Source organism: Schistocerca serialis, chromosome 1 (assembly GCF_023864345.2).
Source record: "Schistocerca serialis cubense isolate TAMUIC-IGC-003099 chromosome 1, iqSchSeri2.2, whole genome shotgun sequence".
In the NCBI taxonomy this organism is placed as follows: domain Eukaryota; kingdom Metazoa; phylum Arthropoda; class Insecta; order Orthoptera; family Acrididae; genus Schistocerca; species Schistocerca serialis.
The window spans coordinates 912,453,389-912,565,110 of NC_064638.1; the positions used below are offsets into that span (position 1 = coordinate 912,453,389).

Sequence of the window (111,722 nt, forward strand, 5' to 3'; positions counted from 1 at the left end):
ACCCATTCTCATACCTTCCATCCCAGTGCAGGCAGGCTCCAAGGCTCTGTCCTCTCTGTTCTCCTTTGTCTCCTATACACTGCTGATATGCCCAAACCACATACACGAGTCCAGTATACTGATGACATCACTTTCCTTGTCCTCAATCCTACACTCCAGAACTCCCAACAATCGCCCTGAACCCACCTCAGTCAGTTTACCTCCTGGTGTAACCAATGGCTTCTCAAGATGAATCCTTCCAAAACTCATGCAATAACTACAGAAAGCACCAACGACATCTTCCAACTCCACTACTTCTACTTTACCATTTATGGCTGTTCTATCCAGTTAAATAATACACTAACATACCTTGGACTAACCATAAACTGGTAACTACCGTAAAAATCTCACCTATTAAACATCCAACAGGAAGCTCACAATAGACTGAAACTAATAAAACTGATTATCAGTCGAACTTGGGGACTGCGCATAACTGCAGTTCTCCAGACCTACAAAACCTTGACTCAGACCATCCTTTGTCATGCGAATTATCCACCCCACATAAGCTCTATGAGTCCCTCTAGATCCTGGAACACCTTGCACTCTGCCTCATTTTCCGCTTCCTATTACCTTCCTCCACTAAGATCCTTTATCAATTCGTCAAATTTCCTCTCCTTACTTTTGAACAATCTGCACCATCCCAAAGACCTCACATGCAAACACACTCCACATAGTCTCGCAACTCCTCTCAGATAATGAACTCCATCCCAACATTTACCCATCCTAACAAATCCTTCCCAACTAATCTACCCATTCAGGGCTATCTCTCCATCTCCTCCTCACATTTTCCTATCCCCTTTTTCCCCTTCTGCCCTTCTTTGCCTACTCCATTTTCCCAATCAAATTTTAACCCTGCTGATACTTCTCTACTCTACCCCCCCCCCCTTGTATTCCAATAGCCATTCTTACGCTGTTGACGTTACTCACCAGTCCTTCATCTCTATATCACCACCCCTCTATCCTTTTCCCCTAAAACAAAAGACCAAGTATACCAGGACAGGGCTTTCCAGTTTGAATGACAGTGAAATGTTTCTTTTTAAGATCAGTGGTTTGTATATGTTTTACATGTTTTTAAATCTAGTCTGATTGTCTTTCATGTTCACCTTTTACTATTACAGTTTTTAACAAAATGCGAGGAAATTTATGTCTCAGATACAAAAATATCCTTTTTATTTTCACCTTTAAAATTTTTAAGTTCATCGTAAATGTCTCACTTTTCTGTTGGTGTTTTTCATTCCATTTAGTTTTCTTGCCAGTTGGCTGCAAAGTTGGTTGATTGTACCCCACTTCACTCATATGGAGCGAGGAAGGTTAAAATAACAGTAAAGAAAAAAAAAGGCTAAAGCTGAGACGAGCCCTAGAGGATCACGTAATTTTTGTTCCTTTTATTGATGACTATAGCTGTGCTTACAGCATAAATGTAATTTTTAGACTCTTTTAATCAAATTTTCTTGACACCATTGTAAAAAATTTATGTAATCTGTTAGTCGTAAATTTAATCTTGTGTATACATTGTTTGCAGCTGTTATGCACTTGAAAAGTCTGTATCAATGTGTTCGTTAAAGTAATTGTTAATAGTGTTTCATTCTTTTTCATTCTCTTCTCATATTTTTTTTTTTTTTTTTGCTCTTCTTCCTCCATCCATGGTTTGTGAGAGCCATTTCAGAGAGACTGTTCTCGCTGTAGCTGTCCTAATTTTAACAGCCGTAATTTCCATCGATTCCATATATATATATATATATATATATATATATATATATATATATATATATATATATATAAGTACAGTGTAATTTCAGTGCAGTAATGTGTTCATTGTAAATGTGTGTGTGTGTGTGTGTGTGTGTGTGTGTGTGTGTGTAAGTACAATTTAACTTTTGCACAATTTCAGTGCAGTAATATGTTCATTGTAAATAAGTATTATAGTAGTTGTATTACACGTTTATTACCTTATAAATAAATAAAAACCTTTTTTATTTTAAATTCAGTGCATTAGTATTCGTAAAATGACTGTTTCATATAGTATTCATTACAAAATGACGATCATTCCACTTGGGACCTGTGGAATGGTACATTAGCTTATGTCCTACATCCTGGAGGACCTCCTCACTATGGAGCAATTGGAATGAAAGTAAATCTAATCTAATCTAATCTAATGACATAAGACTGTAGTTCAGAGCCTCTATCCAGCACAGGTGCTTCATACATTCCTGCTTGTATTGACACACAGCATGGCTTGTAGAGTTGAATGATGGTTTCTTCTGATGGCTGACAAGTTTGGATGGCATTTCCAACAGATCGCTCCACAATTTCTCATAGAACTGATGGATATGCAGTTGCCACCTGACCCGACAGTCTTGATCATGCTGTATTGTGTAGCTGGCAAGCATTAGATTTTTAAAGATGTGCTCCTGTAAATGTGTGCACTCCCTGTCATTAAATATTTTAACTGTTCATGTGAATACCCCTACAAAGACTGTGTGTTCACCCAGCGCCACCGAGGAGGAGGGTAAGTTTCCAAGAAACAAATCAGAAATATGCACTGAAACACCACTTACAGTTAGACGAATCCAGTCATCCAGGGATACTGTTACTCTGACATCACTAGATCATAGGTTTTCAAATAGCGCTGCCAGTTAGAATTAACGATGCAAATTTATACCTACACGGAAACATATAATACCATATTTGTTGAAGCTGCAGGTATGGTTACACTAAAACATTAGTTTCCCATTGGGTGACTGCTGCTGCTACAATGGTGGCGCCTTGTCTGTAAGAGGAAAGAAGAACAAATTATTAATTAAACATGTTATGTATTGTCAACTACACTTTTATTGATCAGCACCATCGATTCTAATACTAACAAGATGACTGTTTCACCACTATACACTTCGATGTGTTCACGTTTTGAGAACTCTCACACAACTGGTTGAATGGTTTATCGATGGCTGTAAATATATGGATTCCAGTATAATGAATTATTATCTTTGATACTGTGTCTCAAAAGCGAAGTAGGGACTGATGTGTCCACATTGTGTGCACTGTATTTATAGCATAATTGCGACATAAGCAGCGTAATTGTGTTGTATGTACAACATATGTTCAATGCAACTGTGGTGTATTTGTAGTGTAATTCTTGCATATGCGAGGCATAATTGTGGCATATATGGAGTAATTGCAGCATACACTGATCGACCAGACCAATAAAACCATCTAACCAATAACCGGTATGTCCACATTTGGCAAGGATAACAGCAGCAACACATCATAGCATGGAAGCAATAAGGCCTTGGTAAGTCACTGTAGGGATTTGGCACAACATCTTCAAACACAAGTCACCTAATCCCCGTAAATTCCAGGGAAGGGGGCAATGAGGTCTGACACCACATTCAATCACATCACAGATGTGTTTGATTGGGTTCAGATCAGGTGAATTGGGGAACCAGCACATCAATTGGAATTCGCCACTATGTTCCTCAAACGCCTCCATCACACTTCGGGAAACATGATTGTCATGATGGGGTGTGACACGGTCTACAACCATTGTACGATACTCCTTGGCTATCATGATGCCTATCATAAGATCCTCAGGATCCATGGATGCCCATGTGAGTGTTCCCCATAGCATAATGGAGCCACTGACAGCTGTCTCCTCCCATGGTACAGGTGTCAAGGAGCTGTTCCCCTGGAGGATGATGGATTTGCGCCCTCCCTTTGGCATGATGAAGAAGGTATCAGGATTCATCAGACTATGCACTGCTCTGCCGCTGGGCCAATGTCCAGTGCTGATGGTCATGTGCCCATTTGAATCATACTTGCTAATGTTGATGTGTTAACATTGGCACGTGCATGGGTTGTCAGCTGAGGAGGCCTCTCATTAGGAGTGTTCAGTGCACAGTGTGTTCAGACACACTTGTACTCTGCCCAGCATTCAAGTCTAATATTAGTTCCACCACAGTTCTCTGCCTGTTCTGTTTTACCAATCTGCACATCCTAGAACATCTGACATCTGTAACGAGGGGTGGCTGCCCAACCCCACAGTGTCTGGTCATAGTTCCACTTTGGTGTCGCCATGTGTTGAAGACATTCACCATAGAACTCCTCAAACACCCACCAAGTCCTGCAGTTCCTGAAGTGTTCATGGCAAGTCTCTGGGCCATCATAATATGCCATCAGTCAAAGTCAGATACATCGTACACTTCCCCATTCCACTCATGGACAGCACACTCACTGATACTACATGTGCTGTGTGTTGTATCCGACTAGCAGTCATTCCTCACCTGGTGATGCTGCTATGGCCTGGTTGGATTTATAATGATAGTAGGTCAGTGGTCATAATTTTTGGCTGATCAGTGTATGCACGGTATATGGATAGTGTTGTAATGGTGTAACATCACGTTGGAGTTACACATAAAAAGGCGATGTGTGGGAGGTATATACCCTGGCTACAGGAGCAGTCACACCTCAAAACTAGACTGGTCACAGCATACAAATAGCGTTCTTGATGCTCATACAGTGACTGTCTTGCATTGGGTAAGTACATAAAATTGATTCGTGCTTCATATCTAAATATAAGTAGATCAACTACAGCAACTACAATTATGTGTGTATTCTATCCATTTACATTACAAACTTTAAACTTATGGCGCTCTGTGTGTACTTGATATGTATGAGGATGGACATATACTGTGATACAGCTGACAGTTACAAGAGCCTGCTGGTGGCACTTTGTAAACTGCAGGTGTGTGGGCGCTGGTATTGGTTAATATGGATGAAAATAAAACAATTTTTATAGGTCATATTCATTTACAACTGAGAATTATGATAATAACCACTCATTGTCAAGTTATATTCTTCCTGATTGCTTGTCAATCCAAATAATCTTGATGTAGAAGGCTGCTGTTGTGGTTCAGACAATAGCAGTTATGCTAGCAGTGTTATAATAACAATGCCCAAACTATAATGATATATACACATAATAAACTGTTAAAGATGACTGATTACTGACTGACAGGTTTTCACAGAACAGCTCACTATTGCTTCTCGTGTACAGGAAAGTGGACAGACATTTTAAAAAGGGTATACAATTTCAGCTAATGCAACCAGGTAATGCATCTTCTAGTCATTTTGTTGCAATGCCATTATTTACTGAACAGTATTCGTCTTGTCTGCAGTCACACACTCCTCCGTTATCCTGTGTTTTCATTCTTGATGCAGAAAGCTGTGAGTAAAATTCTCTCAAAGATGTTTATAAAAAATAGATTTGTTGAAGTTTTCTTTCATCAATGTAAGCATCTCATCAACTGAACAAGAGACACCAGGACATACGTGCATTCAGCGAACAAATAATAGTCCTCATGCAAGCGAATTATAAAAATTAAAACTGCTAGAGGAGTGGGAGCTGAGATTTGACGCCAGTGCTTTGAGGGTTCATAGAGATTACCTGAGAGCACAGTGACATTGCGTAATACCATTGGCGACAGGGGGAATGGGGAAGGGAGCAAGGGAGCGAATTCCAGGAATACTGCATCTGTCATCAATGCTGGCAATTCCGGAAATGCTGATGCTGATGTCAGCAGTTACAGGAATGTTGATGTGGACATTAGCAATTCCAGGAATGCTGATGCTTACGTCAGTGATTCCAAGAATGCTGATGCTAACGTCAGTGATCTTTGAGCTCGTTTTGTCGTTGCCCTCCTACTCCTGAACTTTCGTGAACAGTCTGCAGTGGGGCACCTCGTCAAACTCTTTCCGCAAACCTTGGAATACGATATCTGCCTGCTGCCCTTCGTCCAATGTTTACACATTATTGTGCAAGAAAAGGGCAAGCCGAATTTCGCAGAAGAGATGCTTTTTAAATCCATGCTTATTTGTGTACAGAAGATTTTCTGCCTTGAGGAAATTTTTTATATTCAAGCTCAGAATGTGTTCAGGAACTCTGTAGCGAGCCTATATTAAGGATACTGATTGTAATTTTGTGGGTCTGTTCTGTAACCTTTCTTGTAAACAGAAGTCACCTGTGTTCTTCACTTGCGACTTTCAGTTGGCGAGAGATTGCGATAAATGTAAGCTAAGTAATGGGCCAATGTCACAGACTACTCTTTGTGTAAAACTGAACTGGGATTTCTTCTGGACCTGGAGTCGTTTTCGTTCCAAACTCTTTCAGCCTCCTCTCAACGCCAGGTACATATACTTCAATGTCCTCTGTTCAGGGAACTGTCTGATAGCCAAACAGTTACTTGTCTGTACACTTCTCCTTTATGAATGACTTTTTAAACACGAAATTCAAAACTTCAGCTTCCTTTTTGCTATCTTCTCTTGCCACTCAGGCTGATAGAGAGTGACTAGATAGAAACCTTCGACCAACTTACTGATTTTAGATTGCCTCAGAATTTTTTTGGATTCTCAGCAATATCTTTCACTTTGGTATGATGGTCGAAGTAGCTCTATATTTTGTGCATTAGTCCTCTTATAGCCACATGAATTTCTATTAAATTTTGGTTGTTTAATTATACACATCCTTTTGCATGTGTGTGTGTGTGTGTGTGTGTGTGTGTGTGTGTGTGTGTGTGTGTGCATGTCTGTCTGTGTGCGTGTTTGAATGTGCGTGAATGTATGTGTATTTGCAGTTTGTGGGCGCTCAACAGCTAGGTTATTAGCGCCTGTATGAAAATATGTAGGAACAAAGATGATTAAAATATCATAAAACAAGTAGGGGTAGCTGTGACACAATTATGTTCACTGAATCCCAACTTCATTCACGATCACCCACACACTTTCACTGCCTCACGTATTTTAAGAAGTGAAACACTGGTGAGACATTCTAAAGCTGGCAATTAAAATGTATGTAAGACAGTAGGAAAACTAAAATAATGACACAGGGAAATGTGACTGGCTGACCACCTACAAAAAACGTAGGTGAGCCATCCACCCTGATAAAATATTAAAAATTTCTCCTTAGAATTTTAGCGAATAAGTTGAACATGCCACAAAGCCTTGAACGGCACATAAAATTAGTCTGTCTGTCAGTTAAAATAAAGGGTAAGTCTATCGGTAAATTATCTGCCACCCCCTTGCCTGAACATAAAAACAGTCTTCTAAAATGTGGTGCACTGTGATCTGTGCGCCACAAGCACCACACATTGGTACATTGAAGGATCCTCTCGCTGACGCAAGAAGCTATGCATCATAGGGCTGCGTCCAATGCAAAGATGAGTGAATACCTCATTCCATCTGCATAGCTGGAAGGACGTACGCCATGGCAGAGTTGTTGACTTTACTGAACATAGTTTCTAGTCTGTCACTCCCAGCCATTCTTCTTCCCATCCACATGTACTCTGTACCTCAGCAATAAGATGATAGCATTTAGGGGGATGGTACACTGAGCTACACGATTACTGAAAGATCCTCCTTGGCTGCTACATCTGTCATTTCATTTCCCTTAGCATCTCTGTGCACCCAGCAGAGAGACACCTGGATATCCCAGATATCCTATTTGTTGGGTAAAAGTGCTGTAGAAAGTCAAGGGCACTCAGCGATACAGAGTAGGAATTTAGCAGTCACAACACAACTCATCTGCTCCAGTGCCATCAGAATCGCATATGATTCTGCATCAAAGACAGTGACGTCTTTAGGCAATGGATCTTGAAGAAAGCATCAGGGAAAGCAACAGAACAACCAACGGTGTTCCACTGTGTAACCTCTCTTCTCAATGCAGCTCTGCAGTTGTGGTGCTTGTTTAAATGTTGTAAATTATTGAATTAGAAACAAATGCAAGTCTGCAACCTCTCTTGTACCTCCTTAAATCTAAAATTACTCTGCGCTTCTGCAGTAACTGGAGCGGCAATCGGTTCCTTTCCTGAATTTGGGTTGTACTTTACCTACACCAAGTGGCTCCAACACAGTCCTTATAATTCTCCACACAAATCCCAGACAGCGTTGGTGCTCATGAACAACTGGAGAAAATGTTGTAATCTGTCTGTGAAGTTTAAAGAAACTGAACTAGTGGATACTGAAGTGCTCAGAATACTGGGATGGCGAAAAATACCTTGCTTTCCTTATGAAAATTGACCCATAAAAATAATATCATGACACAATCTGACTAACCTTCGGGAATAACTTGACACAGATACACATGTTAAGTGACCCGTCACGTTAGCCGAGAGCGCTAATGTGCTGATTCCTGGACTTGGGTAGGGGCGCCAGCCCGGATCGAATCCTCCCAGTGGATTCCCGACATCGGCCGGTGTGCTGGCCAGCGTGGATGTCGTTTTTAAGAGGTTTTCCACAGCCCACTAGGTGAACACTGGACTGGTCCCCACATTCTGCCTTAGTTACACGACTCACAGACATCTGAACACGTTCACACTATTCTATGGATTCCGCTAGATGCAGACAGCTGAGGTACACTAATTCCATCCTGGGGGGTATGGAGTGGTGGCAGAAAGGGCATCCCGCTACCCCTTAAAATTAACCTTCCCAAATCCTTTCCTAACCAAACCGACCCTGTGAAACCACAGGACAAGACAACAGCAAAAGAAGAAGAAAGCAGATACACATGTTAAGTGTGATGGTAAAATCAGGGCTCTGAATTACTTATTTTTTGTGATGAGGAACCTTTCTATCACAGGTAATAAATGTGATGTTATAAACATTTCCTATCATACACCTGATAGGCATAACAGGTGCAACAAGCGTGGTTGGCTCTCATCTGTAATTCACAACACTTTTCTATAAAGAAGTTGATAACACAGAATTTTCCTAGAACATTGCATGGAACATGGCACCACAGCCACAACTGCTGACCTGAAGTTCTTGAAGGAATCTAAAGCAATCTACTAGAACGTTATAAGCAATCTCACACTCTACAGAAATCTGTACAGTGAGTAAAATATTCTCATGGAAATAATGATCATGCTGAAGGCATAATAGTATACTCAGATTTGCTGGCCAATGTACATCTACGCTGAGGAACCAAAGAAACTGCTACACCTGCTTAATATCATGTAGGGCCCCCGTGAGCAAGCAGAAGCTGCCACAACGCGACGTGGCATGGACTCGACTAATGTCTGAAGTAGTGCTGGAGGGAATGGACACCATGAATCCTGCAGGGCTGTCCATAAATCCGTAAGAGTACGAGGGAGTTGGAGATCTCTTGTGAACGGAAAGTCGAAAGGCATCCCAGATATGCTCAATAATGTTTATATCTGGGGAGTTTGGTGGCCAGCAGACATGTTTATACTCAGAAGTGTGTTTCTGGAGCTACTCTGTAGGAATTCCGGATGTGTGGGGTGTCGCGATTGTTCTGCTGGAATTGTCCAAGTCCCGTTGGAATGCACAGTGGACATGAATGGATGTAGGGGATCAGACAGGATGCTTACGTACATGTCACCTGCCGGAGTCGTATCTAGGCACAACCGGGGTCCCATATCACTCCAACTGCACACGTCCCACACAATTACAGAGCATGAACCAGCTTGAACAGTCCCCTGCTGACATGCAGGGTCCGTGGATTCATGACATTTTCTCCATACCAGTACGCGTCCATCCGCTCGATAAAATTTGAGACGAGACTCGTTCGACCAGGCAACATGTTTCCAGTCATCAAAAGTCTAATGTCAGTGTTGACAGGCCCAGGTTAGGCATAAAGTTGTGTGTCATGCAGTCATCAACGGTACACCAGTGGGCGTACAGCTCCGAAAGCCAATATCGGTAGTGTTTCATTGGATGGTTCACTCACTGACACTTCTGATGGCCCACCATTGAAATCTGTAGTAATTTGCGAGAGGGTTGCAATTCTGTCGCGTTGAACGATTCTCTTCAGTCGTCGTTGGTCCTGTTCTTGCAGGATCTTTTTCCAGTCGCAGTAATGTTGGAGATTTGATGTTTTACCAGATTCCTGATATTCACGGTACACTCGTGAAATGATCCTGCGGGAAAATCCCAATTTCATCGCTAGCTCGGAGATGCTGAGTCCCATCGCTCATGCAGCGACTATGAAACCACGTTCAAACTCACTTAAATCTTGATAACCTGCCATTGTAGCAGCAGTAACCGATCTAACAATGGCACTAGACACTTACGTTTTATGTAGGTTTTGCCGACCGCAACGCCGTATTCTGCCTGTTAACACATCTCTGCATTTGAATACTCGTGCCTATACCAGTTTCTTTGGCGCATTAGTGTATATATAGATATGTACTCCGCAAGCTACCATACAGTGCGTGGTGGAAATACGTTGTACCATTATTAGTCATTTCCTTTCTTGTTCCACTCGTAAACAGAGCTGGAAAAAGCGGCCATCTATATGACTCTGTATGAGCCCTAATTTCTCTTACCTTACGTTAGTCGTCCTTTCGCGAACTGTACATTGGTGGCAGTTGGATCGTTCTAAAGTCAGCTCCAAATGGTAGTTCTCTCATTTTTGTCAATAGGACTCCCTGAGAACAACGTCTCCTTCCCTCCAGGGATTCCCATTTGAGTTCCTGAAGGGTCTCCATAATGCTTGCTCGTTGATCGAACCTACTGGTAATAAATCTAGCAGTATCTTTTATTTGACCTAGTGGGGATCCTAAGCATTCGAGAAGGACTCGTGAATGGCTTCCGCTAGTGTTATATACAGGGTGATAGTGACTGGGCCAAATATCTCACGAAATTAGTATCAAACGAAAAAACTTCAAAGAACGAAACTTGACTCGCTTGAAGGGGGAAACCAGAAGGCGCTATGGTTGGCCCGCTAGATGGCGCTGCCATAGGTCAAACGGATATCAACTGCGTTTTTTAAATAGGAACCCCCATTTTTATTACATATTCGTGTAGTACGTAAAGAAATATGAATGTTTAAGTTGGACCACTTTTTTCACTTTGTGATAGATGGTGCTGTAATAATCACAAACGTATACGTACGTGGTATCACGTAACATTCCGCCTGTGCGGACGGTATTTGCTTCGTGACACATTACCTGTGTTAATATGGACCGTTTACCAATTGCGGAAAAGGTCGATATCGTGTTGATGTATGGCTATTGTGATCAAAATGCCCAACGGGCGTGTGCTATATATGCTGCTCGGTATCCTGGACGACATCATCCAAGTGACCGAACCGTTCGCCAGATAGTTACGTTATTTAAGGAAACAGGAAGTGTTCAGCCGCATGTGAAACGTCAACCACGACCTGCAACAAATGATGATGCCCAAGTAGCTGTTTTAGCTGCTGTCGCGGCTAATCCGCACATCAGTAGCAGACAAATTGCGCGTGAATCGGGAATCTCAAAGACTTCTGTGTTGAGAGGAATGTCGTTACACATATTGCCAAATGCATTGAGGTTGACGGACATCATTTTGGGCATTTATTGCATTAATGTGGTATTTACAGGTAATAACGCTGTAACAGCATGCGCTCTCAGAAATTATAAGTTCACAAAGGTTCATGTATCACATTGGAACAACTGAAATAAAATGTTCAAACGTACCTACATTCTGTATTTTAATTAAAAAAAAACCTACCTGTTACCAACTGTTCGTCTAAAATTGTGAGCCATATGTTTGTGACTATTACAGCGCCATCTATCACAAAGCGAGAAAAGTGGTCCAACTAAAACATTCATATTTCTTTACCCACTACACGAATATGTAACAAAAATGGGAGTTCCTATTTTAAAAAACGCAGTTGATATCCGTTTGATCTATGGCAGCTCCACCTAGCGGGCCGACCACAGCACCATCTGGTTTCCCCCTTCAAGCTAGACAAGTTTCGTTCTTTGTAGTTTTTTCGTTTGACGCTTATTTCGTGAGATATTTTGCCAGGTCACGATCAATGGACCACCCTGTATATGGTCTCATTTACAAATTCTGGCCGTCAACACCCTATCATAACCCACAATCGATTTATTAATTTTGAAGTAAGTTTAAATTTGGGCAGCTGGTCACATGCTGAAATAGTGATACACTGCAGAGAGAGGTAGCACCTGTAGAAACTGAATGAACAGTTTTCATTATACTCATCTTTTATTGTCTTTCATTGTTAAAAGCTGTAGGCTTGTAGTCCATTCTGAAATGACACTTTATATACTGGTCTAGGGGATGGCCAACTTCATTTTGTTAAATAATAGCAACACTGGTTGAGTTTCTGTTGTTGGATAGGTATATTTTTAGTCATTTCACTTCACAATAAAAATTAACATCAGCCACCATACTAACACAATAAACACATAACCTGTGCTCCATACTCGCACTCCCAACTCACATTCCAAACTTGTACTGAACAAGAACAAAAACTTACCTATAATAACATGTGGCAAAGAAAATACTCTCATATATCGATCTCTTGGTGCAAAATCATCTTTGAAACATGCATTACAACCAGTTTTATTATAAAATAAAGCCACACTTCCCTAAAACTCTCCCAATAAACCAAAGTCGACCATTCGCCTTCCCCATTAGAATCGTTATATGCTTGTTCCATTTCGTGTTCTTGTAACATTATGCCAAGATATTTAATCGACCTGGCTGTGTCAAGTAGCACATAACTACTGCTATAATCGATAGTTATGAGATTGTTTCCCAACTCATTTGTATTACAGAATGAGATTTTCACTCTGCAGCGGAGTGTGCGCTGATATGAAACTTCCTGGCAGATTAAAACTGGAAGGTAGGAGACGAGATACTGGCAGAAGTAAAGCTGTGAGTACCGGGCGTGAGTCGTGCTTCGGTAGCTCAGATGGTAGAGCACTTGCCCGCGAAAGGCAAAGGTCCCGAGTTCGAGTCTCGGTCGGGCACACAGTTTTAATCCGCCAGGAAGTTTCATCTGTATTAACTTTTCATTTTTATGCATTTAGAGCTAGCTATCATCCATCACAGAAATTTTGTTTAAGTCATTCTTTTATCCTCCTGCAGTCGCTCAGTTAGGACATAGCACAGTACAGCACACCACAGCAGCCTCAGCAAACAGTTGTAGATTGATGCTCACTCTGTCCATCAAATCATTTATGTATAGAAAGAATAATAGCGGTTATCACACTTCCCAGGAGCACTCATGTCTCTAATGAACATTCACCATCAAGAACAATGTACTGGGTCCTGTTACTTAAGAAGTCTTCAAGTCATTCATATATTTGAGAACCTATTCTGTATGCTCATTTCCTAGGCCGCTGAGTTTCGTATGAGTGATGATTTCTAAAACTGTGGTGATTTGTGAATACAGACTTTTCCATCTCTAGGAAATTGATTATATTCGAACTGAGAATTTGTTCACGAAGCCTGCAGTAAACCGATGTAATTTTGTGGGCCAGTTCTTTTACAGTTCTTATATATAGAGTTACCAGCGCTTTTTTTCAGTCGCTTGGGGCTTTCCATTGGGCTAGAGATTCGCGATAAATCAAAGCTATGTAAGAGGCCAGTGCTGTAGAGTACTCCTCGTAAAACCGAATTGGGATTCCATTCGGACCTGGTGAAGTATTTGTTTACAACTCTTTCAGTTGCTTTCGTAAGCCAGGGATGCCTATTACTATCTCTTCCATTTGATAGTCTGTGCAATTGTCAAATGACAGTATGTGTGTATGATCCTCCTGTGTGAATAATTTCTTAAACGCGAAATTTAAAACTCCAGCTTTCTTTTTGCTATTTTCTGTTGCCACACCAGATTAGTTAACAAGGGGTTAGATTGAATTTTTTAAACCACTCAGCGATTCTACATAGGGCCAGAGTTTTCTCAGGTTTTCAGCTAGATCCTTTGCTAAGATGTGATGGCAGTAGATGTACGCTCTAACATGGATCTTTTTACAGACACAAGAATCTCTACTAACTTTTGCCTGTTGTCATTTGAGCGTTCTCTTTTGAACTAAAAGCGCAAAAGTCTTTGCTTTGTCAGCACTTTTCGAATTTTTTTATTAAACCACGGTGCGCCCCTTCTGTCTTAATCCACTAACTCAGCACACAGCTCTACAGACCTTAGTTTACAATCCATTTAAACTTTGCCCAAAATTTCTCTGCTTCAATCATAGGGGAAACATACGATCTCCATTCATTGTCTAAGTGGGATGCTAGCAACTGCTTATTTGCTGTTTCTAACAAAAATCCTTGCCTAGGCTTCTTGAATTATTTATTAACTTTAGTAACTATTGTCACTATGATGTTATCATAATTACTAATCCCTGTATGTGTACTCACACTGTCGAAAAGGTCACGCCTGTTTGTAGCTACAGAGCCTAAATTATTTGCATCATGTGTAGGCTGTCGAACTAGGTGCTCAAGACAGCTTTTGGAAAATGTTTTCAAATTTTCAAACGTACTTAACAAGACTGCCTGTCTGTAGCCCCTGGAATGATACGATAGACATCCCTGTCTGTAGTCAAGGAGTTAAGTCACCTCCAACAAATATTGCATGACCTGGGTATTTTTACACTACTGTGTGTATACTCTTTGGAGGACTCAAAAACTGCCATAGGGAGTTGAGTGGCTGGTAAAAACATCCAGTAATTAACTTCATTTCACATAGACATGTCCAGATAACTTCATGGTCCAACTCAAAATACATCTCCTTAGAGACAAATTTTTTGTCAAATACAATGGACATTCCTCCTCCTACGGTGGCTAATCTGTCTTTCCGATGTATATTCTACGACTCAAAAAATATTTCAGAGCTTTCTACATTGGGTTTCAGCCAGATCTCGGTTCTGAGAATAATCTGAGCGCATCAAAGTCCCTGCACATCAGTAATTTTGGGAAATTTGTTACGAATGCCTTGACAATTTACTGATTAAATTTTGACAGTCGAAGTGTCTTTGCTCTGAATCTAGTCTGATTTCAATATCTGCGTCTCGACTGGCGAGTATTCATCAGAGTACCTCAGACTATCCCCATGTGCTCTCCAAAAATATTCTACTGCCTGAATAGGTGCTTCCATTGTGTAGTTCACTCCTGACCTTCAAGAGGAGGCCAAAAATCTACAGCCAAGACCGTCACAGACTCGATGAAGCCTTTGGCTAAGACCCCCCTCTCCCCTCCCACTCGTTTCAATATCAAAGCACACTGATCAACTCTGGGAACAATGCTGAAAACTGTGATCTCTGATTGTACCCCACACACAAGTCCAGCAACCATTCCAACTTCCACGAGCCACCCGTATGAACTGAAGATAGCCTCAGAACCAAGTGACAGGCATCATTGGTGCCGACATGAGCCACAACTTGCAGATGACTGCACCCTGCACGTTTAGTAGCCACAGGCAAGGATTGCTCCACATGTCAGATGTAGCCTCCCAGCAGAAATACCCAGTGCACATTGGCTTCATTTCTGGTCCTGAACACTGTTTCTTTAAGAGCTAACATTGGAGCTCCCAGTAACTTTCTCCCCCACCCCCTCCACCCTTGTGCCTGCTCAGACCATGCTAAAGAAACAGCTACCCGTCCAGTCACCAGGTAAACAGGAGCGGCCAGACAGCCAGCCTCCATTAAAGCCCTCTGCCTAGAGCAATGCAAACACATTGGCACCCAACAACACTCACCCTGCAGTGAGAGTGAGAGCAGATCCCCCCAGTTGATTAACTGGAAGGTGCCTTGGCAGCAAAGCCCATAGGCGAAACAAACCAAAACTGAGGTGTACCAGGAGATGTGCTTCATGCTCTGCTGCTGCTGCTTCACAGGCAGCTGTCTTAAGATAGCTGACCATAGCCAAAGGCATCGTCATCTGTTCAGAAACTGTGGCCAGCTCCTCCTATGTCCACATACAGCATGAAAACATCCAACTTACACCATTAAGAAAACAAAGAAAAAGCTAAATATTAGCTTGCTGCTCTGCAAGTGTGGAATAGTCGACATTTGGAAACAGAATGGGCTGAAACTAACGGTTACTACATCTTTAAAACAAACAAATGAGTAACAAATGCACCACAGACTGCCTGAATCCACACTTAACAAATACAAAATGCAAGAAACACCTCTTAGATAGAAAGACATGCACGGAACTACTAAGAAAACCCAGAAAGATCTAAGTACGATATTTGCTGTTCTGCAATGAGTAGCTGGCGACAGTTGGAGACTGTATACATGCATAATTCCACGGTTCTTCATAGCCAAACTTTATGGAGATGTACAATTACACTCAGTTTGATTAAGTGATGATGTGTAAACAAATGCAAAAGATTTTTTATTGCTTGATAATTATTGAAGCCCGAAAGATTCAGTTGGTTTGCAGGAAGAACCACAATTAATATTACTTGTGGTACCGATAGCACAATAAGAGAAAGACTTTGTCTACAGAACAGACAGCTAACAGAAATATAAGAAACATGACAAGACTGAAGGATGTGTTTGCTCAACTCGATTATAAATCAAATAAATAATGTGAAGAGAATGGAAACTGGCCAACATTAATCGTAACTGTTACACTCACTTTGCTACTTACTATACCTCAGTTCAAATATAAACCCCTCGTACCAATATGGTTTGCCAAACTAGCATTTCCAGAAAAACGTTACTTTTTTTCCAGTGTAGGACCGTAGAAAATTGTTGTACACAATAGTCATAATAACTTCACATATACAAAACCAGGCTGCATTTATACATCACACTCCTTCCACTTCAATGTAATTCATAGCAACTACATTTCTTACCACATTGTAACACCACAAGAAGTAAACAGCATGAAACTTAGAACATAACAGGTTCGATAGAAGAAGCTTTGTTCACCTTCAAATTCGCACGCCGTACTGTCTGCACAAAAGCCTTTAATTCTCATTGGCTGAGTCAATGCTCACTCCAAAGACCTTAGTTAAGACAGAAGAAGTAGGGCTGAGCACATGGACAGTCACCTAGTGGGCAGAGATATTACAGCAGAAATTGCTTTGAGTAACAGACACGTAAAACTTGAGATTTGGAAGTTGGTAATTATATCAGACAACTTCCAAGGTCTTGCATAGCTGGACACGCAACAGCACGGTATACTGGTAAGCTGGGAGCAATGAGCAACTTACATGCTTGAAACACCATGAGTTGCTGGCATATGTGAGTGGCAGTGCCCCAGGCTCAGCATGGAGACTGGGTATGAGGCTAGTCCTCTAAGCAAATTTAGCCTACTTGATCCTCAACATAAATGATTTTCAGGTAAGAAAGACTTGCTGATCAATACACTGTGCATGCCACAACCTCTAATAAACAGTTTAAAACTGGAGCAGATGTGACCTGTCTACTCCTCAACACATGTGACCAAAGAACTTTAGATATTGAGTGCTTTGTGGGTCCTTGCCTTCAGGACCTTTGGGTATGGTAACCAGGACTGAATAAAAAATGAGCTCCAGAAACACCCCTGTGTCTTTAAAATGTAGAATGGTGTTGCTCATTATGCAAGTCAGGTAAATTAAAAATATGATGAGCATGTTTAAAATTAATACATGCATACTAATCTGCTGAAAATGTAAAACCCATCTTTGTGGCCCACTCCTCCAAACTCTTCACTGTAAACTGTAACTGACAAATCACTGTTGGAGTGTTTTAGGAAGAACAGAAAACTGCAAAATCGTCCACAAATAAGGACATTGCACAGGACTCCTTACTGTAGACATTATACTAGTTGTAAAAATAGGGTGACAGTATAAAGACTTCCCTGGGGAATACTGTTATCCTGCTCAAAACTATCTAAAAACAGTACATCACCACCTCATTATCCAAAAAACGTTTTGTTTAAGAACGACCAGTGGCAGGGTGTGATATTGTTGCAGTGTTGCACAACTCCCAATAATTTTATAATTCATTTGTCCCCTTTTTTATGTTAATTGGTTTAGGAACCGAATACATACCATGAAATACATTACAATAAACTATGTTTGGTCGTCCAGTGTTCTGTCACTTTGTAATGGACCCCAAAACGCTTCCGGGCTTGCACCAAACTCAAGGTTTTGCATTCACATGAAAACTCCCTGGCAGACAGTGCAATCCACTGTACTTCAAGCAGGTATGAGTATTGGTCTGTCCTACCACCACGCGGTATGCTCACTAGTGATGTCACAGGAAGTTGCAGTCGGCGTGGGAACTCCTTGACTGGAAAAAGTCCTGAATCCCCTGTTAGGTAGCACCACTCTATGGAGGACATGTCTCCCAGCTTTCTCTCCCCCTGCAACATTATTTTGTTATCCAAGCTGCTATAGTACGCCATTCTGCCACCCACAAAGGTCCCAACATTGATTTTTCAACAGCAATCATAATAATTTTGTTTCATTCACATATTGGTTTTCAGAGTAGAAATTAACGAGTAAACATTTTCTCATCAGCATAGCTGCATTTTATAGTTCTGTCAATCGTAACTAGAGCTTATATTTAGTGATAACATACCGATATTTGTGGATGTGCCTAGAATAATAAGATTGTTGGTGTTACTGCAGTCGCTATATTTATATTTATCACGTGTATGACTATTTTTCCTAAGAGCCAGTGTATAGTTGTTCAGGTGTTTCAGGTTTGACAGAGTATTTTGGTTTTGATACTGCAGTTTTCTGTGCATTGCTGTATCTGATACAATCTCGACAGTAAGAGATAGCTCGTCATACAGTTTCTAGATTGTGGGGTGCGAGTGAAAATAAATGGCGTAAATAATTTACAAGTACAGACTTTTCCCACCATCCTAATGAGGAGGAGATTGTTGTAAAGATACCAGGACGACTGTTACTGGTTTTAAATGCTGTGCAAAATATTAATACAGAAAATCTACAAGTTTAAGACACCATTTAAAATGGATATTTATAAAAACAGAGATTGATGCTGTGCCTGTGAAGGTAAGCATTATTCGGTTTCCCACGCCTATCTTTTGGTGGGGAACCTATGTGGACGAAAGTGGGAGTTACAGACATAAACCATCAGAGTACCAAAATGAAGAAACATGAACTTCAGCTGTACACATAGAAAATTGTTTAGGACTAGCACTTTTTGGAACTGTCAACATAGCTGAACGATTGGATAGTGGGTATAGAAGGAAAATTGTAGATTATAACGAAGAAATTAGGCATAATAGTTAGGTGTTAAATGTTTTAATAAATTTTAATCGTTTCTGTGGTTCCTTTGAGTCGGCTGTAAAAGATCGTGATGAAACTGAATCGTCATCAAACACTGTTGTTTTCAGATGTTTGATTAATTTTAGCACCGAATTGGATGCAGCACTAAAAGATCATTTGGATAAGCCAACTGTTTTCAAAGGACTATACAACACTGTTCAAAATCACTTTTACAAATTATGTTGGAGATGTGCCAAGAAGAAATTTCACAGCAAATCAGGAAATCAGAATTTTTAGATGTTATAGCAAATGAAACATGTGATATATCGAACGCATTTCAGATAGCTGTTGAATTCTGATACGTATTAAGAGGTAAAACAATAGAAAAGTTCTGGATTGTTCTGTCTCCTTCCAAACATAAGGCACAGACATTAGCTCCGAGTTCGATAGAAGAATTAGACAAAAAAAAAAGGAAATTAGACTTCCCAAAATTAACTGCGCAGTCCTATGAAGGGACATCCATTATGGCTGGTTCGTCTGGTGGGGTACAAACTGTTATGAAAAAGTTCTATCATAATGCAGAATATGCACATTGTTACACCCATCAAGATATGAGCAAGGTGGCATCAATCAAGCTCAATGAGAAATTATTTTTTCGAGTTTGCAAGGAATATGTGCTTTCTTCTCAAACCACCCACAATACACCGCGATACTTGATGGGATGCTGAGAAAGCGTTTGCCTCGATCTCTTGCAGTCTCGATCTGTAAACGCAGTTCATGACTGCAAGAAAGACATTGTTCAGTGTATGAATGACATATTGGAGAGTGACTCTATAATGAGTGAAATTACAAGTTGCCAGGCTCTTGATCATAAAAAAGTTTTTTTTCCAGTTGTAGCTTTAATTATTGGTTGGAATTCTTCAGTAAAGCTATGTCATTAGTCGAAGTTCTCTGCAATTAGATAAGTACAGAGACACTAATCTGTCCTCTGCCCATATGGCCATTACAGAATTTGAAATAAATATTATCAAGATTCGAGAAGAAATTGATATAACTATTGTAAATGAATCTACTGATTGCTCAATGAAGAAAAGAAATCTGGACGAGACTGAGTGGAAAAGAGAACCAAGGGAAGTGTGCGATGTGATAATTTCTGAAGCTAAAGATCGTTAAAGTTTCTCAGGTCATCTTGTAACTTCATGATTGTTTCTCCCAGAGAAGTTCGCCTTGTACTGTTCTAATTTCCCTGAAGGTATCGTAAAGGGACTGTGTTCAGTTTATACGTTTTTGGATAAGATAAAACTTCGTCTTGAACTATCTTCTAACTAACTAGCACAAGAATTTAAATTATTGACAGGTGCCGTTAGTCTAAAAGAATTTATAATAACCAACAACCTAGGGAACACGTTTACTGAGTACACTAAACTGTTCACAATTCTCTTGTCGTCGGTTGAAGTACGAAGGTCCTTTTCAACTTTGAAAATAATAAAATCGTTCTTACGAAACTCTTTGAGCTAGAAAAGACTGACGGTCTTGGCAATGTTTTCCACTGAAAGAAATCTCGTGATGGAGATTGCAGACTTCAATCAGTATGTGACTGACAAGGTTCCATCAGTGAAAAACTAGAGGACAAATTTTCAGTACAAATTAGGTACAAATAAGTATACCGTACTTATAATGTATAAAAGGTCTCTTATTAGCAGTCTTTTAAATGATGAACGTATTTAAGATCCACCAGGAATGTACGAGTAGCTCATTACATAACATAACAGTTTTTCTAGATAGATGATAAATCCTAGCATGCTCTTTGCCACTAATATTTTTCTGTCTAGATACATCTCTAACTTGCTGCAGGATCGTAAATTGGATTCAAAAACTGAATTTTGTGTCCTCCATATACCATGACTTCAAGTGGTGTCTACATCGTAACAAATGTTGGAAAGCCAGGCGCTAGCAGAATAATTTCCTCCCCTGTAAATATTTCATATAAAAGTGCAACATTGAATCTTTAGTGCACTACCCAACTTCAGACACTACCAGACACCACAGAGATGGACTGAATAAATATGGAGAGGTGGCTACGAACGCCTCACTGGTGAAGCTGTCTGAGAATATTGTGCCTCCTAGTGATGTTGTACACCTTACTGATGTCGAAAAATATCCCTATACAGTGCCTTTAAATAGGACTGCCTTTTGGACGGCCAGCTCTAGCAGGGTCAGATGGCTGACAGTGGATCGATATTTCCTGAATCCACCGTGAAAGCAGCTAAGGTATCCAATGAAGAGACTAGACAATGGTTGATAATTCACTCCAAGTCTTTCCTACACAGCTTGTTAATGTGATGCTGCAGTAATTATTCTGTCCTTTTCTGTTATTTTTTAGAGTGTTAGCAGACATAGGCGACATAAAAATGAAAAAGCTTGCATACTTTGCCTACTTTCATTCCATAATGTCATATGGTATAATATTTTGGGGTAACTCTTCAAGTCAAACAAAAGTTTTCAGAGTCCAAAAGCGTGTAATACATATTATTTGTGGAGTAAATTCACGGACGTCCTGTAGAAACCTCTTCAAAGAACTGGGTATACTAACTGCTGCCTCTCAGTATATTTACTCATTAATGAAATTTGTCCTAAATAATATATCTCTTTTTCCAACAAACAGCTCAATTCATACATACAATACCAGGAACAAAAATGATCTGCACAAGGACTTAAATGCACTACTTTCGGTCAAAAAGGGGTCCACTACTCAAGAACACTCATCTTCAATAATTTGCCAGTAAACATAAAAAATTTAGTTACAAATAAAGATCAGTTTAAAAGGAGCCTGAAAGACTTACTAGTGGCCACCTCCTTCTACTCTATTGACGAATTTTTTAATAGAAACAAATGATGTATTGTATATATTCATACTATTAGTATTGTTATTTCAGCTTTAAAAAAAAAAACAAAAAAACAAAAAAAAATAATTTGACATGTTCCACATCCACGAGGATCTCCTCAGCACGGATCTATGGAACGAAAAACTAATCTAATCTAATCTAATCTGGTCTGAGGAGAGGTATCAAAGTTGCCTCCCTCTACGAGTTGGAAAATTGCCTTGTGTACCATATCACATTAAAACATTCTAGAAGTATTTCCTTTGATGCTTACTGCAAATTTTACGGTAGAGGTATTGGATTTTGTCATGAGTAGCTTCCTGAACAATTGCATTCAGGTCCCCCTGTGGCAGGGTTCAGCAGTATCTGAGGTATGACAAAATCCAATACATCATAGCGTGAAATTTGCAGTAAGCATCAAAGGAATTACTCAAAATTGTTGGATCTGATGTCTAACTGACCCATTCGCATGGTCACATGGTAGTGGCAGGACAGTGGATAATGGCTGAAAGTGGTAGTAGTCGTCGCAAAATTTTCTGCCATTGTTTGGGCGATGTCACTAGGCATTGTTTGCCGACACTGCTGCTTCAGCACTGCTACTGTAACTAAACGACTGCATTTGCCGGAAATCCTCCTATGGTTCCCCATACTTTCACAGAACAAGTGGAGTGAATGATAAAGTCCAGGAACGCTTGTCGTGACCTTTTCTTGCTTTCCTCGATTATGCATCAATCTTTGACTCTCACTACACAAAATACTGCAAGGTTTCCTGCTGTTAGGCAGCATTTAAACCGTCGTAGAGTTGCACACCTGACCTGGATTGCTGAGTGCAATGCATCAGTCCACCTAGGTACAGACTGCCTTTTAAGATGACCTAAGGATTGGATAGATAAGTCAGCAGCATGGTGGTTCACTTGTGTGATATGGTTCGCCCATTCCTGGATGCTGCTTTGGTGTTCTAACACAGCCAGCTAGTGGAACAGCGACCGATTAACTTAGCTGATCATCCATTTCAGCGGCTTCCTTTCAAAGATTGCTCCATCTGGGAGGTGAATCAAAAGTATGAAGCGATGTGTAGGATTACACAGATTTTTTTCGAAAATTCGTAGGTTTCGCTGTTCATTCATCATGTGCCTTATTCATACTTTGATGTTCTCTTACCACCCAGTTTCTTTTTCATCTCTCAAGTTTAAAAATTGCTTCTAGTACTTAAAACAGTGACTCTGATAAGTAAAAACGTAGTATTTCCTCTGTTAGTCATGGCGAAATGTAGACGTAAAGTGAACAGTAAATATCTAGTAGACTTTCCTTTCGTTAAAGGACAGAATGAGAATGGTAACTAGGCCTATAAAGTCTGCATTGCAAAATTTAGCGTTGGACGCGGAAGGCTACCAATATTGCAACCCATCAAATCATGTGAAGTAAAACAAACATATTCTCGCTTTTCAAAACAAATCGTTGAGAACTGAAACTGAGAAATAGTTTCCTAACTGTGAAAACAGCCACAAACCTAGAACAAAAATTTACAATGAAAGATGCGTCATCTACATACTATATCAAACTATAACGCACAACCAACACTTTTCAACCAGAAGGTTTCATGCTCCCAAACGAACACAAAATCAGTTAACATGAATGTAATTACAGAATTTACTATGGAACAATTTATGAATCCCCAAAGAAGTAAAATTTATTTAACAACTGATCCTTCCCATAGCTACAGCCACAAAGATTACAGACTGGTTTTTTTATTTACCGAGTTTTACCTTTCAGAGAAAGGTATTTTCGTTCGAGTCTTGGAACTGAAAAATAGTGGTGTTGAATACGCAGAACATTGACTTTATATGTCTTACATTTTATGGAAAAGTTCAGTGTTAAAAGTATGGCAACTATTTCAGCTGATAGAACAAATACTTTTTATGGAGGGACGAAAAGGAAATGTAAAAATGATCCTTATTATAAAGAGCAAAGTATAGCTCCAACAAATTACTAGGTGTATGATACCATACCTACATTGTGCACAATGCTCTCCAACAGCCCCAACCATAAACAAATTTTGCATGCTGCTGACACTTTGGCTGTAAACTGTTCAACATTATTCAGAGCGATCCGAAAAGATTAATGGTATACAACTGATAAGTGGGAAAAATCAACTGACATTTTCATGTTAATGTTGCACATGTTCAGAAATTACCATAACCTATACGAATAGTGAAAAATATCTTTCAAATGTGTAGTATGAACTTTCTGCTCAATCCAGACAGTGCTACTGCAGAAGAGGCGTCCAAATTTAACTTGTAGCCGCGCAATAGAAATATAGATAAATAAGAAATTACAGAATGCAGTTACGAGTTAAACAATGGGAGACACAAGCTGTAAACAGTATACAAGGAAACTGTACCTAACAATTGTGGTGCCACTATATGGTTTCAAAACGAAGATTAATTAAGTTCCTGCTTCACTGTTTCCCGCCAGGTTGGGAAGATAAAAAAAATCGGTTTGGATAACTTATTTGTAAGTAATGTGACGCCAAAGGGTTAGTGTTCGTTGATTTGTAGTGGAACCGTACTATCATTACTTTCATGTATTTTTCTCGAATTTGATAGCGGTGCAGTCTGTATGAATTTTAAGTTTAACCCTCCGCCTGACATTTAATTATGAACTGCAGAGCAATTATGTTGATGCAGATATTTCTTTTTTTTATGTTTTATTTTACGAAGGATTGCCGAACGGAGATTTATGAAAAATGACACTTAACTCAGGTAGAATAGTTCAATGAGAAAAAAAAGTGTTCTCATTGTTTTTGTAATTGAGAATTGCATTAACTCGCCTCATAGAAAGCCAATGAAGTTGTCTTTAAAAAAACACCTCATATTTGCAGATTTGTGAAATAAAAAATTTGAAAAAGCCTCTTCCATGCAGCTGACAGTTGTTTAGAGTATGAATGTGGGAGATGAACATTAAAACGGTGAATTATACACAGAAAACTTTGTTATTAAGGACAGTCTGCATTAAAAAGTAAATTAGTTGTTTTGCCAGGCAACGATATCAAGTGCTGTTGCTCGTAGCAACCGTTGCACAACGACTCAACGAGACCAGAATGCAGTTAGGAGGTACACAATGTGAGGCAGAAGCTGTATGCTGTAGCCAAGGAGACTGTACCTATCACTTTTTTGTTTTTGACATGCGGTATAAGGTTTAGAAATGAGGATTAATAAGTTCCTGCTTCGCTATTTTCCGCCAGGTTGGTAAGATGAATGCAATTAGTGTGGACAACCCATTTGTAATTAATGTGCGCCAAAGATTTTAGTGTTCGTTCATTTATATCGGGACCGTACTAACATTACATTGGTCTGTTTTTATTGAATCTGATAGCCATACAGTCTATATGAACTTAAAGTATATGATACGGCAGCGACGAATGCCAAATAAAAACCCGTCAGCCTCCACAATTTTCGCCGGCCGATGTGGCCGAGCGGTTCTAGGCGCTTCAGTCTCGAACCGCACGACCGCTACAGTCGCAGGTTCGAATCCTGCCTCGGGCATGGATGTGTGTGATGTTGCCGGCCGCGGTGGTCTAGCGGTTCTGGCGCTGCAGTCCGGAACCGCGGGACTGCTACGGTCGCAGGTTCGAATCCTGCTTCGGGCATGGGTGTGTGTGATGTCCTTAGGTTAGTTAGGTTTAAGTAGTTCTAAGTTCTAGGGGACTTATGACCTAAGATGTGAGTCCCATAGCGCTCAGAGCCATTTTGTGTGATGTTATTAGTCCTAAGTTCTAGGGGACTGATGACCTTAGATGTTAAGTCCCGTAGTGCTCAGAGCCATTTCAACCATTTCAATTCCACAATTTTCATCTGATCGCCGAGGGGTTAAATTTGCCATACTTCGATATTATTTTCTCTGATATTGTAGCATCACTGTTGCGAGGTGCGGTGGCTTAATAAGGGTAATGCGAATGAACATTCGTCGAAAATGTAGTCATTCAATAATAAAACTGTAACAGCTCCTGATTGGCTTTTGTAAATATGATGGGAACATCGGTACTGAACACACCTTTGCACAATGTTCCAATTAGCCCCTACAATGACAAACAATGGAAGATTGGCGCTAAGAAATTTAACAGTTTGTACAAGTGTTAAGTAGTTTTCTAAATTTTAAATTTTTCATCACATTTAGTCAAGTTGCTAAAATGTATTTTGAGTTCCTTTTACGTTTACTTTGAACTTTAGACATTATTCGTAGAAATCCTATCGGAATAATATTGACAAAGACGAATAATTAAAATATACCACCCATGACGTCATAGCACGTCAGATGGTGTAGACACAATCGGGAATTAGTTAAAAAAAAAAAATTAACAGAGTTGCTGTAGGCACTCATCTACCCTTATGTCCAGTAATATGCGATTTGGTTATCCCTCGCATTATTTCTCTGTGGCTGATAGAATGACCAAGTATTCCAACAAGTATGCCTGTGTTATCAGAAGTATTATTTTGAATTCAGACGTATGACATGGTATATTACTTGAACATCCACTACCACAGCTGTGCATTCATTGTGCTTGACTCCCATATGCACTTACAGGTATTTTCCCGCGGTATGATGTCTGGAACAGGGTGCACTCAGCCTTATAAGTCCAGTGGAGAAACAGCTAGATTGACGAGTAAAGGCTTGAAGTTATGGAAAGCTACTGTGACTGAGTGAGCAGCATGTTGATGCCTTGCACCATCCACACTATATCTAAATGACTCCACATGGTTGAAGATGACATGGCAGCCAATCAATATCATGTCGTCCTCTGGACCTGATTGCACAGTTCCTTTATGATTACTTGAAAATGTAGTTGGAGGTACTCGTTCGACTCTTATGCCCAATAATATGTGCTTTAATTATCTCTTGCATTATTTCTTTGTGACTGATAGAATGATACAGGATTGCAACCAGTATGTCATCAGAAATGCATACACAGTGAATACTAAATTTTAGCCACTTACGTACATTGTTGGACATTAAAACTGTAACAGCATGAAGGCATCATGCAACAAATGTCAAATTGGCATAAAATGTACTACATACATGGATATGCAAAGATTTATCATTTCAGCACAACTACATGAAGCATGTAGGAGTAATGCCACATGCATTCTGTATCTAAGGAAAGATTACACAGTGAGTTACACAATCAGTAACTGCATTTGGAAGTTGCTCATTTGTGAGAAGGTTGTGCTATTTCTCATGTAAAAAGGGGCAGACATCTACCAACAATTGTTGAAATTCAGCAGCAGAACAATTGATCCAGATCTATGCTGCAGTTTATCATTCTGTAATATTGCTGCTCGTGTTGGTCAGGACTCCACAACCATCATAAAAATATGGAATCAGTGGGCTTAGGAGGGCCATATTTAATGTTACACAGGAAGTCAGTGCCCCACATACCTAGAGATATATTGTTTGCCTGATTGTGCAGGACCATACTGCCACATCACTTACCTTGGGGTAGAAATTGGCCTTGTTTTCAGCAAGACAAGTATTCACGGACACAGTGCAACAATGTCTGTGGCATAACAGACTTTCTGTACAGTAACCATTGTTGCAGCTTCCCTGTGTGCATCAGCAGAGAGAGGCCTGCCGACAGTGGTGCAACCAATGACAGTACTGAACAAAGGAGTGGCACCACACTGTCTTTTCAGATGAGTTTTAATTGTGTGTACAGAGTGACAAGGAATGTATCCATCAACATTTTCTGATTTGTCAAGTGTTCTGTCTTTGAGAGCTTAAGAATGGTATCTTTTAACAAGATAACACAAGACCTCCTGTTGCCCTTTTTGTCCTGTCTTATGTGAATGCAGGGGATGTGTGATTGTTGCCCTGAGAGCACATTCCTCAGATTCGTCACCCATTGGAAACAGCTGGTCATCAGTTGCAGAGGGACTGGCATGCCACCATTTGCCAGCCACTATGATTAATGAGCTTGGGTATGGCATTAATGAAGCGCAAAATGACATACAATCAATCGGGGTAACTTAGTACCACATTTTACAATTTTTTGAAAATAATGGACCGAAAATAAATTATACATTGCAATAGACATTGTAGCATTTGTAGTTACTGATCACTTGCAAAATATATACTAACTATGCCCTATTAGAGTAAAATTTCAATTTTAATAGTGTTTCAAAGGTACACTGTCATTAAGGATAATGTAAGATCACGCCTACATTTTTCCTTTGTCTAATGCTCTGGTTAAATTTAGATCATGCCAGAAGGAAAGCAGATATTAATAAGATTTAAAAACAAATGATGTTAATTCAGTACTGCAGGTTTACTTTGAAATACGAAGGTATTTTTATCGACCTGACATCGTTCAACTTAGATCACTGTTGACAAAAGTTCCCATTGCAGACAACACAATTAAAAGGCAATCACAAGCCTAAGAGCTTGTAGGGAGTTGGAAAGACAGCTGAAATACTAACTAGAAATCACAGAGGTTATAAAACTTTACTTTTAGTACAAAATTATGCAAGAAGGTGAAGCAGCAGCCATTTGAAACAAAAGTGCTAAGTATGAAGAAGGTATCTGTTCTTTCAGACATGTCCGAAAGAACATATACCTTTGGTTACCATGCAGCTCTCTTAGAATGAAATGTTAATTAAATCAAGACCCTAAGCTGTCAACAGGTGTTGATATACATCAATGGGACAATTGAAAATGTGTGCCCAGACCGGGGCTTGAACCCGGGATCTCCTGCTTACATGGCAGATGCATTATCCATCTGAGCCACCAAGGGCACAGAGGATAGTGCGACTGCAGGGATTTATCCCTTGCACGCTCCCTGCGTGACCCACATTCTCAAATTAATGTCCACACACTACATTTGTAGTGCCCCTGCCCGTTACACTCATTAGTCACAGCAGACAATCTTACCAAGTCCCATAAGAGTTCACGCAATGCGTGTGCATCCAGCACAGAAGAAGGAGGTCAAGATGATATCTGTTCTTTCAGACATGTCTAAAAGAACAGATACTATCTCCATATATTAACAGTTATCTTTCGGACATGTCCAAAAGAACAAATACCACCTTCATATAGTTAAGGCTAACTGGCCATTGACCTTCTTCTTCTGTGCTGGATGTAAATGCATTGCCCGAACTCTTACGGGACTCGGTGAGATTGTCTGCTGCAAGTAATGAGTGTAATGGGCAGGGGCACTACAAATGTACTGTGTGGACATTAAGTTTGGAATGTGGGTCTCATGGAGAGTGTGCAAGGGATAAATCCCTGCAGTTGCACTATCCTCTGTGCCCTTGGTGGCTCAGATGGACAGAGTGTCTGCCATGTAAGCAGGAGATCCCGGGTTCGAGTCCCGGTCGGGGCACACGTTTTCAACTGTCCCCGTTGATGTATATCAACACCTGTCAACAGCTTAGGGTCTTGATTTAGTTATCATTTCAAAGTGCTAAGTGGTACAAAGATGTCCCAACAGTTAAAAAGCAACCCTGAGTGACTGTACCAGTTGATACCCAGCTGGATTAGAGCTACCACACCCAGTATCCCCCTCCCAACAAAAATCAGCTAGAAGCTTAAAGTGTACACTTCCTACTATACTGTATAATAGGAATTTCATTATTTGCTTGCTTCCTGGTACTACAATTTCAATGAATGACTAGAAATGTATTACTGTGTAAGTCCTTTCATCATATTCCATATAACAGTGATGTGTCATGATAATATAACTGTTGTTGATAATAGTCTCATCATACTCTCAGGTAAGTCTTTCTGGTTTGTATAAAATGCATATGTGAATCATCAGCTGTTTTTATTTTAAACCCAACTTCTACCAGTTTCGGTCTTGGACCATCTTCACGAATGAAGGGTTAAAGTGGTTTAAGCCACAATACTGCATTAGTCATTACTTAAAATGTGTAGTGCATGCCATGAATGTAAATATGAGAGACAGGACTTCAAAAGCAAACATCTGAATTCTAAATGTATACAGAGCAGTTCTCCTGTGTTCACGCATAGTATTCTGTAGACTCCATCATGACAGAGAATCTCTGGGGATGTGTAGTGAATAAAGGTATTTATTAATAATTAGTATTGATAAGAAATTATCATAAAGTGCTCCTGAGGGACATATGAACTACACCATCAATGATAACATTTTGTATTTAGTTTATACTCAGTGGTGGGCATGACAAGACATCCTGTGAAACATTATTAAATGCCTTCTCTGAAAACCACAAACAACAGATGGATGGTAGCCCAGTCATGATGGAAATATATTAGATCTAACAGTAACAAATAGACTAACCTCTTTCAGGATTCCCACATCGAAACTGGTATCAGTGACTATGAGGCAGTTGTAGTGACAGCAAATACAAAAGCAAAACGGACAACTAGAATGAGTAGAAAGATTTATATGTTCATTAAAGTGGGTAAAGAATGTGTAGATCATATCTCAGTGGAAAGCATGAAGCTTTCAGCTCGGGGCAGAAACGTGTAGAACAACTATATCTCAAGTTTAAAAGAGAAGTTGACCATGCTATGGACAGATATGTACTTAATAGAACAGTTAGTAGTGGGAGGGACCCTCCATGGTATGCAGTCACCTTAAAGAAATAGAGACTGCTGCATATTGTGTGTAACACAAGGCAGAGGTCTACAGATTCACACATTTTGAATGAAAAGCATTTGGCTGCAAGAGAGCAACATGTGAAACCATCAATGTCAACTGTAGCAGCATATTGTCAAAATATTTTGAATAGAACACAAAGAAAATCTGTTCACATATAGAGGCTGTTAGTGGTGTCAGAATTAATATCCAGTCACGTGTGGATGAGGCAGGAACTGAAACTGAGGATAGCAAAACTCCATCTTTTACAAAGAAACACCCAAGAGTATTGGCACATTTTAATTCTCACACCACTGAAAAGATGAGTGGAGTAGATACTAGTGTGAGGGGTATTGAGAAATGCCTTGAATCGTTAAAATTACACCAAGCTGCAGGTCTTGGATTACTTATTACTTTTGTGGCTGAGATATTACTGTTTTTTTAAAAAAACTATGATCTACCATAGATCTCTTTAACAATAAGCTGTGCCCAGTAGTTGGAAGAAAGCACAAGTAACACCTGTGTACAACAAGGGTAGCAGAAGTGCACAAAACTACCATTCAGTGTCCTTGAGATTGATTTGTTGTAGAATCTTAGGATGTATTATGAGCTCAAATACAGTGACACATCTGAAACAGAGTAACCTCCTCCATAACAACCAGCATGGATCCCAAAAACATAAATCGTGTGAAATCCAACTCTAACTATTCTTGTGTGACATATTGAAAGCCATGGATCAGGCAGTCAGGTAGACACAGTGTTCCTCAGTTTTTGAAAAGCATTTTACTTAGTACCACATCTATAGTTATTATCAAAAAAAGTATGATTGTATGGCGTGTTGAGCGAAATTTGTGACTGGATTGGGGACTTTTTGGTAGGAAGGATGCAGCTAGTTATCTTGGATGGAGAGTCATCAACAGATGTAGTTGTAGCTTTGGGTGTGCCCTGGGGAAGTGTGTTGGGACCCTTGCTGTTAATACTGTATGTGAATGACCTTGGAGACAATGTAAATAGTCACCTCAAAATTTTTGCAGGTGATGCAGTTACCTATAATTCACTACTGTCTGAAAAAAGCTGTCCAAATGTTCTGTTAGATGTTGATAAGGTTTCAGAGTAGTGCAGCAATTTGCAGCTTGCATTCAGTGTTCAGAGATGTAAAATTGTGGACCTTCACAAAACAAAACAGAAAAAGTATCCTTTTACTATAATACCAATGAGTCACAATTGGAACCACTCAACTAATACAGGCATACCCTCTGCTATGCACTTCACATTGACTTTCAGGGTATATATGTATATGTGCTTAATAAAAGGCTGCCTCATCTTCTGGCCTTCTCTCTTTAGGCTAAGATAAACCTGTCCTGTTCTACCTACTTGTCCTCTGTCAGCCTGCTGATGTTCTCCGCAAAGGTTTATAATGCAAGGATTGCTGTTGGATTATGGTGTCTGTAACCTGTTTGTATTGTACTTTTCATGGGTTTAAAGAACAAGTAAGAAGGAGGAAGCTGATACAGATGAAAAAAATAATAAAATAAAAATAATAATAAAAAAGGAACGAAGTCCTAGGCCCTTCAGGTTCATAAAAAATTGTGTTTAATATCAATATTAGTTGCTACTCACCATATAGCAGGGATTCTGAGGTGCAGATAGGCATAATAATAGGACTATCAAAAAGCGAGCTTTCGGCCAGCAAGGCCTTTGTCGAAAGCAGACAAAACACCCACCCACCCACACACACACACACACACACACACACACACACATACACACACACACACACACACACACGAAAATAGACAATGCACACGCCCACACACACATTGACGCAAAAGCAACTCACACACACATGACTACAGTCTCTGGCAGCTAAAGCCAGACACACATTCCATCCTGGATTTTCCTTTGTGTGTGTTAAATATCACTTAGAAAACTGTTCACAATGTTGGATCATAAAACAGACAAGCATGTAGTACTGACAGTTAATTGACTATCAGGTGGAAATACCAGACATCGGGCAGTTCAGATTGAGCTGAGGATGTCCCACTTTGGATTGTCTGTCACAATACAAGGACTGAAGAACACAGTGTAACAGTAACTGATAATTTGTATTTAGCTCCAACAAACTTAAGTGATAGACACTGAAGTGCCAAAGAAAGTGGAATAGGCATGCGAATTCAAATATAGAGATATATAAACAGGCAGAATACGGCACTGCAGTTGGCAACACCTATATAAGACACAATTGTCTGGTGCAGTTGTTAGACTGGTTACTGCTGCTACAATGGCAGGTTATCAAGATTTAAGTGAGTTTGAATGTGGTGTTATAGTTGGCGCATGAGCGATGGGACACAGCATCTCCGAGGTAGCGATGATGTGGGGATTTTCCTGTACGACCATTTCATGAGTGTACTGTGAATATCAGGAATCCAGAATTCAAATAAAATGTCTGACATCGCTGCAGCTGGAAAAAGATTCTGCAAGAATGGGACCAATGACAATGAAGAGAATCATTCAAAGTCACAGAAGTGCAACCCTTCTGCAAATTGTGGCAGATTTCAATGCTGGGCCATCAATAAGTGTCAGAATGTGAACCATTCAACGAAACATCATAAATATGGGCTTTTGAAGCCAAAGGCACACTCGTGTACCCTTGATCACTGCACGACACAGAGGTTTACACCTCGCCTGGACCTGTCAACACCGACGTTGGACTATTGATGATTGGTAACATGTTGCCTGGTCGGCCAAGTCTCGTTTCAAATAATATTGAGCAGATGGATGTATACGGGTATGGAGACTACCTCATGAATCCATAGACACTACATGTCAGCAGGGGACTGTTCAAGCTGGTGGAGGCTCTGTAATGGTGTGGGGCATGTGCAGTTGGAGTGATATTGCACACCTGATACGTCTAGATATGACTCTGACAGGTGACACATACGTAAGCATCCTGTCTGATCACCTGAACCATTCATGTTCATTGTGCATTCTGACAGACTTGGGCAGTTCCAACAGGACAATGTGACACCCCACACATCCAGAATTGCTACAGAGTGGCTCCAGAAACACTCTTCTGAGTTTAAACACTTCTGCTGGCCACCAAACTTCCCAGACATGAACATTATTGAGCATATCTGGGATCCCTTGCAATGTGCTGCTCACAAGAGATCTCCAGCCTCTTGTACTCCTACAAATTTATGGGCAGCTCTGCAGGATTCATAATGTCAGTTCCCTCCAGCACTACTTCAGACATTAGTGAAGTCCATGCCATGTCGTGTTGTGGCACTTTTGCGTGCTTACAAGGGGCCTATGCATTAGGCAGATGTACCAATTTTTTTGGCTCTTCAGTGTAGCTATAGAACCAATAAAACAATAGATTATCTGACTGTGAAACTTAAATGTTAACATTAAAATATACTGTTCAGTTAGGCACAGATAGTAAAAGAAAACCACCATATTACAGAATCATAAAGAGTGACTCGGTCTAGAGATAAATTACGAGAATAATGTTGGGGAAAGATTTACAAGACAGAGAGTATAGATGGAAAATTTAATTCTTTTTCAAACATATTCCTACAGCACTTTGAGTATTTTTTCCCCTTAAACTTCTTCTTCTAGTGCCTATCCATTTTGGGTACTGGTGACCACCAAAGCTATATCACTTTTGTTTGTCAGAAAGAGTTCCTCACATACATGTGAAGTCCGTGTCCCTAAGCTTCCAAGCCAACATCTTCTTCTTCTTCCTCATCCTGTTTTACCAGGTACCTTCCCATGAAGAATGCTCTGCAGCAGTTTTATAGCTGTTTCAATTTCTCATTATGCGGCTGAGATATTGAAGTTTTCTGCATTTTACTGGTTTTGGAACTTCATTCCTTTCTTCATTTTGCAGAGTATGCAGTCATTAGTAATTCTCTCTCTTTACGGCACTCTTAGCATTCCCCACTTAAATTAATAATGGAAAAACAGAACTGAAGCAAATATAAGACATTGATACATTTTAGGTTTAAAGTACCTTGTTTTAGGAAAGAAGAGACACCCCCATAAAGTAGAGAACATGGTGTAGTCAAGAGCTGAAACTCTATTACCACCAGTATCATAATTAGTATTTATATAAATGTTACTCTATTACCACTTGTATTGTAATTAGTATTTATATGAATGTTAATCTGTCCTTTGTCACAGTGTATCACTAGATGACAGAGGCCATGAATTGTGAGATGTAATTCTGGAATTGCAGCTGTATTTGAATAATTGTCCAGAAACCCATCTGCTTACCAAAACAGGGCAGGACCAAGCTCCAACTTAAACAATACCATAACATTCATGTCAGCTTATAGAATGATTCAACACTGGACAATTACCTGGGGGAAGACAGCTGGAATCCATAATTTGATGAAGTACTGCCTAAGTAGTCTGAAAATAGCATGGAAAAGATTCATAATAATGTACAGAAAGTTCTGGTTGAAAATTACAAATTATTTAGGAATAAAAGAGATGACTCACCAAAAGGCAGAAGCACTGTGTCATTGATAGGCACATAAACAAATGATTAGGAGCTTGTCTAGCTTTTGGAATGCATTTCCTTTTTCTAGCTGTAGGAAAAACATGCACACAAACACACACACACATTCATTCACATGCACACAAAGACACACACATTCACTCACATGCACACACCCATCTCTCTACATTGTGCTCAGTCGACTGCCAGCTCTTTACTGGTCCTCGGTGAGTGTACTGGGGTGAGGCGAGGATGTGGGGTGGGGTGAAGGCCTATTCTAAAATACTTTTTAATTTTATATATTTGTGCTCCAAATTTTCATCCTCAAAGCTAAAGTATTTGATGTTGGCTACTCAAACACTCTGCAGTCTGCATATTGCCCTTCTTGCAAAGCAAAAATATTTTCCATCTTTATTCCTTGTAATGTCTGTGATCATTATAGCTTCATGATCATTGACATCCACCTCTGTCCTAAAATTTTAGATCTGTTAGTCAGCAGGAGGTCTGAGATGTTCTCACCAGCAAGTTCCCAAACTGTATGCTTCAAGCAATGTTGACATTAAAAACACTCTCAAATGAACCCTTGCCTACAGAACCAGTTTTGATTGTACGACTCTTCCATTCTATAGCTGGAATGTTGAAGTCTCCTCCAGTTATGATAACATGATTAGGAAACTTACTCATGATATTCTCTAAGCTGTCTCTGAAATGCTCTGCGCTACAGCTCCTGATGCAGTTGGTCTTTTCAGAAGCACATGAGGAAACTGTCAAACTAAATGACATATTTGAACTAAGTACTACTGATGCTGCTGCCACTGCCACTGTGAGGTTCTCTACACTCTACAACTGGAGCACAACTGACTCTTTACTGCAAAACAGCTGCAAAATTCAAGTAAATTAGGTGACTATAGCACTGATGGCGCCATGAAACAACAAGATGAAGTTATTTCACTCTACACTAGTGATCGCAAAATACATCAAAGTAAATAACACTTCTAAAAACAGATAAATAAACATACACTATTCACTTCTTCCCAGAAGTATGTAAGAAAACTGCTAAACTAAATAATGGATACGAACTATGGACGCTTTACAACTGGACTGCAGAACATTTGTTTTCATCTGTTGGTGTATTCATTGTCTTGAACCATATCACTGTGGAATCCCATTCATGTTTGAACGTATGTTGTATTACTTCTGCTCCAAATATGTTTAAAAGCTGACACAAAAATGTTTAGTCATTGACTGAGTTTTCTCAAGTAATTATATGAGATTATTGCAATATATTAATAGTTTTGAAACAGGAAATGTGACATAATGTCTTGCATACTTAAGTTGAAAGGTCAATGCTGCCGTTGATTGTAGACTGTGATAATTCTTCATTCTTTTTCAGAGTGAAAGTTCTGGATTTTCCTTTTTTCAGTTATGTACATGACATGGAGTAGCTTTTGTGATTTTTGAATAAATTTCAAAGTTACATAATTTCCTTATTTATTAACAATTTGGACTGCCAACAATTCACATACTGGTCACAAAACTGCTGCCTTGCAACAACTCTGCAACAACTGAGTAACAACTACCAATTAATCAATGACTGCTCACAGCCAATGTTTGTAATCCTTTTGCATCTTATGAACTAACTGCTTTTATTTAACACTAGCCCTTATACAGAGTCATGACAATGTAATGAAATGATCATGTGGCATTGATGGCCAGGAGGCCCCATCCGGGAAAGTTCAGCCGCTGAGTTGCAAGTCTTATTTCAGGTGACACCCATTGGGTGACATGTGTGTTGGTGATGATGAAATGATTATGAGGGCAAAACAACACCCAGTCCCAGAGTGGAGAAAATCTCCAACCCAGCTGGGAATCGAACCTCGGCTCGCTGCATGGTAGGCAAATATGTTACCACTCGGCAAAGCAGGCGGACAGTCATTGACAAAAAATCATACTGATAGTTTTGTCATAATAGATGTTTAAGTTTACTTATAAAGAAAAAATATATTACTATAAATAATTTTTGTATGTGACATTGAGGTCAAGAAGGTATATGTGTATGTTTTTAAAAAGTGTTTCTGTGCTAAATTTGTAAAATAAATCCCTTTAACAATTATTTTTTGTTATTGCATTACATTATCTCGATTTGGAACTGAGCTTGTTGGAATTAATTATTTTATATATATTTTCTTAATTAGGTGTTGGCTGGGAATATACGAAACACGGACGGTCTAAGATTAAGATGAATGATCTTATCAATTTTTCTGACAAGTGAGTACAGTTCCATTACTGGTTTGAACTTATCTGGCTGTTGTAATACATAAATTCGTTTTTATGTTTGCTTTTTTAAACAAATGATTTCTGATGTATGATATTTCAAATTTGTAATGTGATACTAATTACAATTAAAGGACAAATGTACTGCAGTTGGTGGAGATAATTGCAAAACATGAGCCACTTATAACAGAGAAAATTGTTCAGCAGTTAATAGATTTACTTTTGAAGCTACAGAAAAAACTTAAGGAATCTGTAGATCATCGGTTTCAGAAATGCTTAGTACTTAAAGCTCATTTACTACCTCTTACAAATGTTGCATTTGACAGAGAAGGGAAAAAGTAAGTAAAATTTTATTATACGTGCATTTTTTTATGCCATTCACTTTAAAATTTCACAAAAATCAATTTTCTGACTATTTTAACTGTAGAGAGGTAAAATTAGTATGGACAACTAAAGAATGAGAGGCACACATAATATAAATAACAGTGTGTTTTTCAAAATATGTTATATTCAGCAGATTTTCAGTAGAAGCGTTATTAAAAATTAGTCACTGTTAAATAAACAATTTTCCCATCACTATCAATTAATTCATCATTTTATTCCTCTGACTTGTTGGTATTAACTGTTCTTCATCTACATATATAGGAAGATTTTCACCAGATACACAGTATTTACTGTTATGCTCATAATGCATTATCATGTTTATAAGTTGACGCAGATGAAAAATAATTAAAAAGCTAAATATTTTATTTGGATAAGGAAATAATAATTCAGTAGTGTTTTAAATCCCTGATATATTTCATTATGCCAAATGTTAAATTCCATACTGTGCTTAGGTGTGTTGTCTATATCTACATCAACGTGATATCTCTACAGTATTATGAAAAAGATAGAGTGCTACTCTCTGAAAAGATGACATGTTGAGTTGCAGACAGGCATGATATATAAAATTTCAGCCAAAGCCTTCATAGGAAAAGAGAGTCGTGCGCACACACACACACACACACACACACACACACACACACACACACACACACACACACACACACACACACACATTCATACAGGCAACCACACTGCACATACACATGACCACACACTGCAACAGAGATGCATTGAATGGGAGAAACAATCTGGAGCAGGGGAGGTGGGGGGGGGGGGGGGGTTGAGAGTTAGATACAGCAGGGTACATGTGGGGGAAGAGGAATCAGCACTGCCTGGTGGAGCTTGCAGTGGCTAGAGGTAGTAAAACTTGCCAACAGGCACAACAGCACTGGAAGGTTGTGGTGGAGGGAGAGGAGGAGGGAAAAACAGGGAATGGAAAGGAGAGCAGCAGAGAAGGGGGAAAAGACTGTTGGATGCACAAATAGGGAGCACAAAATGAGAGTAGGGAAGGCAAGCTGTCAGGGGGTGACAGGACAAAGGGGGCAGGAACATTTTGGTGGAGGGTGATGGGATAATGAGTTACCATAGTTGAGGCAGAGATGGTTGTGGGAGTGCAGAATGTGTTGTAAGTGTAACTTTCCATCTGTGAAGTTCAAGAAAGCTGGTGGTGGAGTGGAGGAACCAGATGCTTGGGTTGTGAAGCAGCCAGTAAAATCAAGTATGTTATTTACAACTGCATGTTGTGCCACAGGGTGATCCACTTCGCTCTTGGCCACAATTTGGTGGTGGCCATTTGTCCTCATAGACAGCTGGTTGGCAGCCATACCAGTATAAAAAACTGAAGAATCATTGCAACAGAACTGGTATATAATGTCTCTGCTGTCACAGGTGATCTAGCCTCTGATGTGGTAAGATGAAGCAGTGACAGGACTGGAATAGGAAGTGCTGGCTGGGTGGAATGGGCAGATTGTGCAACTGGGTCCTCCACAGGTATTGATCCTTATGGCAAGGGGTTGAGGTTGGGAGTGGCATAGGGACGGACTGGGTGGGCAATATAACACCTCCTTGGGGGGGGGGGGGGGGGTGAGAAGTATCTTGGGTTGTATGTCCATAATTTCAGGGCTTGATGATAGGCAAGCAAAGCCCTGATGAAGGATATGGTTCAGTTGTTCCAGTCAAGGGTGGTATTGGGTGATGAATAGGATGCTCCTTTATAACTGATTCTTGGGGCTATTTGGGGATACAGCACAGAAAATCTGTTTGTGGGCTAGGTCAGGGGGGTGGGGTCTTATCAGTGAAGGCCTTTAGGAGACATTCAGCATACTGGGCATTGGAGCTCCCACCACTGCAAACACACCGTTCCCGGGTGGCCAGGCTGTGTGGGAGTGATTTTTTGTGTGGGATGACAGCTGTTGAAATGCAGACACTGTTGGTGGTTAGTGGGATTAATGTGGACAGAAGTGTGGATGGAGGTATCACAGAGGAGCAAGTCATTGACAAGGAAAGTCGCACACAGGTTTGAAGAGAGCCAAGTGAAGTGGATGGGAGAGGATGTGTTAAGGTTTTGTAGTATGAGAATAGGGTGTTCTGGCCCAGGGTCCAGATCATGAAGATACTATCAGTGAACATGAACAAGACTTGAAGTTTGCGGTTTTGGGATGCTAAGAAGGTTTCTTCTAGTCGTTCCACGTTGGCATAGGAGGGTACCATGTGAACGCCCACAGCTATGCCTCAGATTTGTTTCTAAACCTTCTCTTCAAAGGAAAAATAGTTGTGTGTTATGATATAGTTAGTAAAATCTACCCACCAAGCAGCAGCAGAACACGCATATAAAAGGTTACAATTATGTAAGCTTTCAGAGCCAGTGACTCTTTCTTCCAGCAGAAGTGTTGAAGGAGTAGAAAGAGGGATGAAGGAAAAGGACTAGAGAGGTATAGGAAAAGGGGCAGATTTTGAAAGAGTCACCTAGAACTGTGGGTAAGGGGAGATTTACCAGACAGGATGAGAAAGAAAGACTGATTGTAGGGGACTGCACCAGATGGGATTTGAAAAACTGATTTATTTTATTTTATTTATTTTTTTATATTTATTTATATACTTGTTCCATAGATCTGTACACGTGAGCAAGTCACTCAGATGTGGAACGTGTCAATATACATAATAAAATACATAGAATAAAGACATTGTTATAGTATTAATAACAGTGCACAAAAGTCATACTTACTAGCTTAAAAACTAGTCAACATAAATGTGAAGATAGCAGTTTCATATTTAGGGCATTATTGCATTTATTTTAACCTTGAACAGTAATCAAAACTTCCCACTTTGGGTTTAAAAGTGACCCAAAAATGGAAATGAGAAAAACAGAAATTTTTACATTAGGGCATTATTACATTAGTTTAACAGTAAACAGTGTCAAAAAATTTAAAAACATCTTTCCAATCTGGGTTTTACTTATTTCTATGAAAGAATTCCGCGAGTGAATAAAGTGAAGTCTCAAGTAAATAATTTTTCAAGCCACGTTTAAATACTGATGTACTACTCCTTATACTTTTGATGCTGTTGGGTAGGGAATTGAAAATTTTAGTTCCAGCGTACTTTACCCCTTTCTGAATAAGTGTCAAGTTCTTTAACTCACAGTGGAAATCCTCTTTTCTTCTGGTGTTATGTTCATGATGTAGGCAATTTGTTTCATACAGAGTGGGGTTATTTATTATGAAGCACATCAGTGAATATATGTACTGAGATGTTGGTGTCAGTATTTCAAGTCGTTTAAAAAGATTTCGACATGAGGTTCGTGGGGCTACACCACAAATGATTCTTATTGCTCTTTTTTGTGCTGTGAGGATTTTCTTTGCGGCTGGTGTATTGCCCCAGAAGATGATGCCATAAAACATGACTGAATGAAAATAGCCGAAGTAAGCTGACTTTGAGATGGTAATGTCATTAAAGCGTGACAAAATTCGTAAAGCAAATGTTGCCGACGTCAGCCGTTTTAGTGTTTGTAGAACGTGATGTTCCCAGTTCAGCCTACTGTCCACATATACGCCTAGGAATGTTGATAAGTACACTTGCTTTATCATCTGATCATTCTGTGTGATAACTATTCCTTTTGGGTTTTTGTGGGTTGTCTGGAACTGGATAAAATTGTTTTTTTTTTCAGGTTTATTGAAAGGGAGTTAATACTAAACCAACCCAGAACTTCTTTAAGGATATGATTGACCTCAGATTCTAAGTCAGTAGTTGACACATTATCCACCACAATGCTCGTATCATCAGCGAACATTGTAAATTTACACTGCTTATTGATGGATAAAGGCAGGTCATTAACATATATGAGGAACAGCAAGGGGCCAAGCACTGATCCCTGTGGCACTCCATGCTGCACAATTCCCCACTCAGAGTCCACTATATATTGTGATACACTATCTGAAACATCTAGAATAATCTTGTGCTTCCTATTTTCGAGGTACGATTTTAACCAGTTCCCTACAGGTCCTGTAATTCCATAATGACAGGCCTTCTTGAAGAGTATCTGGTGATCTACACAGTCGAACGCCTTTGATAGGTCGCATAAGACACCAATTGGCAGCCTCTTGCTGTTTATAGACTCTAGAACATCATTTGTGAATGAGAAAATTGCGTTATCTATTGAAACTCCCTTTTGAAAACCAAACTGCTGACTGTTAATGATGTTCAGGTCACCAATGTGTGCCACAATCCTGTTGTACAGAGCTTTTTCTAGGACTTTTGAAAATGTCGTTAATAGAGAGATAGGGCGATAGTTTGACACATTTGTAGCATCCCCTGCTTTGTACAGGGGCCTGACAACAGAGTATTTCATTCTGTCTGGAAACACTCCTTGTTGCTTGGATGTGTTGCAGATGTGAGACAAAACTTCGGTCACTTCACTACAGCAAGCCTTCAACAGCTTGCTTGAAATATCGTCGATACCAGCAGAATGTTTATTTTTCAAAGACTGTATGATTTTTTTGATTTCATTGGCAGTAATGGGAAGCACACTTATTTGACTGAAAGGTTCTGGAAAATTATTTTTCATTATACAGGCAGCTTTATCTACAGAACCATGGCAACCTATCTGTGTTGGGACAGTTAAAAAATGTTGGTTAAAGATTTCAGCAATTTCCTCACTATTATTTATCTCTGAGTTGTCAACAGTTAAAACAATATTTTTGTCTTTGGTGTAGTTTACAGCCCCTGTTTCTCTCTTTATCACATTCCAGATTGTTTTAATTTTATTTTCAGAATTAGTAATTTCAGATGCTATACACATACTTTTAGAGTTTTTAATTACTTTGGCAAGAATTTTACAGTAGAGTTTATAATGTTTTAGCTGAGCAGAGTTGTTAGAAGTCTTTGATGCTATGTAGAGTTGTCTTTTTCTCTGACAGGAAGCTATGATGCCCTTAGTGAGCCATGGTTTTTTTGCAGACCTAGCAGGTTGGACTCTGTATGACTTTTTTGGAAATACACTTTCAAAGATAACTGCTATCTCATTTGTGAATAAATTGTATTTTGAATTAGCAGTTTCTGCTAGATAAACAGGTGTCCAGTCAGTATGCTGAAGACATGATCTGAACGTTTGAATAGCTTCCTCACTTATTTTCCTTACTGTTTTCCATCTAAGTGAGGTGTCACTCAGAGGAATTCCCAAGCTGTTGAAAGTAACTCGTTGTACGTCATGGTTAGACAGACCATTTATAACCATTTCAATATTAATATGGTTGACTTTACTCTGATCAACAAAAGCGTTATCAATGAGAGTATTGGAAGAGGTTGTGGTTCTGGTGGGCAAGCTAACCACGGGAACAAGGTTGTACGTGCACATGAGATTTTCAAACTCCACCTTGCAGAGAGAATTAACCAAGAAATCTATGTTAAAATCCCCAACAACTACCATGCCCCTATTTTTTCTACTTAAGTACAACAAAAGAGTATCTAATTGTTTAACAAACACTTTAAAATTACCAGATGGTGCCCTGTAAACTGCCACAACTGTTAATCTGGAGACAGTGTCTGGCACCTCTATAGCACATACTTCAAAATGTAGCTCAGAGCAGAATCTTTGTACATCTATTGCCGTGAACAAGACATTGTTTTTTACATATACAGCTACTCCTCCTTTGTCCTTATAGTTCCTGCAATAAGACGTTGCCAAAACATAGTTGGGAATAGGGACCACTTCAATACCAGCAGTGATGTGGTGTTCTGTTAGACACAGAATGTGGGCACTGTTTATACCTTTTGTGTCTTCTATATTTGCTGTGAACTGATCCAGCTTGCAGCATAGGCCTCTTATGTTCTGATGAAACACTGTTAACTTTTGTTTGTCTTTAATTGTATTGCTGTTTGAGTGAACTTTCGTTTGTGTATTAATTACTTGTTGCAGATTTTTGTTACTGGACCAAATCCTGCTAGAGTTGGCCCAGCTCACTAGTTTACCTCGTTAGTTAGGGCTATGACTGGTCTGCTTTCATGATCGTTATTGTTTAGGCCTATTGTTTCATGAAAAGCTTTTCCAATGTCTGCTGCTAGTTTATTTTTGCCAAACTGATTTAGATGTAGTCCATGCTTTGTGAAGCAGTGTCTCTCATACCTGTCTGTATCCAGTAGAGTCACATTCGTAAACTTAGTGCAAAAGTGTTTCAGTTTACTATTCGTTAGGCGAATTTCTCTGTTCACACAAGACCAGTCTGCCAGGTCAGATCTCGTGGGCACAGTTGTTAGTATTATGTTTGTATTCTGTAATAACTGCAGCAATACGAGTAGCTTTTTAATGAAAGTGCTGGCCTCGTTGCAATAAACATTGTTTGCTCCTGCGATTATCGTAACACAGTCTTTTTCCGTGAATTTAGCACATTCTGTGTGTATGTCTTCTACCACATTCACGAATTTTGCTCCTGGTTTAACAATTGCTGATATACACGAACCATCTTGAGCAGAGTTCGACATGCACGTCGAAATATTGCGAGCATGACTGTCTCCAAATATTTTTACGTTATTTTTCCGTTGTGTTTGTTTACGTACGCGATCGGAACTTTTTCTTACACAACCACTCGTGTTTTGTGTACACGTGTTGCCGTCTACTACAATTTTAGATGCACTGTTTTTGTTATTTGAGTTATCACTGTTTATCAAGCACTGAACTTTGTCCACTGTTGAGGCTTCTGTATTCACTTGTGGGTTTCCTTTCTTGTATATAAATGTGGCGTCGTCGACGGTTACGTTTTCATGACGTACATAACACCGATCTACACACACTGTCGAAGCACTACTGTTTTGTAGAGCTGTATATCGGTCTTGGAGCACAGCGTGTTTCACTTCTAGCACTTCAATATCGGTTTGTAGCATTCTGATTATTTCGTCCTTATTTTTGATAATGTTTGAAAATTTACTTTCACACGCGGCTGCTATGCACGGCTCACAGATCCACAAATAGTCATCAGTTACGAGTTTTAAGTTGATCTTGCAGCAATTTTCATGAAACCAGTACTTGCAGGTTCTACACTGAATTCCTTTACGAACTTTTCTGTTACACAATTTACAATTACTACACTCCTGGAAATTGAAATAAGAACACCGTGAATTCATTGTCCCAGGAAGGGGAAACTTTATTGACACATTCCTGGGGTCAGATACATCACATGATCACACTGACAGAACCACAGGCACATAGACACAGGCAACAGAGCATGCACAATGTCGGCACTAGTACAGTGTATATCCACCTTTCGCAGCAATGCAGGCTGCTATTCTCCCATGGAGACGATCGTAGAGATGCTGGATGTAGTCCTATGGAACGGCTTGCCATGCCATTTCCACCTGGCGCCTCAGTTGGACCAGCGTTCGTGCTGGACGTGCAGACCGCGTGAGACGACGCTTCATCCAGTCACAAACATGCTCAATGGGGGACAGATCCGGAGATCTTGCTGGCCAGGGTAGTTGACTTACACCTTCTAGAGCACGTTGGGTGGCACTGGATACATGCGGACGTGCATTGTCCTGTTGGAACAGCAAGTTCCCTTGCCGGTCTAGGAATGGTAGAACGATGGGTTCGATGACGGTTTGGATGTACCGTGCACTATTCAGTGTCCCCTCGACGATCACCAGTGGTGTACGGCCAGTGTAGGAGATCGCTCCCCACACCATGATGCCGGGTGTTGGCCCTGTGTGCCTCGGTCGTATGCAGTCCTGATTGTGGCACTCACCTGCACTGCGCCAAACATGCATACGACCATCATTGGCACCAAGGCAGAAGCGACTCTCATCGGTGAAGACGACATGTCTCCATTCGCCCCTCCATTCACGCCTGTCGCGACACCACTGGAGGCGGGCTGCACGATGTTGGGGCGTGAGCGGAAGACGGCCTAACGGTGTGCGGGACCGTAGCCCAGCTTCATGGAGACGGTTGCGAATGGTCCTCCCCGATACCCCAGGAGCAACAGTGTCCCTAATTTGCTGGGAAGTGGCGGTGCGGTCCCCTACGGCACTGCGTAGGATCCTACGGTCTTGGCGTGCATCCGTGTGTCGCTGCGGTCCGGTCCCAGGTCGACGGGCACGTGCACCTTCCGCCGACCACTGGCGACAACATCGATGTACTGTGGAGACCTCACGCCCCACGTGTTGAGCAATTCGGCGGTACGTCCACCCGGCCTCCCGCATGCCCACTATATGCCCTCGCTCAAAGTCCGTCAACTGCACATACGGTTCACGTCCACGCCGTCGCGGCATGCTACCAGTGTAAAAGACTGCGATGGAGCTCCGTATGCCACGGCAAACTGGCTGACACTGACGGCGGCGGTGCACAAATGCTGCGCAGCTAGCGCCATTCGACGGCCAACACCGCGGTTCCTGGTGTGTCCGCTGTGCCGTGCGTGTGATCATTGCTTGTACAGCCCTCTCGCAGTGTCCGGAGCAAGTATGGTGGGTCTGACACACCGGTGTCAACGTGTTCTTTTTTCCATTTCCAGGAGTGTATTACTTTTATCTTCATAACTGGGAGCTGAACCTACACGTACTTTCTCTATCGGCCCCATCTTGGAAGACAGGGTAATATGGAAGACAGAGATCACTGATAAAACATCATGCGTGTGTTAATTAGAGTGAAAAGCTAAGTGCATTGTACATAACAGAGGTGGGAGGGAGGTAGTGAAAAATAGACATGTAAGAAAATCAAAGTTGTGGAAAAGAAAAACAGAGTGAAGAAAGGAATAGTTACTGTGAAGAAATGCTGAGATGGAAGAAATTAACATGAATTAAGACTAGGTGGATGGTGAGAACCAAGGACATGTTGTAGCACTAGTTCCCACCTGTGGAGTTTTGAGAAACCAGTGTGTGGGGGAAGAATCCAGATGGGTTTTGTGGTGAAACAGGCAGCGAGGTCACAACTGTCACATTGTAGAGCTGCTCTGTGACAGGATATTGTGTGTTGTCAGTATACACCCTCTGTCTATGCTCACTCATCCTAACTGATAATTTGGTGGTAGTCATGCCGATGTAAAGGCCGAACAGTGTTTACATAACAACTGGTATATGATGTGTTGTTTCACAGATGGCTCTCCCTTTGATAGTATTTGTTTTGCCATTTACAGGGCTGGTGTAGGTGGTGGTAGGAAGGTGCTTAGGGCAAGTATTGCATTGGGGATGGTCACAGGGATGGGAGCCATAGGATATAGATATGGATGAAGAATGAGCATAGGGTTTGACAAGGATATTGCGGAGATTGGTAGGGTGATGAAACGCTATTCTAGGTGTAATGGGCAAAATCTCAGACAGATTGGATCTCGTTTCAGGGCATGCTTTTAGGAAGTAGGTGATTAATACATTCCAGGCCAGGATAATACTGAGTGACAAGTGGTGTGCTCCAAAGCTATTTTTTGGAGGGATCAACAATACCAGGATTGTATGTGAAGGCCCAGGAAATCTGCTTTTGAACTCGGCTGGTGGAGTAATTTGTCCAGTGAAGGCTGAGGTGAGAATGGTGGTGTATTGCTATAAGGAGTCTGCATCCAAAAAAATACACTCATGCCTATAAATTAAGGATAATTGGAGAATGTGGTGCCACACAACGTGACACTACACAGAACTGGTGCTAATAGCATAGGCACATAGTGAACACACACAACACAGATCTGTAAGTCCACGGTATCGGTGATGAGTTGAGAAAACCGTCCCGAAACACGTGCTACAAAACGCCACTGTTTCCTGCGCATGTACTCAATCATGACATCAATATGGGATTCCCCTAGGGGCTCAGCATTCATTTGCTGAGTACGGGCTTGGCGACCCCGGGGTCCTGAGCTGGGGACTGGTCAGCGCCACCAGTCTCCTGTCACCGTAACCCCCGGACGTGCTTCAGCGACCACCGCATGGCGCGGCGGTGGAACGTTGTGTGCTGCGGGGAATGGTAATCTTGGCTTGACCGCCTGGATTGCGAGGAAGGTAAACCTCTATAAAAACCCCTCAATCTTACGGTGTGCTGCGCACCTATAAGATGCATGGCTGTTGGGGTGGAACAGTCGCAAGCGGGCAACCTCTGGGGCACCTGCCGCGCCCCAGTTGTATAAGGCTTACCTAGGCACGCGGGGCTCTGTCTAGGTGGACTTCTAGTTCCCTAGCTGCTCGTGGGACCGAGATGGGACCCTCGAACTTTTATTCTTCTCCTGCCAGCGGAAAGGGTGGATCGCTGGTGGGTTCTAACACCCAATCCAACAAGAGGGCTCATGTAGCCAGTCCTCCTGATTCAGGTAGTAGTAACAGAACGCATGCTGCTTCGCAGAATGTGTTTTTCATAATTAAAAGAAAAGATGGGAGTTTTGAAAAAGTTTCGCCATTTTATATACAGAAGGGCTTAGAAGGTATTGCTGGCACATTAAAATCTGTAAAGCGCTTGCGAAATGGCACCTTGTTGGTTGAAACATCTAGCTTCCAGCAAGTCCAGAACCTTCAGAAGGCACAATTTCTTGGGGAGTTTGCGATAGAGACTGAATTTCACAACACCTTGAACTACAGCAAGGGTGTTGTGACTTGCAGAGATCTCGTTGACATTCCCCAAGACGAACTGAGGGCTGAATGGTCCCGGGAAGGAATTGTGGACGTGCAACACATTATGAAACGGGTGGATGGTGCTCTCATAAAGACTAACTCGTTTATCCTTACATTTAACACCACCAAATTGCCAGAGCATGTGAAGGCAGGTTTCCTACGTCTCAGTGTACGGCCTTATTACCCCAACCCCATGCGGTGTTTCAAATGCCAACACTTTGGACACACTACTCTCGGCTGTAGAGGGGAAGCCACTTGCGGGAATTGTGGTAAAGCCGCCCATGAGGGAGTTGGTTGCTCCTCTCCTCCCAAGTGTGTCAACTGCTCTGGGGATCACCCTGTGTGGAGTAGGGAATGCAGAGTTTTCCTTGAGGAACAGAAGATCCAGGAACTAAAAACTACAAAACGCATCCCGTATGGTGAGGCGAAGAAAATCTACAAGTCCATGCAGCCGCCCACGTTCGCTGCTTCCTTTTCTTCCGTTCTCAAACAACCAGTCTTGAAAACCGATGCCGCTACACAAACGGAGGTTGCTACTGTCTGCACTAGCACCTGCGCTTGTCAATGTACGTGTGCTGCTGCCGTTCCTGTGAAGCCTGCTGCTCCCCCCCGGCCATCTGACCAGGCTGTGGTAGCTGACATCATGGAACTTCCTGCCCCTTCCCGGGTCCAGTCTAGTGCACTGCCCAGCACTGCTACACCCGCTACTGCTTCTGAGGTTTTGGCTCCAATGCCACCTCAAGCCAGAACATCGAAGCCAAAGACAAAGGTGAAGACTCGCCCACTAAAGGAGACTGCAGTTATACAGTCTCCTGATGTGGATGTCATTCTCCCTGACGTCTCTCTCGACTCCTCTTCTGCGGCGATGGAGGTTGATGTCAGACTGGGGCAATCATCTCGCCCCAAAACTGAGCCTCCACCTGTTGTGGGCTCTCCTCCCCAACAGAAAGTGAGAATGAAGGTACTCCCACCCTGATAGATGGCTCCCATTATACAGTGGAACATGAATGGATTCCGGGCACATGTGGAGGAACTGAACCTCCTAGCACGGCAACGCCCCCTGTGCTTGTGTTTACAGGAAACGCATTTAAAACCATCTGATGCTTCTGTACTAAGGGGCTATACGTCATATCGCAAAGATGACCTGACTGGAGAAAGGGCCAAAGGCGGAGTCGCTGTGTTTGTCAATAATGACCACCACTCCTCTGCCCTCCCCCTGGATACTGACCTGCAAGCAGTTGCAGTTGAAATTTATTCACCTCGGAGGCTTACCGTTTGCTCCCTTTATTTACCCCCTCTGGATGCAATGACCTTAGACGCTCTCACAGATCTTATCGACCAACTCCCCCACCGATTTCTTCTCCTGGGAGACTTCAATGCCCATCATGTCCTGTGGGGCTCCACTTCTCTTTGCGCTCGAGGTCGAATTTTGGAGAGCCTCCTAACATCTCAAGTGTTGTGCATCCTCAACACAGGTACTCCGACTCATTTCTCTACTGCTACAGGGTCATTCTCAGCCATTGACCTATCTTTCTGCTCTCCAACCCTCACCGACTCTGTTCACTGGGAGGTCATTGACGACCTTCATTCCAGCGATCACTTCCCTATCCGCATTCATCTCCTGGATGGTGTATTGCTGGAGCCGCGGCCACCATCGTGGATGATTGGCAGGGCTAACTGGCCACTGTTCACTCGGTTGGCTGTCTTTGACCGCCACAATAACGTACAGGAATGGGTGGATCACATCACGCTTGTGGTCCATCATGCTGCTGACCTGTCCATACCACAGTCTTCTGGCACTCCTAAGCGGCGCCTTGTGCCTTGGTGGACAGAAGAGCGCCGTTCAGCAATCCGGGACAGGCGTGCGGCTCTTCGCCGATTTAAATGCCACCCAACAGCGGTCAATCTTACCGCCTTTCGAATCGCTAGAGCCAGGGCACGGCGTGTCTTTAAAGAGAGCAAGAAAAGGTCATGGCAGGAGTTCCTGGACTCCATCAACCGTTCCACTTGTTCCACAAGAGTATGGGAAGCCATCCGGAGGATTTCCGGTAAGCATAGCCGTTTACCAATAGCTGCTGTCCTGAACCAGGGATGCCTCCAAACGACACCCAGAGCCATTGCTCAGACGCTGGCAGAGCATTTTGCACAAAGTACTGCCACTACAAATCAGGATCCAGCGTTTCGTCGCTACCGTGCGACTGTCGAAAGAGCGACCTTGGACTTTCGGTCGAACAGTTCTGAGGCCTACAATTCCCCTTTCTCCATGTGGGAACTTGAATCGGCACTTACTGAGACTTCTGAAACTGCACCAGGTTACGACCGCATCCGGTACTCCACGCTTCGACATCTGCCAGCGGCGTCAAAGGAAATCCTCCTCGAATGTTTTAATCTCATATGGCAGACAGGAGTGTTCCCCACCTCGTGGAGGGAGGCAATTCTCATCCCTCTCCTCAAACCAGGAAAGGACCGCACATGTCCTGGTAGTTATCGTAGTATTGCCTTGACAAGCTGTGTCAGAAAGACCATGGAACGGATGGTTAACCGGCGTCTTGTCTGGCTGTTAGAGACCAGACAGCTCCTTAGCCGCTTTCAGTGTGGATTCCGAAAATTTTGGTCCACGGTCGACAACCTGACCCTCCTAGAGGCAGCTATTCAGCAGGCTTTTCTCCGTCAGCATCACTGTATCGGTATCTTCTTTGATATCAGTAAGGCATATGATACTACTTGGAGACACTGTATTCTTGCACAAATGTATCAATGGGGCTTTCGTGGCCGCCTCCCCATTTTCATTCGGTCTTTCCTGTCTCAGAGGTTTTTTCGGACCCGCGTTGGTAACACACTGTCTGATCACTTTGAGCAAGAGAACGGTTCCCCCAGGGCAGTGTTTTAAGCGTTACCCTCTTTGCCATAGCCATCAACAGTATAACGTCTACAGTGAGGAGTCCAGTACAGTGCTCCTTATTTGTGGACGACTTTGCTGTTTTCTGTTCCTCCTCCAGTGTTGCAACCGTGAGCCGTCAGTTGCAGCTAACAGTGCGGCGGTTAGAGGAGTGGGCTGCAAAGACGGGTTTTCGGTTTTCTGCCGAAAAGTGTGTTTGTGTTCATTTTAATCGTTCTCGTCATCTTTCTACTTTGCCTGCCTTGCATATGGGGGGATACTGTACTACATTTTAGAGACACAGTGCGGTTTCTGGGCCTAATTTTTGACTCCAGGTTGTCATGGCTGCCACACCTACGTGATTTGAAAGCCAGAACCCTGAAGGCACTGAACATCCTCAAGTGCCTCAGCCACAGGTCTTGGGGCGCGGACAGGGCGCGTCTCCTACAGTTTTATGGAGCTTTTGTGCGTTCACGGCTGGACTATGGGTGCACAGTATATGGATCAGCGAGGCCATCTTATTTGCAGATCCTTGACGCTGTTCACCATGCTGGGATCCGACTGGCCACGGGTGCTTATCGGACCAGTCCCGTACCCAGCCTCTGTGCTGAGTCTGGCGAACCCCCACTTACCATCCGCCGACAGATCCTGCTGGTGCGCCAGGCTTGTAAGTTTCTTGCAGCTCCCAGATCGCCTGCTCACCATCTTGTTGCCCATCCACCTCTGGACTGCCTTTTTTCCCGTCGTCCCCGGGCTACGTTGCCGTTTGGGATCCGTGTGCAACGTGTACTAGAGTCCCTCGGTGTGGAGTCTGTACAACCCCAAATCCAAGGTTTTAACCGCCTGCCACCCTGGTTACTGAAGAGGCCCGGAGTGATTTTAGATTTATTGCAGTTCAAGAGAGATTGCACTCCTGCCACCGTTTTTAATGCAGCATTTTCTGCCATTTTATCTGAGCACCACGACTATGTAGCTGTTTTTACGGATGGGTCGAAACAAGGGGATTCTGTTGGTTGCTCAGTTGTTTTTCCATATCGTGTCCTTAAGGTCCGACTGCCTCAGACTTTTACTGTCTTTGATGCAGAATTGTTTGCGATCTTGCGGGCACTGGAACACATGAGACATTCTTCCTCTCCTAAATTTCTTGTCTGTTCCGATTCACTCAGTGCCCTTCTCTCATTGCAACGTTTGTATCCGGCAGACAAAATTGTCCAGACCATCCAGGATGCCCTCCACCGACTACAGCGACTGGGGAAGGTTGTAACTTTCTGCTGGGTTCCAGGGCATGTCGGCATTGCTGGGAATGAAAGGGCAGATCTCGCAGCCAAGGAGGCGTGTCTCGATCCACACGTATCTCAGTGTGCTATCCCCTTGCACGCACTCACCTCGCTGTTGAGCTCACGGGTCATGCGTCGGTGGGAGGATGAGTGGCTGGAAGTGACTGACAATAAGCTCCGTATAGTCAAGCCCACAACGCGTGTGTGGTGTACTTCCTTTCAGCCCCGTCGACGGGACGAGGTTCTCCTCACTCGGCTTCGAATAGGCCACAGCCCTATGACGCATGGCTTCCTGCTCCGGCGAGAGGACCCTCCAATGTGTGGTGCTTGCGGCGTCCAGGTCACTGTGCGCCACGTTCTCTTGGATTGCGTTTTATTTTCTGACCAGCAGGCCACGGCTGACTTGCCAGCAGACCTGCCAACTCTTTTAGGCAACACTCGGATGAATGTGGTTAAAGTTTTAAAGTTCTGTGCCATGTCAAATGTTTTTACAAAGATTTTAGGGAGAGGATTTTAATTTGCTCACTGTGTGACAAGCTCGCCCATATTCTATGTAAGTAGCCCACCAGTGACAATTTCAGTGGCATTCTTGTTGCTATGTTTCCCCTTTCCTTAGGTTTTACTTTCTTAGGTAGCATTTTCCTTCTTTTCCTGCTTTGTTTGAGTGTGTGCTGTAGTTTTCTTAGGTCTGTCCACATTTGTTTCTTTTAAATGTGTGTCAGGGCGCTGATGACCTCGATGTTGAGCGCCCAAAAGCCCCAACACACCACCACCACACCACAATATGGGATATGGTCACCATGCACACATACACAGGCCACACAACAGGTTGGCATACTCTGGATCAAATGGTCAAGCAGCTGCTGGGGTATAGCCTCCTATTCTTGCACCAGTGCCTGTCAGAGCTCCTGAAGTGTCCTAGGGGTTTGAAGACGTGCAGCAGTACATCGGCTGAGAGCTTCCCAGATGTGCTCGATGGGGTTTAGATCTGGAGAACAGGCAGGCCATTCCATTCACCTGATATCTTCTGTTTGAAGGTACTCCTCCACGATGACAGCTCGGTGGGGCTGTGCGTTATCATCCATCAGGAAGAAGGTGTGACCCACTGCGCCCCTGAAAAGGTGGACATACTGGTGCAAAGTGATGCCCCGATACACCTGACCTGTTGCAGTTCCTCTGTCAAAGACATGTAGAGGTGTTCATGCACCAATCGTAATCCCACCCCACATCATCAAACAATGACCTCTGTACAGGTCCCTTTCAAGGACATTAAGGGGTTGGTATCTGGTTCACACCAGATGAAAACTCAGCGAGAATCACTGTTCAGACTATACCTGGACTCATCCGTGAAGATAACCTGGGACCACTGTTCCAATGACCATGTACTGTGTTCTTGACACCAGTCTTTACAGGCTCTCCTGTGACCAGGAGTCAGTGGAATCCACCTTGCAGGTCTCTGTGCGAATAAACCATGTCTGTTCAGTCATCTGTAGACTGTGTGTCTGGAGACAACTATTCCAGCGGCTGCGGTAAGGTCCTGAGCAATGCTACCTGCAGTACTCCGTGGCTGTCTACAGGCACTCATGGTGAGATATCGGTCTTCTTGTGGTGTAGTACACTGCGGACATCCCGTACTGTAACGCCTGGACACGTCTGCTGGAATCATTGCCATAATCTTCAGATCACACTTTGTGGCACATGGAGGGCCCTTGCTATGACCTGCTGTGTTTGACCAGCCTCCAGTCGCCCTAGTATTCTACCCCTCACAATGTCATCAACATGTGTTCTTTGAGCCATTTTCAACACGCAATCACCATTAGATGTCTGCATTAAAACAAGCGTTCAGTGCATAGTGCTGTGGAATGTGGAAAAAACCGCAAATTGGCGTTCGTAAGAAGAAGAACAACACCAAAAATGCAACAGGAGTGTAATATGTAAGAAATTGTCCACGCAACCTGCCACTGATGATGCCTTGCAGAAAATAAAGGTGAAACGTGTATGGCACTAAAATTGTGTTTTTTTCACTGGCTGTCAGACGGTCCATAAGTAAAAATTATCAATATACCATAATATTACACGTAACTGAGGAAGACAGGGCTACAAAAGTTGAAGATGTCGACCCATGAAAAGGTCGGTATAGGAAGGAGCAATCCTGGTTCCCATATCCCTCATCTGTTGCTATGTCTGCCCCTCAAAGGTGAAGTAGTTGCTGGTAAGTATAAAGTTGACTAAGGTGATCAAGAAGGATGTGATAGGTCTGGAATCAGGTGGGCACTGACTGAGGAAATGTAAAAGTAAATGCCATGTGGCTAGGGCCTCCCGTTGGGTAGACCGTTCGCCTGGTGCAAGTCTTTCGAGTTGACGCCACTTCGGCAACTTGCGGATCAATGGGGATGAAATGATGGTGATAAGGACAACACGACACACAGTCCCTCAGTGGAGAAAATCTCCAGCCAGCCGGGAATCGCACATGGGCCCCGTTAGGTATGACATTCCATTGCGCTGACCACTCAGCTACCAGGGGCGGACATTGAGGAAATGTTCAGCAGCAGACAGACCATGTACTTGGGGGATGTTAATATAGAGGGACATGGCATCAATGGTGACAGAAAAGGCATGGGAGTGGGATGGGCACAGATTTCGGACAATCTAGAAATGGTTGGTGTGTTTGATACAGGACGGAAGTCTTTTTACTATGTGTTGTAGATGCTGAATAGTTAAGGCAGATATGTGTCTGGTGGGCGCTTTGAACCCAGCAACAATAGGGTGGCCAGGATGAATAGGTTTGTGGATGGGAGAAGGTAAAGGTGGGGTGGGGGTGGGGGGGGGGGGGGTAAGAAGTTTTGCGGATTGAGGTGTTAATCTTGTGAGGGGAGGAGCCTGAGATTTTAAGGAGGGACTGCAGGTCAGTTTGAATCACAGGGATGGTATCTTGATGGCATATGGCAGATGCTGTTTGTAGAAGTGTCAGACAGCTGGCATAGACCTTCACTAATATACTTCATACTTCTTTTGGTCAAGTACCATAGTGGTAGATTCTTTGTCTGCTGGGAGGATAATGATGGTATCATCAGCTTCTAGGGAACATAGAGCCCGGGGTTCTGCAGAGAACAGGTTAGGGTCATGTTGTAGGGACCTGAGGAAGGGGTGTGAAGCAGTGCTTGATGTGAGGAGTTCTTGGAAGGCTTGTTATGGATGATTTTGAGATAGTGGGGGTGGATCAAGTTGAGATCATAGTCAGAACTGTTCAAGGCAGGGTTCAGTGTCGGGTTTACTGTTGAAAAGATTTTGGGATTGGGTTGCAAAGAGATATTTCCTTTTCTCATTACATATGAAGGAAAGTAGGTCTTTCACCAAAGCAGCATGATCAAATGCAAGTGTATGGCTGAAAGTGAGATCCTAGGATAATGCAGATAATTCAAGAGGGGAGAGTGCATCAGACAAGAGGTTGAGAACACTGTACTGTTGTGACTGTTTCTTGGGATTATAAGTTATCATCAGTCTGGGAGGCAATGGTGAAGACTGTGGGATGTTAAGAGGTTGTCCACTGTCCAGACTGCAAAAGAAACACACTGAATGAGAGCAACAATCCAGAGTGGTACAGGGAAGAGGGAAGGATAGCAGGGTACAAGTGGGGGAAGAGGAGTTGGTGGTGCCTGGCAGAGCATGCAGGGACTACATGTGGCAGGACAGGTCTGACAGGTGCATTGTCAAAAGGCTGTAGGGAAGGGAGAGAAGAGGAAAAAGTTGGTAATGGAAAGGAGAGGAAGAGATAAGAGGAAGAGACCAGTGGATGTGTCAATAGAATGTAACACACAATGACTGTGAGGAGAGGACAGGAGGAAGGAAACTGTTGGGTGGAGGGTGGGAGGGCAGTAAATTATCATAGGTTGAGGCTGGGATGATTTTGGGAGCAGAGAATGTGTTGTAAGGATAACTCTCATATGTGCAGCTCAGAAAAGCTAGTAGGGGAGGGGAGGATCCAGATGTCTCAGGTTATGCACCAGTCATTGAAATAAAGTATTTTGTGTCAATTGCATGTTGTGCCACAGGTTGATCCACTTTGTCATGTGCGGGGAAGGTGTGCTTGCTTGTGTGAATGTGTGTGCATTTCTTTTTACTGAAGAAAGCTTTGGCTGAAAGCTTATATGTGACAGTTTTTTCATTGCGCCTATCTGCAACTCAGCATGTCATATTTATGGCGAGTAGCAATCTATCCTTTTCATAATATTGCTGATATTCCATCCTGGGCTTTTCACTACATGATTCCTCTCCAGCTCACAGTGAAGTGTTTGGCTAAGGGTTCATAGAACCACATTCACACTCTTGTTTGACACTTCTGCTCTCAAATAGCGCATGGAAAAATTAGCACTGTATGAGCTCTGATTTCTCTTGTTTCATCATGATGGGAATTTCTCATTATTATGTGGGGGTCAACAAAATGTGTAGCACTTGGAACAGAAAATTGCTGATTATAATGTTGTGAAACAATCTTGCCAAAAAGAAAAATGATTTCATTTTAATGATTGCCTCTCCCATCTTGCTTATAGTATCTGTGACAGTCTATCCCCTAAACCAAGCTGCCCTTCTTTGATCTGTTTTCATGTTCGCCATCGATCCTATCCGGTAAGGATAGGTAAGTGGATAAATGTAGTTTAGGCAGTCTAATAGATTTGTTGCATTTTCTGATGTTCTGCCAATAAAACACAGTCTTTGGTTTGCCTTCCCCCCAACATCTTCTATGAGATAGTTGTTGTTCACGCTGTTTGTAATTGTAATTCCTAGCTGACTTGACAGCCATCAAGTTTGCGTGATTTTTTTTTTTTTTTTTTTTTTTTTTTTTTTTTTTTTTTTTTTTTTTAAATGAATGGAATTTTTTTAGATTCATATGGAGGTACACACACTTTTTATTGTTCAAGGTCAATTGCCACTTTTCACAACATGCAGATGTCTTGTATAACTCACTTGTAATTAATTCTAAGACTTTACTAGGTAATAAATGACAGTGTCATCTACAAGCAATCTAAGCGAGCTACTCAGATTATCTTTGTTAGCAGCCTTCTGGCTGGTTTTCTGTTAAGTCACATTTATATTTTAAATTCAAAATACAGTATGTTTGAAGTATCTGTGATCACTGATCCTTTTTTTATCATGTAAAGTTTGATACTTATTTTCTTTGAAGTTGGTCACTGATTGAGGGTGTTTAATATACCTTGTTTAGTCATCTTTGGAGATGCCTGCAGAAATCAACTCAGGGGTGGGGGTAAGACTCTAAAATTGCCATTTTCATATTAATTAGTTGGTCAGTTTCAAGATGTGTTATGCCACAAGAACCAATTTTGTGTATGATACAAAAAAGTTTATTATATCCCAGAGAACTGATGGTTATCGACTCACTTCTAGAAGTGCATGAGAATTCTTTAATGGATAAAAACTCTGTACTCCATGTTTCAGGTGTGGAGGGGGGGGGGGGGGGGGGAGGGCAAATTCCTCCTCTTGCCCTCCATGCAGATATCTATGGCCATACCTGTTACACAGTATCATTAATGTGTACTTTCAAACTTGTATAGGTGTCTTACAGGAAGCTATGATCGAACGTGTAAAATGTGGGATGTTGAGACAGGCAAAGGACTCCTTAACCTGGAAGGACATAAGAACATTGTGTATGCAGTTTCTTTCAACAACCCACATAGGTATTTGGATGCAAAAATTAAATTAGCTCTTGTGTAAATTGTTGTAAATTTAAAAGTAATGAGTTTGGTTTAGTGTTTGTTTGTTGCCAGTGGCAAAATCCTCACAGGCTCATTTGATAAAACTGCACGCTTGTGGTCATCAGTCACAGGAGAATGCCTTCACACATACTGGGGTCATACAGCGGAAGTTGTCTGTGCACAATTCAGTCCACTAAATACAACTATAGCTACAGCATCAATGGACTGTACTGCTCGTTTACACAATACACTTACAGGTAAATTTGTATAATAAGAAGAGAACTTCTATATTTTAAACTAAAAATAATCAAAAATATAATATTACAGAGCCAGGTATGCTGTTAACATGAGCTATTTCTTCATAAAAAACTGGACAGAACCTGTGATTTGATGGTACAAAACACATCACACATTGAAAAATCCCTCTTGATGAATATTTTTTAATTTAAAATTGTCAGTATTTTTGCAGTCATTAATACAATAACACCAAGACAATTTCCTTTACTTCACATCAATGGTCACAAATTTTTTGTCATCAGGCTACCAGTTTGGGTCTATAATGAACATCTTCAGATCTGCTTTATAAAAACATATCCTAATATACTGGAGCCATAGCAGCATCATCAAATGCTAAACATAAAATCAGCACCAGCATCGTCAGGTGTATATAAAAATGGTATATAGAAGAGTCATCTTGTTGACAGCACTACTGTTCAAAGCATTTTGTGTTTAGCATTTGATGATGCTGCTATGGCTCCAGTGTATTAGGACATGTTTTTGTAAAACAGATCTGAAGGTGGTCATTATAGACCGAAACTGGTAGGCCAAGCACAAAAAATTTGTGACCATAGACATGAAGTAAAGGAAATTTATTCTATATTCTGTTCAACTCACAACCATGTTACAGCTTGTGAAACCAAAACAATTCTTTTCTTTACATGTTGCATGGTGATCATATGTGCTCTGCTTCAGCTTTGATGTGTCTTCAGAGTGAATTCTTGGCTCCCTCTAGTATTACAGACTTCTCTTTTTTTTAGTTTATCTGTGTTTTGCGTAGTGTGATGCTAGATTCCAACTTTTCATGTTTTTTGCTAAGCTTTTAAGCTCTGTGTTAATATTACACGAGTATCTCCTATAATCTATTTTGGATATTCTACAGACTCATATATTAAATACGAGTTTACTTGTGAATGGGAAATAAAATTAATATTTCTTTGAGGAGGCCTCATTCATCTTGTAACTGCTACACACAAAATTTTCATGCTCTTATATTACTTATGTACCTTGCATCAAAACAGAAGAGGACTCTGACATGAATGTATTTGATGAGAAGTAGAGTGAAATGATGTGTACCTAGCTGTTGATAGAAGTATATGGAGAGTCACTGGCAGATGTCAAAAATATCTGCAAGCGGTGTAGAGAGTTTGTAGATAGTTGTACTGGAATTCATTGTGAGGAAAGAGGCAGGAGACTGCCAATCCCCAAAGAGACAATAACAATGATTGAACAAATCATACTTCAGGATCAGTGGGTCACTATCAGTGAGCCCTGCTGGGTTGTTCCCAAGATTTTTCGAAGCACCATTCACAGGACTTTGATTGAAGTGTTGAAATTTTGGAAGATGTGCACAAGATGGGTCCCAAGAACGCTGACAGAAGACCACAAACGGCAACACATTGAAATTTACCACCAGTTTCTTCAATGTTATGCAGATGAAAGGGACAACCTTTTGGATTCAATACTCAGATGATGAAACCTGGGCTTTCCACCTCACACCTGAGACCAAACAACTGTCACATGAGCAAAAGCATCCTGATTCATCCGAGTCACGGAAATTCAAAAGTACACAGTCAGCTGGTAAAGTCATGGCTATTGTGTTTTGGGGTCAAAAGGGAATATTGTTGATCAACTTCATGATTCCTGGGGCAACAATAAATGCTGACAGGTAATACCAGACGTTAAAAAAACTCAGATGGACGATTTAGAATGAAAGAAGAGAAATTCTGAGCAAGGGCTTAAGGCTTCTCCGTGACAATGCCCATCCCAATATCACCCGTCAAACCATGAATCTTCTGAAACAGTTTGGGGTGATAACATCACCTCTCCCCCCTTTAGTCTGAACTTAGTACCCTGTGACTGCCACTTGTTTCCCAAGTTGAAAAAACACTTGGTTGGAAGGTGCTTCAGTGACAAAGACAAAGTGAAAGATGAGGTCCGACGCTTCTTCAGTTGCATGGTGGCGGACTGATGTGACATGATCATACAAAAACTGTTACATCATTTACAAAAATCAAAATGGCGGTTATGTGGAAAAATAGAAAAAAGGTTCAAGCTTCAAAACTATGTATAATTTGTTATAAATAAACATTTCTTTATAGTTTTTTTAAAAATTGGAGACCTTACCTTTGGGGTCACCCTCGTACATTTAATTTTGGATTCTGTGCTGTGCACTCTGATCTGCAGCTTCCACAGTGTCATGGTTGTGGTTCTGCTTTGCTTTGTTTCGGGTGAGGGTGTGGCATCCCACCGGTGCCATGTCATGAAATTACAATGACTGATCATCTTGATGCTTTGCAGTGTAATTGAAATGCCTGATGATGATATTATGTGTGTAACCTACGATTAGGCTGTAAATGTCACGGGTTCTTCTTAAATGTCTTATAACCTTTATTATGCCACGTACTGTTGTTTCTGAGTTGTTTGCTTGAAATATACATATTGTGTATTCCATATGTGCCACATACCTATGTTTGAATTACAGCAGCTGGATGCCCCCCCCCCCCCCCCCCCCCAGCTATAGCTTTGTTGGTAAAAATTTGTAATTGCATTGACTGCTAATTTCACTGTTTTATAAAGTAATTGTAATGACTGATGGTCTCGATATTATAATTGTGACCTGCTACTAGGCCATAAATGTCAATGGTTCCTCTTAATTACAATAAATGTCCCTTCCTTCCTCAGTTTATAAAAGTTTTATACTTACTGATCTTTTTATAATTTTGATTTTGTGATGTATATTTGCTTACTGAGCTGTTTCAATAAGTGCTGCTTTCCAATATTCAAATTACATCAACTCTGGAGTGCTCCAGCTACTGCCTTGTTGGTACAAATTGGACCCCATTTACTGACATTTTTCCTTAAATATAGAATGTAAATAATATATGTACTTTCTAAGTATGCTGTTATCATATAACAATTATGCCTAATGTCATAGGTATTACCTTGACTAGTGCCAGCTACTGATGAAATTGTTTTTTTGTACAATGCTTATGTCAGTTGGACACTGAAGGTGTTATGGGGTTTTAAGTGACAGGATACTCTGTATTGATTTTAATAGCTGTCTTCTTCACTGTTACTATGTTGTTGCAATGTACTTCTTTTAATACCTTGCACTATATCCAATTTTTCATCCAAAAACACGTCATGAGATTATTATTATTATTATTACTAAAGGATTAATCAATACAAAGATTAATTAATAACAATATCTTATTGTTTTCCTGTTATCCTCCACCAAGCCTCTTTATCCAGCGCATCTTCCTTGTCGATGCTGCGATGTTCCATTACTCCGTTTATGTGGTCTGTTCAAGAACATCGTGGTCTTCAGTGCTTATGTTTGCCGGGTGGTTTCTATTCATAAACCTTCTTTGCCACTGATTATCTGGCATTCTCATCATATGTCTGTACCATTTTAATGATTTTATTTCAATTCTATCATTGTATCATTTGCCTTCATTCTAGCTCTTACTTCATCATTAGTTTTCCTTTCGATTCGTGATATTCTGGCACTCCTACACAAATAATCCATTTCCACAGCTATTAGTCTTCTTTTGAGATCCAGATTTAGGATCCATAGTTCTGATCCATAGCATAGCATTGATTCAACCATTATCTTACCTACTCTTTTCTTATTGATATTGGAAATATTCTTATCCCACCACAAAGAATTCATACACCCAAACACTTTTCTGCTTTGCGGTATTCTATATTTTATTTCTGTATGGCCCAATCCATTTTTATCAATATGTGCCCTGAGATATTTAAATTACTCTACCTGTCTCATAACTGCTTTGCCATTGATGTGTACTTCACCACCAGATACTCTGTTTTTGCTAGACTTATTTGTAAAACCCCATCTGTTGTATTCTTGATATAATCATCATATCATGAACTCAATATCATAGTAATCTTGTGCTATAATAACTTGATCATCAGCAAAACTTAATGAAAATATCTGTACTTCGTTGACAGTGATTCCCATTCCTCTACACCTGTTCTCCCAATTTTGGAGAGCCACTTCTACATATAAATTGAACAAGATGGGTGACACAACTGAAACCCTGTCACAAACCTTTAGTGACATTAATAGGTTCTGATAACGTTGAACCTCATTTAATCTGTACCACATTATCTCTGTACAATTCAATAATAATTTGTAAAAGGAGATCATCCATACCCATATCTTTCATAACTTTCCATAGATATATCTTTCATAACTTTCCACAGCTTATATCTAGGAACTGTATCCTAAGTTTTTGCTAAATCCACAAAGGCAATGTGTATCTCCATCCCTTCTGCCATAAATTTCTGCATTAGTTGTTGTAAAATAAATAGGTCATCCGTATGTGATCTGTTCTGCCTAAACCCGCTGTGGTCTTCCCCAATATGGTGGCCAACAATTTGTCTAATTTTTTCAAATATTATCTTGCCAAATAAGCAGCTCATTGTGCAGTTGACACTAATGACTCTATAACAGTTTGTGTCTTTTCTATTCCCTTTCTTGAAAATAGAAACCATATATGACATTTTTCATTCTGAGGGAATTTCAATCCTTTTACAGCAGTTGTTCATCAGGCAGGTTATTTGTTTTTTTTTTTTTTTTCAGATATTTTCCTCCAACCTTCAATAATTCAACAGGAATGTTTCCTGGACCAGGTGATAGGCCATTCTTCATTTTAATTAATGCACAATTCACTTCCTCTATTGCAATGCTTATATTTTGATCAGTTACCTCCATCTTCTCTTTATTTCCTTGTGTGTAATATGGCCTATCTTCAGCTAAAAGGTCTGCATAATGCTTTTACCATTCCTTTAACGGAATTAGGTTGTCCACTGCTTTGTTTACTTGTATTTTCTTCATACTGGTAATTGTTCTTCACACTTCTGTTGTTTCTAATCCACCTATTAGACTCTCAATTTCAATACGTTTCTGTTCCCACATCTCGTTCTTTTATAATTTAATTCTGTTTCTTAATTTGTAATTTGTTGTCTGGTAGTTTTGCCTGTCCTGAAGTGATTTAGTTGATAACCATTTTTTTGTAGAGATTTTTCTTTTCCCTAATCAACATCTTCAGGTCATCAGACATCCGTGGAGGATCCCATTTACCTAGACTCTTACTCTCTGCCCCTAGTACCTCTAGAGAAATTTTTGTAAGTGCTTTTTTAATATTTTCATATTCTACTTCAACATTGTCATCTTCTGGAATCGCTTTTAGCTCATTTTCTAATCTACGTTGAAATAAATCCTTGATGCTGAACTGCTGCAGGAGAAAGAGCTTATACCTTGCCTGCTCTAATTTCTCATGACTGCTGTGGTCAGCCACTTGTCCAGTTATTGATGGTTTTCTCCGAAATGGGTATGTCAGCTTTGCTATAACCAAGTAGTGATCAGACATACAGTTGGCTCCCCGCTTGCCTCTACAGCCTTGAACTATCATTTTTGGCCATTGCTTGGTAATTATGTAATCAATTATTGATTTCTGCTGTAAGGATGGTCTCTCCCATGTATATCTGTGGATATTTTTATGTGAATAGTGTGTGTTCAGAATTTTCAAGTCATATTGGTTACAGAATTCTACAAGATTTTCTCCAGAACTATTAATGACATTTTCTCCATATCTTCCTACTACTGCATCATTTACTTGTGAGCCAACCCTCACATTAAAATCTTGTGCTGTTATTACTTCTTGGTGCTTTTTGACTTGGTTGAGTAGATGGTCTAATTTCTGGTAGAAATGGTCTTTGGTTTGTTGTGCCGCATTGTCGTTTGGTGCATACTCCCCTATTATAACTGTTTCAATGCCATATAACTTGATGGTAATAGCAACAATTCTTTCACATATACATGCATAGTCCTTTATGTAAGCACTCAGAGCTTTGTTAATTAGAATGGAAACGCTTGATTTTGCTCATTTATGTTTATCGACTCCAGACCAAAAATGGATGATTTCTCATTCCCTTGTCCCTTCTTTTTTGTTTCTGACAGAATAATTATGTCCACCTTCAGTGACTAATTTCATTTTCTATTTCAGTGTGTTTATTTGTCAGGCTTTGTATGTTCCATATACCAACTCTCAATGTCCTTTTCCTTGCCAATAATTGTCCTTAAGAGTTTCTATCCAATTTCCGAGACTCCGCTTCAGATTCTAGAGTTTGTAGAAGTTTTTTATGGATAATGGGGTGCTGGCCCATTGAGCCAGTCCCAACTCGGAGGACCAGGGTTTACTCTTCTTGGAGGGTTGGCTTCACCACATCTATAGAGATCCCCCTTCCATAGGTGGGACACATTTCAGCTGGCTCCTCTGTTGAGGCCTGTCCGACTCGGGTGACACTGCCAGTAGCTACGCTACCACTGGCATTATTCTCAACTTCGCAGGAACATGCAAACCCTCCCATCCAGTACTGAAGGTACCTTCGATAAGGTAGTGTCCCTTGGGAGACATGAGATGATGATAAAATTATTTTGGCAGTCAAAACAAGTTGTGATGAAGCAAGCTGGGATCTCTTTACATTCTCTCTTGTTTTGCTATCTGTCTCCTTAAATTCATTTTATTTTCATTTTTGCCTAATTACCATTAATATACATGAGTATAATCTGAATTTCCATAAAAGAGAAAGGTTGGCCCTCAATCTTAAGAAATATAGCACCAGGTCAAATTTTTTTTGCTTAGTTTTGTGTATGTAATTAATTTCCTAATTTATTTTGAGAAGAAATAAATACTTTGAGGTTCACTGATGACATTGTAATTCTGTCAGAGACAGCAAAGGACTTGGAAGAGCAGTTGAACGGAATGGACAGTGTCTTGAAAGGAGGGTATAAGATGAACATCAACAAAAGCAAAACGAGGATAATGGAATGTAGTCGAATTAAGTCGGGTGATGCTGAGGGAATTAGATTAGGAAATGAGACACTTAAAGTAGTAAAGGAGTTTTGCTATTTGGGGAGCAAAATAACTGATGATGGTCGAAATAGAGAGGATATAAAGTGTAGACTGGCAATGGCAAGGAAAGTGTTTCTGAAGAAGAAAAATTTGTTAACTTCAAGTATAGATTTAAATGTCAGGAAGTCGTTTCTGAAAGTATTTGTATGGAGTGTAGCCATGTATGGAAGTGAAACGTGGACGATAAATAGTTTAGACAAGAAGAGAATAGAAGCTTTCAAAATGTGGTGCTACAGAAGAATGTTGAAGATTAGATGGGTAGATCATATAACTAATGAGGAGGTATTGAATAGAATTGGGAGAAGTGGAGCATGTGGCACAGCTTGACTAGAAGAAGGGATCGATTGGTAGGACATGTTCTGAGACATCGAGGGATCACCAATTTAGTATTGGAGGGCAGCGTGGAGGGTAAAATTCATAGAGGGAGACCAAGAGATGAATACACTAAGCAGATTCAGAAGGATGTAGGCTGCAGTAGGTACTGGGAGATGAAGAAGCTTGCACAGGATAGATTAGCATGGAGAGCTGCATCAAACCAGTCTCAGGACTGAAGACCACAAAAACAACAACAGTTTACTTTGATCATCCCTAGTTAATACCTTTTGTTATAGAGTGGGATCAGCAATTGTTTCATGACTTACATTCTATTGTTGACTTATAAACAAATATAAGTTCTGTAATAATTATAAGCGTTTGGAAGGAGAACTACTAGGATTCTTAAAGCATTTATTTGGCTCTATTTGAAAACATATTAGCAAAGCCAGCCCGTAATTAATTCCAAAATAATTACCAGGTTTGTCAAGAGCATTGTTTGTATAACTATATCATTAATTTCATTATTTAAACAAATAATTCGTCCTAACTTTTGTGATAGAAGGAACTGTTAAAAAGGAGGAATTTTTTGATGTATTCACTTAATTGAATGAGTTATGTTTTAATTGTAATTTCTGTAACTTAAACATCAAACAATATATAGTTTCAGTGCCTATTATTGCGAGGATATGTAAAGGACTGTTTTTTGTTCCCAAAACAGTCAGGTCACGGCCGATTTTCAGGCGGGAAATATGCATTGGTTAAAGTAACAACAATGCATCAACTTAACGGTGGAAGAAGTGTAACACAAATAGGCCGTGTGTTAGAACAATTAATGACAATGTCTGTTTATCTGTTTAATTTATTTGAAAAATAGTGTCACACATACTGTATTATTCTGCAAGGTGCGGGCTTTCAAATAAAAAATATGAGTTGATGTGTTGTAGCACTCAACTATGTACCCTCAGACTCAGAGTTGAAATATTAAAAGTTTTGGCTGATTTTGTTGTCTAGGGGCTGGGATACGTAGTTGTCACATTACAAGTCAAATACTACTGAGTCTACAGTATACAATATGAACATACACATGAACAGAATGGTCGAAGGTTCTTATCACTCGGCAATTGCGAATTTTTAAAGCAATATAGCAATTTACAAATGAAAATTTGCAATTAAATAAAATCTGCAGGTACTATCTTAACAACTTTAAATGATGAGTATGGTAGTAGAAGTACTTTTGAGAATGTGGTATATTTCTGCAAACACTTATTGGTGTCAATGGTCCAGCAATAAAATAAAATATAAGTTGAATAAAGGGAAACAATAGATTCCAATTTTACATAATTAGTTATGAACGACAACATAGCTCATGAGATATTCACTTCTAAACGTATACTACGTCTTCACTGTAGACACCACGGAAATCTCATACATTTACAAGTCGGCACTCCGAAGCAAACTGCTCCACACTCTCCAAGTCTTTCCTGTGACCGTACATCTGTCGTGTCGTCGCATCCAGCACCTCCTCTCCTGTCGTTCTCTCCCTCGCACCGTACTGTCCGCGCACAAAACGATCCTCCTCCCCTACTTCCATACAGTCTTTCCACATGTCCTTTTTGGAACGATCGCAGTGATTGGCAAGAGTGTTCCCACCCTGTCTCCAAGCCAACGTACACTCACAAACATATTGAAACATGTACAAAATACTGGATTTACATTTAAATATCTTGAAATTAAATAATCCTATGGCTGGACCATAAACACTCTTTTACACACATTATTAAATACATAAACAAATCAAATAAACATATATCAAAGGAATAGCAAGCAAAAGTAGGCCAGTAGCCTAATGTCTCTGTGCTTTCTAAAACACAGTAAATATTTGACCAATTTCTTCATGAATAGGATACATTGGATATAAACAAAGACATAGATGAAAAAAATGTATTTATAAGCATGCTGCTACCTTTTTTTTTGTGTAACTGTGGAGTACTTATGGCCTGATGCGATCGATAGTTATCGGTCACTTTGACCTCCAATAACACAGGTATTCTTCAAGTTACATGTCTGTAATTCATACCAATTTAGGTTTACACTGATAGTTTTCTAAAGACACGTCGATCGACAAAATCAGCTGAACCGTTTCAATTTTGTAAATACGTTGCTGGGTGTTACTTGTATAATTTACAGTCAGATACTAAATTTTAAACTTACAAGGTATTGAAAATCTAATTACACCATCAGAATCGTCGTGCAAATAATGGTAATGTACATGTTTCTTTTTGAGGTATCATGATTCATCTGGCTACTATCAATTTCTATACTAACTGTGAAATGTCTGCCATGATGGTTTTACAATGTCCACCATCTTTGGCACTCTTGGCATACAAGTCTCTTTCATCAATACAGCTTCACCATGAAATTCCCAGTGATGCGGCCGATGGACCACGCTCAGCATCACATGGTTGGTGCCAGGCCACGGCCCGCCAAGAGGCCCCGCACAGCCACACCAAACCCGACGTTAGAATATATCATTCTCCGCAAATTTATTCCCATTACTTTTACTTAAATCTCTCACAAATATATGCTTCTGCCATTCACGCCTGCTTTTATTGAAAGAGCCACCTATATAGCCTTCCTGTTTAACATACTCCATATTACATATTTGTTGCCTTTCTCCAAACCTATCAACATTTCTGCCATTACCATTATCTCCAGTACTTTTCATTGCCTATTTAGATTGCCATCCTCGGACCTGAGATGTGGTGAACATCAGTTTCCCGACTGGCTGTTATGCGATTGCACTTTGCACAAATTTCCCCCATCAAATCTGCATTCTTTACTCAGAACCTGTTGAAAGGTATCACTCCTGTTTGTTCTCCGACCATTCTGCTCATTCCAGCTACTGTCTCCCTGAGAATTCCTTTGATTTCTCTCACAATTATTATTTTGGTGGTGATTATTTGGATTCCCATTTTGATAACTACCACCCGTTTTGCTCTGAGGTTTGAATTTCAAAGCCCTCTTTAATTTTTCTACAAATTCTAGAAATTCGTCCATGGGATCTCATGAACTATGGACAAGATCCCACTCCAATCACCTTTTTAACATGGTGATTTCTGTTAAAACCCCCGACGGATGTTTCAAATGCATAAGCTTGCCAAGTTCACTCTTGCAAAAATCTCTCATGTTCCCGTTACCATATCTGTAACTCGGCCCATTTAAAAATTCATTTTGGATCCGCATCTGTTCAATCTTTGTACGATTCACACGAACTACAGTTAATGACTGTGGGTCTCCATCCAAATGCCATTTAACATATTTTATTTTCGCTTCGTCCAACATGCCATGAACAAAGGCGTCCCTATATGCAGCCAAGAAATTTACTGAGTGATTTCTTCTGTCATCTGTGTAACATTTCACAGATCTGGTATTTGCCCAAGGGATATTTAGAACCATCGTGGCCTGTTGGGAGGCTAACGAATTTAAATCACTTTTTATCTGTTACATTTGTTTTTTAAATTCATTGTCACTAGTGATACTGGACTCTATTTTATCTTTATTTTGCCCATTTCTTTCTCCCCATCACCTACATGATTGGCAATGTCACTAATTGCTAAATGTATATCGCTTTTATGAGCATTTTGCACTTTTATACTGTCGCTTACCTTGCCCCCAAGTTCCATCTGTAACTTACCCATTTTTTTCCCCAAGATCTTTTTCCACTGATTCGATTTTATATTTTACTATTACAACTTCATGTGTAATTTTCCCCATATCCACTTGGACACATTTTAATTTATCATCAATTGCTTTTTCGAGGTTACTAATAATTTTTTCAACTTCCTCTTTCACAGCGGAACCTATTTCAGTTTGCATTGTACCCATGTGTGTTCGAATTGTACTGATATTGTTTGCCATTGTATTCATATTATTTCCCAATCCCTCGATCATTTGCATTAGCTGATACATCATGTCTCCCCCACATTCATTCCCCTTGCCTGAATTCCTACTAGTTACACTTTTACACTCTGATTTTGGACTGACCGGCTTATTTCTGTTTTCAGAATCACACATACTAGGTGACTGTTTTATATTCGCAAGATCTATAAGTGGAGCTTGAACTTCAGACTCAAACACTATCTTACTATTTGCCCATCTGATCTGAGATGGTTCCCTCTGCCATGGTGCTGCTGTCGGTTGTAGTGGAAGTTGACATTGAAGACTGCCCTGGAGTACTCAAAGACACTGCTGTCGTATTGCTGTTGATCTGCGCCCACCACTGGAGAAGATTGCCTGACGTAAATGTAGTTGCTGCCGGTTACCGTGTGTTCCAGCTGTCTTCGATACCACTGTCCGTTAAATGCGCTAACCGCTACTATTCCTTGCTCTCAGCTTATTTAGACTCTGAGCCCCCACACAAATTGCCTTTAACGTGATAGATAAGGACCTCTATCGATAGCATGTGTTAGTTGTGGAATTTACTGTGTAATTTCACCGTTTCCAGAAAACTATTTGTGGATAAAACCGATCTCACACTGTGTTTTGTGAGAAGTTCACTCTACGGAAATCTCTAATGGTTTTGCAAATGTTTCCATGCTTCACATAGTACCCTGAATAACAGAGGACAAAGGAATTACCACTTTGCAGGACACAAATCCCAGATGAGCCCCCAGTTGTGGGCTTTCAAATAAAAAATGTGAGGTGATATGTTGTGGCCCTCAACTATGTACGCTCAGGCTCAGAATTAAAATTTTAAAAGTTTTGCTTGGTTTCATTGTCTAGGGGCTGGGATACATAGTTGCCGCATTACAAGCCAAATACTGCTGAGTCTACAGTATACAATATGAATACACACATGAATCAAATGGTCGAAAGTTCCTATCACTCAGAAACTGCGAATTTTTAAAGCAACATAGTAATTTGTAAATGAAATATTGCAATTAAATAAAATCTGCAGGTACTGTCTTAATGACTTTAAATGATGAGTACGATAGTAGAAGTATTTGATATTTGTGTCCATTCAATGTGCCAACAACAAAATATGGGCCAGTGAATTTGTTTCTCACGATGCCACACCATATGTTAACCAAACAAGGACACTGATGTCAGTTTGTCATAAACAGTGGGGATTGTCTACACTCCAGTAATGCATGTTATGCTGGTTAATGCTACCATGGTTTGTGAATATAGACTTATCGGAAAATAGTACCTTGGCAAAGAACATAGGGGTCATTCGCACTTGAGGAAGTGCTCATTCACAGAACAAAACCTCATTATGGAAATCAGCACCATGACATTGTTGGTGCAGTGACACATGGTATGGTAATACTTATAATGAAGCAGTATTGGGACAATGCTATCTACAGACGTAGCAGAATCACGATGTATTTGCCAGGCACTTCTCCATGGATTGTGGCGCATTGTCGTTAGTGCAGCTATTTCATTAGCTTCTCCTGTAACAAGTCTGCTTCATTTCCTTTTGCTGGTCTGTACACTGCCATCAGACATAAGAGCGTTCACAACCTTGTAAAAGAATGAATGAGAGAAAGTTTTCTCTGAAAAACACTCAGCATTCTCCCTAAATCAGGATTGTTTCATTTTTTTTCTTCTGTGGTTGGAACATTTATCATCCTAAAATGAACACCCTGTATGTATAGACTTTATCCTAAATTAATGTAGAAAATGAGAGGGCTGCTAGAGTAGACCATAACAGGCAAATTTCACACAGCAACACATGTCTGCATCCCCTCGCGTATGGCGCTAGGTGTCATTGAACAGAGTCGTACGCTGGCATGAGGGTAGGCATGCAACATGCCATCCGAGCTGTCATGGTAGCAGGTTTGCAGGGCAATGTTTTCACTGTAGTTTGTGGCAGCATGGTAAATGAGAAGTAGGGGTGAAGTTTTATAACGTGTGTTTGGAAACAGTTACAAAAAGTGCTCAAAATTATGTCCTTCTGCTTGAATGCACACTGTGCAACGATGCTTGAGTGACACAGAACATTCCTGGTGAACTGGAAATTGCATAGGACTCTGCATTAATGCATGCTATCAACTCTTCATCAGTCTCAGTGGGTGTTTCAGACAACAGATTTCAGGTGGCCCCAGAAAAGAAAAATCAGTGGGCATTAAGTTGTGAGAAGATGCAGGCTATGCCACCAGCCCACTGCGGCCTATCCATTTCTCACCAAAGGTTTCATCCAAATGCATTTGCACTGCATGTGCAAAGTGCACAGGTGCACCATGATATTGGTATCACATTTGCTGTTGCCTTTTGAGTGGAAAATTTTCCAACAACTCTGGAAGAGTTTCTCTTTAAAGAGATTAAATATCTGTTTGCGTTCAGTCGCTCTGCAAACATGTATGGAGAGACCAGATTATCATCTACAAAGCCAGTCCAAATGTTGACAATGAAGTGATCTTGGTGACCATGAACAAAAGACGGTGTGAGATCTTTCCCATTGTGTTTGTTGAACATATCCTCTCATGTAAAGGATGCCTCATCTGTAAAAAGTACACGGTTCAGGAAGTCCAGTTGAAGGGGACACCTTTGTAAAAACAACTGACAGAATTCAGTTCAATGTGGAAAATCATGTGAGTTAAGGGCATCAACCTTCTGAAGGTGGTAGGGGTCAAATCATCTTCATGTCACACATGCCATATTATGGAATATCTTATACCTATTTCCCATGCAACACACTGTGAGCTTGTTGAGGGTGCGTTTTGTTTTCCAGCAGAGCTTATGCCTCTTCTTCAAGTCCTGGTGTACACACTGTGTGTTGGTGACTGCATCCATCAGGCATTCGCACCTGTAACACAAAATGAGTGTGCCAGGTTTTGAAGTAGGCCTTAAATAAATATGTGCCACTATGAGAATGTGCTAGTGGAAAATGTATTTTAAGCAAATGTGTCTCTTGTAGGGACCTGTGGATGGCAGTAAATGTGCATGGAGCTGGCATTCAATGATTTGGAAACTGCCAAATGTTCAGACATTGGGTAGAATGAGCATTTCCATATGCTGCTCCATAGACACAGTGCATGTCTACCATTTCCTCTCAAGAATAGCACTCCAGTTGCTGTCCTCTCCACACAATAACAAGCACAAGAATTTCCCCGTTTGATGACAAACTGACACAGGGCAAACCAGACTCCACAGTGTGCACAGGTGCTGCTGTCTATGGATCACCTATCAAATATGCATTGGCAGAGGTAAAAGCATTTTCACGTCCTAGTATGAGGTGAAAAACCTGTGGTGTTGTCCTGCCTGGAAAATCCACAATTATATTGACTTCCACATTTGTAAATAAAGGTCATAAAACTTCAACCTGATGTCTTTTTACCCTTGATGTCAGAAATACATTAAAATCATTGCTCTGCAGACCTGCTAACATGATGGCTCAGATGGCGTGTTGGGTGCCTACCCTCATGGTGGCACACGGTGCTGTTCAACGACGGCTAGTGCCGTATGCTAAGGGATATGGATAAGGGTTGCTATGTGAAATGCACTTGTTATGGCCCACTCTACCAGCACTCTCATTTTGTATGTTCATTTCAGATACACACTGTGTGGTGTACAGAGTTACATAGGAGCTTCTAATATAGAAGAGAACTGTTGATGATGATGACGATAGTGACATAAGAGGAATATAATGGAAAATGGGATACAAATAAAAAAAATAATGATACAGACATACATACACTATTGATCACTGAATTACATTAGTTAATGTTAAAGGGAGGGAAAGAATCCTGATTCAAACAATAGAAATGAATCACAAGACCTGTCTGATAATACATCTGGGTTTTTTGATTAAATGTAATCGTTTGCAAACTGTTGTGTTATTTACATACTCTACTGTTTTGTTATTGATCAACTTGATTATTTATTTGTAATAAATTTTTTGCATGAACTCTTTAACCGAGTGAAAACTATTTTTTAATAAATATGCTTCAAGATGTATTTTAAATTTACGCAGGTCCTTCAAGTTTTAATTAATTTTGGCAGTTTGTTGTATAGCTTGACTCCTTGGTAAAATATAGTGGTTTGGGTCTTAACTTTATTATTTTTATCTGCTTACAAGCATCTGCTGTATCTGGTTTGGTAATTATGTATGGAGCTGTTTGCTGCATATTGCTCAGTGTTTTTCTGTATAAAAACTGTAGTGTGAAAGATGCATTCACCTTGAACTCTCAGAATTCCCCAATTTCTTTAAACACTGAATGCAGTGGGCCCTTTTGCCACCTGCTAATTATTCTGGTGGCCTGTTTTGCACTTTAATATATTTTCCACATTCTTGGTGTTTGAACCCCAAAATATTTTGTCATAACTGATGTTAGAATGTGTGTGTACAAAGTTTGTGTTGTTCTCAGGCACGAGCTGTGGTTAATATTCATAGGGTGTAGTATTCTCTGTTAGTTCCAGTTTTTCTGATATGTTTATCCCATTTTAAATGCTGATCAACATATAAATCTAAAATTTTTGTACTATTACCTGTGGTCTCATTTTGTATTTCATGTGTTGTTGTCTTAGGTATTTTATTTACGTAGATGTTCATGTTGGGGGTTTTTCCTGGCAAGAGAACTGAACAAGGTGTAATCAGCCTTGTGAGGCTAACTATATGTGTCACTTCAGCAACTTGTCTGTTTTTAAAACCAGTGACATCTGGTTTTCCCCAGACAGTCACCCATTCAAGCGCTAGCCGACCCCAGCATTTCTTAACTTTGGTGATTGGGTGGGAATTGGTGTTACCAAAATGGCAAGACCATTGGCAACCGAGGACATAATTAACTGAATAGTACTGGCAGTTGGTGGCAGTAGGATCATTCTACAGTCAGCTTGAAGTGCCAGTTCTCTAAATTTTCTCAATAGCATTTCCCAAGGGCAACATTGCCTTCCCTCCAGGAATGCCCATTTGAATTCATGAAGCATCTCTGTAATACTTGCATGTTGATTGAACCAACCAGTAACAAATCTAGCGGTGCACCTCTAATTTAATTCAATGTCTTCCGTTAATGTGTACCTGGTGATCCCAAACACTTAAGAATGTGTCGCACTAGTGTTTTTATTTATTTTATTTTACATGTCTAGTTATTTTACATCTGTGGACACAAACTTTTGTCATCAGACTACTGGTTTCGGTCTATACTAGCCATCTTCAGATCTGCAGCAAAATATGAGAAAACATAAATACACTAGCAGATTGTCTACAGCGTAAGACAATAAAATAGACCATAATGAAAAGTAATACTGACATACATTCACATTTGTGCACTTTTAAGTATGAAGAGGCATACCTGTTTTATAAAAACATGTCCTAATGTGCTGCAGCCATAGTGGCATTGTCAAATGCAGTACATTAGGACAGGTACACCTCTTCATACTTAAAGTAAGATTTTATTTTTTCAAGCTATAGACAATCTGCTAGTGTATTTATGTTTTCCCATATTTTGCTGCAGATCTGAAGATGGTCATTAGAGACTGAAACCAGCAGTCTGGCGACAAAAATTTGTGACCACAGATGTAAAGTAAATGAAATTCAGGTCTCTGTTTAATTCTCGACCATGCTGCAGCTTGTGAAACAGCTAAGATTTTTGAATTCATGTGTTAGCTTATTGAAAATGAATGCAGCAGTATACTGCACACCTTTCTGAACGAGAGTCAAGGAAGTGCAATCCAAATGCAGATTGGATTTTGGCCTAGTGTTAACTGAGTGAAAGCTACTAATTTTTGGGAATAAACTGCTATTGTTAACAAGAAATGACAATAAAGAATATATACATTGAGAAGCCAATGTCAGAATACCTGACTAATGAACAGGGATTGACAAAAGGTTTGCAAACTTGCACCACTTATATTGCCCAAACCGCCCATTTCTGAGCCAAAAATATCCTTTGAGAATGGGAAGAGTTACCCAAAAATATAATACCGTATTTCATAAGCAAATGAAAATAAGCAAAGTAGACTACTTTTCATATTGAATTATCATTTACTTCAGATACTGTTTGAATAGTAAAAATGGTAGCATTAAGTCTTTGAACAATATCCTGAATGTGTTCTTTCCATGTCAGTTTACTATCTATCTGAACACCTAGAAATTTGAACTGTTTAGTTTCACTAATCATATGCCATTTCTGTGAAAATAAAACATTGGGTTTTGTTAAATCGGAGTCTTACTGTGATTTAGCATTAGTTTATTTTCTGCAAGCCATGGACTTATGCCAAAAACTGCATATATCCAATTTAAATGCCATGATTTGCTAAATATTTCAGAGCTTTCTACTTTGTGTTTCAGCCAGCTCTTGCTACCAAGAATAAATTGAGCATGACAAATTTCTTGGAAGACAGTACATTGGGATCTTTGTTATGAATACTTTGAGATTTTACTGATAAAATTTGGACAGTCAAAGTGTGTTTACTCTGAATATGGTCTGCTTTTACTATCTGTGTGTTGAGTACCTATCGGAGTACTTCAAACTACAGCCTAGCCTAAAAATCCACATGTGCACTCCACAAATACTCTGGTACCCAAATAATGGCTTCCTTTGTGTAGTGCAACCCTGACCTACCAAGAGGAGTCCTGCAACTTTCTACCTGATAACATAGGTCCAGAAACTTGATACCCCATACTATTGTACTTTTCATAATAATCATAGATGTGATACTGATCCAAATGCTTTTTAGATATCAAGGAATACTGTGCCTACTTGACTGCTCTGATACAAAGCTTGCAATAAATCATTTGAGAAAAGTTTGGGGTTGGTTGTACATGATCAAAGTTTTCAAAATTCTTGCTGGCTGGCCTAGAGGAAGTTATTCTGTTCAAGATATCTCATTACGTCTGAAATCAGAATATGTTCTAAGATTCTACAACAAATCAGTGTTAAGGATATGGGATGGCAGATTTGTGGATCACTTCTGCTACCCTTCTTGTAAATGAATGTGAATTGTGCTTTCTTCCAACTAGTGGGCACAGTTTTTTGTTTGAAGGATCTACAATAATTTACAGTTAAGAGAGGGACTAACCCAACCGCAAATTCAGTATAGCATCTGACAGAGATTCCATAAGGCCTTGAAGCTTTGTTCAATTTTAATAATTTCAACTAGTTTTCAACACCACTAACATTAACATCTATCACACTCATATTTTCAGTGGTACTAATATTAAACCAGGACATTTCTCCTGCATTTTATTTTGGAAGGGAACATTTGAAAACAGAATTCAGCATTTCTCTTTTGCTTTGCTACCTTCAGTTTCAATTCCTGTCTCATCCACAAATGACTGAACACTAACTCTGGTGCCACTAACAGCCTTTACACATGGCCAGAATTTATCTGAGCTTTGTGAAGGATCATTTGACAATATAGCCTTGTGCTTTGTTTTACACCTCTTATGCAATGGGCTCCATTTCTTTAGAAGTTTATTTACAGTGACTATAGACCATGGAGGGTCCCTACCATTATTAACTGTTCCACTGGGCACATACTATTCAGTGCATGGTCAAGTATTTTTTTAAAGTTGAGTTCTAGTTCCTCTGCATGCTCCTGTCCTGTGCTAAAAGTTTGAAGTTCCTCGTAGAGATATGACACTACTGCTTTTTTATCCAGTTAACTGAATGCATATGTAAAATAAGGAAAAGGCAACTGCTCATGTGTAGCACATAACAGAAAAGAGCATCCACACTAGCTTTTGAGTGCTACCTCTTTTTCCAGCGATAGTATACACATTCAAAAACACAATGACACAGACACCCAAACACACACTCCGTGACAACAGCAAGACTAATTTTCTCTCTCTCTGTCTGAACAACTCTGTAACGCCCAATGGTACTGACCATCCGCTGTGTCATCCTGAGCACATAGGCATCACTGGATGTGGAAGGGGAAAGGCATGTTGTCAGCACACCACTCTCCTGACCATTCTCAGTTTTTGTGACTGGAGCCACTACTCAATCAAGTAGCTCTTCAATTGGACTCAGAAGGACTGAGTGCACCCCACTTGTGACAGCACTTGACAGATGCAGGTGTTGAGCCATCCATTTTCTAGCCTAGCCCAACAGTGCTTAACTTTGGTGATCTAATGGGAACCGGCAAAACCACTACCAAAAGTAATTATTGACACTCAGTTATTGAAAGCAGTTCCCTGAGCTGATGGAGATGGGGAGGGTGTAGGGGAGAACTCAAGGTGGGGGCAACAGGAAAGAGGCAGGTCTTAGGACAGACGACTTTGTGGCTGTACAAGAAGATGAAAACATTAACATTACAGAGGGCACAACAAGAGATGTAAGAAGAGGGAGATGGGGGCAGGGTGTAACTGAAGGAGGAAGAGGAGAGGGGGGGATAAGAGAAAGTTGGAAGTGAAAAGGGAGAAAAGGAGGGGAGAGAGAAGGGAGAGGGGTTGAAAAGGGGGAGAGGAGAAAAAGAGAGGGACAGGGAGAGGTTGAGGGACAGGGAGAGGTTGAGGGAGAGGGAGGGAGGGAGGGAGAGATAGAGAGAGAGAGAGAGAGAGAGAGAGAGAGAGAGAATGCCCATTGGGGGGGGGGGGGGGGTGAGGAAGGGTGGTGGAAGAAGGTAGTGAGTGCATGGTCTGGATGGAGAAGGTGTGGTGTGTACAGAAGAGAGAAACGAAAAGGGAAGATGGGTCAGATGGAACAGGTTAGCAGAACTTTAGGCCAGGGAGACTGTAAGAGTGGAGGGTGTGTTGGAGAGACTATTACAATCTGCATAGTTCTGAGTAACTTGTGCTGGAAGGGAGTACCCAAACAGCCTGCAGAGTGAAGCACCTGTTGACATCATTTGTGTTGTTGTATGCAGCGTATTTGGCAACTGGCTGGTCAAGTTTGCAGTTTGCCACAGTTTTGCGGTGGCCATTCATGTGATCAGACAGTTGGTTACTTGTCATGCCTACATAAAATGCCGTTCCGTAATAGCAGCATAGCTGATTTATAACATGGCTGCTTTCATAAGTGGCCCTGTCTTTTATTGGGTAGGAAATGCATGTGACTAGATGGCAGTAGGAGGTGGTGGCTGGGTGTATGGGACAGGTCTTACACCTAGGCTCACTACAAGGGAATGACCCATGGGATGCAGGATTGGGAGTAGGACTAGATTAGGGATGGACAGAGATATTCTGTAGGTTGGGTGGGTATCAGAACACTACTTTGTGGGATGTAGGTAAGATTTTGTGCAGAATATCCCTCACCTCAGATCATTGAAGCCCTGATGGACAATGTGGTTGAGATTGTCAAGATCAGAGTGCTGGTTGGTGGCTGGTTAACAAGTTTACTGGTGTCAGAGAAGGAAATGGCATGGGAGACTTGTTTATGGATGAGCTGGATAATACATTGTCTGTGAGTAAAGGCTTTGGTAAGTTTATCAGCATATTTTGACATCTCCTACTTTCCACTGCAGATGCAGCATCCACAGATGGCAAGGCTATAAGGAAGAGAGTTTTTGACATGGAGTAGGTGAAAGCTGTCAGGATGGAGGTACTGTTGGTGGTTTGATGTGCTTGACCTGGACTGACATGTTTTTGGATCAATGTGAGAGGTGGAGATTAACGTCTAGGAAGGTGGTCAATGAGTTGAGAAGGACTAGGAGAAATACATTTGGGGTGGGTGTTGAGGTTATGGAGGAAAGATCAAAGATAGTCCTTGCTGTGAGTCCAGGTCATGAAAATTTCATCAGTGAATCATGCCTTCGTGCCTTCTCCCACCAATCTTCCTCTCTTGCCATCACTCCATGTGATCATTCTCCCTCTCCCTCCCCCACTCTCTCCTCCCCTTTTACCTCTTTTCAACCCCTCTCCCTTCTCTCTCCCCTTCCTTTCTCCCACTTGACCTTCTCCTTTCTCTTCTCCCCCCCCCCCCCCCCCCCCTCCTCCCTGTTTATCCTCTCAGTCCCCCTCACCTTCTTCCTACGTCTCTCATTGTACCCTCTGTACTTTTTTCATCTTCTCGTGCAACTGCAAAATCATCTATCCAAAGACCTGTTTCTTTCCCTTGACCTCCTCCTTATGTCCTTCCCTACCCATCCCCACCTCCATCAACTCAGGCAACTGTTTTCAGTAATCAAGTATCCATAATTAGTCTTGCCATGGCCACAGGAGTGTGCATTTGGGTGTCAGTATTGTTGTGTGTGTGAATGTGTGTATCACTGCTGGAAAAAGAGATAGTGCCTGAAAACTGGTGTGAATGTTGTTTTCTTTTACGTGTTACTGTGCTTCATGCATCGATCTGTTATAGGTGAGAGGTTGCCTTTCTCTTATTTTATGTATTGCTCCATCCAGGAATTTCCATTATTGTTATTGAACATTATATCTTTCTACTTGTTTCTATTGCCCTTTTTTTGTACTTTAATAACCATTGTTGCCTCAACCACGTCATGGTTGCTGATACCAGTTTTGATGTAGACATCCACAGACAGGTTAAGTATGCTTTTTTGCTATTAGTTTTAATATATTTCCATCATGAGTGGGGTTCTGAACTATATGTCCTAAGTAGTCTTCAGAGAAGGCATTTAGTAATATTTCACAGGATTTCTTGTCATACCTATCTCTAACAAAACTGTAACTTTTCCCAATTGGTTGTTGTATGATTAAAGTCTTCACCAGTTATTACAATTTGATTGGAGAAGTTGTGTACAAGCAAACTGAGGTTTTCTCTGAAGTTTTTGGTTACATCAGAAGGAACCGATTGCAATTTTATACCCACTCCTGGTAATGAATCTTGCCCACATAGTCTCACATGCAGCTTCTACTTGTGTCTCAGTGAATTTTAATGTCTTGTCTATTGTGACAAATACATCACATTTCCCATTCGCCATGCTTTTGATATACAATTAAATTTTCCCAAAACCTCAATGCTGTCAACTTCAGGTTTTAACAGCTTTCTGTACCTAGTATAACAAAAACTTGACTACTTTTCAGGAACATTTCAAACTCGCCAACAATGGTCATCTGGGGTAGTGTGTTATTGCTGAATACTATGCAGTGCCGTCATCAGCAGTCCATGCTTCCTGGCCAAGGCACAACTGAAACACAGCCATTTGCGTTGTGGGGTTAATGGCAACTTGTATATTGGATGGTAATTCTCTAGTTCGGCTGCTGCTAGCCTCTGACCAAAGGTGTGGAATGACACAGAATGTTGCAAGGAGTCCATTACTTGTTCTTGGATGGGAAATGAAGATGTGGAGGGGTTACAATGTGGTTGGTGTATGGTGCAGTGATCCTCTCTTATGTGTGTTGTGGTGGTCAGCTCTGGTTGACTGGAACCTTGACAACGAGTATACTTGCCCTCATGTAACTGAACATCGGGTCATTGTCATATCCAAGTGCCCCAAAAATCTGGATATAGCATGTTTTGACTAACTGGCCAAATGGATACCCACAATCAGATCCTTCCCAAACTCTGTCAGGCACTGACAATGTTGTTTCACATGATTACATGGCATCTCTGTGACCTCCACAGTGATCACTCAACATGTGATGCTGTTCCTGTCCATTATATACCCTACCAGTTCTGGTAACAACATTAAACATCAGCAACAATAACACACACTGGTGACCATTCTGCCTGTGACAGAGAATTTAAACTTAAATCATTTACTTAACCACTGATGATGTGTAAGTGGACGAAGTTAGTCGCTTCACGTTTTTTGTCAGGCACTGTGTGAGACATCATGGACCACTGGAATATTGTATTGTATAATGTTATCAGAATACTCACACTTTGGCTTTTTATGAAACTTTATTTACATACTATAAATTAATCTTATTTTTTGCTACATAAGCAATGTAAAATGATGGTCCCACACGGAAGTAACCAAAATCTGATGGGGGTCATTGTTTTCATATAGAACAGCACAGCACACAGTGCGAGCTGATAATAGGCATAAAAATAAAGTGCTGGTAAGATTTATGTCAGTTAGTAAATGTTAGAAACATTTGCAATTTTTCTTTTTTCTTGCTACAGCTATTACTTGAGTCGCCCATCCCAAATTACATGTTGAGAGTCTGCCAAAAGGATCTAGTGAATGTGCTACTGATTCATTGATGTACATTGTTGCCACTGCCTCAGTGCTTAAGCTACATTTCATAAGATTTGACACATTTGTTAGAAATTTGTCACATTATTACAAATTTAAAAAATTATATAACATAATGATTAGTTTTAATATTGTTTGGCTGACAGTGTGCATAGTATTACATTGTGAAATAATAAGTACATAGTGTGTGCAGTGACTGGTAGTTAGAGATGAATGGACAGTGTAGCACTACCCTTTTATATTATTAAATGACTTTTTGCAATACAATACAATGGTATTTTACAACAAGAATGCATTGAATGTAGTTCTGCTGGTCTTGTACTCAGCAGGATGGCTAACGTTATTTAAGTTTTCAATGGCTTCAGTAAATTACTGGAGGAAAATGCTGGGATGGTTCCTACTATTAGGCCACATCTGACTACCTGTCCTACCTTTGTCAACTAGACCTGTTGGTATGTAATGGCCTGCACATATGAAATATGTTCTATTTTGTTTGTTTTTAAACCATAACGTGATGGCATGACCAATATCCATATAAAACTGATCCACAGATGAATAAAACAATGACTTTTGCCTCATTCCTCATGGCTCTCTTCCATGATGGGACTTGCAGAACTTGATGAATGAATTAATGTAAAATTACAAGGAGAGAGAATGGTTTGTATTATTAACTTCAGGAGGCAACATTCCAGTTCTGTCAACAGACACATTTGAATATAATGTGTGCCTCCTTCACATCCTTTCAAAATCCATCCCTCTTTCCTCCCTGAGGAAAGAATCAACAGTTCAAAACCTGGGTATAGTTTTCTCTACTTTTAAATATGTCTATTGGCAGTACTGAATGTTTGCCTGCTGTCATATTCTAATTTTACAGTTTTTCCAAGTGACGAATTCTCCTTTTGATACATGAATAAATGAACTGTTTTCACTGTTTTAGGGCAGGAAGTTTCTGTTCTAGAGGGTCATACAGGAGAAGTTATAGCCTTACAGTTCAACAATGATGGACGTCAGCTACTTACAGGTTCTTTTGACAACTCACTCAAACTGTGGGACGCCAGAACAGAAAAGTACGGCAATTTTTGTAGTTTAAAAGAATAAGCTTTGTTTATAGGTAAAAGACTTACGTTGTTTATATCAGCTTTTATTAATATTTACATTTATATTAGCATAGTTCTCATTCTAATTATGCATTTATTAGGATGATATAGAGATATTTTATTTTTTTGTGTTATGACTTGATATGTGCATGGAATCAGTTAATACATGACTACATTGTTTTACAGATTCAGTTATTTTGATGTAATGTGGACAGACTTTGACATTTAATTAGAATGATCTTCCTCTTACTTTTTTAAAATTTCTTCAGTAAGTTTTTGATTGAGTGAGATGGCACAGCAGATAAGACATTGGACTTACACCAAGGAGAATAGTAGTTCATATTCCACCCAAACATCCAAACTTAAGTTTTCCGTAGTTTCCTTTAATCATAAACGGGATGTTAGGACAGATTACTTTAGAAAAAAGTAAGGACTATTTTCCCCTCCAAAGAAACTTGTCATTATCTCTAATGATCTCATTGTTAATGGGATATTAAACCTTAATCCTTTTCATTCCATGAAAATCACAACTATATCATCTGGTAAGCTTTTAAATGGACATTGTTACCACTAATGGTCTGTTTCTCTTTTTCTCTGCTGTAACTTCTTTCACTGCTGTCACTATTGTTATAATTTCATATGTCCTCCAACAGAGTGTATTACTACTTCTATCTGTAACAGTCATAAAACACTAAGACCATTACACCTAATGATGGCGAATGATTTCCTTCTGAGTTTTACAGCAATTATACTTTCAATATAAACTTCATTTATTGCCCTATAGCATGTGATAAAACTGAAATTTAATATACAGTAATGATAAACACTCTTTCAGTGTGGTAATATTTCAATAATTGTTTTTGTGGGTTGAAATACTGTTCTATGTAACTATCAGAGAGTTGCTTTGAGTTTGGTCTATCATTTACTTCTCAGTAAAGTAATTTATCATTAATTTTATGTATTGTTCTTTCTCTAACAGCGTGTCTATTTCAGTGCAAAATTTAGGTATTAATCAGCATGACACAATAAAATTTACATCAGACACCTTGAAAAGAATTACATTCACCATGACTGGGAAAGAGACAGGACCTCAACTACATTTTTTGTTAATTTCTTGTAGTAAGAGTCACATTATCTATACATTTTTTAAATGATATCATGTTTGTTTTAAACTGTGACTGATTTTTAATTCATTATTGAAATTTTGGGATTTCTGCCATTTTCAAGCATAAGACTTGGTCTCATATTATGTCATAGAAATAGGGTAAAAATAACATTCTTGTAGGATTTTGTTACTCTTGATGGTAATATAGTCATTGGTTATTATTAATGACATAAATAGATTTGTTATTGACATGCATGTAACTTACATTAAATATGCATTTTTTTTCTTATTTTTAAATACACAACAGTTTTCTGCAGGTGCATTGGTACTATGCTTGGACACAGTGAAGAGATCAGTTCATGTCAATACAATTTTGACTGCAGTCTTATTGCCAGCAGTTCAATGGATAAAACAGCTAAAGTGTGGGATCCAAGATCAATGTCATGCATTGCATCCATATCAGGCCATGACGATGAGGTACATCTATTAATTATGTATATCAAACCAGAACAAAAAGGTAGACTGTTGGTAATAAGTTGTGGCATTCATTTATAGCTTGCATCAAGTTCTTCTGCAAACTCTACACCTCTTCCTTCATTTTTTTTCCACTACACAATTAGTTTTCATAAAAGCTGAACAGAGGAGAGTTCTCTTATATTGACATGCTTCAGTCATAGTTATGTTAGAGCTCACTGCTTGGATAGTTTGAATGGTATATTCCATATCTTCTCTCCATTAACCCTTGAGCAGGTGTGCTGATTTCGTAACACTTTGTATACACTTAAAGAATAGCTGTCTTTATATTACCAAGGTAAACATGTATGGGCAAAATTATAGATTAATCCTAGTTTTGTTCAACAGTGATAAAATAAACTTACATAATATGACCTACATCATTTTTTAATGAAGCAATAATAAAATAAACTTTCATTATATCACTCTGTTTTTACATACAACTGTTAGCCCAGATTAATGTCCAACTTGAAGCATTAAACAGTGTCGTTGTATCATAGCCCAGCCAGTTCCCTATTTGATAACTAATTAGCCCATAGGCAACTGCTGCATTGTGGGATTGTACTGCTAGGTTAGAATTTGGGTCATTTTCTTGTACTGATTGTAATTTTTTTTCATCTAGCTTCCTGTTTATTTTATATTACTTCTGCTCACTTGGATGTATGATAAAACAATTTATCATTGTGTTAACTGAAGTAATAATGAAGGAATAGGCATGGGTTCATAATTGTAAAACAACAATGAAACCGTATAAGACAGTGTTATTTGTGGTTGGCACACTTTATACATAGGCATGCCCACTCGAGGGTTATCTGAGCTAAGGAGTAGAATGTTTACACAAATAGTATCATATGTAGCTCCTTTCTTTGTATTTGTCTTATCTCAAAATATTCAGATTTTTTTCTTATGAAGTAATGAACAGCATTATTTCTCCACCCCCGAAAGTATTTTAAAATAAGTACATTTTTAATGTGACCATTTGAATACATTATGATTAGACTCTCAGTACATAAAATTGTAGGTAACTGAGTTAAATACATTGGTTTATTCCTTTATTTTTTTAATGTTTTGCTGTTTCTTGCACTTGTAAGGCACTTACCTTGTGTAACGGTCTCAGACTGATGAATAGTGGCGTTCTGTGAGCATATGAACAGCTTTCTACCTGGTCATCACAAAATGAAAACACGCCAGGGCCTCAAATGCTTGACCCTGACAGTAATAACTGCTCATCCGATAAAACATAAACAACTAGGTAGCAAAATAAAAAGGATAATGGAAAGTATCTGATGAAATAAAAATAAAGGAATGAGTAAAGATAACCCATTCACTGAACAGTGCAGGCATTGAGCATTTTACAAGCACAAGACTGGAAACATCGCTGACCTACTGGACAATGTCCTTCTTCAAAGCTAACAGAAACACACATACTCATGCACATGCATAGCTATGTTGGCCAGACAGCTTTGTCCTAGCACTGCAGTCCACTGATATGTGTTGAAGTGGGGAATTGGTTGTAAAGGAAGGCAGGAGAGTTAGAAAAGAGGAATAAGGAGAGTGTGAGTGTAGATTAATGAGTTGAAGTGGGTGTTGTGCGACATGGGTGGAGACGAGTGTGGCACAGGGATTAGAGAAAACTGAGGCCAGGAGGAAAGCTGAATCAAAGGATCTGTTGTAAGGGTATATCCTATTTACATTATTAAGAGATGGCAGTCTGTGGGAGAATCTAGGTGACACAGCTTGTAAAGCAGCCATTAAAGTTGGATATGTGCTTAGCAGCGTGTTTTGCCACTGAGTGGTTGATATGAATTTAGCTTTGGTGAATTTTTGTCTGTAGAGAATTACAAATTACTTAAGAATAAAAGAGACAACTCACTGGAAGGCAGAAGCGCTGCATTGTTGACAGATACACAAACAAAAGGTAATGAGCTTTGCTTTGCTAGCTTTCGGAATGAAATTCCTTTCTTAAGCTGTTGGAGAAACATGCACACACACACACACACACACACACACACACACACACACACACACACACACACACGCTATTGAGTGGACACTGAGGGGACAGTAATTTACCTTAGTTTTTTTCCCATTGTCCTCATTCAATATGTTTCAAATAGTTGTGTGCTGCCATCTCACTCCCTAGTCTGTGAAATCGCATGCTCAGCCGTCTGCCACCTGCCCCTCTATCTGCATCCCTAGCCAGCCCATGGGTGGCTCCCTACCCTCCCACGAGTTGCTAGATTCTTCCCCCCAACCCCATCCCTGCCTCCCATCTCTCTTCATCCCTCACCCCACCCCAACCTACACCGCCACCTCGCCCCAGTACATTCACTGTGGGTGAGGAAAGAGCGGGCAGTTGAATGATCTCAATGTAGGGAGACAGGCGTGTGCATTTATCAGCTTAAGAAAGGAATTTCATTCCGAAAGCTAGCAAAGCAAAGCTCATTACCTTTCGTTTGTGTATCTGTCGATGATGCGGCACTTCTGCCTTTCAGTGAGTTGTCTCTTTATTCCTAAATAATTCATTATTTTCAACCAGAACTTTTGGTGCATTATTATTTGTCTCTAGAGAATGTTTTGTGTACAAACAGGAGATGCATAACTAATTTGAGAAAAATCTTAATGAAGGTGTTTTGCAGGTACTTTACTCCAATCATTTTAAATTACTGGGCACACTGGAAATCAAAATCAGGACTACTCCTCATGGCGCATGTGTGCCATTTGACTGCTTGTGAACTCAGTTATTACTAATGCTATTAATTTAACACAGCACATTTTATTTAACCAGAAGATTACTGATATGAAATATTATTACTACCTTTTGCTAGAGATATTTCAAGTATTAGATGGATGTATGCGGTTAATTTCTATGCATCACAGTGCTGCAATAGGTTTGATCATTGACTAGCCAGTAATTAATATATGAAATAGTGCATACACATAGAGCAGGTCTTCCGTATTGACCATGTGAGACATGTTTTCTTAATTAGAAGCAATGTCCTTCAGAAAAAGAGGAATGTTAAACCCTAAAATACAACTAAAAGAAGAAACAGAAAAGAACATTGGACATTTCATGAACATATTCATTACTACTATTAAATAGCATAAATTATAATATTCAGTAATAGGACTACCATATAGATAACAAAATGTAAACATTAAACAGAACATTAGGAATTTAAAAAGAAAAACAAAATTCAGGCATTCATCGATGCAAGAGGACGTGCTACTGGGTATTAGAGGTACCGGTCTGTACAGCAATCTGGACCACCACCTCTGGAGGTGTCACTGTATGGTGGTACAACATGCAATGTGTGGTTTTCATGAGAAATAAAATGGGCAGAAATGATGTTTATGTTGAACTCTATTCCAGTTTTCCGTACAGGTTCAGGAACTTTCGGAACCAAGGTGATGCAAAATGTTTTTTGATATGTTTATATTAACCTAATTACAACAAATAGGCCCGACTCTTTGAATAGACCTGATCTCTTTGAGGATGGCCATGTTTAAACTCGTATCAATGCTTTTGAGGCATCTGGAGTAACAATGATTACCAAAAATAACAAAGGACAATTAAAACCAATAAGATGATTTACATTTTCAGTAAAGTAGACAAAGAGGAAGAACTGAAAACATTTAACTCTGGGGAGGAGCTTGGAGAAGGTAACTGGCAAAACAAAGGATAGATGTGTACCTAACAGGAGAGTTTACAATGGGAGAGACTCTCCATGGTACATTGTCTTAGGGAAGAAATTTCAAAAGAAACAGTAACTTCTGCACAATAGGTATTCAAATACCCATCGAAGATGGAAAAACTGAAATTGAGAGTTGTAATGCTCTGAGCACTATGGGACTTAACATCTATGGTCATCAGTTGAGAGTTGTAAAGCAAAATCAGAAATGCTAAACTCCATGTAGTGACTCATGAAATATTATGAAACAGGTAGGTTGCTACTCACCATATAGAGAAGTGCTGAGTTTCAGACAGGCACAGCACAAAGACTACTAAATAATTAAGCTTTCAGCCAAAGGACTTTCTTCTGAATTAGACAATGTACACACACACATTCATGCAAACACAGACTGTCCTTGGCAGCCAGAGACAGTGGTCATGTGTGTGAGCTGCATTTATATGAATGTGTTTGTGTATGTTGTCTGATTCAGAAGAAGGCCTTCTGACCAAAAGTTTATTTTTTAGCAGTCTTTCTGTTTGCCTATCTGAGACTCAATATCTCCTCTGTACGGTGAATGGCAACCTATCCTTTCCATAATATTGTCATTATTCCATCTGGATTGTCCATTGTCTGGTGTAGGGAATCAGGTAGGTACAGTACTTCTTGACTACCAAAAATCATGCAACTCAGTGAGGGACAGTGTTGTATCTTGGAACACTTTTCAGATTTTCACCCTCGTCAGTCCTGTAATAGAAGTTTAATATATTTTCTAATTTCATTTTGAATTGATAGCAATCACTTTATGTGTGCTGGAGTCTTTCTCTACAGTTACAAAAATTACTGCAGTAAAGTAAGGTTTTTCCAAATCTGAAAAATGATACCAAGGTACAACATGGAACAAATGCTCTATTCAAATTTAAAATGTTGCAGTCATGAAAATCTTGTTGATACTGTTGTATACATGGAAGAAGCCTGGAGATACTGACAGGTTTCAGATAGATTATATAATGGTAAGACAGAGATTTAGGAACCAGGTTTTAAATTGTAAGACATTTCCAGGGGCAGATGTGGACTCTGACCACAATCTATTGGTTATTAGATTAAAACTGAAGAAACTGCAAAAAGGTGGGAATTTAAGGAGATGGGACCTGGATAAACTGACTAAACCAGAGGTTGTACAGAGTTTCAGGGAGAGCATAAGGGAACAATTGACAGGAATGGAGGAAAGAAATACAGTAGAAGAAGAATGGGTAGCTCTGAGGGATGAAGTAGTGAAGGCAGCAGAGGATCAAGTAGGTAAAAAGACAAGGGCTAGTAGAAATCCTTGGGTAACAGAAGAAATATTGAATTTAATTGCTGAAAATGAGAAAATACAAAAATGCAGTAAATGAAGCAGGGAAAAAGGAATACAAATGTCTCAAAAATGAGATTGACAGGAAGTGCAAAATGGCTAAGCAAGGATGGCTAGAGGACAAATGTAAGGATGTAGAGGCTTATCTCACTAGGGGTAATATAGATACTGCCTACAAGAAAATTAAAGAGACCTTTGGAGATAAGAGAACCACTTGCATGAACATCAAGAGCTCAGATGGAAACCCAGTTCTAAGTAAAGAAGGGAAAGCAGAAAGGTGGAAGGAGTGTATAGAGGGTCTATACAAGGGCGATGTACTTGAGGACAATATTATGGAAATGGAAGAGGATGTAGATGAAGATGAAATGGGAGATACGATACTGCGTGAAGAGTTTGACAGAGCACTGAAAGACCTGAGTCGAAACAAGGCCCCGGGAGTAGATAACATTCCATTAGAACTACTGACGGCCCTGGGAGAGCCAGTCCTGACAAAACTCTACCATCTGGTGATCAAGATGTATGAAACAGGCAAAATACCCTCAGACTTCAAGAAGAATATAATAATTCCAATCCCAAAGAAAGCAGGTGTTGACAGATGTGAAAATTACCGAACTATCTGTTTAATAAGTCACAGCTGCAAAATACTAACGCGAATTCTTTACAGACGAATGGAAAAACTAGTTGAAGCCGACCTCGGGGAAGATCAGTTTGGATTCCGTAGAAATGTTGGAATACGTGAGGCAATACTGACCCTACGACTTATCTTAGAAGCTAGATTAAGGAAGGGCAAACCTATGTTTCTAGCATTCATAGACTTAGAGAAAGCTTTTGATAATGTTGACTGGAATACTCTCTTTCAAATTCTGAAGGTGGCAGGGGTAAAATACAGGCAGCAAAAGGCTATTTACAATTTGTACAGAAACCAGATGGCAGTTATAAGAGTCGAGGAACATGAAAGGGAAGCAGTGGTTGGGAAGGGAGTGAGACAGGGTTGTAGCCTATCCCCGATGTTATTCAATCTGTATATTGAGCAAGCAGTAAAGGAAACAAAAGAAAAATTCGGAGTAGGTATTAAAATCCATGGAGAAGAAATAAAAACTTTGAGGTTCACCGATGACATTGTAATTCTGTCAGAGACAGCAAAGGACTTGGAAGAGCAGTTGAACGGAATGGATAGTGTCTTGAAAGGAGGATATAAGATGAACATCAACAAAAGCAAAATGAGGATAATGGAATGTAGTCGAATTAAGTCAGGTCATGCTGAGGGAATTAGATTAGGAAATGAGACACTCAAAGTAGTAAAGGAGTTTTGCTATTTGGGGAGCAAAATAACTGACGACGGTCGAAGTAGAGAGGATATAAAATGTAGACGGGCAATGGCAAGGAAAGCGTTTCTGAAGAAGAGAAATTTGTTAACATCAAATGTAGATTTAAGTGTCAGGATGTCATTTTTGAAAGTATTTGTGTGGAGTGTAGCCACGTATGGAAGTGAAACATGGACGATAAATAGTTTGGACAAGAAGAGAATAGAAGCTTTTGAAATGTGGTGCTACAGAAGAATGCTGAAGATTAGATGGGTAGATCACATAACTAATGAGGAAGTATTGGATAGGATTTGGGAGATGAGAAGTTTGTGGCACAACTTGACTAGAAGAAGGGATCAGTTGGTAGGACATGTTCTGAGGCATCAAGGGATCACCAATTTAGTATTGGAGGGCAGCGTGGAGGGTAAAAATCGTAGAGGGAGACCAGAGATGAATACACTAAACAGATTCAGAAGGATGTAGGTTGCGGTAGGTACTGGGAGATGAAGAAGCTTGCACAGGATAGAGTAGCATGGAGAGCTGCATCAAACCAGTCTCAGGACTGAAGACCACAACAACAACAACTGTGTTTAATAGTCTTTTACATTGTTATTCTACTACACACCAGTAGTTGGCAAGTGAAATCAAATTAAGAAGTAGTAGTGTCAAAAACCTGTTAGAAGTTAATAACATTTTGAAATAGAAGTTACTGGCAACTAATGCAAATTTCAGTTTTTGTGATGGGGAAGACTGTTAAGCTCTTAGGGAAACTCAGTTCATTTACATATGTTCTAAGGTAGAGGACCATTGTCCATTTCAGGGTAAAAGATGGTTTGTGATTGATGAAGTATGGGTTAACAGTCTGCACTTTATGTAGCTACTTTTAAAAATATACAGAATATTAATCATCATAAACCTCTGTAACTAAACAATTAACAATGTCCTCCAAACAGCTTTAATATATCATACAGCACTTAAATATGTGGACTCTTAGTATGTACAAATGCTGCACAAAACAACCTCATGTTTCATAATAATGAAACAGTAGAAATTCCAGGAACTGATTAAGGCAGTGTCCTAATGCTTGTACCTTCAAGTTATTCAAGAAGTAGTCATTAAATTGAAACACTGACAAGGAAACATCATGTGTTCCTAGGTACACTATCACCCAGGCACTACACTCCTCTCTGCTGCATCTTTGTTTTTTGATAAAAATATGATGAAGTAGTGGTAAGAAAAGAAATATGTGACTGGATCAAGGATTTCTTGATAGGGAAGACACAGCATATTATTTTGGATAGGTAGTCTTTAACAGATGTAGAGTGCCCCAGGGAATTGTGTTGGTACCCTTGTTGTTCATGTTATATGCTATCAACCAGGGAGACAATATTAATAATAACCTAAGACATTTTTCAGATAATGCAGCGCTATATATAAAAAAAAAAAAAAAAAAAAAAAAAAAAAAAAAAAAAAAAAAAAAAAAAAAAAAAACAGCTGCACAAATATTCATTCAGATGCAAATACACTTCTCTGGTTTACCACCAGATCGTATGGTGTAAATCACACAATATTTCATCGATGCAACTGCTTGACATCTTGAGGTGACGGTAGTTGATGCTGTCACTGCTGCAAGATATGACTGATGATAATTGCATGTCATCGTTGGAATTAATCAGGCCTTGAGCTGCCAATATGCATGCGAGGGAAGACGCTTGCTGTTGGAGGAAAGTGGTGCTTTTAGTGCCCATGCTGGGTGCTGCAGATAGGCCTTCCATAGCGCTGTGGGCAATGACTATGCTGCTAGACACTTGTGTGGTTAAAAGCTGAATTAAATCTCAGCAGTGCATTGTGTCGAGTCATGAATTGGAAGTTCTTGTTTTCCCTGTTTGATTTAATGGTAGCCAGTGCTGGATTCCGGTGGTGCTTAACTGAAAACCTGCATCCTTATTGATAAAATTGTTTGCCATATGGACATGTCTGGCCTCCTTAACAACATAATGACAGTAGGGATGAAATTTCAGTCTTTCTTGTGAAACATATGATGCCCTGTGCTCAGGCAATGCTCCGCTACCGCTGATATATCAGGTTGCCCCAGGTGTTTATGACAATGGTGTTCAATGCAACTTTCTTACATGGTTCAGCATATCTGCCTAATATAAGATTTTCCACCTTGTCAAGGTATCTTATACACACCACATTTCCTATGAGCAAGGTCATCTTTTACCGAGCACAATAAATTCCTCAACTTTGCTGGTGGTCAAAAAACACACTTGATGTTGTGCCCTTTGAGAATTATTTCTGTTCTTGTAATAGAGATATGACAAACTGGATGTTCTTTCTACAATACTGCAGAAAGACTTTGCAGGAATGTAGCCACTGTATGTGATGGCTTGCAGGAGCAATTGTCATAAGAATGTATGGTCGCAAGAAGACTGGGCTTCATACGGCCATGTGGCACTACCAGGAGGGAAGACAAGCATGTTTGGTGTGTGGTAGTGGTGCATTGTACTGCATATTCAGCAGCAATTTATGAAGCAGTTGGCACCACAGTGACATAATGAACTTGTACAAATTGGTTACTTCAAAGACAGCTCTTAGCTAGACACCCTGTGGCATGCATTCCACAGACCCTAAAGCACGGCCGATTGTGACTTCAGTGATGCCAAATGAGAGCTCATTAGAGGAAAAGGCAGAGGTCTGTTGTGCTTTCTGATGCAAACTGATTCTGTCTCAGTGCCAGTGATGGTCATGTGTCAGTTAGGAGAAGGCCAGTTGAGACCTGCAACCAGCCTGGCTGCATGCTAGACACACTGGACCTACACATGGAGTTATGGTCTGGGGTGTGATTTTGTATGACGGTGGGTGCACTTTTGTAGTAGTCCCATGCAACCTGACTGCAAATTTTTACATCAATCTGGTGATATCGACCTTTTCCACTGTCATTCATGAACAGCATTCCAGGTGGTGTTTTCCAAAAGGATAATGCTTGCTCACATACTGCTGTTGTAACCCAACATGCTCTACAGAGTGTCAACTTGTTGCCATAGCCTGCTTTATCACTAGATCTGTCTCCAATCAAGTACACAAAGGGCATCATCAGACAATAACTCCAGCGTCATCCACAAACAGCATTAACTCTCCCTGTATTGACTGACCAATTCAACAAGCATAGAACTCCAACCCACAAACTGAAACAGGCACCTGTGCAATACAATGCATGTACGTTTGCATGCTTGTGTTCAACTTTCTGGTGGTTATACCAGTTATTAATGTGCCAGCATTTCACATTTGCAATGCCTTATCTTGCACTTACATTAACCTGTGGTCATGCAATTTTAATCACTTAAATGTGTTACCTAGACAAATATATTCCCACCATTTCATTACTTTACATTAATTACATTTTGGTGTAGTGATTTTTTTTCCTATTAGAGTATGTGTCTTTCTGCTAGCTAGTACTTACACAAGAGGAACATTGGCAACCTAACAAAAGGAAATTGCAGACATAAATAAGGGCTCTGTTTCCAGAATGAGAAGGTGGGAGACGAGGTACTGGCAGAAGTAAAGCTACGAGAACAGGTCATGAGTCGTGCTTGGGTAGCTCAGCTGGTAGAGCAGTTTCCCAAGCAAGGTAGAGATTTAAGGACTCTGTTTCAGCTTGACCAGCTTTACCTCTACAGAGATGTTCAGTGATTTAAATTGCTGGCTATTAAGATCGCAACACCTTGAAGGTTGTATACAACAGATGTTAGACTGCCCTGAAGTTTACCACATTCCTGAATATGCAGATGATAAGCATTTCAGTACAACAATAAAGAGTAGGTAGTACAGCCTTCTACTTTCTGAATTTGAGGAAAATAACACAGCAACTTTCTCTTTCAGAAATTGGATTTGAATGTTGTTTGTTTGTGAAAAGATCATGTTATGCTATTTTTTTTACATTAAAAGTGATAAATGTCTACCAACTTGTGGTGGAATTTGACAGTGGAAGAACTTTGATCTATCTATATTTTGGGTTATCATTCCATGATATTCTTGCTTTTATTGGTTGGGATCCTGTGACAGTCATGTAAATGTGGAAACAATGGGTTGAGGAGGATCAGCTCGACACTATGCATATCTTGAGACAGTAAAGGGGCTTGTTTGTAGCAAGACAAGTGTCCACGTGGACAATACAAGGGTGTCTGGAGCACTACGGGCTGTCAGCACAGTGTCCGTAGTTGCAGCTCTCGTCAATGAAGCAGAAGAGAGACATGTTGACAGTGGTGCATCCAATGCAAACACTGGACTCAGCAGTGGCACGCTGCTGTCTTTTCAGATGAGTACCATTTCTGCATATAGAATTTTGATGCCCATACCCATGCATAGAGGCTCTGAGGCAAGCGAACATTGCCAGATAACATCTATCATCGTCACACGAGCCCAGCATGTGGGATGATGATATGGTGTGCCATTATGTACGTGACAGTCACATGTACTATTACATCAGATATCAAAATGAAATCATATTACCACACGTTTTACCTCAGGGTTAATCTATTATACCACACAGAAGTATTTTATTTATGTGACTATATATTACTTTCATAGATAATCTATTAATTGTGATTTTAATCGCCAGCAATGTAAACAGGAAGTAAAAAGTGCTCTGCTAATTTTGTGGATGATCAATATGTTTGCTTTTATTTATTTAAAAATTGAAGTAATACATAGTCACATAAATAAAATGCTTCGACATGGTATAATAGATTAACCCTGACGTATCAGGCGGGAAGGAGGTCAGGCTGGGATGGTACATATTTTAGGCTCATAAATTACAGCACCTGTTTCAGTATAACATTATATTTGACAGAAAATTTCTAAATAGAAGGCTGCAACGTGCATTTATAGATGACATGATGTGCACATGTAACTATGTGGCTCGTAACAATTCGGTCCTTGTTCATGTCTCTCAATATATAATCACTTGAGAAAATGTCAGAACATTACTTTCAGTTTACCCAGCATTGCTTGGTTACTTTTTTATCCCAACTTTACAAAACATAAAGATATGGGAGAACTCTTTCTTCCCAGTTTAGTTCATTCTGGAAAGTCTAACAGAATTCTCTTAAACGTAAACATCGGCTTCTGCAGTTGTTGTCACAGTCAATAAAATTCTTCTGGGTTTGAGGGTGCATTGTCAACTATAAAATTCCGAAATTTTGGTGGCTGTTGCAAGGCACCTTCCTAACTGCTGAATGAGCAGTTAGCAATACACCCTGAGGAAGGTGCCTTGCAACAGTTGCCGAAACATCGGAATTTTATAGTTGACAATGCGGCTCAAACCCAGAAGAATTTTATTGACAGAGTTCTCTTGTAGTAGGCTTGGATTTAAATGTCATTGGAACTGTGTGGAGCCTAGGGGATCTCACTATCACATTTATTCATTCCATTTAGTGAGTCAGATGTCTACTAAGTTTAGTTGAAATTATTACTACAAAGGCATGCTGAAAAGTAATGCTTCTTAATTTTCTGTGTGAAAACTCTGAAACGTTTTTAAATAAAACTAGCACTGTTACCATTTTACATATTTATTCTTCTTGTCTACATATTTATTTCTCAATATAATTACTTTGGCAGCAAACACATTTCTCCCAACAAGAGACCAGTTTGTTGTTACCATCACTGTAGAATGTTTTGAATTTATTGACAGTCCACAACTTCACCTCTGCTTGCACCACTTCATCGCTATCAAAGTGAATCTGTCAAAGGTGTTCTTTAAGTTTTGGAAACAGACAAAAAATAAGATGGGGCTCATTTGGTGCTGTATGTTGGATGATTAATGACAATGAACGCAAGGCATCAGACTGTTGCAGGTGCCACAGCGCTTGTGTGTGGTCTGGTATTGTCATCCTGAAGGAGATGGTGCTCCATGTTTGGATGAATTCTTCAAATTCAAAACTTGACTACAGCACATTGGTTCTCATGCACTGAAATATTTGTGTTACACACTGCTCTGTTACCCACTACTGTTTGATTTGATTGGATTTGATTTATTTCGTGTTCCATAGGTCAACTGTGTTGAATACACAAGGACGTGGAACGAGTCAGTTTTTTACAAATACAGTCTGATAATCTTATAGCATATACAGAAATTTGAGTACATAATTATATAAAAACTTATACAGTAAATTCTTTGGGCAGCAATATAGAAAAAGAAAATACATATTTTCTTAGAATTATTAAAACACTACAGAAAACAGATACGGAGCACACACAGATACAGATCTCAGGTTAAATAAAATTCGTAGTGGCATTATGTCAACTTGTATTATATAATATTAAAATATTACAATTTATTTAGTTAAAAATTCATCTAGACTGTAAAAGGCTTTTTCTAGCAGAAATATTTTTAGTGCTTTCTTAAACTCGCTATTGTTATGAATCTTTGTCTTTATTTCGGGAGGAAGAGCATTGAAGAGTTTTGCTCCAGTGTAATGGACACCCTTTTGTGCCAAGCTCAAATTTCTGAGTTCACTGTGTATGTCATTCTTCCTCCGTGTGTTATGCTCATGATAATTACTATTTGGTTGAAATATATCTATATTTTTACAAACAAAACACATGAGAGAAAAAATATATTGGCATGTAGTTGTGTATATTTTAAGATTACGAAAACTATTTCTACAAGAGTCTCTTGGGCGCAATCTACATATAATTCTTAAAGCTCGCTTCTGTGCAATGAACACTTTCCTTGCTAATGGCTGTAAATATGTAGACATGAAGAGTAAAGATGTAGGATGTTAATAATATTTGTTGTATTTAAAATTTGTTAAGAGATTTTGCATAAAAATTAGGGGGCATTTCTTTTCAACATGCCTTCAGAATACTTCAGTTGATATCTTGGTAAGTCATTGTGACTGCCACTTGCCAAGCTTAACAATTTTATTGACATTATTTTTTGTTTTTATTTTTTAAAATTCTAAATCATGTGTGTCAAGGAGCCATAATTATAAAACAGTGAGTAAATAGTGTAGTTCTAGTTTTCTTTCTCACTATAAGAGTAAATACTTTTAATAGTTTATATATCAGACTTACCTTAGGTGATTTAAAGATTTTAAACTTGTATTTCAGTTAGGTGAATTAATGTATTTTGAGAAAAAATGGAACTTTTACAGGGCACAATGTATGACACCACCATATGAAAACAAGAGCAAAGATCTTAAAATTATAAATTCCTGAAGTCAGTATTAGTTCATCTTAAGTTCAAAGGAACATCGTTATTGGACATGGGTATAATATTTACAGATTCATGGTGTTATTATGATGCCCATGTTTCAACTGATAGGTGTTGCTATTCCATTCAAGCTGGATGTGGTCTTTTGCACAATGCACTGTGTTTGACCACCCTTAAGTTCTGGATGTTTAAACTGGGACTTGGTCCACAAGTGAAATATGAGTCCACTGTTGTATTGCCACATCTTTTTGTTTCTCCTCCTGTAATCCCTACTTTCAGAGATTGAGACACAGACATTGTATACTAACTAAATTCATACCCCACACAGAAGCAGCATCCATCCCATGCCCATACCTACTGAGGGAACTCATGGGAACATTGTTTAATACCCATTGAAACAACACTCTGCCATCCCTTCCCCAGTAGTTTATAGGGTAAAAAGTGAATGTAAATTATGTTTTATTTATTATATTTTCTCAGCTGTAGTTAGGTATCTTCAATATTTCCTGTTATGTGACAGCAAAGTTTTTACATCAGCAACCATTCTACTCTTAGGTGTTGGAAATAGCATTTGATTCTGCAGGGAGACGGCTTGCTACAGCAAGTAGTGATGCCACAGCACAAATATGGGAAGTTAAAGGAAATCTAATAAAACTTGCTACTATGGAAGGTCACACTAAGGAAGTATCCAAGGTAATAAATAATATTAGAAAATCTCTCTTAATTATTTTTGCAAATACTAGCAGCTTCTAAGTGCTTAAGCTCCTCACAATGCAGACTTGAATTTATATTTACAATGTGTGGTCAGCAAAACATAGACAAACGACACATTTAATTAATTCTCTGATTTAGTGTATATGAGATACACTCAGTTTTGTGACTGTTTACATTTAAGAGCCTAGATGTGATACTAAGTTTGTAAAACAGATACTGATAATCAGCAGAACAATTCTTGTGATAAATTTATTAGAGATGAAGCACAATCTCAGGTTGACAAAGGTGGGTAAGCAATTCACTATGCCTTGCTGCCATCACTAACATTCAGTGATTTAGAGGAATTATAAAACTGAAAACTCCATCCGAACAGGCCATGAAGACCCAACAGTGCCTACTGGTCGCTACGTCATCCTCAGTCCACAGACGTCTCTGGACGTGGATATGGAGGGGCATGTGGCCAGCACACTGCTCTCCCAGCTGTATGTCAGTTGACAAGACTGGAGCCGCTACTTCTCAATCAAGTAGCTCCTCAGTTTGCCTCACAAGAACCGAGTGCACTCCACTTGCCAATATGTCAGCAGACCACATGGTCACCCATCCAAGTGCTAGCACAGCCTGACAGCGCTTAACTTCGGTGATCTGATGGGAACTGGTGTTACCATTGCAGCAAGGCCATTGGCTTAAAGGAATTACGGGAAACCTAGTATGGGCTGACTAGATTTACAGCCGAACTGTCTTCATGCTGTATGCAGTTTTTTGTTACAATATTTAAATTTTTCCTGATTTGTGAAATTCAAGCCTAAAATGTAGGAAACACTTTTGAACTAATCATGTATATAATTTGGAAGGTCTTTCTTGCCAATATCAATGCTGTCTGCACTTTTAAGCTTGATTCCCAGAACTTTGTGTGTCTTCTGTATCTTCATTTTTATAATTTCCCTAGTAGATTTTGACTTTTTACATACAGTCTTCTTAAGTTATCTTTCCTCAGCATTGTTGCCTTTGATACTACATTTTGATATATCTTCTCATTGTATTTACATATTTTATAAATACAGGATCTGTGAACGTTTCTGTTAGAAGTGGTGGTACTAACATGGTTTGAGCCGCATCTTTGTGTTCTTGGTAGTGCATAAGTTTGTCGTCTCAAACTGAAAACCTTTTTGGGTATTGTGTGATGTTAAACAATGATGGATGCAACACAATTGTTTTAGATTCACTTATTCCCACATTTAAGAAACCTGAATTGGTTTTGTGGGACAATGACCAATTCCTAATACTTATATAAATAGAATCACTTATATAATAGAATCAAGAGAACCGGGCTAGACCACAAAACCAGTGAGTTTCAGTGGCAATACTTGTTATATACCTCATTCCACTAATCGCAGTTCATACAAAACACAGTCAGTTGAGCACAGTTCTGGATGTAAACCACAGACATTCAGTGTTACACAGGCTCACAAAACATATCCATGAAGTTCAAAGTTCAGATAGGCACACATCATTTGTACTGGGATCAATCACAGAAGTTCACACAGATCTTCACTGACACATAATGTAGACAAGAAAAATGATGTGAGGCTGTTAATTGTTCCATATCAGATGGCGGACAGACTTTTAAATCTTTCATTGCATAACGTGATCCAAATAAGCACAAAGTTGCATTGAAATGTTAGCTATCTATTTTCTACGTACTGGTTATTCTGCATGACACAATTCAAGGTCAGGCAATAATCTGGTTTACATAATAAGTAATTAGTTAACAAAATGCAAAAGACTGCAGAACTATTTTGTGTGTCTACACTGAGAATTACCTAGTTATGAATACAGTTGCCATAATTGAAATTATGATAATTTATACAATATCATAATTAGTTGCTTAACCAGTTAATAAAGGGTGTCATTTGGCCCATAAAAATTAAGGAAACTAAAGTGTGATGGTAAACTTGAGAATGAGACAGTTGTAATGGTACAATAGAAAATAGAAATTGTGGGTGTGTCCAGACTTCAATACTAATTATGTTTTAAGTTAACTAGTTTCCTGAAAATTAAAATATATGACTGTCACTTCTCATGTCATAGCTTTTTAATGGTGTGTGTCAACATTTCCAAAGCTCCTGATTAGCTCAGTCAGATCCTATCATTACCTGCCATTATGATAATTTCAGTTATTCATTGCTTCTACTCAATATGGTTTCACTAAAACTAAACACATCATTGTAATCATCATCATGACAAATTATCAGAATAATGAATTTGCAACAAATATTGTCTGAAAACATTTTGACAGATTTGCACATACATATGGTAACTAGACTCAAAACGTAAAATGAGAAAGAAAAATTATTAATAGGAGTACAACAACAGCAGGTGGAAGAGATTCAGCTTGTGTTCTTCTGTTCACCCAAGATATAAAATTTGTCAGAAAGCTTTATGTTAACAGTTCCAGTGGTGGTGATCTTCAGTAAATACAAGAGAGTTATAGAATGTAGAAACGTAACATAACAGTGATGGAAGAATGAAAATAACATGATTGACATCATGGACTTACTTAGGGAAACATGAATGCATTTGTTCACAAATGGAAATGTGTTTTTTGACAGCATTTCTGCAGACTGAGTAACATATGAATACCAACACTCATGGTTTTTATAGAACCTTCAAAAACATACTCTGACAGAGAATAAATTAAACAAATCATCAAAGCTTTCAAACTCAGCTAAGAAATAAATAAAGGCATCATAAGAACTGGACACTGAAAATATATTGGTGATAAAAGTCAACAGATAATCAACATTGAAATGGGGAAACTAAAAATAAAAACATCCTCTCTTTTCATAAAAAGAGGTAACACAGATGTAAAAATCTTATATTCCCTTCTCTATGTAACTCATAATATTATTTTGAAATCTCCTCAGGCTGGAGTGAGGAAGAATTGAATCAAAAATTTAGAAAAAGGCAAGAAGAATTCATTTGGGGATGCTTGTGTGTTAAACATATCATAAATCTTGAATGTATCTTTTTACAATGAAAATTAAAAGTAAGGAATTTGAGGTGACACTTTTTAATTTCAAGGACAGCAATTTCAATGATTATCAAAAAGATAAGAGCAGTAATTCAATAGACTTCTTTGATAGCTAGTGAATCCAGAATGAAATTTCCACACTAATTTCAAACTTCTTTGAAGTAAGTAGATGTGTTACTCAGAGAGTCCTATGCCTCAACAGAATACTCAAGATAAGTCATCCATGTGTGATGCAAGGAATTCATTGGTGAAAGGGATCAAGAGCATAACAATAACTGAAAGTCTTGCATTCTTAATTGATCTTTCAATTTACTTTCTGGCTTAGAAGCTTCCATAAAAAACAGATCACCATCATCAAGCACATTCATTAGGGTGCCAACATGTCCTTTTTTAAAACATGTATATTATGAACAGAGATCAGTGTCCAGAATGTTAGGCTGGACAAAAAGAGAGAGACAGACAACCAAGTGGATAGGACTCAATATCATCTTGAGTTCAGGAAATTTCAACATGATGGGACTACTATTTTTGTATACTTAAATAACAGTCAGTATCTTGAATACAAACTGAAACTATATTGCACACTGTTTGATCTTAAGTTATGTATCTAGGGGACTGTCTCACACTGTAGTCTGAAATCCAAAAACTGAAAAAGAATGTTATGAGCAACCAGTTAACATTATTGGTAACAGATTTGTTTACGAAACATAAAGTGCATCGGGAAACATAAAGAACACAACCAACTCAAAAAGAAATGCAAAACATTGCAAGACTCAAGATAAGTGAATGAGAGTGATGCTTAATGAAGCTGTGTTAAAAATTCTATTTTCAGTAAGTCTGTTAGTAATTGTTTATTAATCTGCTGAAATGCCAGCAGTATTTGCACCTATTGATTTCAGGCACTTGATCAGAATGTGTAATCCTGCTACTTTGGTATCTGACAAATCAGTTAAAATTTTTGGTAGTCATAAGAAGTGTATGTAAAGTAGGAATGCTATGAGCATCCAGTTAACTTTATTGGTAACAGATTTGTTTAAGAAACATAAATTGCATCAGGAAACATAAAGAACATAACCAGCTTAAAAAGAAATGCAAAACAATGCAAGACTCAAGATAAGTGAACGAGAAGTTGAAAACTAGTAGAAGCTGACCTTGGGGAAGATCAGTTTGGATTCCATAGAAACGTTGGAGTGTGTGAGGCAATACTGACCCTACAACTTATCTTAGAGGATAGATTATGGAAAGGCAAACCCACGTTTCTAGCATTCGTAGACTTAGAGAAGGCTTTTGACAACATTGACTGGAATATTCTCTTTCAAATTCTGAAGGTGGTAGGGGTCAAATACAGGGAACGAAAGGCTATTAACAATTTGTACAGAAACCAGATGGCAGTTGTAAAGAGTCAACGGGCATGAAAAGGAAGCAGTGGTTGGGAAGGGAGTGAGACAGGGTTGTAGCCTATCCCCAATGTTATTCAATCTGTATATTGAGCAAGCAGTAAAGCAAACAAAAGAAAAATTCAGAGTAGGAATTAAAATCCATGGAGAAGAAATTAAAACTTTGAGGTTTGCCAATGACATTGTAATTCTGTCAGAGACAGCAAAGGACCTGGAAGAGCAGATGAATGGAATGGACAGTGTCTTGAGAGGAGGATTTAAGATGAACTTCAACAAAATCAAATTGAGGATAATGGAATGTAGTCAAATTAGATCAGGTGATGCTGAAGGAATTAGATTAGGAAATGAGACACATAGAGTAGTAGATGAGTTTTGCTATTTGGGGAGCAAATAACTGATGATGGTCAAAGTAAATAGGATATATAATCTAGACTGGCAGTGGCAAGGAACGCGTTTCTGAAGAAGAGAAATTTGTTAACATCAAGTATAGATTTAAGTGTCAGGAAATCTTTTCTGAAAGTATTTGTATGGAGTGTAGCCATGAATGGAACTGAAACATGGACAATAAATAGTTTAGACAAGAAGAGAATAGAAACATGCTGCTACAGAAGAATGCTGAAGATTAGATGGATAGATCATGTAACTAATGAGGAGATACTGAATAGAATTAGGGAGAAGAGGAATTTGTGGCACATCTAGACAAGAAGAAAGTATCGGCTGGTAGGACATGTTCTGAGGCATCAAGGGATCACTAATTTAGTATTGGAGGGCAGCGTGGAGGGTAAAATTTGTAAAGAGAAACCAAGAGATGAATACACTATGCAGATTCAGAAGGTTGTAGGTTGCAGTAGGTACTTCAAGATGAAGAAACTTGCAAAGGATAGTGCAGCATGGAGAGCTGCATCAAACCAGTCTCTGGACTGAAGAGCACAACAACAACAACAACAACAACAAAGTAGGACATTTCTGTCCTTTATATTTGGAGTATATAAAATATGTGGCAGGCAGAAACAAAATGCATTGAGCTTCAGGAATAATCTTTCTGCTCTGACAGGCGCCCACTTCTAGCAGTGTTGGATATGGACCATTTTCTAATCTCAGAGTTCAGTATGTATTACCCAAGTACAGGTGTATAACTGATTAAACTAGTAGTGTATTTTCATCCATAATTAGTCTAACTGCAGGATCTCTAATAACCATCATCTAAATGTGTATAATTGTAAACATATTTGTTTGTAATACTGAATGCATACTGGAAGATGATAATCCAAAATGAAGAGTCATACTTACACTAGTCATAGTTATACTAGCAATAATTTTAAAAATATGGGTGCCAATACTGCAAATATTAATGTGAATCTCAGGTTCTCATTAACTGTGGGTTGCTTTAAGATGTGCACAGAGAGAGGGGGGGGGAAAACTATACATTTGCTTGCTTTCCAGAATTCTTTTTGTCACCTGTTTACTTTCTAGTTCTTTTATGAAGAATTGTCAGAGTTTTTAAAACTAATAATTAATGATTTAGCTTTCTGCACATGGCACTCATTTGATATTATTTGTCGCACCAGCTGCATTTCAGCCTCCACCCTACTTTTTCATTCAATGATATGGTTGCATTCCAGTCCGAGCTCCTGGAGATGGTGGTCATATATGTGAGAGGTGTGCTTGCATGTATGAATGTGTGTGTGTGTGTTTTTCTTCTGAAGAAGTCTTTGGCTGAAAGCTAAATTAGTAACAATCTTTTCATTGAACCTGTCTGCAAGTCAACATGCCATCTTTATGTTGAGTAGATATGTATCCTTTCTATATTGTTGATATTGCAACCTGGAGTTTCCGATATTTGGTTCCACCCTACATTAATCACATGTAGAATGTGACAGCAGTGTGTCTGCATAATATTACAATGTATTTATCATGTACTCCCTATTATAATGTCAATGTAGTAAAAAAAAATACAATAGAGTGCTGATATTACATTGTTCATTGTTGCAGGTGTGTTTCAATCCAGCAGGTTCTCAATTACTGACAGCATCTGCAGACCATACAGCACGACTGTGGGATTCAGAAACTGGGAAGTGTCTACAGATTCTTGAAGGGCACAAAGATGATGTGTTTTCCTGTGCTTTTAATTACAAAGGAGACATTATAGTTACTGCATCAAAAGACAATACTTGCCACATATGGAAATAAAAGGATACAAACTATCTTCTATTAAAAACACCATAGTTTACTTATTAACGGTGATGAAACCAGTATCATTAAGAGTAAGATATAGCAAGACAAAAGCGAAAATGAAAGGATAAAGGAAGGAAAAGAGCTGCCAAAGGGAAGGTATTAAATAAATAATAAACATTTTGAAAGCAAGTTTCAGGAGTTTTTGAATTGAAAAGTATCAAGAAAAAGAGAGGAACTGTGGAAATGCTAGTACAGATTTCGAAGTTTTAAGAGGATTGAGGCCTGTGAAGGACACTGAGATGGAATGGGCTAGAAGGATGTGGAATTGTACATGAACTGGAAGGGAGTGAAGTCCATTCAGTATTGGAATGTTCTATCTATGCTTGACATAAAATGATAATAATAATGTACATGGTGGCAGCCAATCAAGGAATATTTTAGGAAATTGATTTAAAAAATTAATTCAAAGGCCCAGTCAAATCTTTACAAGTTTACTCCTAGAGCAACTTATGCTGTGCCTACGTAACACAAGTTGCCTATCTTTCAAAACCAAGGCAGTTCTGTCCAGTTACAGCTGCTGACAAGAGATGCCCTGACACCTCTGCTGAAACTGCTAGTGAATTCATGCCATTGGTTTTAGCAATAGCATGCATTGGATATAAGCCGTGTGTGGATGCTAGAGTGTTCTGCGGTGCGGAACACAGTTGCCTCTCTCTCTCTCTTGTAATCCAGACCTTGAGCAAAACAGACGTCTTTCTAGAAGGCAGAGCCACTGGCTCTGCTTTTCACGACCAGCCACCAACATAAGTTATGTTGCGGCCACATGTAGTAAGTGTTGCTTCACACAGTGGAGAATGGCAAAAGAGAGGCAGCCAGCGATCGCGGCATTGCGAAGTAAGCGTGGCACAGATAGCCTTGCTGACAGTTGCAGTCTACCAACAAGCTGACGCACACAGACCGAGCACCGAGTGAATCATGGAGAGTGCTGAGTAAGGAGAAGTGATGCCAGTACGCAAAGTTACACTGCAATATACTGCGGGAGTAATAACAAAGAGCTACCACCGAGGGTAAAAAACGTCCTCCTGCCGGATATAAATAGTGGAGCGCAGGCAGCAACAGACAGAAGCCATTAGGAAGCAGTTCGGATGTGAGGACGGACGTGGTCCGTGTCCGAATGTTCAGTCTTCGTAGGTGATGATTCCAGAAGTCTGTTCCACCTCGCAGGAGTCATCCGTTCGCTGCCAGATATCAACTTCAGCTCTTGGGGTCGGCCCGAGTTCTGTCGGCACCATGGCTGACTAACTACAGTGAGAAGTTCCCGCAGGACCGGCCGCAGTGCGGTTTTGGTCACAGGCGCCGCGGGGGACTGATGCCTGGACTCCACGGCAACCTGGCCCCACGGCGCGTGGTCTGTCCATGACAGGACCTCTCGGACATTGCGATTGACAGCTTCCCAGCTGCCGGTGCAGCAGGTGTCGGCAGCTGACCTCATGGCAAGGAGTTCATCTCAACCACAGGGCATCCTGACTTCAGCGGAGCACTGGCGGCCTGAGGCTCGGAGTGTGATCAGCGGCGCGCGTGGCGTGCATTGTTGGAGAATCTACACAACAGCAGCTAGGCGGACGAATTCGCAGGGCTGGGCAGCAACGACGAGGGAGAAATTGTAAAGAAAGTTCAATAAATAATTGTAAAACTCTACGCCGTCTCAGTCTTTGGCGCAGCCACTGTATCTGCTACTAACAAGTAGCAAACGGCCATAACAAATGGTGCAGAAGCCATAACAAGTGGCCATCTGTCGTAACAAGTGGTGTCAAGCGCATCCACACCACGACTTTGACTAGCACTGTGCGGAGCAATGGAGAAACACCGAATAGGGTGAGTCCAGCAACTGCCTTCTCTCTGTGTAGCTAGACATGTCGAGGGTAACATTAAGGGATGTGAGAGTGTCACTTGAAAGGCCTAGCAGCCCTGTAGACTTATCGCAGTTTCGTGGGAATGATAGTCACGTTAACTTAGTACCATCTAAATGTGTAGTGTGTGGATTAACAGTCACATCGCTCCTTGCGATAAATTTGTACCAATCACTTGTGATGTGTGTGGCTTCTGTGGTCATGTAATGGGGCAATGTAGTAAGTCTAGATGGCTTGCCATTAGATGTGCTAGGAATTAACTTGCTTCTGGGTAATACAATTTTATTTTTGCGAGGTGAGGTATACCACACGGAAAATGCCAGAGACACATGCAACCGGGACAAGTGATGCCGTAGTCGCATTGAAAGAGCAAGTTAAGAAACGGATTGAAGAAAATAAGTTACAAAAGCAGCACATGCAGAGGATGGGGCAACAATTGTTGCAAAATACTCAGTCAGGCTTGGGAAGCGATAGTGTAGAATTTCTGGTGTGGCAGATTGTTCAGCGGCTAATTTGATACCTTCCTTTTCAGGTAAAACATCAATGGATGTGAATGTTTTCATTGGTGACATACATAGTACAGCTAGACCGTGTGGTTGGTCAGATGAAATGTGTTTGCAAATGGCGAGGTTACAGTTAGTAGGTTACACAAAGACTTATGTGGCATACCACGAAGGGTATGTTCACATAGTTGGCTGAGGGATTATTACAGAGGTTTAGGAAACGAAACAGTGCCAGATTTTTTAGAGAAAAATTGGGGAGGATGTTGCAAAAAACGGGTGAAACGGTAGAAGAATTTTCAGACAGAACTAGGAGAATGAATGTACACATGTATGAGTTAACGCAAGATGCGAGTGCAAATTAAGTTCTATTGAAAGAAGCATAGAATAGGGCTTTAGACACATTTTTGTGAGGGGTCTCGCTGGATTTTTCACGCCGGATACGGATGGAAAATCCTAGTGACTTAGCAGCAGCATTGCGCATAGCGACACACTTGCAGGAAGTGGATAGCGCCACTAGAAGTTGCAATGACAAGAGAATTTTTTCGTCTTCCAAAGAGTGTTACCATTGTGAGAAGCAAGGTCATTTTAAGGGACAATGTCAGGAACCGCAGTGTTTCAATTGGCAGAAAATGGGGCATAAGGCACGGCAGTATAAAGCCAAGAAATTGATTAATGATACAGCAGACAAAAAACTGTTAAATGAAAAAGGGGGTGTTCCTGCCGTCAGGAAGGCATTCCCAGTAAAAAGAGGTACTCAGAGAGTACACGAAGAAGCGGATTGTAGTTTGATGATTTCGATAAAAGATAAGTGGCGAAGAGTTTTAGTGGATACTGGAGCGCATGTATCAGTTGTCAGTGTGGACCTCGTGGGCGAGAAAGGATTGGAAGCTCCAATATACAGCTTGCGCGCAGTAGGTGATAAAAAAATTAGATGCACTAGGGACAGCACAGCTCAAGTTTAAGATAGGGAACGTGTGGTTCCGGGAGCAAATGGAGATGTTGTCAACTTTGGGACAGGGATTTTCAGTGATACTTGGGTTGGACTTTCTCATTAAACATCACGCCAAAATTGACCTTTCCCAACATACACTGGAACTCGAAGGGAACTTGTTCTCAATGGGTACAGCCATGGCAAATGTTTCAGAGTTGCAAGGTGCACCGATAGCTAAGGTGATACAACTAAACTATGTGCAAATGCATTAAAGGTGATTTCATGTGACAAAGTACAAACAGGTACAGGGAAGTTGATCTGGGTACTGGTGGATGGCGATATGCCACAGTAGGGTTTATTTTTGGTAGAGCCGCTAGCGAGTAATGAGGTTTTAGACGAAAAGCATTGCTTTATTCATAGGAGTGTATCACGGGTAACGGACATAAATGGACAGCTTATGGTTCCGGTGAGTTTAGATAACTTCGGGCGGGATGATGTCGATCTGCCGAAGGGATTAGTAATAGCCACAGTAGAGTTAATTGATGAAGAGGACATCGATGGTTCGAGGCTAGACTATGACGTAAAGCAAACCATCTGCACATCTGCACTTCGTGACAAGGTAAATCATTTGAGAGGAAATGATCGTTCGGGTATGGAAGTTTATTACTAAAGTATAAAGCATTGTTTGAAGCACAGGGTACGTTATCTGCTACACCGATAACACAGCATCGTATTCCGACAGGGAATCGTTGTAAGCCATACAGACTACTGAAACAATTACAACCAGTAGTAGAGCAATTAATAGAGCAACAATGGGACGATGGGATAATCCTGCACAGTAATAGTCCTTGGTCTAGTAGTGTGGTCCTAGTTCCAAAGAAGACAGTGGACGGGTCGAAAAAATTTCGCTTTTATTGCGATTACAGACATTTGAATGAACAGACAGTGGCGGACGTATATCTGATTTCGAATATCATAGAAATGTTAGTCAACCTAGGGCAGTGTAAATTTTTCTCCACTATGGATTTGCGAAGCGGTTATCACAAGATTGAAGTATGTCCGGAGGACAGGCCAAAAACAGCATTTACAACACATTGTGGTCACTTCGAGTATACAAGAATGCCGTTTGGACTAAAAAACGCTCCAGCAACATTTCACAGGTTGTTGGATGGAGTCCTTCACGGGTTCAAAAGGAAAAAATGCATGGTGTATCCGGATGACATTATAGTTTTTTCAAGAGATATAGAGCAGCATGTGGAACACTTAGAGGAGGTGTTTAAAAGATTAGAGGCAGCACGGCTAACATTAAGTTTGGACAAATGCCATTTTGCGCAAGCACAAGTAAATTATCTCAGTCATGTTATCAGTCAGGACGGGGTACGGACAGATCCTCATCTCACTTCTGCAGTACAAGATTTTCTGGTTCCGCAAATGGTTAAACAACTGCAATCTTATATTGGTCTTGCAAGCTATTATCAAAAATTCGTACAGGGGTTCACAGAAATAGCGAGGCCACTTACTAAGTTGCTAAGAAAAGGTGTTACCTTCCAGTGGACGTCAGAGTGCGAGAAAGCATTTCAAGAGTTGAAACGGATACTGACATCAGATCCAGTTTTGAAGTTTCCAGACTTTTTGAAGGAGTTTATACTACAATGTGACGCATCCAATCACGCTCTTGGTGTTGTACTTGGGCAAGAAATTGATGGCAAAGAACATCTGATTGCGTTCGCGTCTCGTCAACTTAACAAGGCGGAACAAAATTACTCCACGATGGAGAAGGAATTGTTAGCAGTAATATATGGGATTTCGTACTTTCGATGTTATCTGTACGGTAGAAGGTTTAAGGTTGTGATGGATCATTCAGCTCTGAAATGGTTATTAGGTCTTGAAAGACCCAATGAGTAGGCTAGTGAGATGGGCGCTGAAACTTAGTGAGTTCGATTATGAGGTAATACACAAGCCAGGTGTGAAACATGCCAATGCTAACGCATTTAGCAGGAAAGTGGCAGTATTGCAAGTAACATGGGTGACTGAAGATGAGTGGAAAAGGGTTCAGAAAGCAACCGCAGTTCCTAGTACAGGACAGGTTACCTTGCAGGTCGACAGGCCCATGCGTCATCGTACCAGCAGCGTTAAGATCTGAAGTTTTGCAACAGGTGCATGACCATTTTCTTTCAGGACATGGTGGGAGAAGAGCTACAGATAGGCGGATAGCGGAGAAGTTTTGGTGGAGGACACGACATCAAGACGTGGACGAGTACGTCAGGAATTGTGTTCCATGTGCACAGTGTGCGGACGTGAGCCATCAAAAGCAACAATGGGAAGATGGGATAATCCTGCACAGTAATAGTCCTTGGTCTAGTAGTGTGGTCCTAGTTCCAAAGAAGACAGTGGACGGGTCGAAAAAATTTCGCTTTTATTGCGATTACAGACATTTGAATGAACAGACAGTGGCGGACGTATATCTGATTTCGAATATCATAGAAATGTTAGTCAACCTAGGGCAGTGTAAATTTTTCTCCACTATGGATTTGCGAAGCGGTTATCACAAGATTGAAGTATGTCCGGAGGACAGGCCAAAAACAGCATTTACAACACATTGTGGTCACTTCGAGTATACAAGAATGCCGTTTGGACTAAAAAACGCTCCAGCAACATTTCACAGGTTGTTGGATGGAGTCCTTCACGGGTTCAAAAGGAAAAAATGCATGGTGTATCCGGATGACATTATAGTTTTTTCAAGAGATATAGAGCAGCATGTGGAACACTTAGAGGAGGTGTTTAAAAGATTAGAGGCAGCACGGCTAACATTAAGTTTGGACAAATGCCATTTTGCGCAAGCACAAGTAAATTATCTCAGTCATGTTATCAGTCAGGACGGGGTACGGACAGATCCTCATCTCACTTCTGCAGTACAAGATTTTCTGGTTCCGCAAATGGTTAAACAACTGCAATCTTATATTGGTCTTGCAAGCTATTATCGAAAATTCGTACAGGGGTTCACAGAAATAGCGAGGCCACTTACTAAGTTGCTAAGAAAAGGTGTTACCTTCCAGTGGACGTCAGAGTGCGAGAAAGCATTTCAAGAGTTGAAACGGATACTGACATCAGATCCAGTTTTGA

General features: G+C 40.1%; 1 protein-coding gene and 1 non-coding gene across 2 annotated transcripts; both read left to right on the plus strand.

Moving 5' to 3' along the window:
• The first annotated feature begins 25,104 nt into the window (after nucleotides 1–25,104).
• Nucleotides 25,105–105,270, plus strand: LOC126458506 (dynein assembly factor with WDR repeat domains 1). Its single transcript, XM_050095604.1, has 9 exons — nucleotides 25,105–25,144; nucleotides 37,208–37,280; nucleotides 37,421–37,624; nucleotides 57,962–58,084; nucleotides 58,175–58,359; nucleotides 82,616–82,745; nucleotides 84,198–84,357; nucleotides 98,494–98,631; nucleotides 105,073–105,270. Exons 1-9 carry the CDS (start codon nucleotides 25,105–25,107, stop codon nucleotides 105,268–105,270), a joined length of 1,251 nt encoding a protein of 416 aa, XP_049951561.1.
• On the plus strand, nucleotides 29,201–29,275 carry Trnat-ugu (transfer RNA threonine (anticodon UGU)). The gene has a single exon. It is a non-coding gene; the product is annotated as a tRNA-Thr (tRNA).
• Nucleotides 105,271–111,722: the final 6,452 nt, after the last annotated feature.

Coding starts and splice junctions, on each gene's coding strand:
- LOC126458506 (XM_050095604.1), top strand. CDS start 25,105: ATGAGGATTAATAAGTTCCTGCTTCGCTATTTTCCGCCAG. Junction 58,360..82,615: donor TTTACACAATACACTTACAG/GTAAATTTGTAT, acceptor TCACTGTTTTAG/GGCAGGAAGTTTCTGTTCTA. Junction 82,746..84,197: donor TGGGACGCCAGAACAGAAAA/GTACGGCAATTT, acceptor AGTTTTCTGCAG/GTGCATTGGTACTATGCTTG.